Source organism: Homarus americanus, unplaced genomic scaffold (genome assembly GCF_018991925.1).
Source record: "Homarus americanus isolate GMGI-L3 unplaced genomic scaffold, GMGI_Hamer_2.0 scaffold32871, whole genome shotgun sequence".
NCBI classification, from domain to species: domain Eukaryota; kingdom Metazoa; phylum Arthropoda; class Malacostraca; order Decapoda; family Nephropidae; genus Homarus; species Homarus americanus.
In genome coordinates this window covers 4754532-4898710 of record NW_024748870.1, presented here as the reverse complement: position 1 = coordinate 4898710, position 144179 = coordinate 4754532, and the positions used below count along the sequence as shown (strand labels likewise).

The following is a 144179-nucleotide window of genomic DNA, read 5'->3' as shown; positions in this document are numbered from 1 at the left end:
CATGTCGGTGTTCTTGAATAATTTGATAAGTTGATTTTTCATGTTCGATTTTGTCTGAGCCTTTAATGGAAAGGCTTGTGATATCATATTCCACTTAGATCCCACTAAGGATTATATTTATTGAGATAATCTCCTGAGGCCACTTTAAAGATCACAGCGTTTTTAAGTTACTACAGATTATGTTTACAGATAAATTCTTCATAGTAATCTTTAAAATTCCTTCCCTGGCGCAAAGTTTCCTAACGTCTTGCAGGAAATTATCTATTAACTGGGGACCAAATACTCTGTCTATCTATCATATCATGTCTCGAAAATAAAGCAATATTGTCTGATCACTAAGGCTCATCCTTAAAGGGCCTCTATCTGATACCAGTTTACTTATTTCCTCTAGTTGCTTCTTAACCTACACGGTTTCAAATGATTATGTAGAGCCTTGCTTATTGCCGGTTTATGTAAATGCTAAACTCAGGGATCTTTTGGAGCCTCTCTGTGTGACCAAGTTCACTATGATAGTACAAGGTAAATTACTTTTACTAAACCTTCTTCAAATATTTTTTAACATAATATATATTACTCTTAAGATCTTCAAAGGTTTCTTTAGAACATAACTCATCAGTATCATCCTAAGATCCTCATATTGTAGAAATTGATCTAAGTTACATATTTTCACGTCTTCGTTAAGGATCTGGTCTCCCTCTCCCCCGTTAATTTATTTAAGATTCACTAAGTTTTCTAATTCTAAGTCAATTGATTGTACTTAGATATCTAAATTATTGTTAATGCCGAGATTAATGTGTTTCTTAAGTAATTTACCTTAAAGCTTATATAGTTTACCTAAATAAGCTATAGCTGCTTATCAGTATATAGATAATGAATATGTTACAAGTATCTTTGCACATCTTTACGTTAAGAGTTATTTATCTTAGTGTATATTTCATGATATTTCTAGTGTACTTATGTCATAAGTTTCTTTATGGTAGAGGTTCGTTATCACTGTATATAGTTCTGATGGCAAAAATTAAGCATCAGTGTTTAACATACACTTCAATGGTTATCATGATATATTATGATTTGATAACCAATGAATTATTTAAGTTAACATATCTTGATAATAAAGGGGAGTTATCCTGGTATATTGTATGGTGTTCCTTGATGACGGGGAGAAGTATCCAAGATAAAGGTCTCAATATTAATAATAAAAACAAGAACATTGGCATATTGTAAGAACAAAACTAAGCTTCGCGTAACAATATTCCTCACATGTGCAAAGTAATTATGACTCTTAGTTTAAAACTTCGGTAAAATTACGTAATATTATATAAAGAAAGGATGATCTTATTTAAGTCAAATATTATAAAATAGAATATTAAAACAACCCGCTTTTTATACTTAACTGGATGAATGAAGGATATCTCTTTTATTTAATGTTTTACTAATGTTGAAATTGTAACAGAACTCTTATTAAAATAATAGTTCGTGAAAATGATAGAAGGGTTTTATTAATAACAACAAAAAACGAAGACTTTTGAATGAATAATTGTGTTTACGATTCTTCTGTTTCGTGTTTTTCCAATATCGTCAGAAACTCGTAAGTGAATCTAAAATCCAGGAGAAAACAGGTAAATTTCCTGATTAAAAAACATAAGCTTCCTGGTGCGTCCAACTCCAATATGTTTGCCGAATTCCATAAAGATATCCAAAAGGTTTTAAAACTGAGCATCTGGACAAAACCACAAACAAATATGTACATACACGCGGTCCAACTGAACGTAATATATTCCATGGTGACATATTGCTTGCTAACCGCACTGTCATGTAGGAGTTTCCATGCCATATTATTATTTTTTTTTTAATCTTCATTTTTGTATCTAAGGCTTAAATGTTTGATTTATTTTGCACCAAGCATACTACTGTCATCGCTATGTTCTTCCTACTTCAGAAAATACTCTGAGTCTTCAATCTCTATAATTTGAGGGAAAAATTGGTTGCTATTCAATTAAATATTGAATTTCTGCAGCACGCACATCGTTCCTGCATCACATTTACTCCTGAACTCTTTTGTGTGTGTGTGTGTGTGTGTGTGTGTGTGTGTGCTTCTCCAAATAATGTTATCTTTTCTATCTACAATCACAATCATTGCCAATTCTTCAAATATTAAATTACTTTCAGATAGCTTATTTTTATAGTCAGATGTATTCATAATCCTTAAAGAGTTTTCCCATCTAACTAAGAAGTCTATATTCATATCTATCTCATATCTATCCCATTATAACAGATAGCCATCATCGTGTATGTCATTTTACTCAATTTTGTTCCGGTCATTCAATTATACTTTCTACAATAGTTAATACCTGACTTATAATTTCTTTCCATCGATTTCGTCTAAGTCGTGTATTTACGTAGGAACCACAATTCTGTCATTCTTGTAAAATTCAATACAGGATCATTTGTCTGTGTTATCTTACTTCACTATACAGGTATAATGTTAGATATTCCTTCAAGTTCAGACAAAACATATATATTTTATCACCTCTGATCTTATATCAACAGGTACCTTATGGGTTCTGAGTAAAAAGATAACTTTAAGTCTTGGTGATAGTAGCTGATCTAATATTTAATCAAACACATGAATGGTGTTTGTTTAGTTATATTCATTGAAGTGAATATGTACGACAAAAAGAAGGAAAAAAACGTTGTTTTTGGTTGGGTTAGGAAAGCTCATCCCTATGAGCATGAAAATGAATTCAATTACAGCCAGCGCTGGCGCTCTTACGTGCAACTGTGTCTACCTGTTAGCTGGAGAAGCTCAACAGGCACCAGTTACTGCCATGCTTCGGTATGTGGCAGATGACTGCCTCTGTGCCTCGATGAATATTTCAAACAGTTGTTACATTGGATTACGATGTTGATAGTCTGACAAGCACAAATAATGCACAGAACGTAGTTGTTTTATTTGGCACATGTGTTTGTTAGTTCATCTGGGGCAGGATGTGACAGTCAGTACAATAAGTTATTTTAATTATAGAGTCTGATAACAGTAAATAATGCATGTGATTGACTTCACGCTGCGAGTGATGATATTGTCATGATGAATAAAATGCATTGCATATTATGTAGCAGAACTAGTTCTGGTTATGCAGTGATTGAACACCGACGTAAATATACTCCACAAAAATCATCTTGTCATTGTGTGCGTTGCCTGTGTGACGCTTTTTTACAAACAGTGTCTTCAAAATGTTGCACATTTTCCCGTCTCAAATGGAACATTGGTCACTCTACTTTCATTCATTTACATACAGGGATATATTTGCGAGTTCCTTTGATAATAAACAATGTGTCCAAACTGATACCCCCAAGGAAAATCATAACACGATACAAAACCACTAATTGATTATTGTCAATAACATTTGTCTAAACTCATGGTGCTACTTTACGTGTGCCAGGCAGACGCATCTGTATTCATTATCATTAGTTATTTTTAATATATACATATATATATATATATATATATATATATATATATATATATATATATATATATATATATATATATATATATATATATATACATACATACATACATACATACATACATACATACATACATACATACATACATCAGCTTTATACCAATGTGGATAATTTATCTTGCTAAATTCTCTTTCAATGAAGTTGGTATTTTAAGAGAGATAAAGAGAGAGAGAGCATGAGACAAGCAGGCGAGAGAGAGACATGAATAACCCTACCTTACCCCCTAGGGCTAACACCTGCTCATGACTACCTGAGAATAATTCAGTCTGGGACTTCATGCATGAGTCAACCTCCCTACACAACCTGACTCAAAGGTCAAACTCCCACATGACCTGACACAAGGGTCAACCTCCCTACATGACCTGACACAGAGGTCAAACTCCCACATGACCTGACACAAAGGTCAAACTCCCACATGACCTCACACAAGGGTCAAACTCCCTACATGACCTGACACAGAGGTCAAATTCTCCACATTGACTTAGACAAATTTTGAAATCCAAACATAATCTGGCACAAAGAAACTTCCTACGTGACCTCATACAAAGGTCAAGCTCACCACATGACTCGACACAACATTTATGCTTACCACTTGACGTTACATACTTTCCTAATTGTTTATATAAACCACAAGAAGGCTTAGTTGACTCTATAGTTTGATACAGTGTCCAGTTCACTACATAACCTTACATTATACTTCACTAAATGAATCCATTATAATAATCCAAAATCTTTACTTGTAAATGTAAGTATTATTAGATATTTTGGTATAATGTACATGAAAAGATATTCCAAAATGGTGATACACTCACAGAAGTAGCGTCTTAATCTAGATATAGGAACATATGTATCAAAGAAACTGATTCCTACTTAACAGGACACCTGAATTAGGGTGACAATGGCTCCCTTCTTTAAAACAACACATCAGCTTCTCCCGCTTGATGATGGAATCTTTACCTCAAGAGAAAATATCAGTGTCTTGTGAAAACATTTAGCACGAAATATTCATACCTCTTCCATAATTTCCTTCTTATTTATATTTACATCTGTCATTGGTAATATATTCCGACCTCAGTAGCATGAGTAATTTGTTCATATGTTCTCGCTCTTGCTTTGATTTCTTATTAATTGTTATTATTTTCTTTCTTATTTATACTGACACGAGCTAATTATGTTACCATAATTATAGTTCTTAAGGTAGTCATACTTATATTAATTAGAATATCATACTCATACATGCAAACATATCAACCTACGTAATAGGTTAAGTCCTCATTACTTAAGCAGTCATCAGTCTGTACAAGGGGAACCGACCTTCTTCAGGGAACAAACATTTAAGGAAGTCTCAGGGTTATAGATATAGACTTACCTGTTCATGTTAATGTGAGGATACATTACTGCAGCTCAGCAAGTATTCTAGGTTAATGATAACACTAGTCACCAACAATTAAGAGTGATACATCCTTCTGGTTATAAGTATCATTACTGACCGTCGATGTGTCGTGATAAAAATTAATCCCACTCTCACAAAACATTAATAATTATACCATGTTAACTACACCTTGCTCATGTGCCACCTTCAAATGACAATGACGATAGTGACATATTTTTCATATACAATATACTAAGACCTTTTTCCATCAAAAGAAATTACTGACAGCATTTCAATTAAGTTTTGCAAAGATGGTGGCCTGTTTGTAAGGGATATTGTGTACAGTATATCAACTACAGTGTTATGGTGGTTGTAGTGATAGTCTCTCCAAACACCAACTGATAACCTTGTCTTCCTCCTCCTTCACACAACACCCAACACAACCCCGTGCTTGTTAAAAAAAAAAATACTAATAAACGTCATGAGTATTACACACTTCCATAATTTATCCAAAATAGTACATTCATGTCTCTAACAAAACCTTTGACAACTAATTCTCAGACTGTCATATACAATTTGGTAAAGTGTTGCAGGAAGCGGGTCATTACTTAGTCAGTATTAGGTGTTCCCTCAGATACTACAGTTATGGAGAGTTCTGGAGAGATGGATCTAGAAAATTCATGTTATTGAAGATCTCATTAGTATTAGCTCGTTTATTATATTAAGGTGGTTTCACATTATTAATAGCGATAAATATAGAATCAGTAAGAATTCATGTAATGTTATTTTATGAACTCCAGGGAATTAAACGATAAAGGTTGGTTATAATAAATCTTTCATAAAACTCCAGCTAAACAAAACTAGTAAACTACAGGTATCATGATGAAATATTATGAATATTAATATACAGTAGTACAGATATGTTGAACTCCTCTGTGTCTTCTCGGATTAATAAAAGGAATAAAAACGATTTGAATATATCACAACTCGTATTATATATGTGCTTAAAAAATCGAAACAAGGGGGGGGGGGGTGTGCTTTTCTCTTAACCAACGTCAAACCGTCGTTCTCAAACAAAAGAAGTCAAGAACAAAGACTCTTAATTCCCCCATTATTTCTATCAAACTTAGTGGGAGGAAGTTGAGGCCGCTTCTGTAATAGCATCAGACGGAACGTAATTATGCTGCAAACTTTGGTCTTTGGGGGAGTAAGAGCAGCAGCCCGCCCGCAGCACTTCGTTCTACTCCACCTGTAAAAGAAATTTCAAAAGACGTTTGAGAATTGGAGAAGTTAGCCATTGAGCCTCCGGACGGTAATGAAACCTTCCCAAGTCCATTATTGTTTGGCCAATCAAGTTAAGCAAGTTTCTCGAGAATATTGGGTTAATTATGGAGGAGGGTGGGAGTAATTAGTCAACTGAAAGGCTTTGCTTAGAGTCCGTCGGTGTTGTTTGAAATATAATGAAGTCAGGAAGTATTTATATCAGTTCATTACTATCTCCTGTGATGTGTGGTTAACATTATTTCTTTAAAAAATACTTACGTACTGGAATTGTATTTAATCAGGAGTTTAACTTTTATCAAAGTGAGGAAGAGAATAAAGTTAGATGTCTTTGTTAGTAGTGATGTTACTTTTCCCAGTTACCAGTTTATCTGTGAATCGATAATGCTTTTGTTTCTTGTAAAAGGCCTACACACGCACTCACGCACGCACACACACATCTTCCTGGTATAATGTATTTAAACGTGAAAGAGAAGAACCATTTTTGGAAAACCTTAGGCAACAACTTCCTTTACTCAAAATGCAAACACAATATAAATTGCAGGCTTGATCCTGATTAGCCCCCAAAATTATGAAAACGAAAACTAAAAATAATTGCTGCAATAACTTTGCATGGTGAAAGACTTGGGGAGAATATTCACCATTCGAAAAATCAGAGAGAAATTCTGAACCAATGAAAACTTTCGGAGAAAATTAAAAATGTTTGAAATCTTACATATTAGTAAAGTTAGATACAATTTATAAGTCTTTTAAATATAAGAGGAAGTCCTGAGCATAAATTAGTAACGTGTTGTTTCTCTTCAACATTACCAGCAGGAAAACTCAATGCTTGAAATGAGTGTAAGAAACTGGTTGATTAATAAATGATAAATCGAAATAAATCGTTCAAATTGTAACTTAACATTTATAATTTATTTTAACTACTTATGAAACCGAAAAAAAACTAAATTAACAATATTACCCAAGGAACAAAAAATCATACACCAAAAAAAAAAACTAAATTACATCGATGTCTTAAACGTGATTTAAACCACTTCAAGTAGTTAAGGTGAACAGTGTCGTTGATGGCCCCCCGAGTCAGGTAAATGACTAGGAATATCAACCAATATATCAGAGTTAATATTAACTTGTCATAAATTTGTCATAACTTTTCGTTTGGGTACATCGCCATATAAGACCAGCGCTTCGTTCTCATTCCTGGTTACCATATTTATATTTTGTTTTTGAACTATAAACTGTAATGAATAATAATGTTGCAATTTATAACGAAGCAATATACACCTTTTTGCATGTTCTAGTTTCCCTATTATTGCATATTTTCGCACATCACACATTTGGTAATTGATTTTGGCTTGTAATTTTAAGTTTTGATTTGTTGTTTGAACCTGAATAACGGTTCATTAATGCTTTGCTATAAACTCTTTGAATGTACTTCATAAAAATTTCCACCACACTTTTAAGGTTTATTAATTTAGTTTCGGGAGGCTTTTAGCTTTATATCCTGCAATAATTTTCCACATTTTGCTCACCTATCATAATATTTTTATTCATAGCAGTCATTTTTATTTACCACTGAACGTGCATGTTTAGTTTTAATTCACGTTTTACTGCCTTTTATTATATTTTTTCCGTTCTCTTCCCTGACGCCCGCCCGCTACCACGCGCTTCCCCAGGAGAGCGCTGGGTCTGGGGGAGTCAGCGATCTGGCCGGCAAATTGATCCATCCAGGCGTCCCTCCTCGCTCCCTCAGCGGTCTTCTCGTGCTCCTGCTGGTGGGTCCTCCCTCCTGGCCCAGTCTCCGTCCTCCCTACACCCCCTCAGGAGACCTGCAGCGCTCGAATCTTCCTTCAGTGTGGCGGCAGCACGACCACGGGGCAGCTCACCTAGAGCCCTGCCACTCCCCCAACTCCAGGATTCTTCCAAGTTTCGCCCGCTCTCCATAGATATCTCCAAGTTTCGCCCGCTCTCCATAGACATCTCCAAGTTACCTTTGGAGACGTCAAACCCAAGTGACCCTTTGGGAGGCCTGGGGCATCTGCCTCCATTGCCCTTAGGGAAGTTGGCCCTCTCAACGGTCCAGGTCAGCAAGCACCCTTCATTGGTTTCACCAAGACTCACCTGACGCAGTCTGTTTCGGACCTTAGGCGTGGGATGTCTTTGCCCTTAAGACAGTCTCAGGTAAGATCAAATTCACAAGTTACAAATGTCTGTCTGCTGTTAGTAGTATCATTTTCTCCCAAGTTATATGAGCGGAAATTCAATTCGCTAATTACATATTATCGACCATGTTATGGGAGAAGTCACCTCCTTTAAATCTAAAAATACAATCCAATTACTTTTAAGTGAGTGAGAATAAAAGTGTTATTTTAACCACAGATGTTCATTACATAAAAAAAGACAAATATTCAAGACATTTAAGTTAGTTATCTTTGGATTGTTATGTTCTGAATCTTTCATGAGATAACTAAAATTCTTATTTCTCTTCTGATTTTAGAAATATTAATTCCTTCAAATCAGTCATATCAGACATCAGAACATTTCAAAATAACTCTGATCAATGATGAAAAGATTAACAAGACTTTCTCGGCGGCTTTGCTCACTTGATAAATACTACGTCAAGTTTCAAGTTTTTGTTTTTCCAAGTTAATAGCAATAGCGAATACAGCGTAATAAGGTGATCTGGTTATTTCTACAAGAATATTTTAATATATATATATATATATATATATATATATATATATATATATATATATATATATATATATATATATATATATATATATATATATATATATATATATATATATATATATATATATATATACGACATCATTCTAAGTACAAATATTTTAAATTCGAAATAATAATTTAATTTTTTAATATTACTTCAGTGGTTAATATCACATGCCGTTCAAGTACAATTTATTAGTATCAGATAATTATTTCACTACTACTGTGTTTGTATATTTCTGTTTTAACAACTAAATAAATTAACCAAGTTCACTAATTCACTTCATCTACATAGCAAGACCTGTTGACAATGATCAAGGAATTATAATCTTGATGTAAAATATAACCTGTTCCTTGTTATGTAGGACAACTTGATGTTGATTTCTGCCGCATATCTCTACAGTGAGGTGAGCTTCTCTAGCAGATGATCAGTCATAAGGCGAGTGTCTTGATGATAACACTCGTATAAAAACAATCACATCATGATAATCCTTGTGAAAATGATTCCAGTTTCCCCCTCCACCGGTGTACACTAGAAAATTAGCAGCTGAATTATAGCTCATTAGTTAATATTCCGCCAGTACAAAAGTGTCCATTAGTGATAGTAAACTGTGGACATATTTTTTCACCAGATTAAAGATTTTTCACGAGTAAATTGTATCGTTATGCAGAGGCACCTGAATGGTCACAGGTACTGATAACTAATGCACGGTCCTTATATATCTTATGTGCGGATATTACCAAAAACTAAGGAAAAACTCAGTAACGTTGCAAATAAAATTTAATCATAACGTTAGTTCGATTATTCTACCGGAATTAAAAAGTTCTTAGGTGACCAAGCCGCTGACGAAGGGTGTGTGCACCGTTTTTCAACTTATCCCTGAGTTTAGTCGTCTTTCTAGACTATCCCTCAGCCCTACAGTGATAAAAATATTGCAAAGATAATTGTAGGAAAAAATTACTTATTACATTTTATAAATTAATATTTATTTTTTATATAAATATATGAGATAAATAACAGAGATAACCTAACGTTATCGCAGGTTTATAAGCAAATAAAATTAGATTATAGAAATTGATCAATAAATCACCTTTAGACAAATTTGATTAACAACACTATGGGCAGGGAGGAAGAATCCCGCTCTTTTGAACAATACTAGTTCTGACCATGTTCACCCATTATCTGTGCAGGCTGTGTTCTATGAGTGTGTAAGAGAGAGAGAGAGAGAGAGAGAGAGAGAGAGAGAGAGAATTGCTTTATTAAATGCATATAATTTTTCTGTGAACGATATACTATATATAGATTACATAATTCAATATAATTTTTCTAACAAGACTCGAGTTTTTTAATATGACTTCATAAGGATGTGGCTTATAAATACTTGTTTAGTTTGATTTTTTTGTTTAATTAATATTGAGGAATTATAATTCTTCAATATTAATTAAACAAAAAAATTATAGTTTACATTCAATAATTTTCCATATTAAAACGTTCTCCTATTTTTGTTGGTACATTCCACAGACACGCACATAAACATGTTCAAGGACTCATTAAAACAAATTAATAATAAAATTAAATGGTAGCCCTAGGGCCACCTAGGCGTGAATTTGTTAAGATGTCGAAGCAGTCGCAAACACAACATGTGCACCCTATGTTAACAATTTCCATGACCCGGTCTCAAAGAATAATATATGATCGGACAATTCCTCAACTGCACTGGCTAACCATAACCCCGAATACGATCTGTTGATCTATAAAAATCCAGGTTCCCAGTTACTGCTAGGTATATAGAGACAAATAGTGTTAAGAAATTTACTCATAGTTTTACCCTGCTCGGGGATCGAACCCGGAACTACTCTCTTTTGAGGCGAGCATGTTGACTATTGCGCCACATTGCCCACTGTTCTCAAATACACGCATACATGCATGGGTCGCACGCACGCACGCACGCACGCACGCACTCGTTCACACACGCACGCTCACACACATATTTGTAGAGAATTCCTGAGTCTGTTTTCTTTCTGCATATATAACGGAGAGAATTGATATGTAAACATGCATTTTTTGGTCAACAGCATCAAAAATTCATATACAGCTATTTGCAGTTTTTGGGATGATCCAACCGCGTGTGGCATATGTTTGCATAGCTACACACCTCACAGTTAGTCGCCCCGTACCAGCCTTCATAGAAATCCATAACAGTCCATTTACGTTATATCCCTGTGTTGCTCTTCCGTACAGACTGGCAATGTTCAAGCCTTCGTCACAACACCGGACATCTCTCAGCTACCTCTGCAGTCCTCCTCCTCCTTCCCTGTTCCCTTGGGATTGCAGGATTCCCAGCGTCTTTTATTAGCAAGTTCAGGAGGAAAGGTGGTGTTCCCGGAGAAGGTGACGGTGGTTAACGACGAGCAGACCAGTGACACCAGGTGAGTCAGTGAGACTGCAGGTGTAGGGAGTATCATAACAAACCCAAACTCATGGGTTATGACACATTGCCCTAAGTTATGCAACAATTAGGCAAGGAAAAACACACACACACACACACACACACACACACACACACACATATATATATATATATATATATATATATATATATATATATATATATATATATATATATTGTGTATGATAATTGAATTTCCAATGCCTTAACATACAAACTGTCATACATATTTAATCTATATTGGAAAAATGAGACAATACCTCAAATAATCTGTTTAGGTTAGCTCTACAGTATAATAGCTCATGTCCAAATATTAACAAATGTTCCTATACTATAGTAGTCACAATATGCGTATTATGTACTGGAACAATACCGACAGTCAAGGTGCCAGTTAAGATAAAGCTGAAGCATGTCGAATTTCAAGCACCTGTTGTAATACCTGATGACTGTTTCTGTCCCAGGACCAGCAGTCTCCGGCCAGTACTCCTTCAAGACCAGCTGCAGAATCAGCAAAGACCAGCCTCCCCTCCCCCTTCAAGTTCTACTCCTGTGCCTACAAGAATATTCCTTCAAGATGTCCCTATCCTGAACGATTCTCCTTTCTTAAGAAGCGAGAACCTGGAAGGAGTATCTATTCTTAAAGCTCTCGAAGCTCTACAACCGCAAAACACTAAGGAATTCGAACCTGCCTTCCAGAAACTTGAGCAGAATGCCGAAAAAAATAATGACATTCTGAGGTCTTTCAGCAATACAGCGGCTGTCCCGAAGCAAATCGAAAATTTTAGTTTCGAAGTTAATAAGAATGCTATTAAAATAGTCGATCCTCCACAGTTTGGTGTACCTGTAAGATCCAATCAATTAGCATCTTTTACCTCTACTGTTCCACTATCTCAATCCAATAAAGATATTCAGCAAAGACCAAACAGATCTACTTTATCTAAGAGAACAGAGCCCAGAGAAATCAAAGCCTTGTCACTCTTCTTCAAAAAACCCTCAGGTTTGTCGAAGGAGCGACAAGTTCCGCCTTATGTTTGGCTGTGGCCAGGTAAGACCAGGGACACTCGCCTCCCTGATTTCTTAACCGGACCAGCCACGCACGCTCTCTGAGGCAACAACAAGAAAAAAGGCTTGGAGTTGTTATCTTACGGAGCTCTTTCCCCCTATTTATTTTGAGAATAATTATCTAAATTTATAATCTAAAAATTCAAACACAGAGTACATAAAATATATATATACAGTATATATATATATATATATATATATATATATATATATATATATATATATATATATATATATATATATATATATATTTCATGAAAATACAATGAATATATATATATATATATCTTGATAAATCACGGGAAAATGGAAACGGGTACCTTGGCTTTCGTCTTTATTCAAGACAGCCTCTGAAGATGTGATATATATATATATATATATATATATATATATATATATATATATATATATATATATATATATATATATATATGCATATATATATATATATATATATATATATATATATATATATATATATATATATATATATATATATATATATATATATATATATATATATATATATACACAAAATACAAGCAATTTTCAGTGAAACTCAGAGGTCTATATTTACTAAACTAGTTATATTTTCATCGCACTAAGGATACGTAAAAAGAAATAAAAATAATGTAATAACTGATGGCTTACATGCAATGAGATCTTGAAAACGATTTTTCCTTTTCTAGGGCTTTATGAAATGGAGATAAATTTATGACACAAAAAGAAACTTAGGAAGTATGTTCTAGTATTTCATAAATGTAGGTCACAAAATATTGTTCTAAGGTTTACGTTATTTTCTAATTAAGTTTGAGGAGACCACTAGACCTCTCACTGGGTATGATAGCTAGTGATCATAACTTTAATAATAAAACTTTACACTAACATGTCTTAGAGTAGCTATGACTATAATTTATTATTAAGACTATTAACACTATTACTCTGACGTGAAACATTTGTTCTGTCCATTGCAAGCAAAGCCTTATTTTTCTCCCGCTTTTTCTTGTTTATCAAACCATTGTTGGATCTTTATTATGAAGTGTCAGGTTTTGTTAAGGCATTCTTAGAAGTTAAAACTTGCGTCTCTCTCTCTCTCTCTCTCTCTCTCTCTCTCTCTCTCTCTCTCTCTCTCTCTCTCTCTCTCAACATTATTCTATCCCCATCACATCCAAAGTTGACAATACTAGTTGTAATCTTAGCTGCATCTGTCTTCAAAAATCGCTGTGAAGAGTCTCACCTTTTTTTTTCGTGTCCTGTTTCTCATGATTCTCCCAGATGATTTATTTGTACATACATATTCAACGTCTTTTCTTCATAATTAAGATTAGATACCTGAGGTACTTCTAGAAGTTGCATAAGACGTGTTTGTTATATTTATGTGGTGAAACTGGCTAAGTATGACTTTTATGTATGACAACATGATAATATACAACAGACAACAGAACATTGTAAGTTGAATAAGCTGTTTCTAGACGTTTATGAGCAATGCACAAGAGATTTATCTTCAACTGCTTTTTTTTCAGGAGTTGAATAATATTTTCGACGTCTCCATAAAATTGTCTGATATTCGTGTTATATTGAACAGATGCATGAAGGTTATTTTTCCTAGTTTCTGTCACACATTTTTTACGTATCCAATGTACCTTAAATAAAAAATTAGAAAAATCCTGAACAGTATCATTGACCTTACTGGTATCATTATTTGTGCCAATATAAAATTTGGAAGTAAATTTTTTATATATTATATGTTTATAAATTTTCCACACTTTTAAATTCATTTTGATACAAACATGAATGTTTTACACTACCATACAGTTTTGAAAATTAGGGGTGCTATAGAGACTGCCTGCTCGTGAATCTTGTTATATATATATATATATATATAACGGCAAGGTCTGTATTTTTTAATATATCAATTTCATTTTATGATACAGAACAATATTTATCTTTGTAAACCACAAAGGTATGTCAGTATCTTTGTCATCTTAAGGTATTGTCTCTCATTGTCTGTTCTATGGACACAAAGTTTCACAGATAAATTGAATTTTATCAACTTATAATGAACGCCACTGAAGTAAATTAACAGAAAGGTCCTTTAACTTTTTTTTAATTAAAATTAAGATAAATTATATCATATTATAATATAAATGCAAATAAGATAAAACTTTTGTAAGATTGTCTTTATTATTATTATTATTAATATTAAATACATAACAGCTTCTTGTACACAAAGCTTTGTAAGATTAAAAAGACTTTTCATTTGTCATCATATACAACATTAGAATTACAGACTATAAGACTAAAAAATTTATGAACTAATTTACGTGCAGGACTTCTTCTCTGTGACTAACTTTTGAAAATTCCAACAATAATTTTTTTCTCCTAATCCTCCTTTTAACAGATCAACACATCAGGCATCAATATCCTTCATCCCTGACATCTTCAGAAATTAGTCGAGCAATTTAAAAAATTTAGCCATTAGGAACAAAAATTAATAGATAAGTTAAATACCCAGAGTGGTTCTTACTATCTAATCCTTCACATTCATGTTGGTAGTAACCAAGAACATTTCCGAAAATTTATGGACTTAATTTTTCAAGTATGGTCCTTCGCTTCTATTCCTATTACGGAATTTAATCCCTATAGTTCCTATTAAGACTCTGCCCAATGCAATAGGGTACATGTGTTATAAAGATACCGTCGTCATTCTTAATACTTAAGTAAGTGAATAAGACCACATTTCGTAACATGGTATGTAATATAGTCATGGGGAATATGGAGATAATTATAATTCTTGAATGAATATTGTTGAATTGGTCACTTACACTGAAAATGTGTCGTAAAGGATGTCCTGAGAACTGATAGAAATTCTTAGCATTAACGACGAAGCTGACACAACCTTTATCTTGTCTAATGCACTGAAGATTACATACACACACACACACACACACACACACATATATATATATATATATATATATATATATATATATATATATATATATATATATATATATATATATATATACTGTATATATGTACATACATATCACATATTCACCCCTGAAGATGAATTACACAGCGCTTGGGAATATATCAGCATATATATATATATATATATATATATATATATATATATATATATATATATATATATATATATATATATATATATATATATATATATATATATATATATATATATATATATATATATATATATATATATATATATATATATATATATATATATATATATATATATATATATATATATTTATATGACTCCGAAATATCACTCTCTTGTTTCAAATGTGAGACAAACAAGAGTCTAGACCACCTGGTTTGCATAGGATAAAGACATCATGTTAATGATTTCACATCCTTCGGATGAAGCCCATTTAGTTAAAGTTCCTGTATCCGAAGTTCTCGATAAATTTACCAATAGACACAAGTAAAGGTTAAGGATAGGTGACGGGACAAGGTGGCAGTGTGGTAAAACATACAGAAGACAGATATACACGATGGAAAGTCCCTCGTGTGGGATTAGGATTTTGTTAAGTTAAACCAACAATACACATATTGGGTATTATTATTATTATTATTATTATTATTATTATTATTATTATTATTATTATTATTATTAGCTTGAGCATTCCATACACCATTACATATTTGACAAATACCAACCTGAACTAGATTAGAAATTCAACGAACGGATGTCCCACGAATATCTTTTTGTTAAAATTTTCTGTGTGTGCTGGTATGTGGTGTGGGGGAGGACGAGGGTGAAGATGGAATGAAAGGAAATGGAGGGAGATAGGATAGCAAGGTTACATCACATATACAAATGGACATGAATGATCCCATATCAGCAAAACTATAGATCATTGGGAACAAATACTTGGAGGAATACATTATACATTATTGTATATAAAAGAGAGATTTTCTGGGTATAATCGTCATCCACAAGCTTCCCTCCGGCTATTTACCTTTAATAAAATTACACATGTTGATGGAATTAAAATCAAATAAAGAATTAGTTGGATGTCTCCATCAAACAACTAAAGTATAAATCCAGCTTATATACCAACATGAAATCTGGATCATCAATTTCCACTTATTAGGTGTAAATGGTGTTATCAATGCCACCCAAAATGTATTTTTAATAAGGCCTGACATTTTAGCACAGCATATCACTCTTATTCTCAGAACAAAGATTAGGTAGTGCGTTATAATAACAATTGTATATACTTCTATTCCTCAGAATCTCATGAACATCCCCATAAGAAATTTGATATGTTCTTAATATAGAAAGAAAAAGCTTGTTCCGCCATTGATATATATATATATATATATATATATATATATATATATATATATATATATATATATATATATATATATATATATATATATATGTATATATATAAGTGGAGTGATCGCAATAAAAATTACAAATTGGCCTTTCAAGTTTAATTTCCAACAACCACACAATCGATGCACCCATTATTATTTCTTCCCGGTATTACACTAAGAAAACATGATAAAGACTTCAATAAGTAAGAATTTATTTTTGTTTATTTTTGTCAAGGTCAGTAGAACTCGAAGAGTCTCTTAGAAAACAATGCTTTTAAACATTTCCAGTATGGATTAAATGATTTCAAGTTGAATATAGTTATGAAGTTAGTATCTGTTCTGTTCTCCTTTGTGATGTAGATCAGTTTGGGAAATGCACAAGTTGCAGACATAACCTCAAAATTGATGTGCCAATGGAAAGTCGTTAAATAATAATCATAGTAAAATTAAATTCATGGCCAAAAAACGAATCTGTCAGTTTAATATACAGTGACAAAAACTTCACACGTGAAAACTACAGATAAACAAAGTAGAAAATTACCTTTTTTATCTGAAAATATACACGATCACGTGATATTGTTGAGGGACTGAAGCATAGCACAGTATGCGTTGTTTTAATTCTATTCGTAATCTAACCTCAGACCAATTACAAAGGTGGGTAAAGCATGCCTTTGTAATTGGCATCATTCCTCTATGTATGGATTATTTTAGTCTGTAACCTGATACCATGAATTAATCCATTTATTAGATTAATTATTAAAATCCTATTACCCTAATTTCTTTTGAATCAATGGAAACTTGCAACACTTATATTTAACTGATTTTCACTTTCCTTGCTCATGAACAATAAACCCACAAGTACACCACTCAATTGTTTTAGTTTAAATATAATGACAATTTGATCATATAATTCATTTAATATGAAATAGGAGTGTAGTTATTGAGGGTTTATATTCTTAATGGTCGGATAAGATGATCTTGTTGTGGTAAACATGACCGGTGCTGTTACTGATACTCGTACACTGTTTGTGCGTGAAGAGAACTATTCTCAACTTCGAAATCTTTTCACTCTCACTCGGTGTCTATGAAATAAACTTGAGTCGCTGAGGAAAAGGTTGCTTTAATATTTGTTATCCAAGGAAATAATACTGTCAGTTTTTTTGCTTCAAATTCCATTAAAAAATTTTCTCCGAAATATCTGATGTAAATTTTATCCTCCATCCATAATTTCACATGTTATAAAAGCATTATACGGTGACCAGTATGTGAAGTATATTATAAGTCACGATGAAAACGAATATGATGTTGCCTTCGCGAGTCATGCGGTTGGTGTTTTGATAATGAGATAAATATTAGATTACAAAGTATATAATGAATGGAATCCTACTCAATTACGCAATTGTTGTTACCATGTGCGAGGATGAACACGTACGTTTGTAATGTGTCTCTCACACTCCCATGAGGTTTGTTTTTCTCTGACTTTCTATGATTTCTGTGGATATACTCAGGTGCCCGAGCAGGTAAATAACGTGTAAAATTCCCAACTTGTAGTATGATTTGCTCTCAGTCTTCCTTGGCAGTTTTGTCTCAAGTAAAAATATTTGACCACCACCGTGTATCTACGACCACTGCTTCCTCTTTCCCTGATTATAATTAATGGAACACACACACACACACACACACACACACACACACACACACACACACACACACACACACACACACACACACACACACACACACACACACACACACACACACACACACACACACACACACACACACACACACACACACACACACACACACACACACACACACACACACACACACACACACACACACGCATGCATCTTCAGGTTGTATCTATAATTTTCTTACTAATGATCTCATGGCTCATAATGCAATGAATCTTTCTCAAATGGAAGAGAAAGTAAAGTTAAAATCAAAGGTGTTGTTCTTTGATCGGGTGTGGAAGAAAGAGTAAATGAACATATTTTTCCACAAAATACCGTGTGTGTGAAGAGAGGAGAATATTATAAAGACAGAATCTGGTGTACAATCTACCAGGAGACGTGGAGATAAGAGAGGCCGTACCTTAAATAAAAGGTCGTTTAGAAGTTTCGTCAAATACTTTCAAACGAGATCTCCTTTATGTGAACGACAACATTACCCCATGGGTCAGGATACACCTACAGTATAACCTTTTTAAAAGATTTTCTTTTCATAAGCGACAATATTTCTATAAGAGTATAAAAAAGTATCTATATATCAACAAAATTTATCTTACATACTACGAAAACTTTCTCTTAAAAAAAAGGTACCGTTTCGACAGGAATACAACTTTTCCGGCAGACATTATGTTCTTCATCCCTATCCATCCTCTCTCAGCTGGCATTGTGACTATATATTGGAAAACTTTATAAAGTAAACTCTTGCACTGACCCCTTCATACCAGCACACAACAGCAGCAGTTGTAGTAGTACTACACTCACCCCTGCCCTTGAATCTCCCCTGCATGATGGGGTGCTCATGGCTGCCCCCAAAAAAGAAGTCTTTCCCAGTAGCTGCCCCTGGCTGACCTGCATGACGAGTCAGGCAGGTTGGGGGATTGGAGGCAGGCCACCCCGCCCCCCATCCACCCCACGACCACCACCACCACGCCAGTCCGCGTCTCAGACAACCGCGCCAAAGACCTTCAGCATCATCAAGGTATGTGATATCATAGTTTTAATTCATAATACCTCTGCCATTGTATTTTGGTGTCGAACTTGGATTGAGAATGATGTTGATTTTTGTGGGGGGAAGATAATACCTCTCACCATGATTACTTATTGACCGTGTAATGAATAAACATTAGATGCACTCTAAGGGCCAGCCGCCGTCTGCTTGGGGAAGTGTAATTGGCGCTGTGCTCTACATTATAAAGGTCTCACGTTTGACGATTAATGGTCTTCATTTTTTGAATGCTTAAAAATCTTATGTATAATGATTTTCTTTCTTACAGGATCTTGACTTATTTGTAAATATATTGTCTTTCAGCCTGATATATATATACAGTATATGCATATATGTTTCGTAAATAGATTAAAAGCTGATATTCACTTTAATGATAATGTTAAAGAAAATAACTTGAAGTGAACTTATGTTAGTGGCCGAATCGATGGCTAATGTGTCAGCCGGGTGACCAGACTGAAATTTACATGAATCCGAGAATCTCAAAGTTGTAGTTAGTGATCACCTCCGTAAGTTTTATTCATCAAAGCTGTACTTGAGTTGTCGGACATGTTCTGAAGGTCAGTATGTATAATGCACGGGCCAAATAATGACCAAAGAATCAGCTGCAGTTTCAGAGTAATATATAATCTTTTGAAGTATAATGGTTTAACACACACACACACACACACACACACACACACACACACACACACACACACACACACGCACGTACACACACACACACGCACACATACACACACACACACATACACAACGCAGTAACAACTTGACATGACTTGGGTTTCAGCCTTCTATATTATAATTTTTATACGTTGCCAAGGAGTTTTATTGTATTGAACTTTGAGTTTATTAATGTCCAAAAACGGAATTAATTGTATCCACCAACTGAAGAAATTATCGATGCTTTACCATCTAGTTATCATTATAATCTGTTATTAATCTGGCTTATTTACTATAATCATATATTTTTGTCTATATGATTATTTAATATACAATATATTTTTTCATGATGATGGATATTTTGCTCATTGATTTTTGGTCTAATAATGTTTCTTACGTTTATTTTCCCTAGTACTCTTTTCAATGTCTAATGTTTCCTCTTTACTGTTTCTTTAAAAAAATGATTTGTTAATATATTTGTTTTCCTTGTTAAATTCATCCATATTTACATCTTAAGCAATTATTTCTCATATTAAGTTTATTAATATTAGCCCAAATAATTTATGATTTTTATTAATTTTTGTTACTTACGTTAGAGTTCCATTGTATAACTACCATTGTGTACATAGCAAAAATTCCTGAGTTATTTGTAAGTTGTCAAATTAATGGTTACGCCTAAGGAGTATGTAGGATTTTTTTTTATTGTTGTTGATATATCTTAGTAGTTATTTGTGGAATGGTATGTAGTTACTTTAATAATGGTGGCATATTGTTTCAAAATTGGCAATTGATTCTTAATTTTTAAGTATTATTTTGCAAAGATTTCATTATTATTGTCATGTGTTGGTAATTTGTTTCAACGTTACTGATTATTTGGCACATAACAAGCAGTTATTCGATATATTAATTACAATTATTTGTCATTTTATATCACGATTACGGTATTAAAGAAGGTAATTGACAGTACAAAATGAATTTCACAGATCAAGCGATTATTTAACGAATTACTATATATATATATATATATATATATATGCAAGTCATTATTAAAGATTGTTATTTTCCTTTATTACCCTTATTTTCAGGGCTCATTTTGTTAATTCGACAGTCATCATCATTCTCACTATATTTTTCATTCTCATTATCACAATCGTCATTATCATACTTAGCAACAACATCGTCGTCATTTTTATTATCATTGCCATCATTACCATTCTTGTGATAAACTTTGCCTTCATCATTATCATCATCATAATCTTCAAAATCACTACATCATTGTCATCAAAACATCGACTTTAGCACTACAACCACCACCACCTTCATCATCATCACCACCATCATCACCACCACCACCATCGTCATCATCATTATCTCCACCATCAACATCATCATCAATAAAGCCATTAATCTCCCCATCCCCCCCCCATCAACATCTTCTCTAATATCATCATACTTAACAACAATGTCTTAAGTTATAAATCATATTCCTTCACTTTTTTCCCGACTCGTGTGTGACAGTGGTAGAGACGGAGGGAGTGATCCATGTTTCGTCTTTGTGGTATTCAACTTCATCTAGCCTCTCTTTTTCCTATTTAAATCTATTTTGTTGTATTTATGATTTAAATTCTCATATTTATAGAATTTTTTTCTTTTAAATTTAGAAGCACTTATCCTCACGTTTTTTCTTTAATGTTTATATTTCTGTTTTTTTATATATTTACACACATTAAGTTATGGGATGTTGAAGCTACAAAATATTTCATAATTATTTTACGTTTTAATGGTAAGACATGAATGCCAGGAAAAAAATGTAGATATGTCGATAACAATGAGCTGATTTATCTAATTCTTTCAATGAGGGAGTTTTGTTTGATTTGACGTCCATTAAAAAAGTTACCAAGCCTTTTGAAGTATGGGACTTAATGAAGGTGCACTTAGCAAAGACAAAAAAAAAAAATACCTGTAATTATTTTGTTGATAATTTCTTTAATAATCAATTGATAGTAGACCATCAATTAAATATTCTTATATTTTCCGTGGCCAAAGATATACCTTTATTTTATTTGTATACGTATGCATATTATAATATAAATGTCGTAATGTCTGTGTTTTATGAAATGTTTAATTAATGGTGAAGTACTTGAGCTTAGAGATGCATACACCCGAGTCTATTGTTTTTAATGTCAAGTCAAAATTCAGTACGTTTTCCCTGAAGCTTTCATGAGTTAGTGATATTTCGTTAGTGACACTAAGCACTGAGTATAATAGGGACTTAGTGATACCAAGTAGAAATTTATTGATATTTAATTACTGCACTTTTTTACTCTTGACCCTAAATCTTATTGACTTCCAAACTAGCATTACTTCTTAATGATGTCTAACCCTTTGTCTTACTGATATCAAATCCCAGTTCTTATTAATGCTTAACCACCAAGTCTTAGACATCACCAACACCAGTTTTTTAGGACTCTGTGACACATGGTCGATGATGTCTTACTCAAATACTTAGCAATAATTAACCCAAAGTCTTACCCCTAATTGCTATTTAACTTCAGAGTCTTTTTTGGTAATTGGTTTCATGTCTCAAATTTTAGTGATGACTGACACCAAGTCTTGTTGATATTTGGCCTTAGGTCCAGTGAGATTTACTCTAATGGTTTGGAGATGTTGACTCCAGATCCTTGTGGTATGTTCCTCGGTGGTATCGACACAAGATATGACCTTACCGTCCCGAATATAATTTATTTTTTATCAATGAAAGTGGTAAGACTGTTTACTCTAGTACTCGAAATATACAGCATTATGAATTATTATCAATCTAAATCTTGATAATGTTCATAGACTTCATTTAAATGTACTCTTATAATTGCATCATTACTGGTAATTAGAGTTAACCGTCATGGAATTATACTATTAAAACTATATACAAGCTGTTAGAATCTGTTCTCCCGCGTGATTGGAAAGTCAGTTATACAATTTGATAATGATAAGATCCTTAACGTGTGTTCTAGTAGCGTGGAACATCAACTATATGTGGATGATGATCCTTGTATCCTCCTGTTACTTCACTGAAATTCTCCTTCTTCAAACATATTTTAATATAACTTTCAAACATCCTATTTATTTTAAAGTCGCTGTGATGAAGCGACCTTCTAGATTATATAATAAAGATCGATGTGCCTCAGAGTGGTGAGGCAGAAGCCAGACACAAACATTCTCCTGCGGCTCAAATTCTTTCTGAAGTGTGTGTGGCACCTTCCAGGTTTCCTTGAATAATATAACGCCACAACTCGCTTTACTAGAAGATCTTGCAGAAGGTCCACTGACAGTCGATACCAATTTTCCGGGACTTCACAACATCCACCAACTATTGTGGTTGAAAACTCCAATGCATTGCACATAAAAAAAAATATATGTCAGTTATATTTGAAAAATAAGCAAAACATGCGACACAACCACTTGACAAAGATTTATTTTCGATTAATTTAAAAACAAAATTATAATTGTGAATTGTAAAGTTACAGATGATTTTTTTTCCTTCCAGACAAGACAAGACTGTCATCAAAAGGGAAGGACGTTTGTCATGTCGACACAGACTTTCGAACTAAATAAATACTGTTTCTTTAAGCAAATTTCATAAAATGCTCACAGATGCCAAGTTGTCATTCCCTAGTCTGTCAGATAGACACGAATATTCGGTATTGTTGCACAAGAGATGGAAAAAATCTAGTTACCATTTTGCACAAAACGCCAGTTTGCGATATCTTGATGATATTTCCTTTTCTTCATTTCCTGTCTGTCTGCAATGACAACATTCAATGAAAATGAATTCAAATAATATTGTAAGTGACATACAAGTTCTCACCCCATTGAATGTTAGTAAAGCTTAACACTTATAATAGAAGTAACTTTATAGGGATGTGTCGGCGAGGTAATAGTACTACCAAATATTACTGAGATACTTAAGACAAATAAAAATATAGCAACATACAGTTGAATTCCTCAGTCCCACACTTGTTATTGAGTTTGTGCTGCTTCTGCCTCCCATCTCATATTCCTTTACACCTAATAATCCCGCTATAGTTAGTATTGTTACAGATTTATCATAAGTAAAGTAGTGAAAATCCTTCACTTCCTACAATCAACTTCAAAGAATTAAAATATATCCAACTGAACTACCAAAGCAAATTTTATAAATACTGTATTGTATGTAGTTCGAGAGAGCATATTAATGTATCACCAGTGTTGTTTTTTAAGAAAAATACCTGATCTTTTGAAAATGTGTGGAATTCATATATGTTTGTACGTAACTTTGCCTGCCTGGGGAAGATGCCTCTCTTATTTTCTAATTGTTAAGACTCGTGTATTTACTAATCTAGTAGACACGCTTCAAGGCTTTAGTTGTTGAAGCGCAGAGGTATATTATATCCGTAACGTCAACATACAGCATCTGAGGAGGGAAGTGATTTAGAGTAACATCCCTGATTGATGATATACTTATTTACTGTGCTCAACAGGTAAGGTATTACTCTGAACATCAACAATTACAAATTTAGGAAGACACATATCTTGCAGTTATTATGGTAGACACAGTTTGCTAGTGTCATTAAAAATTGACTCTAATATCGCTTCTAATATGGTGTGTGACATTCGAAGACGAGAAAAAATAATCCTGTATCTAAAATTATCATATGATTCATTATATTTAAAGATGCTGTGAAGATTCAACATTCTGTTCCAGAGGAACAGCAACTCTGTCATGATGTTATACAGTATATTGTTGAGGTCGAAGTGTGTTTCTGTCACTAGTTTGTTTTAACTAGATATTCAGAGGAAGTGTTAATATTAAATGATAGAAGCGCAAATTTAAAAACAATATGAAAATGATCTTATAACTTCTATTTTTCTACTAATACTGTGTTGAAACATATAATTATTTTTTCAAGTGCTCAACTATTCCTTATTGAGTAATGTTGGGAAAACCGTTCAATCAAATATCTTTATCGTTAGTTTCACTTCTGTATATCTGAAGGAGGTGTGAAGAGTCTTGTTCAGTTATAAATGAAACATTAAATATTTATTTTAAGGAGTTTTTCCTTGCAGTTACAATTATAGTTTATATTAGAAAAATCCTTTATATAAAACCTTTCGTTCCATTTTGTGTAAATTAAAATCATAATGAAGATATTTTTTTTGTAGAATAATGACAAGGAAATACATTGAACGTTATTAAAAGCAATTAAAAGTTATGAATCAGCTATATGAGCTTCCTAATCTATATTTCGCCATGATATTTGTACCTAATATGTGCTCTAAGGATTAACATCGTTGAAGGAAATGTTAGTTTCTTTAAGTGCTGACCAACTTCTTCGATGCAATATGAATATATGTGCGTTATAAAAACTTTATTTACACACACACACACACACACACACACACACACACACCCATGGACAAACCCATAATAAGATTATATATATATACACTGAATATTTTTTTTCAATAATGTGAAGGAGAAATTGTGTCCACACATTATGAGCTGCTTCATAATACGTCTACAACTGACACATACAGTATATACATTAATGGCTGGTTATTGTGGATACTGTATTAAGTATAGCTATGAATATTATATAACAAACATCCCAGTGAGGGTGAGAGGTGGCCACCATTAAAAAGCTGTTCTATTTTAATATCCTAAGAATTACATAAATCTGGATGTTCAAATTATAATGTTATAATAATATATCTGACCATAAATAGTCTATGTTGATTAAAAGCCCATTTATACTACTGTACAGTATGTGTGAATATATAGTGATGAGCCTGACAATGACCTATTGATATCTATTGGTAGTATTGCCAAGATATCTGAATCATTTACCCGTTTTCAGTTTTGATCCTAAACAGGGGTGGGTAATAGGCAGTAATTGACAACCGTGGTGACGGGGCGCTGTGCTACTGGTATATAATGCAGCAAAGTGACCAAGCAACTGTTTCTTGTCATGTAATGTCTGGAGACTCTTAAATGTCTGCACATGTGCTTACTTCACTATTCATTGATTCAGTCACTCAATATATGGGCAAAGATATCCAGTTAATCGGAAAATATATATATTTTTATTCAAACTTAAAAGACCAAAGTTTACTATATTTTCACTTTATTTAGTATAACATTGCATGGCCTTATATTTCTGGTACCATACAGGAAATATTAATGATAAAGTGAAAAGTTATAATTTCTTCGTCCTGAACACACAGTGGTAACACCAGTAAGAAGTAAGAAAAACCATCTTTCGGCTGAGAGTTGTGTTAGTGTTATGGGATCTCTTTCCTCCTGACGGGACGGAAGACGTTATGAACAGTGTTGTAACAATCTACACCAGTCATCTTAGTGTATTAACCATGTAAGGTGTAGATTATATGAAGTCTAGTCGAGATGTAGTAATATAATTATATGGCAAATAAACTTTTCTGCTTATCTGTTAATTCGGTATTAAGAATTTTTTCATGATATTCTTACCATTAATGCAATTTTAAGGCTTCGAAATTTTTTCCAATATACGTTTATTTTTTCACTGTGAAGCTTATTAATAGACACCTGTTATAAGACTTTGAATTTGATGAAAAGATTCTCAGAGAAAAAACAATATTTAAAAATATGATAATACTAGAAAAGTTGCCACGTACTATGCAATTTATTTGGGATATCGTTTTAAACCGAACAATGTCGTTGTAGCAAAATTACGAAGCATGATATGGTTAATAACGTCCGCAGTTAATGTAGATTAAAACAAAAATATCTACATAATCACTACTGTAAGAATACTACTACTACTACTATTTTTTTTAAATGGCCTCCAGCCTCCCCCAATAGCCATTCCTTCGCCACCATTTTATTACCTTAATATTAAATATCCTAATACATAAGTAGCTATCCTAGAGTGAAATTATTATTATTATTATTATTTATATTATTATTATTATTATTATTATTATCATTACTAATTTCATTTTATTTTATGGATTACTGATTTTTTCATCATTGCAATTTTCATTATTGAAATTATTACTAGTAGAAGTACCTATATTATTATTATTGTCTATTATTATTCTCCTATTTCTATCTTCTCCGTCTGCCTCCTTCTTCACCTTCTACTGTATATATTATGTTACTTAAATTTTGTTGTTGAGGGAATATTTTTGTCATTTATTTTACTTTTCCTTTGTATTCTGTATTGTTTGTTGATTAGGTTGCTTGGTGCAACTTGTTTTATGTTTTTGCATTTTGTCTGAAATTATTAATATTCAATTATTACTATTATTAATTATTATTATTATTATTATTATTATTATTATTATTATTAATAGTAGTAGTAGTAGAAGTACTAGTAGTAGTAGTTGTTGTTGTGGTGGTAGTAGTAGTAGTAATAGTTGCAACAGTAGTAGTAACAGCAATAATAATAATAATAATAATAATAATAATAATAATAATAATAATAATAATAATAATAGCAGCAGTAGCATTTGGTCAATTGCTTAGCCTGTTATGCTCTTCATTTATTTACTTCTCTTTCGTCTTACAAATTATTTCTATTTTTTCCTCTTTTAATATTGTATTTATTCTATGTACATTAATTTTCAACTCCATCTGAACTACCTAACCGTACTAATAAAAGGAAACCACCTTTTACGAAAACGCTAAGCACCGAAAAATATTTTATTAAAGTTATTGACAAATATGCATGTACAGTATAATCTCCATTCTCTATGATTGGCGAGTAGTCGGTTATTCCACTACAGTAATGACTGGTCATCTACGGAGATTAAAAATGTTTGTTATTAATAATGACAATTCATCTGTATTGATATTTTGTAGTTGTCTATTAAAATTTAAGAGTATACCAAAAATAATTGGCTTTCGAAGATAGTAATGTTGATTTTGTCGTTAAGTTTAATTAAAAACAAACCACATGTGTTTTAGTCCGTCTTGGCGCATGTTTTATATAATTCTTAGATTATATGTACATATATGTGTATTGGAGGATGTTATATTTATTATCACAAAATTCTTTAAGGGTAAGAAGAACAAGCCGCTTCCTGTACTAACACTACGATAGCTACACCGGGACAGTGACACGACCTAACACACACATTACCACTATACGTATGACGGCTTCGTGTAAAGTGACTAAACCTTCACAAAATCAAAGGAAGAGGAGATCTTTTTTCCTCGAAATTATTGACCGATGACGTCAGTGAGTAAGGCGCGGCGAGTGTCCGCCATGTCAGGGTTTCCTTTCCCCCATCCGCTCTGCCCCCCTCTCTTTGGGTATAAGGCAACCCAACCTGACGCCAGAAGTTCAGAAGGAGGTGGATACCTGTCCTTTATACCCTTAGAAGACCAGGATATAAGTGTTGAGGTGCGGTGAGAGCTTGTTTTACTGCGCGAATGTGAGAATCGGATCGCAAACCTTGCCCGCTGTTCGTTGGTTTTGGTTCGAGTATGGGTTCTTATGTTTATCCTACCATGGGGACGGAATGTTTTTTTGATGACTATTACATTACTCAATAAGAATAATATATATATATATATATATATATATATATATATATATATATATATATATATATATATATATATATATATATACAGCTATTTTAAATTATTGAATGTATGAACTTGAGCTTCAGAAATCGATTCAATATCAAAAATACTTTATACTATTACTGTATTTATATAAGGAAGCAAATATTCATAACCATATTTTCTGGAAGAAGTTTATCAAAGGCTTATAACTGACGAAGCATGAATAATAATAGAGTAGAGAGATTGATTCATCGCCAGACCTATAATGCAGTACCAATTGTATCCTGCTTCCTAAATATTGACGTGATAGTGGCGAGCATCTTATCAGCACCAGCTAATTCTCTCGTTTCATGCCCGTCCACTGATTGTATATTAAAAAAAAATAATCTTGTGTTTTGTTACCTTGAGATTAGTAAAAAATGTTTCAATGTTTAAAAAATTTATTTCCTTAAATAAACTCGGGGTTTTGGTGACAATTGGCCTTATCCTATCTTAACCAAAACCTATACATTTCCATTGACTTGGATATTATTCACAATAAAAAAATCGAATTTACTATTAATCTAAGTATTTTATCTGAATGACAAAATGAGTTTCTTCTTATTGAATAATACTTAGTCACTGTTGTACTCTTTAAGCTATATACCACAAAATTAAAAAAAAAGTAATTAATGCTCTGTCAGAATAATGTACTGAGACTCCCTGAGGCTTTTCGTTGCAGAGATGTACTTTTCTTAATTTCTAATAGCTATCGTCTAATGCATAAAATGACGTAGCAGATGTTTTTAAAAGACCCTTGTTGTTGTGGGGCATAAATACATTAGAGCATGGACCATAGGCCCTTGGGATACAAACATACTGACGAAAAGGAAAACTATCATAACTTTCTTTAGTATCGCTGAAGACTTGCTGACGCCACCAGGGTCAGTTTTCCTACAGCTGCTTCCTCTTTTGACTTCTCACTTTCTGATGCAGTGAATCAGAGGTTAGGAAAGTGTCTGGATATCTTTACTAAGCTGTATTTTCCAAACTCATTCAATATTTTTTTTAATCCATAGCGAGACAGAAATGAAATAAATATAGTTTTCTTGTATACTACAGTTGGCGTGTTCCTTGACTGTATCTATGTCAAGGAACCTCCCGAAGAAAGGAATTAACAAAACTATGGCGATAAAATCTGACAAACTCTTAATTTTGGGCGACTTTTGAGTGTCGGTGAAGATGTCGTTTGGAAAAGTAAAGTTACGAGACACGAGATGAAGCATATGAATCATCTGAGATACAGCTTATGAACCACCTGAGATGAGGTATACGAACCACCTGAGAAGAAACAGATAACCTGATATAACACATGCATGAGCTGAAGCTTATAAACGACACATGATTAACAGCCACGATCTGAGGTAAGACGTGAAGAACCCGGGGTAAGCCTGTAGGTGAAGGTATGAACGCTCCACGTACAGTACATTCCCAGCCAGCGTTGGTCTGCTTCCGGTACCTGCTCACTCTGGCCACTAGTGACGAACCATTACCGAGTGAAGCAACGCCTTAGACATATCCAGACCGAATAATACACTACAGACCTCAACCCAAAAGTGATGGGAAAGAGAACTTACTGCAAAATAATGTCTGTTTATGTCTGGGTGCCAAAAGTGAGTTGCTCCCACAGCCGTTCAATATGGCCGCCGCCCTAGGAGATCCACACGTTTAATGTTATACTCCCGAGTTTGACTCATGTTTGTAAATTTTCTCTCTAAATTTATCAATTATGTTAACGTAACGTGTGTTTATCATGACTTGCCTTTATTAAATACATCCATTGTCAAGAGAGCCAATTTATTCTCGATATGTCCATATCCCGTTCAAATAAAAATAAATAAATAAATGCTGCTCCTTATCAAGTGTCAGGGTAAAACAACGATATAATGAAAGTCACTGATGCATGGGAACTACTCATGGTTGGGAAGACACATGTGTCGGTATAAAACTATTTCTATGTGTATAGTTTTTCGAGGAAAATACTCTGATGATCAGCAAGCATAAATCTTCCTCAGTCGTTCAGTCTGTTAATGTTTATTGATCAACACCGATTATCTTGAGTCTCCTCTGAAAAATAATTTGAATAGTTTTCCTTTGTGTTTATCTGTTTATATGATGATTATTTCAATTACATTACACATTCTATCTATCTATCTATCTATCTATCTATCTATCTATCTATATATATATATATATATATATATATATATATATATATATATATATATATATATATATATATATATATATATATATATATATATATATATATATATATATATATATATATATATATATACACAGACAGGCATATACGTATATAGATAGATAGATAGACTGATAGACCAACCACTACTTGTCAGTATGCGCGAATGCGTCTGCGCTCATCTAATTATTAATGCACTTGCGCATGCTTATGTGTGCGTGCGTGTGTGTGTGTGTGTGTGTGCGTGCGTGTGTGTGTTTTGTTTGCACATGCTCACACAAACGTGAAGCAGCAAGTCCAACTATTTACCAGACTTAAGGATTCTGTTCGCACTAATATTGTTACACATTCTTCATCAAACAGTGAGAATACGGGATCAATATATAATATTCATGATGTGCTAATTGTCGTCAGCGCCGGTGGTGTTCCCTGCCTAGTCCTGCTCAAACGTTCCCACAAACTAATAAAATCTTTGTACTGCAGCTCTAATAAAACAAGGCTAGATATAAAAAAGTCGAAGTCTTGTATATATATATATATATATATATATATATATATATATATATATATATATATATATATATATATATATATATATATATATATATATTAATTACATTAATTACATTATCTTTTGATATAGGTTGGAGATAGGCAATATACACTATGCCCATTGCACATTTAGTCTAGAAATGTATTCTTATTGGTGTATTTAACCTATATACTTTAACAGTGAGTTTCAAGGATATAATAATTAAAAATTACTAACTACTGGCAAATTGCTTCTGGCATGGTCATAATTTCCCAGTTGTATTATAAGAATTAGTTATTATTCATATATTTCAGTTTAGAGCAACTCTATACAGTTTCTAATGTATGTAGGTAGAAATAGAATTAAACTGTTTACTGATATAGATGAACAATAATTCAGGTATATTTGTATTATGGTAAAATTGAAAGTGTGTGTGTGTATGTGTGTGTATGCATTATGCTGTGTTGAATGGTGTGTCACATAAACTTTTACTTATTTTATACTATAATGGTATCAGGAGCCATAACATAATTTTTTTAAAGAAATTTAACATGCCTATCAAAGCCTCAACAAATATACATTAGTTGAGAACAGCGGCCGTATCTCGTACCATTAAATGTTCACAATAACTAAGAATACACCCTAACTATTAAGGTTCATTCACAAGTAATAGCTTATAAGAATTAATAACAAAATCGGGACCGAAAATATCCTTCGCTATCCTCCTTTATGAAATTATGAAACAGTTAATGGAATAGCATACTAAATAACAATAGTAATAATAATAAAAATAATAATAACAATTAGAAGAAGAAAAAGAATAGGTTACAATAAATACAAGTTCCCAATTTCACTACTTGAAACTCTATGAGTTTAACGTAAGAGATAACTAGAAACGATATATTTAAACCATTATATGATATAAAAATCCCCCAATTTTCAGATAATGGACTCTTTCTTTTTCTTGGCGTTCTAACGCTACTTCCATATCATAAGGTTTAAACATTTCTTTACAGTCAAGCATTATAGAAAAAACTCTGCGTTGTTGTATTATTGATAAGACTCGATGTTGATAACGTGTTTCGTTGCTATTGTTCCATTTTTTGTGGTAAATCGGATGGTGGTGATGTACACGGTTTGAGCCAGCAGTGTGGCCCTCGCCGGATCATCCGGACCAGGTGACCAAAGTCTAGATTAGCCTCAACAGATGCATGTTTGGGGATACATGTAAATATATGCAGGTGTATCATGGAAAGTGAAAGAGCGAATGAGAGAGAAATGGAGAGAAGGAAAAAGAAATAAATAGAAAGAAGAAAAAATCAGAGAAATAGACAAGGGAAGATAAAGAGAAAGTGAGGCATAGAAAAATAGGACTGCAGAGAGATGAAGGGAGAATGAAAATATATACGTGTGTGATTTTGCGGGCATACAGAATAAAGCAAATGAAAGGATAAACGAGAGAAGAAAATCAAAATTGGTAGAAAATAGAAAAGAAAAACAGTTCTGTAATATGTAGACAAAGAACTCATTTATTTTATTGTAAGATTATGTAAAGTAAAAAATTTCCTATTTTACGTTGCAGACATGCACAAAAATTAAAGGTGTGTTTTGCCTGTAGAAAGAAAACACTTGAAGTTGTAAACTTACTATATGTGTATGGGGGTGAGTCGAGAGGTGCGTGAGAGAGTGCGTTAGATGTGTGTAAGAGGGGCTACATAAGAGGTGTGTGTGTGTGTGAGAGGGAGGGAGAGAGAGACGGTTTATAGTAGATGTTCGTTAAGGAAATGTAAGAAGTTTGTGGGGAAGGGAGGGTGGCGTGTGAGAGGGCGTGGGAGACATTATGTGCGAGAGCTGAAGGAAGAAGACATCTACCTCATGAGTTGTGTGAGAGCGGTCGACTCCTTTCCCCTGTTCCTGACCCCACTCTCTTTACAACTTGTGTCGCTCTGTGGGGTCGCTATAAAACCACCCGATATGTCGTTCGGTTTTTATATGAACAATTGTCAGGTCAGAGCCATCCACCAGGATTCACAGGCGACTACATTCCCTGATACTTCAAGCTCGTTTTAAAAGTATCGGGAAAGTATTTTTTTATGGAATATTTTGCACGTCCGCTCTCAACTATATTAAATAACAACACACAGCATATACAGTGTTTTGAGGCTGGACATTGTAAGTACGGTGTCATCAAATTAAGTTAATTATTAATGTGATTTTTTTGGGTGCTCTTTTAATCTAATTGATTAAGTTACTCGTATGTATATTTGTTTTATATCTATGTTAAATTAAGAAGCTACAACCCTTCATGCGGTTAACTTTGCTGCAATTATCTTAATGAATTGGAAAACAAATATTTGCGTATTTTTTTTTCAGAAACTGTAGCGTTACCAATAAAAAAGAAGTCCATCATATAACGTGAATTAAAAATCTTGTCCTTCAAAGACAAATAAACAGACTGATCCTTTGAAATTCAATATTCCCTATTTTCAATTTTCAAATCCGATTCCACAAGTCGCAATTCTCGAAATTCCAAACTTTCCAGTTGCCTGATTCCCAGCTTTCCATATCTCAAACTCTGTATTCATAGACTTCTGTTTTCAAATCTTTATTTTCAGTTCACTGAATTCAAGATTTCTGTATCTATGTTTTAACTTTTTCAAAAATTTGTTGGTTGTTCGTACAATGTGTCTAGAGAGGAACCTCCTAATGAGAGCAGATCTAGACTATACTGTATATAAGAATATGGGTGTGTTTGTAGAAAGTCCCGATTTGTTGTTATGAGTATGTGTCACACTTATGACAACTTAACTGTTTGTCATTGCCAACGCGGAATAATATGTTTCATATTTCAAAAATAGATAATATCGACCCCCAAAAAGTGCGCTTATTAAAGAATAATCGAGATTTCGTACACACATCACGGCAGTCTGTTATGTTCGGACTCGGACAGTGTTGCGTATTTTGGAAATCAGAGCATAGAATTCAAAGTTTTCTGCTAATGTTAACATTAAGCATGGTCTTTGAAGTTTCTTTTAAGTTTCTAATTTTGCCAAGCAAATTTTTGCTCTTTCTTAACGCTGGGTAAGTGTCTCGAGACCCTTACCAAGAAAAACACTTTAATCTCATGAGATTTAATAACTTAAAATTGTTCAGACACTGAATAATTTATTATGGTCTATACAACTATACTATAGATCTAAAAATCTACTTTACATTTAAATTCATCTAAATCATCGTCTAGGTAAGTTAAGTTTCGACTTACATGTTATTAACAATATGAATCTTATGATAACACGTTTCTGAACTAAAGTAATACAAGAATATGAAACTGTCTTGCTTTTCAAAGGGTTCAGAAAGTGAACACATCCACCCCTTCCACAATATTTAGAGTGTGAACACACTGCCTCCTCTCCCCCTCCACCTACATGGCCAAAACAATCTGAACTGTCAACCCTTCTACACGTCCTGGAAATAAACTTTTTAACCAACATAGTCTAGAGTGTGACCCCCACCTCCTACCATAGCCGACACCCATACATGGGAATTTAACCCATGCCACTTTCTTGTTGCTATGTGGACCCCCCATACTTTTCAATATACTATCCTCCCATTTCTTACCAAAACCCAATTACCTTCCGCACTTCTATACCATACACTACCTTACCATACTCTATTACTCTATATAAAATGTGCACTCCCAAGAACTCTATATTTCAGCTCTTACTATCTTCCCATTCACTCTTGCATTTCCTAGCATAAACTTACCTCTCACCATTGTCCCTCCTACCTATACTTCTGCTCACTATGAACATCAGCCTTAATAACCGTAGACAGTTTACTCTGCAGCATCAGGTAGACTCAGGGAAAATCTGACTACAAGTTTTATCGGGATACAACGTCTTCTAAACTTTACATGTACTTTTCTCTAAGCTACAAGCGTGGATTAGTAGTTCTACAGTTTTATACACATGTATTTTACAGTATTTGAAAATTCGCCGATCTCATTGTAATATAAATCTGTATCAACCATAGCTTCTTCAATACACAGAAAAAATAGTAATAATAATCCACAGCAGCTACTGTTTCCAGAATAAAAAAGACGCTTCCGTACACATTTTATAAAAACAAAAACAAAAAATCCCAACACTACCACAAGCTCTGGAAAGTTAAATATCCAAACTTTTCTACTCGTTCTACAAAATAACTTCGTATTTCTCACACGCTCTGTAGAAAAAAATTAAACGTGCTACCTCGGGCGTCCCTGTACACAACAAACTACCCTTACAATAAAACCTTATTTTCTCATCTTTCCCTCACGCTCCAGTGAGTGAAAGTCACCCACACTCTGAATCTTTTACATCTGTGAATGGTTGCTCAAAGTCTTTCTAAATACAAAATAAATATACTAATGCACTCTTGGAATTCGACGGGACTTCTTGAAATAAACTCTACGGTCATGCAGACCCATCGTCATGCATCTCCGAAATGTAGAAAGCTGATGTTATGGGAAAATTATTTCACTTATATATATATATATATATATATATATATATATATATATATATATATATATATATATATATATATATATATATATATATATATATATATATATATATATGCCATTTGCATAAAAGCTATGATTGTAGATTATTTTCTCACGGTTTTCCATAAAAATCATATATTATAGTGTGGATGCTATTAGATAAGTAAAATCTTCGACAAAGGTTTTTAGGAATATTTACCACTCTCTCAGTGCTCAAGATTATCCTGAAATGAAGTCAGAATAATATAAAACATGCTATGATTAGTTTTTTTGTATATTTTGTATTATCAAAACAACGATGAAAAAGAATTACCTAAATATATACATAAGATAAAACCCTTAGTATTAAATTACAAATTATTCAGTACTCTGCTACCAGATAATACAGACGAGTATGCTTGGAAAAAGACATAAAAAGTAAATTAAAAAAAAGGTAGATGATGAGCTATGCTTATCATAAGATAATTTTAGATATTTTTATAATGACGTTTAAATCGTATATGGAAACAATCGTCCTATAAAAGTAAAATATAGTCGTTAATAGAACTGTCTTAAGATTATAATATACATAATTATTAATAAGAAGATTCAAATAATAATAAATGCTCCCAAGAATATTATATCGAAGATCGCTTGAGGGAGTTTGACGACTCAACTACCGGTTGTTCAAGAAAGTGTTGGCGACAGGGAGGTAGTCGGAGGGGAGTTGGTCAGTGTCTTGAGAACCTTTTGAGTGAATGGTTCATTATGTCATAAGACGTGATTACTGATAGTGAATATAATTGTGACTTAATTATGTGATCTCTGGCGGTGTTCTCTTGGTGAAGACTGAATCATGGGGAGACTGAGATGATATTACCACGAGCTAATGACAAAGTAATTTGTTTACAGAAAGTGACCACGGATAGTGAAAAGAGGTGTGAGTGTCCGAGTGATAGTGAGTGACCACATAGGGTGATGGTGACAACTAGGACTGGAGGAATGGTCTCCAGTTCGATAGTGTTTACGGGACTGGCATGACAAACACCTGCCCCCCAAGGATCCTCTAATGAACGTAAAGAAGCCACAGTTATCGCCGTGTGTCATCAAGGACTCCGCTATTTAAGACAACAACAGCTTCATCAAGAATCATATTACGGTGAGTGTTACTTGTATCTGTTCTTCTCTGAATCAGAGTAGGATTTTGTCATGAAATTTACCGGAAAAGAATAATTCAGAAATTTTATTGATTAAAAGAATTCCACAATCATTATTTTTTTTATGGAAAAACAATACCTCGTTCAGCACTTGTTAATTTGTTGACGCATCGTAGTCAGGTGAACAAAGTTTAGTCAGGTGGTTCTTGCTAGGCTATGTCCTTATACACCCAGTGACATACCGCATATTGCAGGCTGTCAGCGACATATTATAGAGTGAGTTTTACATCAAAAGATAACACTGATGTATTAGAGACTGCGTGTTATACTACAGATTGACTGCTGATCATTACAGACCGCTGTAGCGTTTACATCTACCACATAGTGGGGCTTCTTTTGTGTTTTAAATCGTCTTATTGCCATATCCTCTGTGGACTATTTTATATATAAGAAAGGAAGTGAGGAAAACGTTGTATAATAAAAAATTTTCTCTCATAATGAAGACATTTAATATGTTACTTTTTATAACTAGAAAATATCGAGTAATCTGAAGAAAACATGTTGTCAATGAGCAGATAAATTTTAGTGTTGGGAGATACATTATAGTAACCTATCGAAGACTAAGTAGATACTGCTGTTGTTACTGTTTCTTAACCCTGGGCGGAGATGTCAAAGTTAAACGTGAAAATTGTGTGAAAATTCTAGAAGACGATGTTAATTCTTATTAATAATATTTGATAGTGATGATAATTTGTCAAATAATAGTAACGTTAAAGTTGGTCGCTATGAAAGAACACCAAAGTCTTTTTTATCCAGATCCCTGAAATATTATTTTTTAGATAAATAAAATCAAATACAATTTAATGTTTACTGCCCATATATATTATGTTTAGCGCCGAAGGTCAGTCAATTATTTCAGTGCAGAGTCGAACAAAGAACATTAACTCAGCGAACATTTCTTAGTGAGACAATACATCAGGGAAGGAACCCAATCATATTCTACTTATTATTTCATAGGTAGCGTGAACGGTTCAGATGTGACATGTACCTGACTCCGAGAACTTTTGTCTTCTTGAGATGATTATATGAGCTTCTAATAGTTCTGTAAGATTTGGGTGTTTTTATGGATTTTCTTTGTACTTCTGTTTTGTAACGTAGAGTCAATCAAGTAAGGTGAAATAGCAACAAATAAAACCTATATATTGGAAGACTTCGCCATAGAAGAAAGGTCATGCTCGTATAAACATATTTCATGCAATTTTCCTTTAAATCTGACTTATACTCACATTTATGGGGTTTAATTCGCCAAAACATCGTCTCAGAAACAGTTCCAGATGTGGACGTCACCGTTATATGATATTGCTCGAGATTCTTGTACCAGTAAGCTATTAAGAGTAGCGGAGACACACACACATGGTGGTGACGGGGATATGATTTACACATTAACCTTATTAGGAACGTAGTTTACTTTTGATACAACTTTAGCAAATAATTTGTAGATTAGTAAATACGGAGAATATGCTAAGGATTTTAGGGAAGTAAATAAGGAATAATGATGATGTAAACGGTAAATAGCTGAATTAAGAAAATATGGACTAAAATAGAGGAAACTTGGGTAACAAAAATAATATCCAAGAGTAAAGTTTACATGAATGGTTTAAACTTTGTAAGAGAATAAAGTAATCGTAACTCAACACCTCAGACAGGTGAATAAAAAAACGAATACTGTGCTTTTCAGTATACTTTCATTTTTTTTAAATGTACTGTATTTAACTCTTAATTAGTGATACAGGGTAAAGTGTGATGACATGCCATTAATGACAAATATTATAACATGACTGACAACTTAGAGGGAACTACTTTAGAAAGATAACTGAGAATAAAGAAATCTAAAGTTATCAGTGTAGCTGGTAGACTAAAGATTACTGTATTTCAGATAATCATACATTATTTTCATAATTTTTTACGACTAAAGAACTAGCAAGTCGAAATCCGTAAATATTCTTAAACAATTGCAACCTGCTTAATTGTAGGGTACTGCCTTGTGATTGGAACCCAGACTCGGTACTGTAGTTACAAGTTCTTGACTATAGTATACCAACAGATCAACAAGTCAGCCTTGGTTTGCCTTTACCATCGAGAGCTGTGCATCAAGTCTGCAATCCTTTATGTGGAAGACCATTGATAAATTTAAGGAGAAATGATAAGAATATCTTGATGTACTCTAGTTACAAAGGAAGTATAAATACCACAGTAGAAATATAAAGAAAGATGAAGAGCAACAGTGGACTCGGACATAGTTACTGTAGGCTATTATTGTCACAGACGGGAGGTTCACAGCGAACGCCTCAAAAGATGAGTGCAATAATTACCGTAGCTTAAGGCATCGATTCGTTTCGATGCTTTTGATAATTATCTTAAGTAGTCCTTATCATAGAGACTAAATTTTGCAAGTCAGCAGTTATTTTCGACTAGTATGGTAGTAGTTTCTCAGATTGTATAGTTGTAGGTCCTCAGATGGTATGGTAGTAACAGTTTCCAGCTAGTATAGTAGGAACTGCTTTCTTTAGCTACTGCTTTTTCAAATAATTATTTTTCTCTAATAAGACTTTTTTTTATTAAAGAACACATTTTTCAAACAAGACTTTTTTTAAATATGAATGCCATTCCTAATAACACTGCTTCTTTTAAATACGATATTTTACTATTAAAACTACTTTATCAACAGTAATATTGTTTCTAATAACACTATTTCTCTAAGAAAATAATACGTTTTTCCAAATATTTTTGAAGGATTTCTTTTAGGGAGATTACTTTTGTAGTTAGTTTGTTCTCTAATAAATGTTTTGTGTTATATAATGAAAAAAAAAGTATATCACTACTACAGTCAAGATACAACACAAAGATGAAAATTCTAAATGGCGTCGATATATCACCTACACCATACCACACCTAGAAGCGGTTGCCTTCATCTTCTATTTAATGTGTCGAATCAACTTAAAAGTCTCCGAGAAACCGGACCCAGTATTAAAGGTTAAGGAATCAATCGTTTTATTATCCTTACATAAGATGTTACTGTAACTGAGATACAAACGTCGTATTTAAGATGTTACTTATAACCAGAAACTTGTCTTCGTGTCGAGTGCTACTGAGAGACTAGACATGAGATAAATCCTGACGCTATTACAGTGGTCAGCACCTTGAGGTATATAAAACTCGTGATCTTTAGTGACTTGGACCTTACTAAACAAATATGGGAATAATTAAGATCGCGCCATAATGTATAATAATTAAGATTTATAAGACAAGAACCTTGATATATGGTACTGGAGATATATAATATTAGAAACTGTAAGTACTGTACTAGATATTGTATAAAACTAGTCTTAATTTTATAGTAATGATGATAAATAATATTAGATGCAGTTACACAGAGAGAGAGAGAGAACAGTCAGTCTACTTGAACATGTCAAGTCTCTACACTCTACGGAGTTCACTGGCATTATTTTTAATTCTTCTGAAAGTAATAAGTGACTGGATTTGGGTTTTAGATGAGTCATGGCGCTTATGTTACGACAATTCGACTATCCAAAATCTCTAAATTGAAATAACCGACTCTAATTTAACATAACCTAACCTTACTTATCCCAGCCTAAGTTATCCTTACCTCACCTGACCTTACCTAGCATAACTCAACCTAACAAAACCTATCTTAGCTCAACCTCACTTAATCTAACTTATCCTGACCTCAAATAACCTCACTTAACCTAAACTAGCCTAACCTAGCATATCCTTACCTCACCTAACCCTCAGACCATTGAATCATTAGACGTCTCGTGGTCTAGACGTCTTGTTCCCCTTGTCTCCAGCAGCACTGATGGTTGTGGAGGTGGTGTGATCTGGTCCCTCACTAAGCAGTTGTATACAATGTTCAACCGATGGAGAGAAAATTATATATGTTTGGTTATATAAAGCCCTTATGCTGTCCCCTAATTAATTTTTTCGGGTCATTTTAACTACTTATTTTAACTCTTCAACTTTCTATTGTTATATAAGAGAATCATATATGGTAACGCTTTATTTTATCACTAATATTGGTTAAGTTTAAGTATTTGTTCTTTCATATTGTTTACTAATACATATAAGGAATAAAATAGTAACTAAGTGAATACGATGATGCGTCCCACTGAAACACGATTTGTAAATGTAAAAAAAAAAAAAAAAAAATCTCTAGCGAGTGTGTAATTCATTTCAAATGCTAAGAAAATTGACGTACTTGTAAGAAAATATAAACGTATCCAATCAAATAGTTTTCTCTTCAGCTTAGAACCTCGCAAGCAAAGCCCGATAAATAAAGTTACAAGCAAACATGACTTGGGCTGTGTAATATTCAAGGCGATAATAACAAGAAAACGTAAACATTTATTTATAAAGAAAGTATTAAGTAAATTAAAGGCAATATAGAAAATCTTATATATACAAGAAATGAAGATGTTTTATTGTGATGACAAACTTAAGACTTGTTAATATGTTCTCCTAGTATGCGATAAGTCACACGGCGTTAGAGAGCGGTCATTATTTTTCTAATTAGTATTACACACACTCCATAAGTAATAGTGAAAACAGGTGTATCCCTCGATAATGTATATCAGTATAAGGTATAAAAATTCTTGACAAAGAAGCGTATAACGATAAATTTACCGAAGAGTATCAACATGGAATTACAGTCCAGAGTATAGTTTCAGGTGATCTTTTTCCCTAACTACGTAACTCTTAATGCTGAATAAGGACGTAAATCATTTTTAAAAAGCTTCTAAATTGACCAGTTTATGTGTCGGTGAAGAAGAAGTAAATACTGATACGTTTTTGGCGTTGACGACGAAGCAAATTAATTTACATCTTTCTCTGGTTAAATAAACAATTATAATTATATATGACTTTGGTGTTGAAGGAGGAAATAAATCTGAATGTCTCTTCTGTTGTATACGTGGTGATAATGAGCGCCAGAGTAGTGAAGATTGATCATACTCAATCAGACGTCCCATGTCACTCTACTTCCTGAACGTCGCACCATTTCCTGACAAGATAAGAATTTCGACAAATTGCTTCCTGATGAAGAGCGATTTTGTCTACCTTATTTCCCAATCAATGTTGCGTTTTGTCAGCATATTTCCTGGAACCGGTGCTACTTCTTACGGCGGACATTTTAGACAAATTACTTGATTAATATCTTCATTAATAATGTTTCCTAGCAATGAACGTCTCAGGACTTGATTAACTATAACATAGAAAAATATTTAAATTGTTTAGAAAATTCCTTAGAGACTTTGTTTTACAAGTTTATATATACGAGTACTGCATACATGTATTAGTCAAACTCGCATTTCTCTGGTTTCACTCATTCATATACGTTTACCGTAAAGCAGTAATCTTAAATTGATAGATAAATGAACAAAAAAGGTTTTACACATATAATATACAGGTATAATACGAAGGGGTCGCACTTAGTGTCAGAATCCATTATGGGATCTACCGTCTTAACACTAAAGGAAATTATTGTTCTTATTCTTCTCACAGTTCCTCGAGGCTCACCAACTCTAGAACGATTAATGTTTGATGACCTATTTTCTTCTACCCATTAGACTTAGTGTGATTTTTCCAAGTGTAGAGAATAAATTCGCTTCTTACTATAAGTGTTCCTAAGCCAATTATTTTATCTACACGCTGAGAGTAATTATATTAGCGAAAGGAGGAATTATTTGTTGGAATATACTGTATAAGCTGGTGTCAACAGTGTCTATTCGTCGCTCAAGAAATAGTCAATTATCCTTACAGTAAGAAATTAAATCGCGGACAGAATGTATCAACTCCTCCGACTTTATCTTCGGAAATCAGTCTGGTGAATCCAAAAGTAATAAAACGTTTAAAATTTTCTGCTTTTCCTTAATATTATTGTAGTTTTGTTGCGTCCAAACTAAAAGAAAAATATACCCTGTACTTTCTCTCAGAATACAAGACAGAGGAAATTTAATAAGATATTAATAAGACACCCTTATCGCTTCTCTGAGGAGTTTCTTAAACTGTGTTACCTGCCTGGATATCAGGTGATTGATTCGCCTTCCTTTTATTAGGAATTGCGTAAATTCAGACTTCGGCGTCGTGTTGCTGAAGTCAAAGTTCTTATATCCGAGGTTTTCCTGAAGCCACAAGCACTGTTTTAGAGTTCCTAAAGTCAGCCGTCACAAATTGTCATCAAGTCAAATGCCCCCCGGTGCATGGCTTTCCGATGTCAAATAATCTTATATCAAAGCGTCTCCTGATGAAGAATATCGTAATCAACACTGCCCGACAAGACCAACACTCGTTAGTCTGCGTCTTGATGTGTGATGGTTTTATTCCTGGCATTTTCCTACAGAGAGCTGTGTCTTAGAGCTCTCGGTCGCTAACCTTCTTTGACAGATTTTCAAGTCTAATAAGACTTTACAGTAAACGTCCTCAGTCAGAATCTTGTCATATAGTTAATAAAAAAAATTTGGATGCAATCTTTCCATGAGTTTGTAATTCGTTTAACTATAGATATACTCCTCTCCAACACCTTAGCTATTACAGAAAGTTTCGCAGGTTTTAATAGCAATCTCATATATAGTTAATTTTCCCCAACAGAATAAGATTCAAGTGAAGAAGTCTTAAGGTTCTCTCCCTTCTCTCCGTCTCCCTACCCACTCTCTCTGTCCCTCTATCTCTCTTCTTTCCTCTATCATATTATATCTCCACCGTGCATTAATATAATTTCCTTACTTACAAGATTCACACCTGCCTGGATGCACGCCTTTCTCTTCAATGGTTTTAATTCAACGAGATAATATACGGTTTGAAGGAAGGAGACCTTCTGGCCGAGGCAAGAGTGTATCCCTGAATTCAGAAATCATTCCATTAAAATAGCTTACTTCCTTGTTATCTTCTTGATTGAAACTGTGCTGAGGAAACAGGGAAATGGATTAACTCTGATGTTTTGTTAATTTGTTTTCTTTGAGTTTCCAACCGAGTAATGATCTCTTAGAGTTGTCATAGGGGGAGAATGTTATACCTTAATGGGTGTTTGAGAGGGCTGGTATATATTTGTGGGTGTTTGAGAGGGCTGGTATATATTTGTGGGTATTTGAGAGGGCTGGTATATGTTTGTGGGTGTTTGAGAGGGCTGGTATATGTTTGTGGGTATTTGAGAGGGCTGGTATATATTTGTGGGTGCTTGAGAGGGCTGGTATATATTTGTGGGTACTTGAGAGGGCTGGTATATATTTGTGGGTGTTTGAGAGGGCTGGTATATCTTTATCAGTGTATGAGAGGGCTGGGTCTTTGAGGAAGAAAACTCTATAGAGAGGTGTAAACTTGCGGTTATATTATATACACGTTGGTAATTAAACAGCTTCCACAGACAACAATAACACTGTGTAGTAGACAATGTTATGTGAACATTTAAGTATATAAATCGGTTCCAAAGAAATATAAATATTTAAGGATGTTTTTAGGAGGTTGGAGTCGTAATGCTTTAGTTATGAGACGTTCAGGTTGGCAACACAGCCTGAAATGTCAGACGGGGTCGATTATTTTAACACACCGTGGCAAAGAAAGCAATATCTTATGTTTTTTCATAGGGTATGTCACTAATCTATAAACGTGCTGTTGTTAGAAAAAAATATAGATGATAGTGTTATGAACTAAGCAGTGCAAAGAAACAACGATTCTATTGCACGAAAAGTTCTCAGTGTTTTATACTTCCTTGACGCCTGAGGAATATTGCATCAGGGAGATTACTTTACAAGATACACGAGAGAACAATCTACTGTTGATAAAACCCAAAGTGTTTTCTTCTCAAAATTCAAAAAGTTTGTTGCAAAAGGCAGATTATGGATTGAGTTTGCATCAATGAATTAATCGGTTTACTCAAGGAATTTTTCTCCGTTGTAAACAAAAGGAAAAAAAATAATAATCGCCTGACTGAATTGTTTTCATACAAAAAGTTAAGTCCTTATAGAATGTTTTGATCATTATACTAAAGGGTTGTAGTTGTTAATCACTCAAGTTGTCGATATGAATTAGTTTTGTACTTAAAAATGTTAACTCGTTGTCCTCAGTGAGTTAAATTGTCAAAACTGTGGGTTTATCATACTCAAAAGTTAGAATATTATCTTTAAGATCTAAGGACTGTGAAATTTGATGACCATATGAGTAACTGGAAGAGTAAGTTACAGCAATATAAATATTCTTCGCAAATATTTTTTTTCGAAAGCAATAAAAACATTTTGAAGGAAATATAACACACGTGTTACCTGCTATAAACAATGCATATACCTTTTCCGGGGAGCCATAACCTAAAATGTTTGTATATTACGTTAAACATAAGAATATCAACAAATGTCTGAAATACCGCCTCTGTTATGATAGTTATTAAAGAATTAAGTATATTCTGAAGTACAAGTAATGTTATATTAAAGATACGATGATGCACAGTAAGACAGAGACAAGAATCTGAGTAGCATGTAAGTGAGTGACTGTCGCTGTGTAGTTGATTGTGCAGCTGTCAGGTGATAACGCTTGTCTCTGTTAAAAGTGTCTCCGGAAGTTAGACATGCCATGGCGTGTCATTTCCTGATGGGAACGTCATTAGTCAAGTTTCCTGACAAGATAATTATACGAGGAAATTGCATCCTGATGAGGAGTTGTTGTGAGGCTAATGTGCTGACAAATGGGGAGTCTCATGTGTACAATTTATTTGTTTTCCTCGGGAGCGTCTTTGGTGTTCGCGTGTCCCAGGCTACCTGCTGGAGGTTAATGCTGTGATTTTTTCCAGTTGCTATTGTTGTACGCGGAAGTGGTGATATATTGTGGTTATTATTTACGAACAAACATTAATTAAGTGTTATTTGTATAAAAAAGTCCTATAGAACTATTAAATTGCAGTAATACACACGAGTTCCACGGACAGTCATTCCTAATGGATACACAAAATAATGTAGTTTGTAATAATTACATAAACTGCATATTATACAACAATCACTCCTGATGTACTGTACATGCAGACAGATTGATTTGCGACAGTTATTGCTTAGGTACAGAGTAAGTACATGGGTATGGTGTTTTCTAAAGAACTGAAGCAGTGCCGAGTAAATTCACAACAGGGTAAGTGCGCTCGTAACCTAGATGTCGAGTATTATTATGGATGTCGAGTATAATTATGTAATGTATAAGTCTTACGATGCTTCGACAACACATAATTACTGATGGAATAATGTTCCCTTTATTGGTTGTAGACAAGCGGCTACAGACTCCTGTACCTGAACTTCATGTGCACTAACCACGATTCGAATTTTCTTAACTTAAATTACCCTATCACAAAAGAGTGAGAGTGAATAGGAATATGAATAGTGATAGGAAGAAGAGAAACATGTGCAGTTTCTCAAGAGGACGTACAATATAAAAGTCTTAAAAAAACGAAAAGTGACAATTAAGGAACTTCATTTTTCTTCATTAGGTAAAGCGACCATGTTGTGTGGTAGGTCTCACTCCCACAACCACCAAATATTTTCTTCAAGTATTTACCATCGCGCATCAGATAGGTAAGTTCCTCGTGGTTTACTGTACCGTTTGAGACACTTTTCTGGGGGTAATATGTGGAATTAAGATACAAAATATCAGTTGGTGCTGTAACAGTTCATTTGTTATCCACTGTGAAGTATTACCGTGTTTACAACTTGAACTACGAGGAGAGGACCCACCGACACTACTGCTCAACCCAGAGAAGGTGTCGAGGTTCTCGTATACTTGAGGCAGATCAAGATAACGGGTGTTGAATATGGCAAGTAAAAATGACCGCTTCAAGTTATTGCTTACAAGATTCTTTGAATGACTGACACCTATTGGCTTTTAGTTTGTCGTCCGGCGAGTGAAGAGGAAGAGCAAGTGTAGAGTTTTGTACTCGTGTCTAAGGGTTCACCGAGACACACTATTCCAAACATTTTCGGGCTGCCTTTACCAATCCTCCTGGATTTTGTATCTCTTCTGGGACTCATTTTTTTTTATTTACCTTATCCACTTCAATTTCTACCTTCCCCTGACCCTCTTACCCTCAGTTTTGCCAATTACTGTTTCTACTGTTATCCCCTCAACCTTAATTATTGGCCAGTGTATCTAAATATTCCAGATGTTACTTCCCAAATACACAAAATTTCCACCATAGCTTTAAATTTAGGATTCACTTTTCATTGGGAAATAACCACCACTGTTGTCTCTATGTTCACTCTTCTCATTTTTCCACTAATATGTTGAACAGCTTTTTTGTCGTCTCTTCACTAACTTCAGATACAACAGGCTCATCTGTGTACTGAACATTTGATAATAAGTTACAATTAACATTAATATTTCATCTCTACTTGTCGTATTAAAATCTCTGAATATATCTAGGTAACCTTGTCTAACTCCTCTAACTATTTGTCTAAATCTCGTTTCTTAATAATAATTCGGCTTCCTTTTCTCATGATTTTATTTAATTATTTTATAATTCTAATATCTTTATCATCAATGCCTAATTTGTCAAGAAATCTATAAGTTATTTGTTAATTATTTCCTGTATAAGTATAACATTTAATTATGAGGTGACATAATCCTCCTCAGCATTTAAAACAACGATTGATAGAACGGTGATAGAGCTGACCCTCTCTTGTGTTTACTCCGTGACATCATTGGTGAGACAGGCCATAATTATTTCTCGTAATAGTTGGGTCAAAGACATTGTAATGAAGAGTGATTTGGAAACAACTAATGAATGAACGTTGGGTTTCTCATCCACGAGAAAGGACTGACAATAAAAAAAAAATGCTTTGAAACTGAATCTTTAACTACACTTCATTTTTTTTTCACGATTCTGCTAATTTTAACATTCGACAGTGGATAGTTGAGTAATATTAACACATCCAGGGTTCCTTGTCCTTTTTGTTTGCCGTTGAGGGACGGCCTTTGTGATGCGATCTGTTAGGTAGATCTTTTCTCAAGGAGACATTTAACACGGTAGATATTGTTCTTTTGAGTCCTGTGTCCTGTCTCTTACTCACTAGTTTCTTTCCTACTTCTGTATATCTTCAATTTCTTCTTAGCCAATATCACTCTGCTCTTTCCTCCCTATTTTCTACGTCTTCCACTTCCATGTTAGAGGATGAAATGTACGATTCCAATAAACAGTGTTGTTATTTGCGGGTTCTACCTCCATCCTTCCCTTCAGTCTTCTCGTTTTTCCTTTGTTCTCTTCTCCCCCTCTTCCTCCCTCTAATCCCTCCTGTTTCTTTTACTTCCTCTTCCCTTTCCTCCCTTCCTCTCTGTCTTCCCCTTTGACTTCCTCATATTCTTCCGTATGTCTGTCCTTCCCCTCAGAGTACTCCCCTTCCACCCTCACTCACACATAGTACGCACCCTTACAGTTAAAGGTTCAAGGCGAGAGAGTCTTATACAACATCATTGTCGACCTAAGTCACAATCCAGGACTAGCAACTTCGAAGCCCAGTAAAAAGAAATGAATCCTTTTTATCGTTTTTTTGTTTATTTCATTTTACCTCTAATTTGACCCAAGGTGATGTGCTCGCTGAGGGAGAACTCTCTTGTACGTCTTACCTGCTGACGAAAATCAATATCAAGTTTGGTTTGAAAAGAGTTGCTTTATTCAGGGGGTGTGGACAGTGTTGCTAAGTGTTATCTATCTATCTATCTATCTATCTATTTATTTATTAATATATATATTTATACATAGATATAAATATAGATATATAGATATTGAGACTTTTTACCAGAGGTGTACATGTGTAGAACTTTATTGGCGGTGTACATGTCTGGACAATTTTGAGAAAGGTCACGAGTGATATGGTTGAGGTGAGGGGAGGGGAGTGATGGTGGTGAGGGGGTGGTGAAGGCGTGGGATGGTATGGATAGTGGATAAGGGAGTGTGTGTATGATGGAGTATAGGGATGATATCAGGGGACGGTAGCAGGAGAGGGGGGGAATAGAGAGAGCAGTAGCAGGTGGGGTGAACTGGGGATGAAAGCAGTATGGGATGAAGTAAAGGGGAATGTTGGGGAACTAGGGTAGTAGGTGAGGGTGGTGGGGGCGTCTCGGGTATGGATTTAGGGTGAGGGGTAGGGGGCGAGGGCATTTTTGTGGTGAAGGGTATAGGGTGTTGGCGAGGGTGAGGGTGAGGGTGAGGGCGAGGGTGAGGGGTGGTGGTAGCATCCATGAGGGTCCAGCACAAGAGGGGAACAATCTACGCCCCTCAGCCCTTCTTCCCCTCACTCATGGCACTGCATGGAATACCGGCCAGTAGCATGCAGGAGAGAGCACCAGCCACCACTTCCACTTCTCTGTGAGTTGTGATACACCTGTGAATACCCTGTGAGTTGTAACCTCTCTGTGAGCACCCTGTGAGCATCGGTCTATATTTGAGCGCCCTCTGAAATGTGGTCTCTCTTGTGAGCACCCCGTGGTCTGGGGTCTCTTTGTGCCCATCTTGGGACCTGTGATCTCTCTCTGAACAATCTGTGACCTGTGTATCCCCTTCGTGACCACTTCTGTGAGTCGTAATCTCTCCGTGAGACGTCTGTGACCTGTGATTTCCTCGAGAGTAGTCTTTGCTGCCCAGCGTCTCTCTGTGAGCAATCTGTGAGCCTTATTTCATGACCTTAATCTTTGTAATATCTGACTGGCTCATGAGTTGTGCCATAAGAGCCGTGTGCTGCTCCCTGTGAGTCAACTGGAGGCTGTGGTCTCTCCCCATGAACCGCCGCAACGCGTCTCGATCGATCTTGTGGAGGCCCCGCGACAGTCAGCAAAATCACGTATTTCCTTTGAATTCTTTTAGAGTATAGAGTATTTTGTCAGATAAAACGTGTATGCAGGCCGTCTGAGTGGTTTATAATCTGTAAACATTCTATTGTGAAAATACCGGGTTTAGGATGTGATCAATGAAGTATATTTGAACCTCTCTTGATAAGACAGTATTCTCTGTGTTAACAACTGGTAAACCCTAAACTAACCTGTAACCCAAAACCTCGCAGCTCTGAATCTCGTCTGAAAATCAAATTCTGCAAATGGCAACATAAACCCACCAGAACCCTTTATAAAATTCGTGAACATGTTTTGTGAAGTTTCCTTGATTATCAGATTAGTTTAAGTGTTTTGTGAAATTTATATTGATGCATCATCTATCAATTTCTTGTGTATACCCAGTGAACTCCCGGGTAACTGTAACTTTAGAGCTCTTCCCTCATAGACCTGTGTAAATATCCCGTGAGTATCTGTGATGTTATGAGCTGTCTTTGTGAGTATGCCCTATGACACAAACACTCGCGGGGAATGTACTGTGATCACTGAAAATTCCTGAGAAGATGGTAGACGCGTTGGTACTACTCTCTAAGGATATTCCTCTATAGTTTTGTTGTCTCTGTGATGTGTAACCTTCTGAGTTGTGAATTCCTGATGAACTCTTGTATGAAATATTCACACATAAACCAACTGGAAACCAATATTGATAGCGAGTCAAGTTCCTGTGAGATGCAGTGAATTTCCCTGTGATCTATTATCCACCTGAATGCTGTGACTCCTTGAAAATTTTACTTTAAGTTCACTCTTCTCTTTGAACTAGTTGCGAACTTGTTGTGAACGTGCTGTGAGCTGTAAAATCTCTATGAACTGCTTGTGAACTCCTCATGAACTTCATATGAGGCGAATGTGACAATTCTTTGAGCAGTGAACGCCTAATGGATTGACTAAAACTTTCTATGAGAAGTGTTTGTGAACTGCTCTTAATTGTGAACTTCTTGTGAACTTCTTATGGACTTACTGTGAACTTTCTTTGAGCAGTGAATTCCTATAGAACTGTTTGCGAAATTTATATGAACTGTGATGTCTTTATGAAATTTCCATAAGCTTTGAGTATTAGCAAATTTGAGTAAATCATAAAATCCTTGTTAACTCTCTATGAAATGTGAACTCCATATGAACTCCTTGGGATATGCAATAGTCTTGTAAACCTCGAATGAGTTATTTATTGTGAAATCTTGTAAAGCTTTATGTTTAAGTTTCTTCTGAGCTAACGATTGCTTGTGCATTCAGTAGTATTAATGTGAACTCTAAGGGAGCACCGAACTCCACTGTGGGATGTGAACGCTCTTAGAAGAGTCTGTTGAACTTAGTGAACACTCTTTGTGAGGTATGGAGGTTTGAGACCCCTCGAAATGACTGGATGTTTGTATTGAACTTCTTGTGAACTCAGAACTTCTTTAGAAATCAAAACTTCTCTGAACTTTAAAACTCCCTCACTGTGAAACACGGATTCTTAGAGAACATCCTTGACCTGTTAACTCCTTGTGAGACATCTTGACCTACAGGTATGGCAGGTATTCTCACCCTTTATCTTCAACTTATTTAACTTCCCATACATCTGTAATTAGCACTCGGAGCTTCCCTTTTCTCCCCGTTACCTATCTGTTGATTGGTCTTTAGCTCTGTATGTTACCGTTTGGCTGTTTCTTAGCTCTTTAATCCTTCCTCTGTTCGCTCTCTGTTTATTCGCAAATTGTCCCTAAAGCAGTATCCTGTTATCAACGTCTTAACTTCATCGTTGTTTTTTGAGACTAGTACAGCTTACATATCTTTAGAAATAATATTTTCTTGGATGTTTAACTTTCTAATGCCTCCTCGTGTTAACACTCAAGTGGTTCTGACTTATTTTCAACAGTCTTTAGCGTCTCACTGTCACCTGTAAGATTGTCCTTTTAAGCTCCTAATCGTAAGGTAGTTATTACTTGTTTCGTTGTTAGCTGGTATTTGATGTCCCAGAACTCTCATCCTTGCTTAAATTTTATGTGGCTTGACTGTTGACTAAGCATTGCGCTCCACCAATACTCCTGTTAGCTTATGTTATCTTATTATTGTAGTCATAGCAGCAAATTTCAGTATAGGTGATTGCGTCCTGTTGTTAACATTCTTAATAGCATATCTTAGCTTATTGTTATTATATTCATTACAATTAAACCGTAATTCTTAGTAGAGATAATTGGGCTCTGAAGATACCTCAGTTAGATTTTTTATAGCATGTGCTAGATTACTGTTATAGTCAAATCCACAAAAAAGACATTCAATTTCTTCATCTTGGCTTCCTATGTGTTCAATAGCTTTTTATGTGCGCATCTTAGCTTCCTGTTTACTTGTTAGTTTCTTGACGATGCCCAGTAGACTCATATTGCCGCATTCAGCTACAAGACTCTCCGTTTTAGCCTTTCTTATCTTCCTTCGTACCCTGTTAGCTGCCTCATTGCAAATATTCCTTTTTAACAGCTGCTTGCTTCATTTTCTAGTGTTAGCGTTTATCCCAGAGATCTGTAAATCTGACGTCTTCAGCTTCTTTTACGTCAAATTGGTTTTCCAGTAGCTTCAGTATGTTGTGTTAGCTTCCTGTGTTGCTCTGTTAGTTTCCTTGGAGCTTCAATCCTCCGTTTTAGCTTCCTGTATTCACAACTAACTTCTGCTAAGCTAGGTTTTTGTGTGCCCTGTTAGTTTCCCGCAGCTTCATTATGTCGTGCTGCGTGCTCTGTTAGTTTCCCGGTAGCTTCATTCTGATTCCTGTCAACCCGCTAGTCTAGCTCTTGGGCGGCGCCACCATCGCTCTGCCCGCCCGTGTTGCCGCAGCCGGAACACGACCTCAGCGTTCTTACCTCCGATTCCACTTACGCCAGAGGACACCCAGCCGAAATCTGCAGCCTTAGTTGTTCCTTAAGTATATTTATATATTTTTCTGGCAATTTTCGATGTAGGTTTCATTTATTTGTAATTTTTTCAGAGGTATTTTATGTACGTTTCTCTTACGAAGCGATCCTTTCCTGCGTCCTACTCAGTGAAATTTTCACGCATTCGGCAAATCTTTCTTTGTATTTGAGGTGTATTTCACGCTTTTAGCGGTCTGTTCGGTGCAATCAAGTAAATTTCCCTCACTGTTTGCCGTTCATTCACTGCATTCGATAACCCCCTCATGCTATCGACGAATATTTCACTAGAGTTGACGCAGTTACGTCATGAGCGGTGGTCGTACCGCCATAGTTTGCTACCACGACGACTTACGGTGACCTTATATAACACACAGTGGTTTTTACGATGTTAACTCAGTCACAATCACAATCACTCAACTCTTACCCAGACTGCATTTTACTGACTCTCCGAATCCCCGTTCACATTCACGTTATATTGACTCCGTTACTGTAGCCTTTGTAGTATCCTGGGTACAGTGTGTGAGACTTGAGCCGTAGTCACTATCTTCTTGTGTTCAATATTAATATCATTGTTGGAATCCTTTATCCAACAGTGCAATTATCCCAGTTTATTATATTATTTGCAGTTGTATACATTACGGTACATCTAGCTTATCACATTAATCACATTCCCTGTCATTGGCCAATCACACCAAATTTGTCTTTTCTTTCTATCTTACCATTTGCATATAGTCACTACAGTTCTGGCTACAATTATATAATGACCTATGAACTTATATTAACAAACACGGTCTTGTAATATATATATATATATATATAATATGTGTGTGCCTATATTTAAGTTGTACTGTATTCTATAGTGTAAGTAGATAATCACATCCTATAAATTTCATGTGTATAAGATTCAGAATTATTAGCGATATCTTAAAAGTGAATACGAGTATATGGAACTACCCATTAACTAATAATTAATTAAATTAATGGGTAACGTTACATTTGTTGTTCATCATTTACCATGCTGTATTGCAACGAAATTTCATTCACACATGTTATAATAAACTATGAACTAGAGATAATTTCATTGCTTGACTTATTATACTCGAAGTAACACGCTAAGAACTCTTTCTTAAGCATGTTCAGACTGTTTTTACATAGAATGCGAGTCTTCTATCCTCTAAAGGTCGAAAAACACGAAATGCACACAATGATCGCAGAATTATCGAGAGAAAAAACATAGTAATGTACCAATTGGAAGGTGGAGTCAGCTTGAGGAAGCATTTTCTGCCAAAGTCTTTTTATCAACAAGGAAACACTTATGAATAAACGCAAAACCTGAAGAAATTTTTCACTATGCTCAATTACTCTTTCAAAATCCGTCATTATATTTATTATTATTATTATTATTATTATTACTATTATTATTATTATTATTATAATCATTATTAATGAATTACAAAGCTTAGCAAAGCTTTGTCACCTTGGGTTTTGTACAAAACAAAGTCCTATAAAAAACTATTTCTAGATAAAGTGAAAATTCTTAATTTATGGGTAAAGTTATTGATTCTTAAGTGATTGTGCCATGTAATGTATCAGCATAATTTAATGTTAACGTTTCTAGTATACCAGAATGAGCTGTTAATACCAACTTATACTTGGGAAGGAAATAATATTTTTGTATTGTAAGTTTCAATAGCCATACCAATAATGAATACAAGAAACAAAAAAATATGACTAACTTAATGCAAATAAATTTATTAGGTATAATTTTCTTCCTTGGCTTCCTTAGCTAAAAATGTTTTTAAAATAAAAAGCATAAAAAAAATTAAATATATAAAGTAATGATTAATACAGGATATAATTTTTGATGATAATACAAAAGCTCAGCATTTCACATTATGAAGGAAAACACTTAGTTATTATTTCTGTGTATTTGATATTTTACCCACTTATGACATTGGTAATGATATTAGTCGGAGATTATTATGCTATTAACTATTCCATTGTTATACGTTATGGCCTTAAATATACAGAATTTTCTTAAGAGTAAATAATGAGATACTGATTAATTAAATAATCTGGTCAGACAGTAGCTTGAAACCTTACGTATGTACAAGAAAATTATTACGAATAGATTGTAGAACGAAAAAGAAACAGGCAAATACACATAAGAAAAAAAATAATATGCTTACAAGTGAAGTGATATAATCTAACATAATTCTCAAAATACAGGATATAATGCGCTTCAGTGTTAGTATTGGTAATGTCGTCCCCACCTACGTGTTCTTGGCTATAAGTGAGTTGCAGCTCTAAGTGATAAAACCCCGAGACCTCAGACAATAACCTTACTTAACAACTTCGCTCCCATCGCCTTCAAATTGGTTCTGTGTTAGAGATGACAATGTGACTTATTAATGAATTTACTGCCCGTTGTAGCTGATATTTATAATAATGGCTCAAGTAATTCGTTTATTACAAAGCCAAGGAGCTTTATCTAGCCCATATGAGTAAGGGTCTCTTAGAAAAAAAAAACAGAAGCAGTCTCATCAAACACTAACGCTTTATCATGCATTTGTTTGACTCATGTTTGACTCATCCTGTACCATATTCCTCTTCATTCGTTATGATGGCAGCACGAACCAAAACATCAAAACCTAGCTCATTATCCCACCTTGATGACATTCAGGATCACCATCACACCTAGATATTCATACAAATGCTCAAATTATTGTTGCATCTTGATGAAAATATATATTATGAACCCACTTACGACCAAACTCGCTGTTTTAGCCAAATGTATTTTTGTATTACATAAACAGTCTACTTCACACTTCTTGATAGCTGAAGGAACATGTAACTCCCTCACCACGTATGGTCTCTCCTGCTCAGTACACACTCCATCGAATATTGGTAATACCATCTTACTGTATGTTTTGTTGGTATGTGGCTTCCTATCACCACAAGATACGTAATTGGAACCTGATATGAAAAAATAAATCATTATCAATATGTAAATTGAACTGTACCTAACTAATAACGTAAAGTGTCGTGTATATTACACGTATATGGGAAAAAACATATGTATTTCTTTAAGCTCTCTGGAGTACGGAGCGAATATTTGCTATATATCATTTGTTTTTCAAGCATTACAAACCTAAAAGTAATTTTTTAGATGTACAAAAAATGTATTGAGCAGTTTTTATTCATATAGCGGACCTGAAAACTTTTCGTGAATTTTAGATAATTAATGTTATAATTTTTTATGGTGATGAACCAGATGTTTTCCAGAGTTTGTAAACAGAATTGGCTTCCTCTGTTACGGAGGAGAAAAAGTTTACTTTTTGTTAAAAAATGACAAAAACATAATAAATGTGGAATCAAGAAGTGCGAGCATAAATATCACAGGTGGAATAATGCGAGAATATAAAAACCGGAGTTGGCTGCATGTGAACCACACGTCAACATACAGTACTCAATACTATATTGTAATGAAAGTGGGCAATGAGAGACACACGAAAACAGCTTGTATGTAATTATATGAAAATAGTAATAAGTTAATGAATAGTGATACATTGTGGTAGATTATTGAATGGTAAGATGGATAGTATCTCAAAAAGACGAAACTCAGAACACGTCGAATATTATATACTACCAAACACCCCAGAAGGACTAGAGTATAGTAAGATACAGTAGTGATTAGTGTTACTCCTACCTAGTGTATTATTATTGTCAATAAAGATTTGAGTATAAAGTTACCTGTATAAAGCCACTTACGGCTAATAACTCTGACATATGAATTACATAATTTATATAGTTTCCCTTAGAAAGTTATATACAGTTATGTAGTTTCATTTATATAAATTCACTTAGGTAGGTTTAATTATATAGTTACTAATATACAGTAGATTCTTTATATATATTTTAACCATACTTATACGGTTTCCATATTTAGAGTTACTAAAATTATTTCTTTATGTCCAATTGTATAGTTTAATAACAATGTATACTGATAAAGACCCAAATAGATTTCTATATAATTTACCACACGCACAGATATATATATATATATATATATATTTATTTATTTATTTATTTATTTATTCATTTTATTTTTTTAAGAATTTACATCGACTTATTGTATTGATGACTATTCAAGACCCGAATAGAAATATAATCACATCGATCTGGAAAACACAACATGATGTTGGGGATTACTGGACACAGTTGTATGTAAAACGATATACAAGAGATGTAAGAAACAGACGAATAAAATCTAGATATATAGAAAAAACACGGAGTAAGGACTCAGACATACTGTTGTACAGAAGCACCTGAGGACAGATTAACAAAGATTAACAGGTAGATAGATTTAATAAAAAAAGACCTTGTTCTGTATGTAAAAGATAAAACTGCCTTTGGGGTGAGGAGGCTTGTTTGAGTTAAAGGCTATAAGCTTCATGTTAGATTAATTAGTTCGTGATATGTATTGTATGTGACATAATCATTATTTGCTTGATGTTTCGGTAGAGAAATGAAGGATAATTCATAACTGTTTTTGAAATGTGTAATTAATAAAAAGGGAATATTTCAACGTACGGAAGATGACTTTTTATTTATTTTTTTGAAGAATTATATACAATGATGTAGACGCAACCTGATGGGCTAAATTGTTAGATGATACTGATATATGTTTACCAACCGACCGTCAGTAATGCCAGTAATAGTAACGCTTACAAAGATACCCTCTTGTCGGCTGACTACTGAGTTCTACTGCACCTACGTGGCAATAAATATTGTGAATTATTATTTTTTTTAGTTATAGTTTTCTTTCGCGAAATTTCCTCGCCAGTTAATATGTTTACATACAAAGTAAAATGTTCTATTGTGTATCAGTAAGTTTACAGTAGATAAACAGAAGTAGAGGAAAGACTAATGCAAGGAAGAACCAAAAGAATATACAGTGTCTCATTACCCTAGCCGATGAAGCATCTAGATGTATTGCTCCTGAATTTTAATAGTTGATGTCAAGTGCAAAAAATGACACTGTCTTCAGGCTTAGAGACCATAGTAGTTGAACCACAGATCTCCATTACATCAACTAAATCCAAAAACAAGAACTGGAGATTTTCTTAGCAAGACGAGATAAATGGGAAGACTTTTTGTGCGACATTTAAAAGAACTCTACGTGGAGAAATGTATACTGTTATCCACCCATCGAATATGAAGATAAAAGCTTATTTAAAATGCTATGTATTATAGGAATTGGCGGATAAATAATGAAAATGTGGAAAAAAAAAAGATATGTGGGCTGAAGAAATTCGTAGGAGACTGAAGGAATGACGGTTTATCGAAATGATGTGAATGTCTACAACGTATGAGAAATGGTACATTTGTGTATATAGTGTATATATATATATATATATATATATATATATATATATATATATATATATATATATATATATATATAATGAGGCAGTTGAAAATGTGATGAGGAAAGACAGACCGCAAACCAGATGGCTTGAGTCAGAGAGAGCTGTTATGTCACTACCAGTGTGTTTGAGCAAGGATCAGGTTGGTGGAACGAACAAAGAATTATCCACAGTGAAGGTGAAATTATATGATGGTGGAAGAGTATTAGGAAACATTCAAACATCAGGATGTTTTGTGATTTACTATGTATATAAGTCAGCAAAAGCTGAAAGTTATTAGATTACTATGAATTTGACCAAGCGTTCCTTAGTTTCTACTTGGTAATGGTTTAATTAAAAAAAGAATAGTTATATTCACTTAAAGGATGAAATGGAAGATTTACAGTGATATCTATTAACACTTAACATTATCTCAAAATAGCCTAAAAAGTCTTAACAAATATTCAAGAAGAGATTTTGATATTACTCTCAAACAAAAGCAAAGCACAATAGTGCAAGGTGATGTTTATCAAATGCACCAGTGAGTGAGTGTAGTGAGGCGATGGGCATACACTTTCCCCATGTGCACACACACACACACACATATATATATATATATATATATATATATATATATATATATATATATATATATATATATATATATATATATATATATATATGGTTGGGAAGCATCACGTTCCCAAGACAGCCATATAAATTGATTCCATAAGCAACAACGCAGGTGGGGCCAGATTGTCATATGGAACAATGGCACATCTGTCAAAGTCGAAAATCTGTGCAGGTAGTAGCGTGGAATCCATGTGGTGTTGGTGAAAAACAATATTTCAAAAATAATAAAAAACGAAAGGTTCAGGGGGATTGTGAAAAATGAATGTTAAGAAATTAGTTCTTTCCTGTTTGTGTCTTTTAGCTATAATGAAGTCCTTAGTCGCTTGCATAATATTTTGAAAGTGGAAGGTTGTCTTAGAAGTTGCATAGAGAAAGTGATGGCAGTGTAAAAGAATATGCGAATGTGCAGCCATATATATATATATATATATATATATATATATATATATATATATATATATATATATATATATATATATATCATTGTGGATCTACATATATATATATATATATATATATATATATATATATATATATATATATATATATATATATATATATATATATATATATATATATATATATATATATATGTGTGTGTGTGTGTGTGTGTGTGTGTGTTTCAAATGCATGTGTACATGTATATACAACTTGTGTAGACTCACATGTGACTTGTGAACATAGGTACATGTTACGCTTAACTTTATATTGTAGATGTAAGCAACTTGTTGACTGCAGCTCCTGACATAAGGTAATTATGCCATCATATTTCGTGTACTTTATTTTTTTTTTTTAATTTATTTCAGTTTCCAACCAAATCTGTAAGATTTTTTTATCCGCGCGAAGTTAAACTTGGCGTTACACTCAGGTATATATATTGAGTTTACGATTATCCTAATCATTTTGTTTTGAAATTCATAATCTGATGTCCATCACTCCATAATGTTTTTGTTTTGAGTATCTAGTCTGTTTCACTAGTTTATCATAACAAATCTCATGCGAGAATTTTCAAAGCAATTTTTATATAACTGTATATAGGACTTGTAACTCAGGAAAAAAAATATCAGTCGTTCTTCATCTAAGCTGTTAATATCATTTATCACACACACACACAACATACATAACACACACATACATAACATACATCGCACGCACGAACGCACGCACGAACGCACGCACACACGCACGCACGAGCACACACATGCACGCACGCACGCGCGCACGCACGCACATATATAATATATAACCTTTACCTGAGATTATTCTTATATTATTAATGCAATTTTTTGATTAGGTGCTGATACATATTCGTGCTCCCAATTTAGAATATCAAAATTCACCACCCGCTGTTTATAATTTATTATACAATACATCGGTGTCTTGTTCTTCATTATCATCATCTCTGAATTTATAACCAAAGACGGCCTCTGCTGCTGCCTACAGTCTAAATAGCAAACTAGCGTAACAGTACCTTCAGACTAGACCTACTCCGGAGATTTTATTTTATTTTATATTTTGGACCAAAGAAGAGAGGTGTGATTTCTGGGCCTGTTACAAGTGCCATGCTGCGAATATTGATGTTATTACCTGTAATCAGAGGAGCTTCTGCAATCAATTTAATATTTCTATGTTGGCCTATCGATAGTTGCTCCTCGTCCTTACGACTTGTGATTGATTTCCTCCATGGTCTAACAGTGTTATTTTCCTTTCTAAAATATTTCTTTTACTCCGCTCTATAACTATCTGTTTTACTTTTTTGAAAAATTTCTTCCATTAATCAAGTGTCCTTTTTTATATGAAATTCTTTCACCAAGTTGTATAATTGCTCGTCCCCTTGTAAACACGTCTGTCTCTTCCTGTATGAGTGTCGCTATAAGAAAATCCTTCCATCTTACTGTCTATTAATCTCTGTCTCAACCAAATTCATCTTTATCTCCACGTGTAAGTGTCTTCATATTAAAATACTTTCAACTTCCTTCATAAACTCTCTCGCTCATTAATATATCATCACCCCCTTTATAAATGTCTTCATATAAAAGGTTTCACTATGATGTATGCAAGTTTATTCAATTATAATACAGCTACATTAATGTTGTTCTCTATAAAAAAAAAACATATTAGTGTCCTACATAAGTTTCTGATTTGGTATGTGTTCTTACAAAACGTTATAAGTTATAACTCCTTATAAGAAACACCTTTCCCCATATTGTAAGTGTCCTTCGCTTAATGAAAATAAACCGTTCTCTATACTATTATATGTAACCTTATATATAAACTTTCACGTTGCTATAGAAGTGTCCGCCTTACTCTTTTAGTATACCGCATATGTCCTTTAAAGATAACTTTCACAAGACAGCCTATGTCCTCTTCCCTTCGAAAAACGCCTTCACTCTTCTGTGCCTTTTTTCTTATAAGAAACTTTTACTATACTATATAATTGTCCGTATAAAACACCTTCACAGACACACACCTTACTGTAAGGTTTCTTAGATTTTTAAGAAAAGTTTCACGGTGCCTTAAGTGTACTTTCCTTTTAGAGAATTAAACCAATTTTTGTTTTACTTATTCTGGTAAAACACTTTCACCGTAGTGTATTATGTCGTTCTGTTTATAAAGAAGAAAACTTTCTCCATAGTGTATAGGTAACCTAGTCAATTGTACTGTCACGTTTATTAATACTATATTGTGTTAGTATTCGGAATTTTCAATTTTGTCTACATTTGGGAATTCAGTGTTCCTTCAGGTTTTGTCCGGACAAGATGATATAACACACCCCTGCATTATGTCTTCTGCTTCTGTTATTTGACCATTTTCTATCTCCTGAGACACTGACAGCATCCATAATAAAGCACAGATAACGCAGCTTTCTTAAACATGTCTATTTAGTACATAATTCTAAGTTGTCACTGAATGTTTTTGAAGTTCAAAATAAAACCAACTTACCTGTCATAATCGCTAATTACTTCACCTATTCAGAGTAATATAATTTATTTGTCAAAAATATAATCTTGAATAGCACTTTCATGTTCTTAAAAATAATCCGAGATCCTGACAATTATCTTAGGCTACAGGTACACTTGTATATGGTTTAACAAGCAATATATTGTATCCCTGGGGCAAGATGGTGTTAGTCTAGCAACAATTTAATATTATTTTCTTAAGACAAATCCCCCAAAAAAAGACATTATAAGATTAATATTCTTTGTTGTGGAGGGTGGGATGGTGGTAGAATGGCCTCACCTCTCCTCTTGATCAATACGCTAGACACCAATTGCGCATGAGGAGAATGGACGGCGTAACTGGCCCGAAAAATAATCTCTATTACGCCATTACCTGCAAATTACACATACACATACATATAACTAACATATTAGTATGTGTTGCAATAAAAATGGTAACCAATGTTTTTTTTTTCTTTATACCTGTACGGGTATATGGCTTATGTAGGTATATCTTATTACATGAATAAGTTGTACGGAAATATATTACTAATACTGTACTGTATTTAGTTCGCACTCTGGCCGAACCATCTTGGGAGGTGGGAGTTAATATTTTAATTAGTCTGAAATTTCTTAAGACTTTTTCATGTTAACGTTTGCGCCTTAGCCTACTGCTTTCTTGCTCTTTGGTGAATGTGGTTCCCTTTCTTTTTATGATTCCTCTTCACTACATCTGTTTAAAAAATTATATTTAATATCCTCGGCTGTAGTAACGTCCTTTGATATATGCTGGACAATGCTTTCATATTTTTTATAATCTATCACAACATTAATTATAAAGTATGTTTTTCTTTTTAAATTACAACTTGATTACAGATGAATATTTACTTGAAAAGTTAGTCGTTGTTGTTGTTGTTGTTTTATACAACAGTATGTCTGGCTTGTTATTTTTCGCCACCGGAAATTTTATTATTGCCGATTAATCTTAAACAAAGTTAAGGCTCAAAGTTCATTGCAACTCCTGTGTCCTTAAGAATGCATTTTTTTAACATTCATTAAGCACACATTCTCTGCCAAATCACCATCGAAGTCGTAGGCTTAAGCCGAAATATTACAGTATTAATCAGTTTCTAGCAGTACTTTCTAAAGGTTAACTTTCTTATTTAATCTCAATATCATTCAGCAGGCGTGGTCACTGTGGATATACACAGAATACAATATATCGTTTTACAGTTGTTTCCAGATCTTAGGACAAGCTCTTTCTCTCAGGCTAATATCCTAAATCCTTGATAGTTTATTTAAAGTAATACCTACATTGAACACTCACGACCTTAAGAACATCGCAACACAAGGTGATCATATTTCAACAGGTAAATCACATCAAAGAACTGGTTCCTTTAATCTCGTAAAATGTAGAAACAAGCCATTATCAATATGACGAGGGCGGCAGAAGATAATATCTACATGGAGACAAGGGAAATTATCACTATTTCCGTGAGAGATTGCCGCTCTTACCTCTGGGGACAAGATTCACCAGACCCCACCTACCTACACATTTGTCCTTGGATAGCTTGTATATATCAAATAAAATAGGGATAATCCTTCGACTAAGCATTATAAGGTACTGACGTTTTAGACAAATTGGAATAAAGTTTTATTTATATCGCTATAACTTAACGGACTTGGAATTATTTGGTAAATGTTGCCACTTGTGTTAAGACAACACCACTGTCATACCTTAATCAAACTAAACCTAATATAAATTCATAGTTTTTATGATAATAAATATCTATATAATCGCCGTTGTACACAGAACTGTTTAAATTTCCGAATATATATATATATATATATATATATATATATATATATATATATATATATATATATATATATATATATATATATATATATATATATATATATATATATATATATATATATATATATATATATATATATATATATATATATATATGCAAGTAAATCACTGTATGATATATATGGATATATAATATTCACATCTTCAGGGTGAATACAGACTGTACTACCCTACCTGCTTGTCGTATATATATATATATATATATATATATATATATATATATATATATATATATATATATATATATATATATATATATATATATATATTGCAAGTAAATCACTGTAGGTGCAAGTGATCCAAGTGTGTGTGTGTGTGTGTGTGTGAAGTTATATTTTTTCATTATATATAGTTCAGTTCATTCACAATTTCTTGAGTCATTAGTTAACCTTTAGTATCCACCACTTTTTTTTAGTATTCGTATTACATGTGACATGATGATTCTTTAACTAAATTTTTATTGATTTATTTGTGATTATTTAAGTAATATAATGTCTTTTTGCTCTGTTCATAATGGGAATTGTAAGTGAAAAATATATTCCTTTATATTTTTGTAAGTAGTTTGAATTTGGCATTTCATCACAACGTACTACGAATTAATTCGTTCCTTCTGAATTATGACATATTTATCTCTTGTTTACCGGCAGCAACACTCACTCCTCAAAGTGTGTTCTTTACAGCACCAAAGATATCATTCTCGTCTCATTCCCGTTACTTCATCGTCCTCATATAAACTCGAGCTATTAATTAACTATTACTATACTAGTACTATAAATAATAATAATAATAATGATAATAATAATAATAATAATAATAATAATAATAATAATAATAATCCTTGATACCAACATCACGGAACAAAAGACGGATACATCTGCCTTGCCCCTTAATCAATATTTAGGGGAAGTCTTAAGTTGAATTTGTCTATAAAGAGTTTCTGCCAAAAATAGTACATTTTGATTCGACGGTCAAATAATGAGGTTCAAGTTTAGTGCATATATATAAGTATGGTAAGAGGCCACACACCGTACATCGTCTTTGATGCAAATAATAGGATTGTGGTAGCAAAGGAAGCAAGTATACGTTTTGAATCTTGACACGTTCGCTTGTGTTTCTTTTGTTACCCCACTTCCATCTGTCCAAATGAGCTCTTTTCATATATAGATAATATTTGAGATATAACATTATTAAGATTTCATTAGTTTGTATAGTAATAGAATGTAGAAAGCAGTACAACTCAGAGGTGTGTATTAACTATTTACCAAGGGCGTTTATGAAGACTTTTCTCTGTACTGTCTTTAGTATTATATTGTGGAGAATAAGTCGTTGAATAAAAAAAATTCCAGTTTCTAGTGAATGTTTTCTGCAAGTTGTAATCATACAGTGAGGACTACTACTTGACAAAAAAATATTTACATATTGCGAAAAATATCTACTCTTAATTCACAAAACTTTACAGTTTTTAGTCTTCTCAAGGAAATTGCTGATTTTACCAAAGTCGGTCGTCTTTTTATGCTCTTTCGTTTCTTAGTCTGTGCAGCCCACATAAAGGATGACAAAGGGTTGTTTTTTGCATCGTCTGGGGCATATTGACCCATATCTTGTGAACTGTAAAACAATTATCTTCCACCTGCGTCTAAAGGTAGTCGTACTCTTTCGAGGAAACTGTGAACTCTCATAATTATTTTCCCTATTTGTCAAGTAAAATGTCTCAGAAAATATGTCCCATATATTAATTTAAGAAAATCTCTCCTTTGAAGATAAAATTTAGTCCAAAATCAATGTCCAAGCAATTATGCAATTCAGAGTATTTTAATGTACATAAAGTATTTCCAAATGATGTATTGATGTAAATGTTTACATATTCTTGCATGCATTGATATACTGTATATGTGAAGACATCCAAACTTCTTAACACTTGTCATGGTTACAGGTCACTAACATTAAGATCCTCACAGTGGATAAACAGACTCAAAAAGACAAGCGTCGTTAAGAAGCTTTTCTTTCAATTAATAAATCAAATTCAATTATTCGGAAAAAGAGTCCACGTTGGTGAAACGCCAAGAAATATTTTTTTTAGTAATATAAGCCATGTAGGGTGTATGAGGAGGCTATGAACTTAAACAAAATTATCAGACACCTAAATCAATAATTCAAAATTAAAATACTTGCAGTGATGTGTCCACTTACATCGTTCATCCTAATGTCTTGATCCATTACGAAACTTCAAGTCATCAGCTCTCTTGTGTTGCGAGAGTCGCTGTGTTTTAACTCTATCTTTATGTCTATATGTATACATCATTATCCATTATTAATTTATTGTAATTCACGTAAGTTTGTCTTAGTTTCATCCGTCTTATAAAGTAAACCATTTTGGAAAATACACAAGAAAATCTACAGAAGGAAATTTAAAGAAGACACCAGACCTCCTGTTGAGACGGATTTTGTGTGTATATTTCCGTGTAAAGATTTGTAAAGTACAAGTTAAATATTTCGTTTTATCACACAGTATCATTTATTCTGCAATTTCTATGTTAAAAATAGGAGTCGCCAGCTTTCTTGCATTTCACTTTAACTGATGACTGGCACATTTTGTCAGTCTTAATACGAAATTTGGATATAGATACGTAGCAAAAATTATTATTTTTTAATTAAGTGTTGCGGAAATTCAAAAGATCAAGTTTACTGTGTAGGTACAGTTGTAGGGCACATAATAAGTACAGCGTCTCAGGTTCAGCTTATGTCATATTACAAGTACAAATTTTCTTGATCTAATAGTTTATATGATATTTATAGAACAAATCCCGGGTTACCAATTTTGACGCGGAGTTTTGTCACGACTCGTCTTTGATAACTTCTGTAAGTATAAAATATATTGATTGCTTTGCTGGATATAATCTCAGCTCTACAGTAGTTCCTCCAGGTCTTCATCCTGAAGCGAGAACCACCGCGTTACAATATATTGAAGATATCAGTCTAGTTTTGCAAACGAATATTTTTAATCTATACAACCGTAGTCTGGTCCTTAGATAGATAACGCACAAAATTGATCTTGCATTGTCGGATGTCTGGTTCAACCAAATCCCGTAAATAATTAATAACTGTCTCGCCCTTGCATGTTGATGGTGCAGTGTCTCCTCTCCAGTAGAAGAATAACTCTAATGATTATTTTTATGAGACAAAATAACATGTTTATCCAATTGAGAACCAAACCAATTTAAAGATTATTCCCGTGCAAAAATATAAAATGGCATTAATTAAGTAACATTTATCTCAGCATGTATATACAGTACATAAGATATGTCATAATTAATGTATTGATTTAAACATGTACGTAAATATTCTTTGTATGCAGAGGAAAAACCGTCCAGACACCCACACTTATTACAATTCACCGTAATTACGAAACATTAAAATGACATCATTACACACGGCAGACACGTGGCAGTCAGGCATTTTTCCTCAGGAAGCGCCTCCCTTAATGAACGAGGTACATTCGATAATTATCATTTAACGCGAATTCAAGGTTTTAAGGTGTCAAGAGTCTTCATACATCTTTAAATTGTTATAAGATGCAATAAAATACGTGTATATATATAATCATAATATTGTCTTATAATATAATTTCATTGCATATTATTTTACGTTTTTTTTCGATTTGTTTTTCCCAAGTATAATATAATATTATTAACAATATATAAGACTTTTTGGGAATTTTTTTAGGATACAGTAAACCCCATATATATTGCTGGTTGTTTCGTACTTCTTCTCTCTAACTATGTGTAGTTTATTAGACAGTGTATTTTGTCTCGTCACACACAGCCAAGAATGTCATAAATCCCTCACCTGGTTACTATCCTTACCCTGAAATTCTTCCTGCATCTCCCCAAAAAATTTGCCGTCTTTCTCCGGTCTACTTCCCGTCACCTCTTTCTTAAGTAAATTCTGAATTAATGAATAACAAATAGCAAAATTAATGTGGCAAGATACAACGGTAAATTACTAAGCGACATATACTTGAGCGGCATCGGCATCTTATATTTAAGTTGAAACCAGCGCCTTTTTTTTCCATTAATAAAATTTATTGATTACTGTGATTCTTTTTTTTTACAAACTGCATTGTAATAATTAATTTTATTTTATAAGTACGATATCAGCCAACACAACAAGCACAGCGTCTCAATTTGTATTTCATAGATATTTGTTGAAATCTCACCAGTCTGTACAAGTTAAAATATGATGAATCCAGTTTAATTCTTAGGTGTAGAGTTCAACCATGCCGCGTCACCGGACTTTTGGGTATCTTTGAATATTTCTCTGCTGGGTTGTGTTGTTGAATAAACCTTGTTCACTCTCTTCTTCTGTAGTCCAAGGCAAGTCTTCTTAATGGTGGAGAGAGGCTCGTCGCTTTACAATGTATGTACTATATGAGACCAACACTTTTTGAAGTTTACTGTACTGCATTTACTAAGAGAAGCTTGATTGATTAATGCACCAGATGTTATATTAATGCACCAGATGTTATATTAATGTACTACATAGGACACAACCATATTATGATGACAAAACAAGACCAGCAAGATCCTTCACACACAACTTACAGGTGTTACCCTCCCAGATATAATGAACGGGTTTCGTCGCCAAGAACCGGTTTACTTGATATATAAGATAGATTCGATCAATAATGGAAAGGAACTTCGTGTTTTCTTGTTTCATATGTGGTTATCAGAATAAATAATTAAATAATTAAATATATATATATATATATATATATATATATATATATATATATATATATATATATATATATATATATATATTATTGTCTCTAAATTTGTCAAATTGTTCCGTTATTCTTCCAAATCAAAGAAAGAGTTGTTTAAATTTTTCAGTTTTAACAAGTAATTGAAAATTACAAATTAAATGATTCCAGTGTGCTAATATTTTTTCCTCCCGTACAATAGACGGACTTTCCTCATTTTGTACCGATGCTGTAATCCGTCGCTTTCATTCATGGTTATATTTTTTATATGATGCAATACACTAATGAGAATTTATGTAATGGACGAAAATTCTTTGGTAATCCTAGTCCGAAAAACATCGGTGAGAATACCTGTACTGTTGTTTATTAATATAGTTATTTATTTTAATTAAGATGTACTATTCACTAGGAAGACGAGGGTACGAGGGGCAACTACCATGAGTATAGTGAACACTCGGGTAACGTGTAACTTCTGCATCGCCATAATCATATAATATATATGGCATATCTTGGTAACATGAAGGCTACCTATAACTATGTCTTGGTAACATGAAGATGATTTTGGTAAATAACACTCCTAGTGCATAAAAAGTACGTTCAGTGTATGTCTGTATCTATTGGTAACATGAAGCAATAAAGCATACTCACAATGTATAGTTGTATGCTTATTTAATATGGGAGATATTGATAATGTATAATTCCACGTCTTGTCAGTAGCACGTAACTGTGTGCCTTCATAACACGGATCCTGTCCAAAGTACATAACTGAATGATTTACTAAAACTGAGATTAATACAATTATCCTAATATCAGTAACTATAACTGAATACCTATAATTTATAATGATTATGAATATCAACAGATTTTACTTTCAAACATAAACATTTAATTCAACTCTTCTCTTTTAAATTAAGAAAGGAGATTATATTAAAAGTAAGGATATCTTGCTTTATGTTATCGCATCCAGATTTCTGTATTGACATTAACAATCACCGTAGCTATATAGACTTTCCGTAATACTTGAGATGGATTTCTTGACATCGACCAGTTCACTTCATATAAGAACACCCAAACCGCTACCTTGGTGCCTTGTCTCGCCTATAAACATTTCGATCCTAACTTATCTTATTTATGAACGTTTAAAACTCAACCTCTGTCTTAAGTGTTGTTCCTTCTGTATGAAAAATGAGAACTAGACTCTTAGAAATATTTATAAAAGTGGGCGACTTATCACTATACTGTAATTACCTTATCTATTTCATTGTAATCACAACCCTCGTTTTATTCATTTATAAAAATGTACGCCTATTACTTGAGTATATTATTTGAGATTTTCTGGAAACCATTCTGAATTTGAAGACAGCCACCGCATGTAATTCCTTCAATTTCAAAAGGATAATATAATAGGACTGTTAAATAATAATAATAATAATAATAATAATAATAATAATAATATAGAAATCCCTAGAGAGCATTGTTGAAACTTTAGACAATCAAATTATCTTTAAACTCGATGTTCTCTGATCAGTCGTCTCTTAGGCAACTGTCTGCTCCAGGCTGTTCTTGAAATTGGAAATGTTATTCACCCCTTACCCGCCCCCTTCTGTACATCTGAAGTTTAATCAAGGTCCAAGTGTAACTTACACGTGAACTCAGAGTTCTGTCTTTCAAATTAAAAAAAATCTCCTTCGTGTGTCTTCAGGCAATGTCGACCCCATTGTGTTATTGTACTGGAGGAATCATACTATATAATTTTAGCATCAGTCTTATGCTATGATGAGGGGTTGTAGCGGAGGTGAGGCGATGACCTTTAAGAAACAATAAAATATACTAGATATTATACGGCACATTGATGACATTTATATTCTTTCCTGTAATAGAGGAGGAATATTAATTCATAAATATTATTCTCAGACTCTTCGTAGCTTCAAAAGATCCAAACACGCCTTCTTTCTTATCTTAAATTTCGATAATTTTATGGGCAATATTCTCAGCATGTTAATTTTCATTTACCAATGCGATGTTATAAAAAAAAAATCATATCCTTTTTCTTTCCTCTTATCTTGAATTTGAAACTTTTTGATGCTGAGGGTAGCAGTCGTCTTACTCGCAAGGAATGTTGTGTTATGCTATTCTCTATCCCAACTACTAAAGTTTTTAAGCACGTTAACTGCTGTAAGTCAGTTCATGCAACTAGGACAGATTAAGACATAAATATCTAATATTTAATAGTTTATATATTAATCTTCTTACAAGAAGTGTTTTTTTTTCAGATGTGTTTCTGTAAAAAAAATAACCCTAATTATTTTGACATTCTTATATTATGTTTTTGTTACATTCATTTTTTATTTTAGCTTAAAGCCTAAAACACAAACCATCAGCTACAGTACTGAGGTTTTGCTTTGTATAAATCAACAGGGTGTAGTTCTTTCATTGTAGATATTCTTCATCTTAAGTCTTAGAGAGGTGAGATCCTGTAAGATGGCTAACTGGTATACAATTTCTATACGAGTGATATTGATATGTGTCTGCTGTGTGTCTGTGCATGGCGATGTGACAGAACTAAGGACATTTACCTTGTGCTGTACAGTATGTGTATGAATCGCTACTGTTTTAGATAAACTATACTGCACCTGTGCTTGTATTTATACCTGTAATTTTATATGTACCTGTACTAGTATCTAAACCAGTATTCGTATCTGTAACATCATTTGTATCTGTACCTGTACTTGTATCTATACCGTTATTTACAATGTAGCTGTTCTTATAGCTGTACCTGTACTTGTATCTCTATCTGTAAATGTTCTTTGCACTGTTGTTATTGAATCATCAAAATAAATATGAGCTATTTAAACCATATTTCAATATTTCCATCATCTTTGTTTCTTTCGTGGTATATTATATTAACTTCATAAGACACATATCCTAACAATTTACAAAATTAGAATCTGTTTCGTGAATAACAGTCTTGAACAAACTTCCCATAATTCCTTTAAGATGAGATAGGCAAATATAACTTTTCATTCATATTAAAAAAAAAAAAACATTAAAATTCGTTAATAACATTCAAACACGTTTCTTTCCTCCTTTATTCTGCTAAAATTAATTTCGTCTTATGTTGTAATTTTAAGGCAATAGTGACATCCTTAAGTTCCAGACTAAACGTATCAATATGTTCCGCGGGCAGCACTTAACCAATGCTTATGTATATTAAGTTCCGATTAAATGCTATTATAAAACTAAGTCCATCTTCACTACATTAAATATGATTACACGTTAATGTAAAATACTAATCTCCCGAAAGTTGCTGAATTATGTCTGCAATATTGAAGTGAGTGTCGTATGATGTATGACATGTCTCATTCCCTCTTACTCAAGGCTGTGTCAGCTGTTTACTGCTCACATATTTAAATATATATTTTTTAAGACTCAAGAAGCAAATTACTTCTCTTTTAATATATTAATTTTTAATTACTGTGCAATTGTCTTTATAATGAATCAATGACCTGTAATGCCAAACAGATTGTTGTCAGCTACCAGTTACATGGAGATGTTTTCTTAATAAGTTAAATCATGGATCACAGAGATATAAAAGTCATCAGAGCTTTTATACAAACCTCGTTATCTTACTTTTTTTAGAACAAGTTCCTGCTCACCCTAAATCCATCAACTGTAGCTGCTAAATATAATTGATCACAGCTTTGTTTAAGGAAAGAAACCCCTTGTATTACTGTTATTATAAGTCTGAGCTCATTACTGCTCTGCTTCCACATCTAGAATTCTCGTGCTCCTTACACCTCAAGCTCTTCAATGAGTCTTCTAGTTCACATTTTCTTATAAAATCACTTCTGATGACTTGGTTGACGTGAGTTAAGGGTTTTTTATGAATTCAGATGCAACATGTATTAACAAGGTAAAAAATTAGTAGTACAGACATCATACTCTATAGCATAACTGCAAATGATCACGGTCATCATCTTATATTCTAGAAAGTAAAAAAGTCCACAATTTAAAAAAAAATGAAAAAAAATAACATTATTTCCGTAAATCATGTCAAGAAAATGATGTCCTTTAAATAAAAAAGCAGAGTGAAATTTTTTTTTTTTAGGTCTTGCTGACTTATCTCCTTTGATCTAAATCAAAGTCGCAGTGTTTTAGATGACAACCATTGACATCCCAGGGGAGTCTCACACTAACCATGTTCCAGCGTGGTGAACAAAAACTCTGCCGTGACATTTTTATGGTACATACTACACTATACTCCACGCCCGCCCACCCTCCCTCCCTCTGCTGTATGTGTCTGCTTCCCTCAAATATATTACGATATCAGTTTGTAAAACCAATGTCAGTTTGTGTCATCCTCTTTTGTTGAACTTACTGCAAGTAAATTTGGATCAGGATTCACACACACACATATATATATATATATATATATATATATATATATATATATATATATATATATATATATATATATATATATATATATATATATATATATATATATATATATATAATGTGCAAGAATTCGACAAATTGAACAGATTTCACTGAGTATATAAGATGATTATGAACAAAGCACAAAAAATATTTAGTATTGTCAGTAGAGAAAGCAAGTGTACCTTGTACTTCTATACTGTTGTTATGAACAAAGAGTTGATAAATCCATGTGAGATGTTAGAGCACGATTGTAAATATAAATAGACCAGTTTTTCTTTGCTACCCAAGATGGTTAGAAAGAATCCTCATTGATTAGCGCTTTATCACATAAGTTTTCAATATAAGTATTCACACATATACACATTACAAGTTAATATTTGGTAAATTATCAATTGTTTCTTCAAAATTATTGATATTCACGTTACATCTTCGTGTTCATCGCACTTCTCCACCACTTTGTTAAGAAGAACCTATTACTCAGTGGATCTGGCAGTGGCTCGTTACTTATTTTGTATTAAATGGTTGTCAAGGGGCAACGACTTTAGTGTTTACTAACAGGTTCTTAGTTCCCACCACTCTATTGTCTGTTGTCAGGTTCTCAGAGCCAAGGTTTGTCCTAACTCTCAGCAGGTTTTCAGATTCCACTGGTTTACTTTGTTGACTCCTGGCCGGTTCTCAGAGCCACCGATTCTACTATCTATTAACATGTTCTCTGGTCTTGACTGTCTCTTGCTTATGTGTATTACATGTGACTGAGGTAAACTGTTACAGCATATTCTTATCTGCTCTTCTTCACCTTGAGTTACATTTGAATATCAGAGGCCAACTCTTGGTTGAATAATTTTGATACATATATGTATACTCAAAATAGCTTCATAGTAGATGTTCGTACTTTTCTTAGCCTTACTTTCAATATAAATATATTTTCTTAAGTTTATTATTAGTTCAAGAATGTAAACAATCTCACACACTTTGGTTTTTGCTGCGTAGGAGCTACACGGGGCGATGGTTTAAGGCTTTCTAGTTTTTATAACAAAGGAGATCATTATCAATATGTGTGCTTATACGAATGTTAATTAATAATTTTATTTACGTTTATTTATCAGGTTGTGCCACACTAAACCTAATGACTGGGGGACAATGCTTCGCCCGTCTTACATCAATAAGTCTTGCTTCAAGGTAACTATTATCCTACAGGTACCTGCTTAATTTACTTCTGCAGTGTCAACCACTTTGTCTGATGCTAAAAAATAATTTCAGTCATATTACTAAGAGAAAACTGTGTTATGAAATCTGTATATAATTTAGATAAGTGCCTACGACATGCTGAAAAAGTAGATAAGGATATTTTTTTTGTTTTAAGTAATTATTTTTGCACTTAACATCTCTGCAGTTTGGTAAAATATATACGATATCTTTCTACGGTATACTGGTCTTGAGGTTTTATTAGGGGAGATTAATTTAAGTTAGTTTGGTTTTATATGAACAATTGAACCTTTAGAATAGATAGCCTTTGTGCAATACTTCAAAAATCTCTACTTTATTACATCAATCTTGAAGTTAAGGCGACGCCGCATAATTAACTCATAACCATATTTACACACCCAAAAATATCCTAAATTATAGTTAATCTTGAAATAATAAATATTGCACCACATATGCATTTAATTGTTACTATTTCTCATAGACTTTTGGCTGGTAGCATGAAAATAAGACGTTGATTATCATCCTACCTGTACTTCTTTCTTCCAAGATCTGTCTCTTAACGTTACTAAACCATCACTGGGAGAACTTGCGAATTGTAGAGACTCGCCCGATAGGTTTTGCTGTGTTAAATGTTTATCATAAACCTCATAGTTCTCAAAATACCACTAAAAAGGCTCAGTGGTCTATACACATAATATAGATGTTAAGAAAATATAGTTCTACATATTCTCCTTCTTCACTTATCCGTTTAAATAATAAAAAAATTTTCAGATTAATATCAATGGGGTTAAGTTTCTTGGTTTAATAATCAGTTGTTTGAATTTATATATATATATATTTTAAGTTAATGTATATTATTAATACATCTAACGGATTAAGGTTTTTCGGGTTAAAAATTATCTTTTTGAATTTACCATTGTTAAGTTTAGCATTAGTGTGTGCAGGTTCCATATCATCCCGACAAACCATTGCATTCCCCTGCAATATTGACGACCTCATTGTTCTCACTAAATGAGCGAAAACTCCTGGTTATGGCGTATAGTCCAAAAATTGTTGTATTAGTTTCGCGATTCTCTGAAAATCGTCACGCAAAAAAAAAAAATGGCGAGAATTATTTAGAACAAATACATTTACTCTCGTCTAATGCATGTTATATAGAAGACTTTGATCATTTCATAGTCTGATGCACGAGTCTTCGTTGTTATCGAATTTATATGTACTGTAGTGTTCGTTAAGGATACAATGCCCCATTTGTTCAATGTACTGTTTATTCCTAAAAAAAATTCAAATTGGAAAATATAAATTTTTCCTGTAGTATGTATCTCATATCTAGAGCCAGTGGCCCAGACCACAACCTACATGTATATGTTTTAACCCCTTAAAATGTATTTGGAAATAGTTTGTAGCTACAATCATTTAACTCTAATATGACCAAGATGTATGTTATTTATGTTAAATCTTCTGGTCTGAGGCGTCTGTGTGTTATTGTGCCTCCTGGTGACCAGAGTAGGTAGAGCTTGGCAGGGTCTAAGATGTCACGACATTATTCAAGCTAGTTATTGCAACAATGAAATTCTTGATTTTAACATTGTTTTGACCAGACTTGGTTGATTTGCATACATACAGTTGGAGTTTCTTTTCCAAATAAGTAAAGACATTTTTGAGTTAAGAGTCTAAATCATTCATTGAAGATTCAGGTTTGCAGGTTGCACAGTGAAATGGTAAATAAAACCGCTGACAGTATAAGGCGTATAAAGCAACTCCCTCTGTTTAACAAAAAAACTAGAATCACCAGTTCATGCGCGCGTTTGTGTGAGTAAATATTTAATCTATGTATATTTTGTTGAATAGTTTATTGTTAAGCATTGTAACTTACTTTGGTCTTCTTTCTTTTTTCCTTTCTTTTTCTTATTTCAAGAAGTTAAGTATTTATCTCGCGCCTTGTTGTCAGGTCCAATTATAATTTACACTAGCTTCCTCCTGCATCACCCGTCTCTCCTCTGGCGGCCAAAAGCCTCTTCACTTATAGTCTGAGGTTATTTTTCAAAGCACTTTCACTTGTGTGTTAATTCTTCTGACTTACTGAGAAACTCGTTTACCGTTACTAATTTTCTTTAATTTAGAAATTGCGTTTTTTTAATTATTTCTGTTTTAATATCTGTTTCATCGACTCTGCTTTACGTTCAGTCAGCAGGCTAATAGGTTCTGCTTCAGGTACTAGGTTCAAGTACTAGGATTATTAATGAATTATTACAACAGTTTATACCGGAAATAATGAACAAAGAATTAATAACCCACATGCAATCCGCGGTTTTAATTGGAATTGTGAGTTAAGAGATATCATAGTGACAATTCATCATCTATTTATCAAGTTAGAATCTTTACTTAGTTATTAAGCACAGAAGGCATGGATGGTGTGTTTTTCTACTCTGTATATTTACGATAATATTAGAGAGGCGGTCCATGTGCATATAAGCTGTGATTTGGGTTTATATTAAGTGCAGTACTTATGATGATATTCCTGCGCCTTCAACAATGGGGGCTCCGAATATCATAAACGTTTGCATTTTTAATTAAATTTTACATTGAGCTAATGCTTTGCTTATAACGGGACGCTTTTCTAGTCATGTTACAGGAAGCAAATCCTCCCACTGCTAAGCTGGCTTTTCCTCTCGCGCACGCGCCTACAGGTACACAAAAGGTTCACGTAGAAGCATGTACACATGCACACACTCACACAGAGGCATAAATAAATGAATACACACACAAAGGTGCACATATATATATATATATATATATATATATATATATCCCCAGGTATACAGTAATAGCGACAAGTATTCAGCCAAGGGGATTTTGAGAAGTAAAGCTTCTCTCGTAAGTCGTTCATTTCTCTCACAGGAGTCAAGACCCACACAAGGAGACAGCTGGGAGGGTGGAGACTCCCAGTAGGGTGGTGGATAGCATAATGGTAGATAGCTTAGAGAGAGACAGCATAGTGAGAAAGTCAGCATGATGGGATATCCAGCATGGTGGGAAAGCCAGCATGGTGGGAAAGCCAGCATGGTGGGAAAGCCAGCATGGTGGGAGAGCCTGCATGATGGGAGAACCAGCATGATGGTAAAATCCAGCATGGTGAGAGAGCCTGTGAGATGGAAGAGTTTGCATGATGGGAACACCAACATGGTGGGAAACCCAACATGGTAAATGACCAATACGGTAAGGGGATAAACCAGTATGGTAGATTATAACCAATACTGTGTAGGATAACCAGCATGGAAGGGGGCAGAGAGCCAGTATGGTAAAGGGAAAACTAGCATGGTAGGTAAAGCCAGTATTGTGTGGTTAATAATCCACTCGTTCTGTATTGGTAACTACTTATGATTAATATTTTTTATATAATTACAACTACCATCTCCGTATAAGCATTATCACTTAGAGTTATTCAGGCAGCTGATAATATAAAATAAATAACATGTTAAGGGCAATAAGTCGATATATATAAATACATATATATATATATATATATATATATATATATATATATATATATATATATATATATATATATATATATATATATATATATATATATATATATATAATAAAGTGGCTGGTATTTGCTCCATATGGATTTCGTTTGAGTATTTGGTAAGTATTATACAGTGCATTAGTTTGGTCATCCTGAAATAAGAAAAGTACCTGAAGTGTGAGACCAGAGAAGACAATATTGTACCGGCCAGTGGCCATTAAGGTACTGTCGGTCCATACCCCATGATGCATGTTTTAAGATTATAAAGTACAAATAATAATAATAATAATAATAATAATAATAATAATAATAATAATAATAATAATAATAATAATAATAATAATAATAATAATAATAATTTATGGTACGCCCAATGCACACCTCACAACAATTCGCGTGATATCTTGAGACAATAGGGAAGCGCAGTGACGATTGACAAAAAAGTCTATAGGATAAGAAAGGACTTGGTCACTATTGTGTCTAAATTTCAGCATCGTAGCTCAAAAGATGTCTTAGATATGGCCCGGACAAGCAAAGAAGACGGAGACAAACCAACGGAATAGCCACTGAATCATTCGTCTGTGAAACATGAGATTTTCTTTTTTTCTTCCGGGGGAGGGAGTGACTGGAACCTAATGTACAATAGAAACACTCACAATATCAAGCTAGGAAAAAATATAATAAAGTCCATTTATCATTTCTGAGCGATTATTAGCTTTTAAAAAGTAGTCGTTTATAGCTGATTATGAAAACAATATACAAATACCTGTTAAGTAATTAATATTTTCTGTTTAGTTAATTAATAACAACAAATTGTTTTGAGAATTTTTTTAATCTATTAAACTAAATGTGTATTTGTGTTATGTCTGTATGATTATTTATGTTTCAGATGTATACCACTCAGGAAGACTACGTACACATCTTAGTTTTATATAGGAGCAGGCACACTAAACTGACAAAAGCTTGTCCTGTAACCACGGACGTGTTAAAGTAGATCTGATTTATACAGTACAGTCCTTTCTTGTTCTCGTGTTAATTTCGATACTAACGAATATAGTGTAAGGAATTTGTCATTGCGGAATATTTTTCTGGGTTTGTAATAAATATATGTAAGATGAACTATACTGAGACTGACAGGATAGATTAAAATTGTCAAATACCGAATATTGTGTTGTGAGCAATGCAAGAATTTATGGGAGTTGTTATTTGAGAGTTTGAGTAAACTGAATTTGTTGTATAAACAAAGTAAGTCAATTATTTATGGAGTGACAAAAAACATGAGACATTAACTTGAGAAGTCGTTCCTCCAGAGTAATCGGCTGAATTTGAACAAATATATTGAATTAAAATGAAACTCTTCACGAGTTTGACAGAAATTTGGAAGACAATATCCAGTACTTCAATAGCTATTTAAAGAACATTCTTACCGCAGTGAAATTTCTTTAGGGATTAAAAACGTGCACTGGTAACTGCCTCAGTCACACAAGTTACAACTCGAGATTTACGACTGATTACTGTTGCTCAACGAGGTTCTCTGCAGGAGCACAACACAGCTTATAGTCGTGGAAGGGTTTGCCTGTTCTAAAAAAAGTAATTAGTTAACAGTGTGTTGATGTCTTTCAATTACTCAAAGTTCTCTCTCTTCTCAGTATACTTACAACAACTGTACGAGTATACAATGAAAATTCCTATTAAAAACACAGTAGCCTACGGACCTTCACATTAAATTCCTGCCTCCTAGAAATGTCTCGACCCTCACATACCCTAACAACAGCAATGAGAAATTCCTAGACAACAGGATCTTTTTCTTAAGTCTAACAGATAATGTGACCAAAATTTAATTTTTTCAAGTTACGTGAATGAGGACGTTGGTCTTTCTTTTAGATATAATAGTGTCAGAACCTTACCTGCACACTAGACAAATGAGCTGAGCAGTTCCTATTGAGGAAAATGTCATGTAGTCAACATATAAAGAATGCCATCTCACTTGAGCTAAATCTAAATATTTAGTTTTAAAATTCTTCTTTGATCCTAAATAAGAAAGATTAATTTTGCTAGTTTCAAGGGACATTATTTCATAGTTCTTCCCCTTTCAGGTGTCTTAAAGTAAAATGTTTAAACATATTCTAGTATTAGTTGAAAGCGCAATATACGAAGAAAAAAAAATATCATGAACAAAGAATATTATCCGTCACGAGAACTCTTCTTTGCCTTTTTTTATCACTTCAACATAATAATTTCAGCAGCTCATCCGATCAGATAAAACCTCTTAGCTTACCATACTCACAGCTTCCCTGATATTTGTTGCCTTTGTTTTATAAGAACGCAATCACTTATTCTCCAGATGAAGTCCCGCTAACATGAGCGATCTGTCTTGCGTTCTTATTAATCATCTGCATATTTAATTATAACAATTTTAAACCTTTATTCGATTTCCTCAGATCAGTTATTATGTATATTTGATAAATTCTAGAATAAAGAAAGTCTGTTTATTTTAACAGGTGCATTATCCCCGACGTCTTGGTATCTAATCCCCGCCTATGTGAAGAGATCCTTAGCATCATTAATATTTTCTCCATTTTTGACACGAATGACAATATTTATCTGGTATGACTTCTTCTTCCATTGTATCAGTTACCTTTATAGTCAACTCCGATTGTTTTTTGCACCTTCGAAGTTTATACTCTTGCTATTGTTATTTTACTAAGGATTAGAAAACACAAACCATTAAAAATTTTCACCTAGTAAACCTCCGTGACTCATTGGGTGATAAGGTTGTAGCCTAAATTAAGAATATCAGATTGGCTCATTGTGGTGTGGTGTCGTTAATGTGGTGCTGATAACCAAGATGGTGTCAGCAGCTTAAACCCTTGATTACGATGTCATAAACATTGAGCACTTTAACTCCATGAGTACAATGACTCATTTATTGAATATGATGGCCTATGAGCTTAAACTCAGTGTTGTATTAACTACGAGATGCACCTGCCAGTAAACACAGTTGATAGGTGTGAATGAAGTAAAGAATGGTATAAATAATTACTCTACTTTGTGCTTACCCTATGCTGCATTTTACTAGAATTCTATAAAGAAAATCAATAAAGCATTCACAGTGTTTAAGTAGTTACCAGGTTGTCACCGGAAACAACCTTGTGTATGAAAACAATTATAAATTTCTAAATAATATTACATAAACTAACAGAAAGTAAATTTGTTATCTTATTTCACTGATTTCTAATAAGGCAGAGGGTCTGTTTTATGAGACGATTTCATACTTTTTTGAGTGGTAAAGACTACATGAATGAAAAACATAGCATACTTATTCCTACTGTACACATTGGGTAAAGAATCTCTTTTAGTACGACTTGAGCTAAGACTTCGTGGTGCAGATGTCAGTGAAAACCTTCGAGTTTCATGAATACTTTCTTGAACATATATTGTCTTTAAATGTTACAGTAAGATTACGTCTGAAGTGACATTTTAACAGTATAAGCTGATCGGCAAAACTCAGGAGGAATCGTATTATGTTTAGAAGAGAAAAAACAAACAACATATATTTAGGGACTTTTTTAATCTGGACGTATTTAAAACTTGGTATACATCCAATGCATACTAGAGCACTTATGGCTAAAGATCTTTCTAATTGTGAGGTGTCCCAAATCCTTCGTTACCACTTGGAAGCTAAACCATGCAATAGACAAAGACGAACCAGAGCGGCGTTGTTTGTGAAAAAAAAAAATTTACATTTTGAATTATGTAGACTGTAGGTTTTCTACTTGCAGTACCTTCTATTTATTACGTCAAAATATCGATCATCAGAGAAAAGATGTTACTCCCTCCACCACCACGAAGGCTCTGCATATTTCCTTTAGTTCCTTGCGCTGTATAGTTATATTTGTAGTTCTTTCCATATTATATAAAGTTGTAAAGGGTGAAAAACTATAATTGCAATATATAATGAATTAACTCACTCTCGTAGCCGGTGATCCCTGAAAATTACAAGGCAATATAATAAGCCGACAACGGTGAAAGAGTTGTAAATGCAACTGTTTTATTAGATATTAAATGTTTTTATGTCTTAGAAGCAGGAGTGTACGTTGATTGAAGCTTCTCTCGACAATTTTAAAATGACATTTGTTGATCATAGTCTAAGAGGCTAACTAGTAAGAAATCGAGATGAAAATGTAAGGGCAGGACACCCTGATGAGAAGCAAGACTTTAGCAGGCTGAAGGTCGTAACTCATATCAGTTCCATTTTGCGTTGGGTATATTTCTCTATACTTATCTCGCCCCTTTTGGCATAATTTAATTAATATATTTTCTTCAGTTTCTTATTCAATTCATTTATTTTTTTTAAATACGAGCATTGAGGTATTTCAAGAAATGCTCAGTTATATAAAAAAAATTCCGCCAATTCAAAGATACTAGTTAGTCGTAGGACCGCTCTTAATCTTACCATTTTATATAACCCATATAGGGGTTAACAAGTAAAGGGCATATTAATATCACTCGTAAGAAAAGTTTTATTTTTAGATAAACTGCAGAGGGAAACATCCCACGTCTTATCCGGAGGGCTCAAACCGAGACTCTCAATAATAAAATATATAAACTGTGTAAGTAATAACTTCTGAAAAGTCATGATACTTTTCTTAAGAAAAATATTTGAAATTACAAAAACGTTTTTATGAAGTGTCGTCCTGTACTCCTGTGTCTTGTGCCTGTATTTGTGTCGTTTTACATATATGTTTGCGTTTGTGTTCACCCATTTTTATCTGTGTGTCCGTGTGTTTGCTATTGGTTTGCTTTCGTGACGTTTTATTTATTGGGTTATTGGAATCTTACCTCACTTGAAAACACAATTTTTTTTAAAATCACCACCACTTTCTCTTCCTCAACTTTTCTCATATTATATATATATATATATATATATATATATATATATATATATATATATATATATATATATATATATATATATATATATATATATATATATATCCACACGCGCACACATTCAAATTTCATTCACCAAGCTATAAATATGGAAGGGGCTTACAGAGTCTTTCTTTTGGACGTTTCATCATTGTACTTTCTCCCTTTCTCATTCTCCTTCACCGACCACTTCATGTTGGTCACTGATAAAACAAGATATACATATTCCCAGATTCAAAGCATCAGCAGTTGTAAGATTTCTAGAATATATATATATATATATATATATATATATATGATCATATGAATAAGACTAGCTAAGGTAATTTGTTTCATTTTCCGTGTCAAGATCTTATCCAAGATTTACATGATATATATATATATATATATATATATATATATATATATATATATATATATATATATATATATATATATATATATATATATATATATATATATATATATATATATATATATATATATATTCTTAGATCAGATACAGGGAAATATTTTTATGACCAGGATGAAAATGGGGAAACTTTGCTTATTTGGAATGCACTTTTTCTCGTTCGTCATTGCCGTATCACGATTCTGTTTGATACTATGTGCGTTATCAATTTTTATTATGTTTTCTAACCAGATTTATTGAGCATATGTCGGTAGCCACAATGAATAATGTTGATTACTGCCTCCCTATCACTATTGCACAGTTGCCATAACTGTTTTGGCCAGCCATATTCCAGTGCCTGGGACACAATTGCAATATCACTTTGACTATGTCCGCGTCACCGCTCGCTGTTCAGTAATAAAGTGTCACCATTATACCTAAGCAACATTACGAATGATTTACGCTTATAACTTTACCGAGTTCTCACAGACTGGCCAGCACTACATCAGCTTGAGTAAAATATTATAATAAACAAGAGTACGTCATATTTGTACCATTACTATGACATGCTCACCACTCTAATGATTACCGTACTATACCTTACAGTTATAATAGTTTCAGCAATGTCTCGCTACTGTAATTATTTTAGAAACACTACACCATTAAAATATTAACACGAAATCTTCACCATCACAGTGATACCAAACGACCCTCACCATTCCAAAATTACCATCGATACCTCACCATTATTATACCATCAACAATACTCATTATAACACGATTAGCATGCTTACCTAACCTGACCTAAACAAATCTGTAAGATATGGCCAAAATTCTCTCTCCATTACAATATGATCCTAAATACCTAACCAGTATAATATAATCTAAGAATTGATCACTTGCGCCATTACTCACACAACCTCAACAATACCACCAGAAATATCCCGCCAATGTTCCATCACTAATAATATTTGACCATTACACAAACGATTAAACTGATCCTAGAAATAAAAGATAAATCATGGATTATTGTAAAACATGTTTATTTCATATGGATATTAGCTTGTCGTCGCACCTCTTCTCATTCTCTAATATCTTCACATTTTCAATGTAATTTTGTAAGAACAATAGTTGACAACAAATAGCATTAAAGCTATAACTTTTATGTCAAGTGTTTTTCAAGTTCCTCAAACAAGCCGCTGGACGACTGCACCGAGACATCCTAAAGCAGGGGTTCTCAACCAGGGGGGTAATTTCCCCCCTCAGGTTTTCAGGGGTGGGGGAAAACTGATACTAATATGGAAAAAATATAGGATTTTCAGTATTATATGCATATTATTTGGAATGCACTTTTTGAGGCAGACAATCTTGGAAAGGAGGGGGGAATGACATTCTGACATATGGTGAAAGGGGTGCATGGGGCAAACAAGGTTGAGAACCACTGTCCTAAAGCGTACCTGTACTCTCTGGTGTGTCTGGTTGGTTCAACGAGTTTTTCATTGCATAAATTAATCCAGAGATCTTTCGGAATAAAAACACATTAAGAGGTAAGGTCATTTATCTTTCTGATTCTTTGGAAACTCCTTGAAATATCTCCCCCTCCTCCCATGAGTGCAATAATCAAATGAAAATATTATATTTATATATATATATATATACCGGGGTATATATATATATATATATATATATATATATATATATATATATATATATATATATATATATATATATATATATATATATATATATATATATATATATATATATATATATATATATATATATTCGAACAGATTATCAATGATTCAGGACTTCTGGTTATGTGTGTGTGCAAAGTGAGAAAAGTGATACTCATTTCACAACTTGAGACAGGATCTGTTATGTTGAAGAAACACAAGATTCAAACAAATGAGTTGGTGTCCTGCCAAGCTTCAAACTTCTTATATAGTCAATCTTCCTCGACGCAGCTGACTCATAATTTCTTACGGTTCTTTTCCTCATACAGTACCTTAAGCTTACATTGTTAGCTGTGTCACAATGTATATGAATATATGAATGTATCTGCTGCCCGTATAGAATTGTGTCTCATTTATATACTGAGCAGTTAATTATATCCCAAGAAAACGTCCTAAACTGGAAAGCTATTTCTGATAAGTAGTCAAATTCAATAAACACTAAAGCAGGAAGGTTCCGAGGCTTCTCAGAGGTTGTCCTGTGCCCCTAAACGCACTTGTGTTAGGGTTCAAAGAATTCCTCATAACTTTAGCGTACTTTAACTTTGTTTGCCATTGCAGTCAACTACAAGGAATTTTTTTAAGGAATTATCAGATTCTCAAATATATATGAAAAAAAAGACATTAAGGTGATGTGATGCGATATTACACGAAAATATTTACGTGAATATAATACCAGAACATAGGTGATGGGTATAATTCACCTCACCCTCAGCCAGACCCTAACAGATTTTAAAGAAAAGTCAGTGAGAGGAAAGAAACCTCCTAGTAAAATGACAGAATACAGTGAATGCATCACTAACTTCATTATGAATCATGACATGTTATCACTAACATAGTGTTGCTATTTACATTTCCAAGGCTGATGTGGAAGCGTCGCACTTAAGGAAGTAGACTTGAATCCTCACGGTTCAGATTTTTGGAAACAGTTTTGAACTGATGTTGTGTCTTATTTACCAGTGTCTGAGAGAGTGTTTTAGTTGTATTCAGGCAATGTTAAGGTGCAGTGTGTTCACATTGATGCGATGCTACATTAATTACAACACGTTGACTTAATGAGCGACAGGGAAAACCTTCTAATTACTCGTGAGTAATGTTAAGAGAGTGTATAGGAAGATCTGTAGTGTTCAGAAATCCTTCAATAATGTTTACTCGTGTCTTAGTAAGTTTCAGTCTATATCTTTGGAGAGTAATAGAGCAGATAACATATTTCATAACTACTGGTACAACACAACAGGGATGGTGCTATTGCTAAGTACTTTTTTGTGAACTTCAGGATGGGTGTTGTTCTGGAGGTCTAGCCGCAAAGACGAAAGGAATTTAGGTGAGTAGAAGATACGTCTCCAGTGTTAACTCTCCTGCTTGGTATGTATAATATTGAGTATATATATTTTAGTTGATGTGTACGCTAGTGAGTATAAATAAGCTGCATCGATATGTTTAGCAACGTTCATACTGTAGTAAGTACGATAATGTACATAATTAGACATTTTATTGAACATGAAGTACTCGTTAATAACTAACCGACAGTAACATAATCTAACCGAATTTAATATAAGCATAAAATTATTGCTTGAAGGAAGAACGAAGATGAGTGTTTATTTTTTTTTACATTATATACAGTGGACATTCATATTCATGCAGCCATTGTGTCTTGGTATGTACAGTAGCTAAAACAACTATCTGTGCAGGTAGGGGTCGATATGCTGCGAAATTTTACGTGTGACTAGTGACAGTCCTCATATACCAAAATTTATCGTCCCTTGTCTCATATTGTTTCCTACAAAGTATGCACAGATAGTTGTTTTAGCTACTGTACAGTACATTACTGTACTTATTACTTTTAGTAGAATGTTGTACACATTCTTGAGAGAACAGGTTGGAATAGATTATGAGTGTGTGGGTGTTGATGTGCGTGTATGTGATTATGTAAGCAGTATATATATATATATATATATATATATATATATATATATATATATATATATATATATATATATATATATATATATATATATATATATATATATATATATATATATATATATATATATATATTAATGCGGCCAATAATGTCGACATAATGCTCTATATGCTGAGGATTATTAGCCCAGGAACCACGTCTTCGAGTATTTGTACATAATGACCATTTTCGATTTTTCTTTAATTTTTTTTTATTTTTCTGGTGATAATTTGTTTGACGGTACACTTAATCAATACTCATTTTACTGATTCATTCATACCTAAAACAAAATGAGAAGCCCCTTGTTATCTGGTGATAGGAGTAAGAGCTTTTAAATACAGTTATTGTGTGGGTTGTCGATATACCAAGGGCAGTGTCTTCCCTATCAACAATTCAGCTTAGTGCCGATGGTGAGCTTCACAGGAAAACGCTTACTTAGCCAACTCTGTATAAGCCTCTCAGAGTGGTTATAAACCTAGGTAACCCGCTGTACAACCCCTGTGGAACAACATTCGACTTGTTATTAGATAACTCGTTGCGAAAAAATGCTATGCTGCGCGAGCATAGTTGTTAGCGAATTAGCCTTTCCCAAATTCTCTTGCTCAGTGTACTGTGTATTTTCCGTTTCTGTTTTTCTGTTGTGGAGGATTTGCTAGGATATGAACTTTTACTCTCTGTATATGATAACCAGGTAGTGTTCGTTCTGGAAATGCAACAGTTTGTGTCTGGCGAATGCAAAAATAATGACGTGTTAGATGTTAAATTAGTATTTAGTAATGCGGTTTTTTCTTCAGTTTCGTTATTATAATTGTTCATGTTTCTTACTTCCACTAGGTTACAGTTTAGGTGACGTGTTGTGGATTGATTAGTAAAGATAAAACTGGAAGTCACTCCAGGATGTAGTTCTTCAGGTTTCTCGTTGATGAAGCTAAGAAATATTTGAGAAATAACCCTGAGACGTTATGATAATTTTTGGCCACGGTTATAATATATTGCAGAGATAAAACGACCATCACTATTCTTAAGAACTTTTATAGGGATTCTTGGAAATTTATATTCTTACACCTATATAGAACAGAACCTCCAAACTCCCCTTGTTGTTATGGCAAATTCTTAGTATATTTATCTTTTTAATAACTGACCTCAGAACACATGCTATAAACTTACAAGAGGGAGATGTATTTTAGAATTTCAAAACCTTATCCCTTTATGCTGGAGAGGCACAACAAACTTTCATTTTCGGAAGTCCAAATTACTGAAAGAGTTTGGTGCTTTTGTCGAGTTATTGGTTGATGCGAGGATGGCACACGTCCCCGATTGAAACTGAAATTCATGCTGTTGAGGATTACAGCCGCTTCGACAGGCATTAGTGTGGGGGTTTTACTTCATTAGCTGCTCCCCGAACGAGTTATTAATTGAGAATACCAAGGTAAAACTTGTCAATTCAGATAGTAATCCCGAATTATGACGGGATACGACGCAGTTTTCCGAGAGATTAAGAGAAAGGGATCTCCTGTGTTTATATTTAAGAGTCATTGAAGCTAAATGTATAATATTACAATTGAAAAAAGAAAAGAAAACCGTTCACATATCCTGGAAAGAGTGCAAGATTTATAGTGTGGATAGGAATTCGGATGGTAAAATTGACGGTAAGCTTTAACGTGTATTAGATATCAATTTTTTCTTAATTTTTTGGGCTACAATTAATGTCTCAAAATATTGCTTAGATAATTTTTTTTTTAAGGGGAGGATGTCTTGGACGTCGAAAGTTAAGGAAGTTGCTCTGAGATGTTTAGTTTGCCATTTTTTATTTTAATAAGGCTTCAGAAAATTGCTCTGAAATGTTGACAACAGATAGATATAAATTAAGCAACTGGAAATGGTTTAATCTATCTTATTCTGAATAGTGAATTTAATTGATATTGGAGAAAACGATGTAAACTAAGACTGATTTCTAGACACAATGGGAAATAAGAAAGGAACAAGCCACTGCCTCCTCACTGTCGCTAGGGCTCCACCATCATTTATTGACTAAATTTTTACTTATTGACGTTGTGTTTCGAGGACTCATTATTTATTACTGTTGGCCCGCTGGTCACTTGTCCTGTCTGCTGATTCTTCTCTATTATGAAGGACACGTCATATGTGTTCAATAGTTAACGGAACTAACAACAGTTTAGATCACAATAACAATGGTTGACACAATACATCCAAAACCAATTACATATCTATCTCAACATCTGTATCCGTCTATACTCTATATAGACTTGTCGGGCGGAGGCAGTTTAGTGTTTTGAACCAATTGTGTTTCTATTAATCTTGCTATCAATATATACCAAAGGAAAGACGACAAAGATAATTGGGGATTACTGGAAATATAATTGGAGTGATTGGTGTATTTTTGAAAATATTGAATAATCAATTGGTGATATTAAACGATAAAAAAGACTTTGTTGTATCAGTGCTGTTTATCATTCAAGAATAAACGAGAAAATCAACATAAATCAAACAATAGTTAATACACTAGGATGGAAATATTGTCTAGATTGGTTCTGTATAATTGTCCTTCGTATGCCTCACCCTCTGCGTCTATATCTCTCTTCTAATTCGTATAATTCTCAACACGATGGGCTGTTGTAAGACCTGACACTAAAATACAATGTCATCCTACACCTTTTGAGCGATACCACCTGTCCAGAAAGTGTCCTACATCTTTTAAACGATACCACCTGTCCAGGAAGTGTCCTTCACCTTTTGAACGACACCACCTGTCCAAAAAGGAACCTCGCCCCTCTCCAATTACTTGTGAACAAACACCTGTTGAAGGAGAGTCCCAAAACCATGTGAATGAAAACATCTGTAAAGAAAAGACTTCAGTACATTGTGAATAGCACCACCTGTTCAAACAAGTTCCCGGCAGTTTTCCGACAACAGCATCTGACCTACAGTAGGAAGCTCTTTTTAACTAATGAACAATACTGATTATCAAGGATATCTTCAGGCCCACAAGTTCATCTCTTTTCATGGAGGCCTGACAGAAGATAATCTCCTTCCTGTCCTCCTGTTCCTCCTGACAGTTGAACTTTATCCCTGAACACGCCTTTATTTATACATATAATTTTCAGATTTTTTTTTTACATTTAAGAATATGTAACTAACGCTTGCACCTCGGCAAATAAAAAAAACCCCAAAAAAACAATTCCCTTATCGAGCCACCGCCTAGCCAAAAAGTTATCGGCGTTATGACAAAAGACGTCTTGTTTGGGCATGTGTCTGTGTGTGACTAATGATTGATCTTATTCTTAGTGCGTGGTTAATTCACCCCCTTGGTTGTGTATTAATCCATCAAAGAGTGAATAATTATTGTTGAGTGCATAAGAGAACACAAGAAGAGAACACAATCTTCCACTCCAATCAGGAATCGATTTCGTGACCATGTCCTAGGGAGGCGAACTATGATCTACGTGTGTGTATTTACACATTTATGTTTATGTGTATCGTTAAAGCATGTTCTATGTACTGGCCATACACTACTTGTTAGACGTTACCTGTATGACCTTGTTACTACATATGTTAGACGTTACCTGTATGACCTTGTTACTACATATGTTAGACGTTACCTGTATGACCTTGTTACTACATATGTTAAACTCTTCTTATCTTACCTCAACGTTTTTTCAGTTACCTCAGTCATCAATATTTTTATTTATGAAAATTTGGGGTTTAAAGGATCCAGATACGAGTTTTATTGATTTTTAAATTAAATTAACATAATTCTTCTATTCATTTTCATTTACACCGAAATAAATTTCTATTAGATGTCACGTTTCTTCAATCTTTTTGTTTTTAATTTACAAAACTCCATGATAAGGAGACGGTAGGGTAATTTCCACGAGTACAAAAAGACGCTGTTACCAAACCTCATATTTTCCTAATAACTTATTTGTTCTGCAGATGTTTTGTTATCAGCTGTTGTATTTATTTTTTATACCGCCAATCGTAAATAGATAATAATGAAGAGGACGTATAAGATGTTCTGTGTTTAGTCTCTATATATCCCGAGACGCCCGTCATGTTTATGCGCAGGTAACCACAAAGAAACATTAACCTAAGAAGCGCTGATTATTCACAAATACCTGAAGATTGACAAAGTTTGTAAATATAGTTCTTTAGTTAATCAGGATAACAAACTAATTTGTTGTTTGAAGAAAATCAGAGTCTGTACTTAAGATATAACAGTTTCTTCATGTGTAAATCTTTTATTTTTCTGTAGTAATTTTTACGAAAACTATAAGAGTAATTAATTCAACAACACGTATCGTTGGGAAGAAAGATTTAATCAATTTAGAAAAGTTAAGAAATAAGTCAGAAAGATAAAGAAATGTTATAATATGATCAGAAATGGTAACGAGAGTCCCAAAAATGTTCATATAAATCTACTCAGGTTAGAACATATTTAGAAGATTTAAGAACGATTCAGATCAAGTAAGGAAGAACAATTTTACGGGAAAAGGGTTGGAAGGGAAGAAACCAGCACGAGGATATATGTACACAAGAAACAAACCGGTACATGATGTTAATGCCAATATTATGTCAATTTGTCGATAGACTCAGGTGGGCTTGACCGAAAATAGTCGTGTTTATGTCCCATTAGTGATGTTTCAGTGGGTTTTTTTTTCGGCCTCATAATACATTTGAGTCTTTATAGATTAAAGTCTGTTCATAATCGACTTAGGTTAGGTTAGGTTAGGTTAGGTTAGGTTAGGTTAGGTTAGGTTTTCTTAATCACCAAGAACCTTAATGCTTCCGTCTTAATCATCTGGACTGTTAAATCCTATGTCTATGTCTTTCTTATGCAGACGTTTATTTTCAATTTATTTTTCACCAAAATTTATTTCCTGCGTCTTAAGTTGTACAGTCTTCTAACACCTTATTGCCTCACATTTTCATTTCTTATTCCCTACGTCTTCATCAAACAGACTCTTGTAACTTGAGACTTACCCATCAGGTCGTTTAGGCATGTTAATCGTCTAAAGGGAGAGATTTCCTATCTCAAATCATCCAGATTATTTGTCATACAATACTAAACATCTTATACTTTGATGCCTCCGTCTTGATCCTCAAATGCATTATAATAGTAATTTTAGATACAAAAAAATTATGATTTTTTCCCAGTCAGCCTGAGTACTAATCATTAATTTTTAACTGCATTACCTTCACCATCTAGAGTCCTGATATTCAACCTGTCAATCATTATGATTTCAGTATCATAGAAACTTTTACTAACTAATTAATATTACAGGATGATTATTAAGTCCAATTGTTTCTAGTAAATATCATGATTCTTTTTCATGTCCTGGTCATATTGCAAATTTGCATATAAAGGCATTTGCTTATCTTGAGTTTTGTGTATGCAAGTCTTTCTAGAGTCCTGAATTACTTGAGCCTTGCATATCCAGATCCTGCTTAAAATGTGTTTCTATTTTGATGAAAAAGTAGTACGTATATTGCATTCCTAGTTAAGTCTTTTATGCCCTGGTAACACATAGGTTGTCTGTACTCACGTTATGCTTTATATTAACAATGAAAACAGATTCCACCTGTTTCGTTCTAAACTAGGTTCTGTAAGTGTTGAGTCTTATACATCCATACAACAAAGACTTATGTTGTCCCCTGATTGACCAGGTTCTTACTCCTTTGTTTCTTGTATATTCAGGTCCTGACTGTCTTGTCTTGGTTCTTACATGTTCAGTTTCTGGTTGTCTTGTCTTGTCTTTCTTACATGTTCCGGTCCTGGTTGTCTTGTCTTCTTTCTTACATGTTCAGGTCCTGGTTGTCTTGTCTTGTTTCTTACATGTTCAGGTCCTGATTGTCTTGTCTTGTTTCTTTTTCTATGTTTTTAAAAAAAATAAAAAGCGTAACAAGAGATCAAACTTGTGTGGTTGTCAAATCCATTTACTGATATGTCCCTTTGCCAAAGACCGAACTGACGAAGGTTAGGTTGTATGCCATAAGAAAAAGAATGTGTGGCAAAGAGTTCAACATAGTATTGGTCCTGGGTATAAATGAGTTTGATCGGCACTGGTTCTCGTATGTTCAAGCGTTAGTTGTCTTGGTTTTTGTACGGTACGTTTAGACCCGAGTTGTTTTATTTTTTAGATATGCAGCCTATTGGTGTATTTTGTCTTGTTTGACCAGACTTTGTTTGAGTTATTACTTGCTTGGCCAGGTCTTGGTGGAACAGGTTCTTGTATGATTAGGAGGCGTTGATTTTCTTTATTTTTACAAGTCCTGACGCTGTTTTTATGTTGTATGTCCGGTCCCTGATTATCTTCATCTTTGCATATTCAGGACCTGGTTGTCTTAAATCTTGCATGTTCAACCACGTGTTCTCTTGGCTTTTCATGTCAAGTCTTTAGTTGTCTTGATATTTGCATGTGTGAGCCCTGAATGTCTTAAATCTCGTATGTCTAGTTCTTGGCTGTCCTTATTCTTGTATATTGGGCTCAATTTAGCTTGACTACTGCATTTCTAGGTCCTTGTTGCTCTCTGTGATGCATTTTATTTCTTACTTGTCGTGGCCACAATTTTATCTTGAATATCAAAGGCGCTGGAGAGCTAATCATAGTTCCAAGTGTATTTACCTGCAACTTCTTGACTGACTTATATTTTACCCTCCATGTTACCTCAACAAACTAACACTATATGAACTAGATCTGCACCACACACATCACCTTGATTATTTCTTTTCTCATCTACAGCTCCACCTTCACCTGATTCCCGACTATTTAATACAGTGCTATTATAGCCATTGCATATAATCTAGGTTGTGGTTCCTGTTCCTATTTTTCAAGGGTCCAAAAAGCTCGAGTCTTGTTTATTTAGTCTCTAGATAAGTCTTAAATATCCAGGCCGGCTATTACCTTAAGTCTTGAATATGGAGATCCTGATATACGCTAGTCTCAAATGTTCTGCCCTTGGTGGATATACGTCTCAAATATCCGGGCCTTAGTTAATATTAGTTTTAAATATTCAAGTCTTAGATAATATAAACCTTCCTTAACCAGTCCTTGGGTAAATAAGTAAAGCCTTGAATATCCATGCCCATTAACTGATGTCTTATATTTCTAGACCCTAAGTAACTGAAGTCTTGAATAATCTGGTTGTGATTAGCTTAAGCCTTTAATATGCAAGCCCTGATTAACATTAATCTTAAACATGTTGGTCCTGGTTATAATTAATATTCTGTGTCCAAGATGTGGATAAAGTAGCTGTACAGTATCTAATAAATAGACCTAATGAATGAGTCCTTAAAATTAAGCCACATATGACTTAGATCTTTCTTATTGGCCACAGAGTGGATTAAATTCCATCACTACACAACTGTCAAGCTAGAGTAAACGAAAACTGAAGAGGTTTGTTGCCGGATCAATATATCGATTAAACAGAGGCCCTAATAGGCCTATCAAAACAAATAATTTAACTTTTTTCTTCATAATTCACAAATATATTATGATAATATTCTGTTGAAGATAAATCAGCCGAAGCTCCAGGTTACCAAGAGCGGCTGGGTAGGCTGAGTCCCGTGGCCGCCCGGGAGGGGAAGCCATTTTGTTGATGCGGCCAGAAATTAGGCGGAAAAAAAAGGTTGCATATCATTGCCACAAACCGCGTCTTTAACTGCTTTAATTCAGGTTTATATTAACCCAGAAGACATATTATGGGGTAATTTTATACCATATTTATCTCATGAAACGATAGATAATCGTCACGTTTTCCGTTCCGTGTAAAAGGGATGCCCCAGGTACGGTGATGGAGAAGCGCACCTGGTGGGAGAGGCTTCACTATTCCGTCGTCTTGGGAATGCGATATATTTAACCAAAACAGCGATATTAACAAATATTTCCGTCCCGTGTTAGTGTTTATTGGGTATCAGTTCCATTTGAAAGGGATACCCTGCATGGTGAGGAGGAGGCCTTCATCTTAATATTTATAATCATGGTTTAGTATATATATATATATATATATATATATATATATATATATATATATATATATATATATATATATATATATATATATATATATGCGAAACAAGATAAATATTACGTGATGTTTGAGGTTGAAGTAGTTTACATGGCAGAGAAGAAATGATTTCATCAGAGAATATCCAATTTTCTAAACATTTTTGTCAGGTAGTGTTTGAAAATCATATTGTTGTTGTGGTAGTAACTGTGATAGTAGTAATAAAGCAATAGTGTAGTATAATAATAGCAGCAGAGCTATTGTTACATGTTTAAACAGTGCCTCAGCCCTTGTTATTCTTGTAGTCGTCCATTATGTAAATATTATCATATTTATTATTATTGTTAATCAAAAGTTCAACAGCCAGGAAAAAACAGAAACCCTCGTGAATATATGTGAACATTCTAATCCGCCTTTTGGTTTTAGCAATATCGATCATTATATTAATACAATCATTCTTAAAGATTATTCCGAAGATTTTATAAACACTGTAATACAAGTGTTGGGAATGGGAATGATAAAGGCAGAGTGATAAGTAATAGAAACACTGTGGTAAGAGCAGCAGTAGTAAGATATGCTTGATAGAAAGAGCAAAGGACGTTGGTATACTAGCATGAATAATAGGGATAGTACCTGTAGTAACCGTAGTCGCAGAAATAGAGGTGCTGCCAATAAAATAAGAACTAGTTAATGATATAGCTAATGTGGCTAACATTATGACAGCAACCATAATTATAGCAAGAAGATAATAATAATAATAATAATAATAATAATAATAATAATAATAATAATAATAATACTAATACTAATACTAATACTAATACTAATAATAATAATAATAATAATAATAATAATAATAATAATAATAATAATAATAATAATAATAATAATAATAATAATAATAATAATAATAATAATAATAATAATAATAATAATAATAATAATATTTTTAGTAATACAGTATACTCTTCAGTATCTCAAGGGCGTTACTTTGGGCTTAATATTTTGACTTCTTTCAAAACAAACCAAATATTACTAGGAAGAAGAATACGAAGCAGCTACAGTAGAAGAAACAATGAATGTAAGTAAGTCAATTTGTAAGACTCTACCCAGTGATTCGTATCTTGAATAATAATCTTAGAGGTAGTTTTGACATATACTAGTTGGTAGTAAAATAATAATATCAATCGTATTCCTGAAAATATTATGATTATTATTATTATTAGGTTTATTATTATTATTACGCCTCCTACATTTCATGTTTATTCCATGTACAATATGTAACAAAAGAAAAAAATAATGTTATCTCCTCAGTAATTATTGTTTACAACGGATATAGAAAAGAGCAGACAAATAATTTATAATATTAATACTTGTAGTGAAGTTCTCATGTATTATGCACAGGGCTTCAGTTGCCACGGTTATTACCCAACATTCTCTTAGAGCTGCGTCTTTATCTTTCCATAATAAGCATTTCTGATCATTTATGGCCTTACTCATATTTCCTTTTTTGAACAAATCGTAAGAAATTTTAAATATTACAAATGTAGAGTCAACCTGGGCTTAGCGTGTGCTCACAGCAACACATCTGTCAGTGTTTATAATTAATGTTGGATAGGAAACGTAATTCCAATATAGTGTCCTTTTTGGGGCTAATGCCCTTACATACAGGTGCGTGCGTGCGTGCGTGCGTGCGGTGTGGGTGTGGGTGTGTGTGTGTGTGTGTGTGTGTGCGTGCGTGCGTGCGTACGTGCGTGCGTGCGTGCGTGCGTGCGTGAGTGTGTGCTGTGTGTGTGTGTGTGTACGTGTGTCCATCTGTTTACCTGGGCATATTTGTTTATGTTTACATGTGTCAATTGGCGGGTGTGGTAAATGTGTGTGTGTGTGTGTGTGTGTGTGTGTGTGTGTGTGTGTGTGTGTGTGTGTGTGTGTGTGTGTGTGTGTGTGTTTGTGCCAGTGGGTAATTGTATGGTTTCTTACCTATAACAGTATCGACTTGATAGTAATGAGCACCAACCATGGAACAATAAGTAGACATCTCCTACTGTGGTGTCGCTTTATCTAACCAAAGTTAACAATGATCTACAAAAAGAAAATCCTTTAGAATATACAATAATCTAGCTACTTCACCCTAATACCGACCTTAATGTCTTTTTTGGAAGCGAATTATTCCAAACGAAAAATAAATCTTGAATTATCAAATGAGTAAGACAAAATGGCAAACCGATATAGTACTTTAATACAGATGAGATAGAGAGATAAGAGAGGTAGAGAGAGAGGGAGAGAGAGAGAGAGAGAGAGAGAGAGAGAGAGAGAGAGAGAGAGAGAGAGAGAGAGAGAGAGAGAGAGAGATAACAGCGATTCCTTGTACATTTTGAAGGCTTGTATATCTATTGGTCATTACATTATTATTAAATTCTAAATAATATTCACTATTATTTAGACAAAGTCCATATCAGGAGTTTCCCTCAGTAATAGAGATTTAGAACATTAATAACAAGAGTTAAAATTACAAAGATAAACCAGCACGAGTTATGTATACGTTTTAATCTATATAAGTATTTGTGTCCGGCCTCCTGCAGCTATATAAACTACGGCTGAGTGTCATCAAACAGAAAAATAAATGTAATTTAAGGGAATTTTTATCTTAAGACACATTTGTTGCTGGTTGTAAAATTCTGAGAAAAACAGTTGCATTATTTCACCAGAGTTGCATTCTTCTTAATGGCAACAACTAATTTTTTCCGTAATTTTTTCCGATAAACTTTTACCGCGTAAGAAAATAAATCGTTTGAGGCCACCACGACTCGTATTCTTAATGTGTGAAAAACAACAATTCTTCAGAAAAATAATTATGAATATTTTCTTGGCAGGTTGGAAACTCTTAAGAGTGGAATTATCTACTGAAATAAGCAATAATTCTCTCCATAATCAAGATATCATTTCATATGTGTTTATAGATAAGCCCCAAGGAGATGTACAATACTGCCTCTGAATACATCTACTTTTTTCAGTGATGATCAAACTTTGCTGCGTGGCGCTTATATTTAACAGAATAAATGTTTACACGCATACTATCATAATAATAATTTGAGGGACTCGGGAGAGAAAAAAAATGCGACATCTACTCATTCACAAACTCGAAATTGCATTCAGATCTATATATCATGAAAACAATGGTTCTGGCGATATTAAGTTTTTGGATGTGAAAAAAAAATGCATCATATTACGTTCTTTTTATCATGCACAAAAAATTCCTTTTTAACTGTTAGCTTTGGCGATAGAGGCATATCACGAAAAAGCAGCGAATTCATTGTGGTAGTCGTAGTAAAAAAGAGGAAGGATTTTTAATTAATCAATATTTTTAGGACGAATAATAGGTGCAAGTGTAAATTAGTCACGGAAATAAAAAAAAGTGAATGTAACAGTAGAATAGTAATAGTGATGACACATTAGTAGTATTAGTAATTTAGTAACAGTAGTTGCAGTTGGTGTCATAATAGTAGTAGTAGTAGTTACAATAGTGGTGGTAAATGTAGTATAAGTAGCAGTCGTCCTGACATCATTGAAAGTAATAGCATAATAGTAATAGTAATAATGATGGTATTTGTAGGAATTGTTCCATAAGTAGAAGCAAAGTGATTAGTAGTAGTGGCATAAGTAAATAAAGGTAGTAAAAGCAGAAGAAAAAATAGATAATTGTATGATTAGAAGTAAAATTAATAGTAATTGTGGTGTATGAAGTAGTAAACGACAATAAAAGTTTTAACAACAGCAGTATGAATAGAAAACAAATATTTCTCCTTTTATTAACAAGAGTAAAGGAAGTAAAGTAGAAAGTACTATAAGTAATATCAATAACAGTACAAGTAACGTTAATAACAGCAGTAATTGTGGTAACAGAAGCAAAAGGAAGTACGAATTGATATAATTACTAGTTATTAATAAAAGTATCAGTATAAATTAAATCAATGATAATTGTAGCAATAGAAATAGCGATATGATTAGTGGTATAAGTTGAAGTATATAATAATTAACTGCATGAGTAAAACAGTAGCATAAATAGAAGGAAGAAATAATATTATTAGTAGTAGTAGGAGGAGGTGTAGTAGTAGGAAGTAAATAGTAAAAAGTATTATTAATGGTAAAAATAGTACAGCCTAGTAGCACAAGTAGAAGAAGTAAACATGATACTAGTAGCGGTAGTGGTAGTAGTTGTAGTATAAGTAGGAATTAGTAGTAGTAGTATAAGTAACAATTAGTAATAGTAGAAGTACAAAATTAATAGCACTACAGTTATAAATGAAATTAATTTTTAGTAGTTTTAATAGTAGTATAAGTAAGTGGTATTGAGGAGAGCAGTATCAGGAGTAGGAATAATATTATTAATACTTAAAACATTAGTGTTACTATTAGCAGCAGTAGGTAATATAGCTGTCTATGAGTCAGTGGTGATAATACTGGGCTGAAATAAATGGTTTAAATACCATAAGCAGTATTCAGATAGTAGTAGTAGTAGCAGTAGTTGCTTTATTTGGGTGTATAGTTAAAATTTTATTCTTAATATTATGATTATTATTGTGATTATTATTATCGATGATACAGATAACGATTGTTATTTTTGCTGCAGCTATTATTATTATTATTATTATTATTATTATTATTATTATTATTATTATTATTATTATTATTATTATTATTGCCTAAATTATTAGTAATTTATTATTAATGGATATCATTGTTTTTAAAATTAATAATTAACATAATATATAATAAAATTAATTAAAATTATAGTAATCATCATGGTCATTATTTTTGTCAGCAATATTTAAAAAAATAATAATTAAAAGTTATTATTATAATTCATGTTAACATTGCCATTTTTATTATTATTATTCCTAAAGACTGTAGCATTAGTAGTACATTCACATAAATAATGAAAATTATTCTTATTATTGTTGTCATTTTTAATATTATTAATAATATCTTTTCACTCAGTAAAATCATTATTATAAAATTCACTGGGATGCGGTGGCTGAGTGGATGCAGCGCTCGGTTCCTGTCTTTAGTGTCGCTAGTTCATGTCCAGTTCACCAGTTCTAACTTTACAGTCTAGAAACGTGAAGGCGGTACAGTGTAATGCCGGCAAGCTGTCTCTGTGTATACCAAAAGGCTTGGTCTACAGTGTGCTATATCCGCATTGTCCCTACTGCACTGTTAGCCTTACGGGACCCACATTCATATGACAATCATCCTTATCTACCAATACTTCTTGTATTATAATCATCGTCACTTTTACTCATGTTCATCTAAAAACACTACAGATTTTTTTTCCAGGTGAAGAGCAAGGAAGGATCTCGGGAAACACGAGGGTGTGTAAACCACATTTTGTTCTTTGACTGAAGATAATGTGATTATTACTCCATCGAACTTACAAGAAACTGTATTTGATGAATTTACTTATATATTTAGAAAGAACACGAAAAATTGGCTTGGAAAGAACACTAGAGGTCTTATGGCTCTACATAATGTATATGAAGGACTCCTGAATTTAATTTTTTAGTGAATTTTTTTTAATACAAGATAAAAAAATAGGACGAAAACGTTGTTTCAAATAAACGTGCCTGTTCTCCATGGATCTGTAATATGTAACGTAATTAAAACTAGCTGCGGCTCCTATGCTGTTAGCTGAGTCAGTAAGGGAGTAATATATATTGATGTAAAGAAGTGTACAACGGAAGTTGTTGAACAAAAAGGCGAATAAAAAGATTTCTAACTTTATGAGAAGAGAGGAAAGATATGGTGAGCTGTTAGCTTTGATTTAATAACTAAGTTTGAAGTAAATAGCTTAAGTATTTGGTATTAATCTTCAACTAGAATGGTAACAGAAGAGCAAAGGTGATGTTTTGAGGACCTTGGCGTATATAGAGGGTGGGCGGACATTTCGTCACCGGTATATTGAATACCGTATTATATTTATTAAATTTAGGGAATAGTAATTTTTTCTTAATTTGGAAGAGATTAAACCAGGGTTAGGTTAAGTTTATACTGAAACGGTGACGGATTGCCAGGTGACGATGTCCGAAAATCAATTAAAAGCATTATTCTTCAATTATACGTGCTGGTAGCTATTCCCCTAAGAAGATATTAAGTATAACTCTCACTCAAAAATGATGGAATGCATATTAAATAAAGACATAGATGTTGATGTTATAATGTATTACTTCGCTTCAACAACTATGGTCTTAGAATGAGTATACTGGATAAGTTTAAACACTAATCATCAACAGTAAAGAATGATGAGCTGGATAAAGATGTTATCAGAGTCACACAGGCAGTGTGTTGTGGTCAGCTGGACGTGTGACAAATGTTACTCAGCTGAGGAAAACATGTGACTGCCTGGGAGAGATAGACTAAACAGTAGATGGAAAGGGTCGATAAACATGTCTCCGGGGCCTTAGTTCAACAGATGTTACCTCAAGAGATGATGAAAGATATGGTGTTTTGTATACATAGGGAGTTGACTCAGCCCAGTGTGAGAATTAAATAGATGCGGAACGTTGTAGCTAGTGTGACAATCCTCACTTTTTACCACACGCCACTAGCAAGGCCAGGATGTGAATTAGTATTTTGAGAAGTTTTAATTGCTTGATCCACCTCGTGTAGACTTATATGGAAGCATGGACAACGACATGGTATTATTATTATTATTATTATTATTATTATTATCATTATTATTATTATTATTATTATCATTATTATTATTATTATTATTATTATTATTATTATTATTATTATTATTATTATTATTATCTTTAAAGCTGTAATATTTATATATATTACTCTTATCAAAATAATTATTTATATTATAATTTATTATCATTAACAGACGTAGTAGTAACTGTAGCATCAATTATAAAAACTGATGAAATAATAGTGCAGTAGTATACTAATAGTACTAGCAATAAGCTAATAATGGTAGCGTCAGGATCACTAAACTGAAAAAAAAATAATGATTCTCACGAATCCATTATCAGTGGATGATAATTGTGGATGATAAGTACAGTAGTTGAAGCCTTGTGGAGGTTAATACTATACTGGTTCCATCATTAGTCTATTAGAATAATACCTGTAGTATCACGCTTCCAGTAGTATAGTCATTAATTGTAGTGAGACCAACAATCATGAGAGTAGCAGTGGTAATGGTCTTAATGCAGGTAGTAACAGGTTTATTTATATTAATAGCAGTTTACTGGCAAGACCAATATTGAATTAACACCATTCGTAATTGCTAGAAGGAAATAGTAGTTGCGATCAGAGTTGTTGTCTTTGTCGTAGAAGAAACAGTTATCGAGCTAGTAGTACTCGGAATAGTAGTTGTTGAAAGTTGCAGTTCAAATGCTGTAATGATGGCAACAGTATCAATAAGCTCCCGTAGTATTAGTGACAACAGTATCAATAAACAGCAGTAGTAGTAGTGGTAAAATCAGAATCAATAAACAGTAGTAGTAGTAACAACAGCATCAATAAACAGTACAGTAGTAGTAGTGGTAGTGATAATAGAATCAGTAATAGCTAGAAGTAGCTGTGGCAACAGCATTACAAATAATTTAACAGCACCAGTAGTAGTAATAGCAGTCCTCCAGCCTCTCCCAATAGCCACACCTTCGCCGCCATTTTATTACCTTAATATTAAGTATCCTAATCCAAGAGTAGCTACCCTAGCTGTGTTGAGTTAGTTGAGCCGTAGATCTATGCGGTATTCAGTAACTGTAGTATACTAATAATAGCAGTAGTAGGAAACAACAGCTGCAGATATTGACTATGAGGCTACAGTCACTGAATGCCACATAGATCTGCGGCTCAACTAATTCAACACAGCTAGGACAGCTACTTATATATTAGGATACTTAATATTAAGGTAATAAAATGGCGGCGAAGGTGTGGCTATTGGGAGAGGCTGGAGGCCGCGTTAAAAAAAGAAAAAGAAACAACAGTAGTGTTAGTAGTAGTAGTAGTAGTTACAACAAAATCAGTAACATCAATATTAGTATTCACAGCGGCATCAGTAGTAGAATAGTATAATTTGAAGAAAAAGTGACAGCAGTAGCAATAGGGAGAGGGGAGGGGGTTGGTCTATGAACGAGTTAATCCATTAATGAGAGCTGGTGGGCAATAAACAAAGGGACTAAGTTATGTTCTTATAAAAAGACCTAACACATCGTCGCTGGCTCTCAATGGACTAGTCACCTGGAGTGTCAAACAGGAATAGCATTATGGAATTAAATTCAAGAAAACAATAAGTAAGAAACCAGTTGTAGAATAAAGAGAGGGGATGATTAGCGGTAGATAGTAAAGAGATGAAGAAAGAAACCAGTTTTCATTGAGTGGTGATTAGCTCTAATAGACTGGATCTGTCCAGAGGAGTTGAAGACTCTCACTCTACTTTATCGCTATGTGGAACAACATGTTATTGATGTTAAGAGGGTATTACTGCGCTGAAACATTAAATTTCCTTAAGCGCGCATGCTACAGTCGATCAATAATTACAATAATCATCACCAAGGTAATATTAGGAGATATACAGCTCTTTGGTAATAACTTACTAATTAAGAGTATGTTGTCACTACTACTGTTACTCCTGGATCTGGTGCTGTCATCATTCCCTCAGCTAACACAAACAACCCTGCCACCATTACAGCATTTGAACTGCAACTTTCAACAACTACTATTCCGAGTACTACTAGCTCGATAACTGTTTCTTCTACGACAAAGACAACAACTTTGATCGCAACTACTATTTCCTTCCAGCAATTACGAATGGTGTTAATTCAATATTGGTCTTGCCAGTAAACTGCTATTAATATAAATAAACCTGTTACTACCTGCATTAAGACCATTACCACTGCTACTCTCATGATTGTTGGTCTCACTACAATTAATGACTATACTACTGGAAGCGTGATACTACAGGTATTATTCTAGTAGACTAATGATGGAACCAGTATAGTATTAACCTCCATAAGGCTTCAACTACTTATCATACACAATTATCATCCACTGATAATGAATTTGCGACAACCATTATTTTTTTTTATATTAGTGATCCTGAAGCTACCATCATTAGCTTACTGCTAGTACTATTAGTCTACTACCGTACTATCATTTTATCAGTGTTCTTGTAATTAATGCTACTGCTGCCATTAAAACTACACATACCGTTACGAATACGCCTGTTACAATAATAAATTATATTAGAAATAATGTTTTTGTTAATAGTAATGTATATAATTATTACAAATTTAAATAGGAAAATAATAATAATAATGATAATAATAATAATAATAATACAACAATGTTGTTGTCCATTCTTCCATATAAATCTTCACGAGGTGGATCAAGCGATTAAAACTTCTCAAAATACTAATTCACATCCTGGCCTTGCTAGTGGCGTGTGGTAAAAAGTGAGGATTGTCACACTAGCTACAACGTTCCGCATCCACGTATACAAAACGCCATGTCTCAAATCATCTCTTGAGGTAACATCTGTTGAACTAAGGCCCCGGAGACATATTTATCGACCCTTTCCACCCACTGTCTAGTCTATCTCTCCCAGACAGACATGTCTTCCCCAGCCGGCTATCATTTGTCACACGTCCGGCTGACCACAACACACTGTCTGTGTGACTGATAACATCTTCGTCCAGCTCAGAATTCTTTATTGTTGATGTCTAGTGTATATACTTATCCAGTATACACATTGAAAGACTATAGTTGTTGTAGCAAAGTAATACTTTATAACACACACACACACATATAGATGGCTTTCTCTTCCTTAGCGAGGCAGAACTTTCCTCATTCAGCACACGTTTGGCTTTATGCTTGTGTCAGAAGTTATAGGGTTAGAGACCATTATTACATTATTTAATTTTCATTTATGTGATCAAATTCTTTCCATGTAAATGTTCTGTTTTTCATGGTGACATAAATGCATTACTTGAATTAGTGGTTACAATGGTACTGTATGAAGGAATTTGGAGTGGGAGTAACAACAGGTGTTGGTAGTGTTGGTAATGATGCTTATATGTATCATAGTAATGCTAATAATATAGCAATTTATAGTAATGAAGGTATTAGTGCTATTAATAAAAGCAGAATTACTTAAAATGTAGAGCCTGTGAGAGAATAACGTCGTAGAAACAGCAGAAACATGACAAAAGTTAGTAGTAGTAGTAGTAGTAGTAGTAGAAGCAATGTTAAATGCATCAATATTGTAGATAGTAATACTAATCGCATGTAACAGTAATGGGATAGTGTTAGTAATGGGTCTAACACGATTATCACTATTTGTTTCTCCACATGTTCATATCCCTCCTGTTCGAGCAATATATAAAGGTCGTTGTTTTGTTCTTCACTGTAAAAAAAAAATATGAATTCAGCAATATAGTGAATGAATTATTTTTGTGCTCCGTTGAACTGTTCATCCTGTTAAAACCATATAATTCTTCGTATGGTAAAATTAGTTTATACTTGATCTTTGTTCACTGTCTTCTCTACCTTTCTCTATCATCACTTTTATCCCACCTTCAGTAGTGTGTCTCTTTTATCCCATTTACCAATATTTCGTCAGGTACTACACTCATTATTACTCCTCAGCCTCTTAACCTAAATAATAAATTCATATCTGCCTCCGTATATTTTCTTATCACCCATTTTCATGATTTATATAGCTTCCATATCTCATTTCTGATTCTGTTCCCATTCTCTGTTTAACCATTAAGGAGAGGTGTAGTGATATTTACTGTACTAAATAATGATACGCGCTGAAAGACCTTATTTGTTGAAGTGCAGTAATATATTATAACATCAACAACATTATCCTGATCTTGCCTTCCTTGATTATAGTGCAAGAGTGGACGGCGAAGGTCTTAGAATCATAAAGTTTGAAATTTATAAGTGTTATCGGGTATTTGTTTGAATTAAGTATTGTTACGCTGAGCTAACAATGTATTTTCTTGCAGTTTTACCCTAAAATTGATGGATTAATGAGTTTTTTTTCTCGACCGTTTGTTTAGATCTCACATACAGTAGTTTTGTATATCAATTCTTTTGATTTTGACGAAAACTTGTCTTTTATCGATGATTCAACATAGCAAAAAATTATATAATTATACTTAATAAGTATAGGTTTGTATATATTTGAAGGTAAATTAGCATACTGTAACCGAATGTAAAACCTTATAACTTTATATTTACCTAAATCTGTAATTGTTCTGAAGACTCTCTCTCTCTCTCTCTCTCTCTCTCTCTCTCTCTCTCTCTCTAAAGTGGGCTTCATCTTCCGTTAGTTAAGTTACTCTCAGAGAAGAAACTAAAGATTATTCTTGGGTACTGGGAGAATTTCCCCCCTCTTGCATGTGGATATTGTCTTCTACCACCCCGCCATATTTTTTAACCTACCCTGACCTACAACACTCTAACTTTGAAGCTGAAAATCAAGAGGACGCTTTAGTTTTTGTGTAAAGTAAGATTGTAGTGTGAGCTTCCTAACTCATACTTCCATTAACTGTTCTTTCCTGGTTTAGTATTTTTTTTTCTCCTATGGTTTATTGTAGTGTCTCCCTTTCTATGGTTTATTGTAGTGTGCTTCCCCATTGTTTATTGTAGTGTCTCTTTCCTCATAGTTTATTGTATTGTCTCTCTTTCTATGGTTTATTGTAGTGTCTGTCTCCCCATAGTTTATTGGTGTGTCTCTCTTTCTATGGTTTATTGTAGTGTCTGTTTCCCCATAGTTTATTGGTGTCTCTCTCTTTCTAAGGTTTATTGTAGTGTCTGTTTCCCCATCGTTTATTGTAGTGTCTGTTTCCCGATGGTTTATTGGTGTGTCTCTCTTTCTATGGTTTATTGTAGTGTCTCTCTTTCTAAGGTTTATTGTTGTGTCTGTTTCCCGATGGTTTATTCCGACACCGGTGACTGTCTCTTCAAAGTTTATTGTAGTGTCTTTTCAGTGTCACTTAACTTTCTTTTATATTCTTTCTTCCATAATTTTCATATTAGTGATTATTGAATTATATTTTTTTCTACTTGGCTTTGTCTTACAAGTGACTGTCTTTCATGGCATATTGTAATACATCGCAACTCATGGTTTAACCTAACCTAACCTAACCTAATCTAACGATATACTCCACTACGACTGGTGTGTGTGTGTGTGTGTGTGTGTGTGTGTGTGTACGCTGACTGTATTAGTGTCACAACGAAGACACCTCAATCAATCACTTGACTTTTACAACAATAAAAACTGTCTGATCTACAAATATCCTTAAAATTGTACTATTATTAATTCATTTGCCATAATAATCATCTCGATGCATCTTGGTGTAACTTAATAGGTTTCCTCCACATTATTACATACGACATAATTTTCGGTAAATGGCACCTGTGTGGTATCTAAGAGTAAAATATCCCCACTCATCATTTTTTCAGAATCATCAAACTTTCATAAATATACAAAAATTTTACCAAATTACTCAAATGGACCTGAGTAAACTGATATAAGTTTCCTTCTCAATATTTTTTCCCGACAAGGTTTCAATACAACCTACTGTTACACAGGTGCCTGAGTGGAAGTGGTGCTCAGAGGTACAGCGTTTATCATGCCATCCCTATGGTGTTGTAGATCATGATTTAATCGTTTTACCAATAAGATCTCGGCGTCATAATTACCCTAAACTACTATGCAAAAGCCTCCACATCGATAGAAAACAAATAATGCAATTATATCAGCGTTTCTAAAGGTGTTAAGAATTTGGCCAGTGGTCTTGACAGTCTCCGGAGCCTGAGGTAAAACCAAGAACAAGTGACATCTTGCTGGTGGTGTTGTCAGGAAATATCTTTGTGTCATACTGGTACTGTCTAGGAGTCTTGAGAATATTCTTACACGTGAACGTAACTATAATACAGTAGGTGAAGCTAGAATAATTTATATGACACTTGAGAAGAGCATCCCTTTTCTTGAGATCTACCTGCATAGGGATGACTGATAGTGTATTGATCACTCTAGCGATTCCTCTTAATGGAGAATAGCTTTAATTAATTTGTAATATCAAGGTGAAATGTTATTATGATGGATTAATCCCGAGGACCTTTAACTTCAACTTAGGTATTTGTTGTACATTCACCTTCATCTACGACGTTAATTGTTATGGTGTTAGCTGATGGCTTGTATCCCCCGATAATGTAGTGTAGATGCAGCTGTAGATCATGAATATTACATCTCGCCTGATTCTGTTTCTTCAGACGAGCTGATTTAGTGTGTTCCCGAGAACGCAAAGTCTGCTTATATTTTTATCAGCGAAAAAAACACAGAAAACAGCGAATAATTATGCCTAAGATCATACTCACTAAAACAGATCTTTAGTGATATACCGTAATAATTCTTATAAATATGGATAATTTTTCACATATTATAAACTATGAATACGTGAAGCCTTCTAGTGTGTCGAGGTGTTCTTATCAAAGTTACTTTCCCAGGTTCTAGCTTTAATATTTTCAGTTACGAGTACATCTGATAATATGTTTGTCTGATATTAAGAACAAAATAAGTAGGAAGAAAACTTAATGTAGTTATAGTCAATTTTAATTTTACTTATTCATAGAGTTTTAGCAAAATATGGATAAAGATACGAGAGACAACACGAAGAAACAAGTTATATGTCATACTGTCTGAAGCTCTATCATGATTGCTAGTATGATGATAATCCGATGACAAACCAACTTATGACAGAAAAACCGGGATCTTGGATACCTAAATTTCTTTTTCTATCTTAAGCATGTGGAGGAAGTGTGGGACAAGTGTTTAATGGGAGGTACAAGGATTTTGATACGAATTAACACCGAAGAAAAACTGATAGAATATGAACTAAACAAGACGAAGTGTAGCATCTAATGTAAATACCAACTAAAAAGTAGCGTAAATCAGTTTCGGCAAGAGACGGAAAAATTACTCGTAGAACTGTAGTGAGAAGCTGTGGGAAATACTATATAAGTAGAATGAAAATAAGAAACGAAGTTAAGATAAACACCGAAAACCGCTGAAGGATATAACTGATAAATAGAAATGAAGACTTAGCCGTAACATAAGACCAAGGGGTGTTGGGGGGCAGAAAAGGCAAAATGCTAAGGAAAAGGACACTTGATAAAGATACATGGGGAGAGAAAATAGTAATTAGGAAGATCTATAGAGGCTGTCAAGATGATAACGGGAAAGATGTAAAGGAAATTGGTGAGGAACTGAACATAACACTGAAGTGAGTTTGGTCGAGAACTATGGACTAATAACAAGGAAATGTGTGAAAAGACGGCGTAGAAGGTGACAAGTTCTGAGTGAGGGTCAACTACAATGTATACAGTAAGAATAATGCGTACTGAGGAAGACGATAGTATCAATGTTAGGATTTACAATATTAAAAAAAAAAAGATGTAGAGGAGAAAGTAATGATGAAAACAAGACTTTTGTATGTGAAACTGGGTGATAGGACACCGCAAGACTTGGGGCGAACATTACAATACACTACTACTTTCTATTTCGTCATAAAGTAGTTACTGACGATACTATATAAATTCCCTAAAATATTCTATTACTTGTTTTGAGGACTCTGTGGGTGATGCTGGGATAGTGTGACAGACCGCAGTATTTCAGTAAAGTCTTGTCAAAGTAAAACACAAAAGAAATACACTAAATAATAAAATGTACGAGGTGGATGTTGTATCTTCCACAAAGAGATTATTGTTAAGAAAGGTTGTAGGTTGGTCTTTGGAGAGGCTAAGTGAACGCCAAGAGTCTAGTTAAAATAAAGTTTACGAAGGACAGAGAGAATATTCCAGAGACAACAGACATAAGAGGACTACATTATTTAAAAGTAACACAGACAACGAGTTAAACTTGCCTTAAGATGTTGAATTCACCATTATTGATTATTTGGTAGATGGTTTCACGACAGCACTGCAAGAATTACAACAAATATCCAAGCAGGAATAACGAAGCACAAAACTTCATAAAATAAGAAAAAAATTATATAAATACATAAAAAAAAACAATCGCGTGAATAAAGAAAGATAACAATGGTGAGCAAGACAGGCGCTACACTCTCTGTCTTCTTGACCTTTGTACGACGCGTTGTGAATGTTGACTTCAGCTGTCAGTTCTCCCCTCCCTCGCCTCTCTACTGTATTTTTATTTTCCATGAAGCTCTTTTTTTTTTCTTTTTTTTATTTGGTTCTGTTTGTTAACCACTGTAGCTTTTTTTTTTTGGTCAGTCTATATTCCTTGTCACCTAGTAACACGTTTGCAGTGCTGTGGTTCTTCAACAAATACAGAAAAAAAAATTCTCCGACTGTGTAAGTTAACCACCTTGATAATGTTTAGTGACATTTAAAGAGAATTCTAATGTTATAGTTTGTTCATGAAACTTATAATTGTTATTTCTGTTTCAACTCTTAAGTGATATCTCCTCCGCTTGAAGGCTTAGGCATCTTAACTCTGTCGTTAGCTAACCTTAACTTGTTTAAATATGTATATACTCTCACTCTCGCCACATAACTTACATAAATATTGAAAGAATAATTATTGGTTTAGTAGAGAATTGAGTGATCCGAGTCTCCATATTCATGCTCCTAACTAATGACCTCCCCATGTCACGAGGAAGCGCTTCAAGGTTCACGTCTCCTCAAGCACAAGCGCTTCGACTAATTTTCCTTCGATAATGAGAATAATGAGCCGGGTCTCCCCTCTCCTGCCGTAGTCACTCACCCCCTCTGAGCATCACTTCCCTGCCTCCCCCTGTCTTCCAGAACAATACACTACAATCTCTCCCATGATATTAATCCATCACGTGTCCTTAAGAGCATATATTAGACTACAACAAGAAGCGGCTTCAAGATAATAATAAAAAGTAGATAAAAATCGATTAAAAAAACGCATGAAAAAGGTGACAATCACCTTGAGAATATTGAGTGCCGGCTTAAGGTCAGGTGACCCAACTCCTGCCTGATGCATGCCACCATCGTCGCTCATCCATAATATCAGGTCACGTTGATAGTTATCGGACACCTCCCTTGGTAATTAACTATGTGGACGCCTAGGAGACGTGTGTGTATATATCTAAATGAACTAACACACAACGGGAAAAGCACAACGGGAAGAGCGCGTACCTTTAACTAATCTTCCACATACGGAAACCTGTGCTTGATACAATTGCCTTCTTTTCCTTAAAAAATCTTCATTGGCTTCAGGAGAATGAAGGGATGATGGAAATTAATAAAAAAAATAGAAATATTTTCATTTATCTGTTATAATCGAAAGTTAAAAGGTAACTCAAATTAGATCTTATGCTCCTGAAAACTGATGCTATTGTTGTGTCATACATTAGAGTGACTGGATATAATCTTAATTAAGGGGCACAGACCATTGATTTTCATCAGGCAAGGACGTTAGAGTGTAAGGAAGAACAGCGGGATACGGCTATTGGGGTAGACAAATGACGGGAGGTCAATTTTTGTGATGACACGTCTTGCTCGTCTTTTTCCTGGTTATGTTTTGTGTGTCATGTCCAGGAGAGAGATCTATGTACTCGTAGAATTACATAAGATCTACATATATAGATGATCTTGTTATCAACAGTTTGTTTTATAATTGTCGACTTGTAAAATGTACAAGGAAAAGGACCTAATTAACCTTTATATTACGTTCTTGGTTATGCCGATAATATACACGGTATAAGTAGTAACTCGGTCTCTGAAGGGTCGACTGGTCTCATTATACACGAAATGACTCCTTGATCTTAATTAACACCAGGCAGAGGTAAAGTCTTTTTTGTAGGTGATGTAGGAATATCTTTTTTCATTAAACTTTTAGCTTAGAAAATAGATTCTCTCAGGTGTACTATGCTATCAAATCTTTACCAAAAACTCGAAATATTCTAATGAAAAACCTATTATTAGAGCACGTGGTAAAGAAAGTCGCATGGCCTCATCTTCTATTAACTAACTCAAGCTACAACCCAGGGATCAGCTTTTCAAAGATACGTACAGTAAGCTTTTGTGGATGTGTACGTGAGAGGGTTCCAACAACTTTTAGTAAGTTATGGTAAAAGATGACTGCCAGAATTCCTTCGACACAGTATTATGACAAACGCAACTCCTTTCATTTGTTTTTTGAAGGAAAAATTAATATACCGGCTTAGTTATATCAATATCAGGGATAAGTAGGTGGTGTTGAGAAAAGTTCTGCGTTAATCGTCGTTGTTGCTGTGTCTGGTAACAGGTCTTTCGTTTTCATCTTCACTCTTCTCAAAACCAAACTAAAGAGATGAATTTTTATTATTTTTTAATTGATGATGATGCGCGTATTTACTAATCTATAAGAAACACTTAAAGGCATTAGTTTATGAAACGCAGTGATATATCCTCCATGTTTTATCTCCAAACATTATCCATCCTTTAGGGTTTTCAACCTACCAGTTACCAGTCTTACTCATAGTCGTTTTCTTTCCACCCTTCCTTGAACAGCATCCTACAGTAACGAGATGCCTCGTAGAATATGTTCAGACGACTAATTCTTCCTCCTCAAGCTCATCTTCATCAGCTTTCCTATTTTACTAACAGTTAATAGAACTTCTTCATCTCTAAAGATTTAACCACCCAGCTTAGCCTTTTTAAGAGTCCATGCTTCTGAGCTATACTCAACAACCCTTGTCTTCATTAAAGTTTATCCTATCCGACCAAAGTTTCTTCAACTTAATAGTTTATCCTTCGCCACCCCGACCCTTCATCTTACTCTACATCGCATCTTCTGTCGTCTATAATTAAGACTTCCAAGTATTTGAAATTACCTTTCTGGCCAGCTTTCTTAGTATCGAGAGCACTTAATTCCTTTATTCGAAATTCGTATCATATTCTGTACAATACTGTTCATACAACTGTACTATGCCAAATCGTTCACAACGTCAGTCAACCTCTCTAGTATTTCTTTAGTAATGACAATCATTTCTAAATCATCCATACAGCGTTTACCCGTAAGGAACTTTCCTCCGTCTTGGACTCTCTCATTAACCTGCTGCATGACTTTCACCATCTTATGCTTTTTGTTTTATTCAGTCACTTCAATGCTTTTAATAAACTCCAACCATTATTTTTAGAAATTTTATCAAATTTATTCAGTTTAATCTCTTGCAAACATTCTCAGTGCCCATAAAAATCTAAACTCTTTACTAAAATCATGTCTACTTATTCCATTCATTATCATCTGTCAAACTTTTTCTCCTTCTTCATTATTTTCTGCATTTGAAGTGATTTCTTCCAATGCAGTTGTCATCGCCTCATGCTGCCATTGTCAATGCACTTAGCATGGTTCTGAACTCTTGTATGATCAGCCATTTTGTATGATGATCCAGAGTGCGTGAAGGTTTTTCTGTGGTGGAATAACATTATTTTTATCAGCCAATCATTCTTTCTTCCTTCTTGCACATATTCTTATACAAACGAGTTTTTCCTTTTTTTTTCAAGTTTTCCGAAGACTTCCTGAAACTGTTGATATACCAGTCAACACTTCAGCTCTTCAAGTGTTCAACTGATGCAATATTTACATTCTTCTACAGATATGACCATTGTAGGAATTCAAACTTGGGGTTTTTGTCTTTTTTAGTGTCCTCTCTCCGTTGTTTTCCTCTCTCCGTTGTTAACAGCTTGACGATGGATTTTTTTCCATTTATTCGCCATCTTGTCTCGTCTTACAATTTCTAATGTTTTTTTTAAGAATACAGCTCTTTTAACACAACTTTGTTTCTCTTTATTTCGTGTACCCAGCGTTGTTCTTCATACTCACCAGTGCTACACTCTGTAAGTCTGGCCATAAACTGGTTAAGATCTAAATCTCCTTAATTTCCTGCCGCAAGTCCCTTTGCTTTATCTTTCAGGCGTCCAAGGTTCCAATGTCTGCAATACTTATTTCTCTGTACTTTCTTCTGCCTCACCTTTTCTTCATTGTTACAAAGTTTTGATCTTAGTCTACGTTCTTTCTTCACTAACTGCAATACACTATAGTTTCGGTTTCCTTACCGCAGTGGAATTTAGTTCACCTACGTTGGTAATAATATGCTGAGGCAGACTAAGAAAGCTCTATTAAGGACGTCATGTGATTTTTTTTTTATTCTTGGTATTTTGAATTTGTTTTTAAAATCTGTTGTATCTTATCTTTACTCAATTTCAAAATAATCAGTATAGGCCGTCCTTTGTTAATCTCTTAAAAACCTTTGCTATTGTTGAGTAAGTCGGTCATCTCGAGTTTATCTCCGCAGTAATAATAATGAGGACAATATGGAACTTTGGGGCAAAAATACGTCGCAGTCACACACTACACGACTTTCCCGGCCACCAAGGGCGGTTTGTAAACAGGATTACAGCAAAACCTGTCATGGATCCTTTGCATAGGATGGGGTCATGGCCGTTTCCCCTTCGTATATATTGGGTTTTTTTTATGAATTCCAGTAATACCCTTCCCTAACTCCCTTATCCCCCCCAAAAAATAATCACATGGATTCGAATTCTTGTTATAATATATTAATGGGCTTCAGTGACTAAGGCCTTTTTAAGCTCAATACACAAGGGCAATTTCTACCCCCGATAACAAATTCTAAAAATTGAGAATGATATTGAATTTTAATCATTATGATGTACAATTATTGCGCTTGAGTGTGGATAACTATTGATATTTTTTTGAACCATCTTTTCCTGATAAAAAAAATACCCATCGAGATAACATTAGTAAATCGTCTCTTTATTTCCTTCCTTATAACCACCAGAGATAAATTTCTATAGGAAGGACCTGGTGATGCCTTTTAAGCCTTTGTTGATTACTCTCACATATTATGATTTCTTTGTGTATATATATTCACGTGTCCGTCAAAAAAGAGAAAAAGAAATCTGATGAGTTTGTTGAGATGAGTGACAGGTGGAATAGGATTCATTGATAGAACCTGTAGAATTTCCTCAACTTATAGTTTCAGAATTCTTCAGTTTATTTGTACGATATAAATGTTTGTACTTAAAATATTATACCATGTTAAAGTTATGGCTGTAAGTTCTGGAAGATAATGATCGTTATTATTTAAGTGTTAGTTAAAGCTTACATACAATCATAAGGTAACAGAGCAACCGTGTTCTTATGAAGACGCCATAGGCAACACTCCTCGCTATAAGTGATGCAAGTCTGGGAAAATTAAGCAGTTCATAAAGTTAATTGTTAACTTGGTGGATTGTATCTATTAAAAAAACCATTACAACACAATATCATCAGCTAAAGCGTTATGGAGTTTTGGGAATATATAATGATTCTCTATACAGTTGGTAATATTCTTGCCATAGTCTTTTGGGGAAAGAAAAAGGAAGGCAGCACAGCTGCAAAATTATTATAAATTCGTTCTTCACACCTCAATATGTCATATACAGCAAAACTACATTCCTCTCAGCCATTTGCTCTTTACAACAACCTTATCCAGCCTTACAATATGAGATTAGACATGTGAGGACGCCACGTGCAGTATCGCTCTCTCGTTTTGGGGGTACACCCCAATCCTCCATCGCCCACTTTGACGAAATCCTGTCTAAGCCAAACTCTTAACCTAAATACTACTCTGTCAGTCCAAATTCCATATTATATATATATATATATATATATATATATATATATATATATATATATATATATATATATATATATATATATATATATATATATATATATGTGTGTGTGTGTGTGTTTCTGTATGCATGCGTGATTGTATCAGTCATGTGATACGTGGTAATACCTGTACGTATGTATGTTTATGTATGTATTATTAACAGATAGTGTGGCCAGCCGGGTATGGTGGACCTGGCAGTGATAGTGCCAACAAGGGTAAACCTCGAGGCTTGCTGCATATTATTTCTGTGACTCAAGGCCATTCTAGACGAAGGTTCCAACCTTGAATAACTCTTGTAAAATAGTGATCGTTACTAAAGCGAGAGAACTGGTGGATTTACAAACAAATTTCCAGGCCTGTATGTTAGTAAATGGTATCTTAATCTTCCTAATGCTAGACTAGTCGTATCTCTGAAGACAACATACTTTGAGGACTGATCATCCTCTGGGATGAACTTTTCGACACGATTGTAATACGAAGTGCGAAGATCTTATAAGACTGCAGCCTTTATCTCCTAACAAGGGAATCCTTTATCCTCAGGAGGTTACATACTATAGTACAGTACTGTACATTAAAACATTAAACCACCTCATGTTTTGTGTCTGAGAGAGATGAGTGCTGGACCAGACTCAGTACATAGCTCCCTTGTTCACGTTATCCTTATTATGATCTCCAGTCGATAATTGGCTGTGAATCAGCTAACTCCTCATTGTATATGATAATCTTGCCTTTCAGTTATATATATTACAAAATCAGGAATGCAATTATGTTTCACAGGAATTTCACCAGAGAGGATGAAGCAGCCAGGACATAAAATAAAGGAGATCATGGTTATTATAAAAATAAAAACATGTTAGAATAGGCTTTTGAAATATTTTATAATTACTTTTTCAATAATGCCATCTCTGAGTCGTATTAAATGACTCATCAATATGTGCGTGTGTACTCTTAATGAATAATGAATCATTAAGGGAGTCTACACGTGCTATACTGAATTATTATTATTATTAATTACAGCGCAAATAACAGGAAGTGTTTCTCCACATTTTTGGGCGAGATTTTACAGATTATGAAGCCGCATCCTCACGTTTAGGTAGCACGTGCGTTCTGGTGACATGAAAATCTGTTGATAAATTAGAGTTAGCACAGGTGGGTGTGGTGCCCTGGAGCAACGAAGGGCAGCAACACCCTTCCAGACACGACACCTCCTCGATAATAGACGATTGGATATATAAAATAAAAATAATAATGATATTAATAATAAGATTATCATTACTATTATTATTATTATTATTATTATTCGTAGTAGTAGTAGTAGTAGCAATAATAAGGATGTAAGGATGTTCCAAATGATAAAAATAACAGCAATTATATAGAAAATCACGTTAATGGATACACAAAATAGGTAAAACCTCTAAAACAGATGGCAACAGTTTCAGCACTTTTTATGAAGTTTATCTTACAAAATAGGGAAGTGCTAAGAAATATTCTGATATACTCCGAAAACTATAAGAAAATAAAACTTTTGCCTTATGATATTCCTGTTCATAAAAATATTAATGTTTAGGTGTGGATGCGAGGAGTCTTTTGAAAATTATTTGTTTAAAGGAGAAATAATAACTATTAAGTTTAAAAGTCCTTTGAAAATAATTCTAGCGTTAATTTTAGAGTTTTCAAATGAATTGAAAGAAAAATATGTTAATCATTGGATGTGTAAACTACTGAGTCCTGGATTCAAGCATAAAAAATAAATCTAGAATTAAAACTTGAAGAATTTGTTTTTCTACCGATTCTTCGTGTTCAGTAATCGGTAAAAAATTCTTCTATTACTACAAAATCTATGTAGATATTACAAGTGATTCGTTAGTGTGAATTTATGTCTTATCGTTTTATCTTTAATATTAATTGATTTTGTTTATGATAAAGACAGGAGGGGTGTGGGTCCTCCTGCTGTTCACCCGATCATGCGTCTTTTATTTGAAATTCTTAATATAAATTGCAAAGAAAGAAAAGCAATCTATTATTTTTTTCAGCTTATTTTTACGCACAAGTATTTCGTAATATATTTTTCATCTGATTACATAATATTTCTCGAGATATTATCATCATGGAGAACGCTGTCAGTATTAGTGTACAGGTATTTAGATATTTTATTTAATCATATTCTGTCCTTTTTATTCTAAAGATAAACTATTGCAGGCATTGTTCCTTGGCGTAGGAATATTAAGGCTTAGGTGAGATTATATTTAATCGAGTTTATAAGATTTACCCTAAAGAAAATTTCCTGTTATTGGGAAGATATTCATACGCCGATATTTTAATAATCGAATTTAATAACAACGCAGATTGTATCGTTTTTTGGGGGTTTAGCTTTCTTTATCAATAATTTTTCTCGCATTTTTTAATTATTTTATGTATTCGTAGAAGAATAATGAGTAGGAACTGATAACTCATTTCAAAATACAATGTAATTATTTCATTCACGTAAAAACAATTAATATACTGGTACTTTTTTCAAAAGATTTGGCCTTACAGATGAAATAAACCAAACCAAACTTAACCTAACCTAACTTATCCTAACCTAACTAACCTAACCTAAATTAACCCAACCTAAACTGAACCAATTCATATCAAACATAACATAATTTAACCTAACTTAAGAGACTAACCAAACAAACCTAATTTAACCAAAGCTAATCTATTACAACTTAATCCTAACCAAATCAAACCTAACAACCTAACCTAATCTAATCTAACTTTTAAGGTCAAAATTGCTTTTCATCAGTAGCGCAGAGTTGAGTTTGATTTTGTTATTTTCACCCTGACTGAATTAATAATCTTTGGAGTGAATTTGACAGTGTGAAAATATCTGTTGATTTAGTCAATATTTACAGTTACTATTGAGAATAACCGTTTTAAAATAATTAGTCTCTGAAGAACACATACGAGTATATCCCTGAATATAGTATATATATGGAAATTGTGTGTATGGTTCATGAGGTGTGTGTGTGCGTGTGTGTGTGTTTCTGTGCGCGTTTGTATGCGTGAGTGTGTGTGTACGTTTGTGTGCTAAACAACTAAAATGTACTCTAAAATGTCTTACTAAAATACAAGATGAGAGACGGTTTGTTACTATGTGTAATTAATTAACCATAAGAAACACTATCTTCACTGAACTCGCTAACTCACCGTAAACCACTTTTGCAAGATCAGCTAAGCACAGTCAATAAATACTGAAATGTTTGTATGGAAGTTTGTGTTGTCATCAATGTTTATTTTTCTGTGATATTATGGCAAGAGAAAAAGAATATAAGAACGTTTCTGTTATTCGCCATAAAATCCGCTGCAAATTAAGGCTTAATCGGCAGATTATCCCTCAACTGTACAGTGCCATGCAAATGCAATACTATATATATATATATATATATATATATATATATATATATATATATATATATATATATATATATATATATTTATTTATTATATATATATATATATATATATATATATATATATATATATATATATATATATATAAGTATATATATATATATATATATATATATATATATATATATATATATATATATATATATATATATATATAATTCCTACTAGAAATTCATACAATAATATTAATTAGCACTATATCAGCAATACATATTGTGTTGAACATCCTTATGAACCTGATACATAAATTGGTGAACCGGAGCCACCTGCTAAGTATTTTTATATTTGTGTACTAAAAGTATTTTATAATCTAATGTAAAAATTTTTTTATTCTTATATAAATTTCAGCCAATAACTACGCTCTCTCTCTCTCTCTCTCTCTCTCTCTCTCTCTCTCTCTCTCTCTTTGTATACGTCTATCTATTTACCTGTATTTTTGTGAGTGCATTTATTTATATAAACTTGCCTGTCTTTTTTCTGTTTGTCTATCTTTCATTTTTATTTCACTGGCAGTCCGTCAGTCCATTTATCAATTTAGTTATCTCTCTCTCTCTCTCTCTCTCTCTCTCTCTCTCTCTCTCTCTCTCTTCCTATTTATCATCCCACAACACTTCACGACTGTACTATGCTCTCCCTCTCTCCCCTCCATACCCTCACTCACTCTCTTTTATCCTATTTCACCAGTGATACATACTCCCACCTCTCTCACTTATCCCTTTTTTACATTCTAATATATATATATATATATATATATATATATATATGGATAAGGTGCTCCGTTGTTTCCATTTTCCGTGTGATTTTATCGATATATATATATATATATATATATATATATATATATATAATATTCTGCATTAGCTGCAGCATATAATGAAATAGATTGAAGTAAGTTAGAAAGTTTTTACTCCAGACCCAACTAAAAGTGTTGTTATCTCGGAGATACTCTCAGATCCATATGTAATTCTTTCATAACATTAATTTGTGTTTATTTTTCATTTAAGTACTTCAGTTGAAAAATACATTTTATAGTATGTATATTGTTTCCCTATAAACTCTGTTGTCAGCTACACCAATAAATATTTTGATTACACTTGTGGTTTGAGTGTGTGCTTTTCAACCCCTTAAATCTGCCTCTTTGCTTAGTCTTCCGCTGTTTCCCACACTCGGTAGAGATAATGTTCCTGGGGTAGATTATCGAGAGAAGTATATTACTGGAATGACTCCTTGTACACTACCCCTTGAACACTAATCAATATACAGTGTGTGTACATTATCGGATGCGCCGAATTCTATCAACTTAAAAGATTACCACCTTCCACCCACCCTGCATTAAGCAAAAATTATTACAAAACACACACACACACACACATACATATATATATATATATATATATATATATATATATATATATATATATATATATATATATATATATATATATATAGCAATGCTCACAGCTGCCCTGTGGTTGCTCACAACAGCAATGTTCACAGATGACATGGGGCTCCTCACACAGCAATGTTCACAGCTGACCTAGGGCTGCTCAAAACAGCAATGCTCAAAGCTGTCCTGGGGATGTTCATAACAGTAATACTGACATCTGCCCTGAGGCTGCTCACAACAGTAATGCCCACAGCTGCCCTGGGGCTGCTCACAACAGCAATACTCACAGCTGCTCACAACAGCAATACTTACAGATGCCCCGAGGCCGCTCACAACAGCTATACTCACAGCTGCCCAGAGGCTGCTCACAACAGCAATGCTCACAGCTGCCCTGAGGCTGCTCACAACAGCAATTATATAGATCCTTGGAAAGAATTCAGAGGAGAATGACAAGACTAATCCCGGGCATTGGGAACCTTGAGTATAGAGACAGGTTAAAGCATCTTAATTTGCACTCCCTTGAGAGACGTAGAGCGAGGGGCGACCTGATAGAGGTGTATAAGTGGAAGGCAGGGCTAAACAAAGGGGACATTACAAAGGTACTCAAACTATCCAACCAGGAGCGAGCTCGTAACGGTGGTTTTAGGTTAGACAAATTTAGATTTAGGCGTGAAATAGGTAAACACTGGTTTGGAAACAGAGTAGTGGATGAATGGAGCAAGTTACCAAATATCATCATTAACTCGAATACGCTGAATTGCTTCAAACATAGGTTGGATGCTCATATGAGCAATAGGGGTTGGGTGTAAACGGGACTGCCCAGTATGGGCCAATAGGCCCGCTGCAGTTTCCTCCATTCTTATGTTCTTAATGTTCACAGCTGCCCTGCGGCTGGTCACAACAGTAATACCCACAGGTGCCCTGAGGCTACTCAAAACAGCAATGCTCACAGCTGCCCCGGGGCTGCTCACAGCAGCAATACTTACAGCTATCCCGAGGCTGCTCACAAAAGCTATACTCACAGCTGCCCAGGGGCTGCTCACAACAGCAATGCTCACAGCTACCCTGAGGTTGCTCACAACAGCAATGCTCACAGCTGCCTTGAGGCTGCTCACAACAGCAATGCTCACAGCTGCCCTGGGGCTGCTTACAACAGCAATGCTCACAGCTGCCCTGGGGCTGCTCACAACAGCAATGTTCACAGCTGCCCTGCGGCTGCTCACAACAGTAATACCCACAGGTGCCCTGAGGCTACATACAACAGCAATGCTCACAGCTGCCCCGGGGCTGCTCACAACAGCTATGCTCACAGCTATCCTGAGGCTGCTCACAAAGCAATACTTACAGCTACCCCGAGGCTGCTCACAACAGCTATACTCACAGCTGCCCAGGGGCTGCTCACAGCTACCCTGCGGCTGCTCACAACAGCAATGTTCACAGCTGCCCTGAGGCTGCTCACAACAGCAATGCTCACAGCTGCCCTGCGGCTGCTCACAACAGCAATGTCCACAGCTGCCCTGAGGCTGCTCACAGCTGCCCTGAGGTGGCTCACAGCTGCCCTGTGGCTGTTCATAACAGCAATGCTAATAGCTGCCCCTCGACTTCTCACAACAGCAATTCTCACAGCTACCCTGGTGCTGCTCACAACAGCAATGCTCACAGCTACCCTGGGGCTGCTCACAACAGTATTACTCACAGCTACCCTGGGGCTGCTCACAACAGCAATGCTCACAAAAGCAATACTCACAGCTACCCTGAGGGTGCTCACAACAGCAATGCTCACAAAAGCAATACTCATAGCTACCCTAAGGCTGTTCACAACAATATTACTCACAGTTACCCTGGGGCTGCTCACAACAGTATTACTCACAGCTACCTGGGGCTCCTCACAATAGTATTACTCACTGGTACCCTGGGGCTGCTCACAACAGTATTACTCACAGCTAACCTGGGGCTGCTCATAACAGTAATACTCATAGTTGCCCTGAGGTTGCTCACAGCTGCCCTGTGGCTGCTCATAACAGCAATGTTAATAGCTGCCCTGCGGCTGCTCACAACAGTAAAACTCACAGCTACACTGAGGCTGCTCACAACAGCAATGCTCACATAAGCAATACTCACAGCTATGCTGGGGCTGTTCACAACAGCAATACTCACAGCTATGCTGGGGCTGTTCACAACAGCAATACTCACAGCTGCCCTGCGACTGCTCACAATAGCAATGCTCACAACTATCCTGGGGCTGCTCACAACAACAATGCTCACAGTTGTCCTTTGGCTGCTCACAACAACAATGCTCACAGCTGCCCTGGGGCTGCTCACAACAACTATGCTCAAAGTTGTCCTGGGGCTCCTCACAACAGCAATTCTCACAGCTACCCAGAAGTTGTTCTCAACAACAATGCTCACAACAGCAATATTCACAGCTGCCCTGAAGCTGTTCACAGCTGTTATCCTGGATGCTGCACTCTCCCAAGTTCCGCCGGAGACGACACTTATAGAGGAGCAGCAACAACAAGCCCAACACCAGCCTGAACTCCCTGTCTTCCTGCTGGAGATGGTGCATCACCTACAGCAAGTACTCCCTTTACTTGACAACACAAACACACAGACCACCGGAATCTTTTCCCACTTGCACGTCAACTTATCAGGGCACAGTACAGGTCACGAGGCAGAGGAGTACACCAATATAACCCTCGTGGAAGACCTACCATATGTAACACACCCTGAGTTAGGTTAGATTAGGTTAAGGTAAGGTATGTTATGTTTGGTTTAGGCTGAGTTAGGTTAGCGTTATGGTGGTTACTCTTAAGGTGGAATAAAGATAGGGACAAATCTTTAGGTGATCCGATTTATCTTATACCCATATGATTATTATTTGTTTTATTGACATAGAACTCGATTATCCCATACCCGCCGACGATACTTTTACCTGCGATCATCTCCCTTACTTATTGTTTTCACATCTAGCGTGTTAATCAGGATTTCTTAATATCCACAATTCCAGATTTGGAGCTGTTAAAAACTAAATGGCTTCTTCTTTTAATAATTCCAAAACATCTCTCTCTCTCTCTCTCTCTCTCTCTCATTTGTGTGTTTAGCTTCACTAGACCTCCCTACTTTAAGCCTCCTTTCCAACAAACGCTTCTTAGATCCCTGCTTCATACAGGTACAGATGTAACAGCGCTGACCACAACATAACACCAGCTGACTCTCCCACCCCTAGCCATGAATCATGACACCATCTGCCTGTCCTCCTGTCATGGTCTCTTCTCACTACTATTATACTTGACAACTCTCATCTTAATAAATAAATACTATTCATTAAATACTTCCTTCAATAGACATACATTTATTCTGTTATCAGTTCGTTTTACCACATATATTTAAATCGTTTGAATCGTTTTTCTTCTATCGCTCACTTTCTCTATTGACCTCTGAAACCCCTTGTGTACGATGACATAAGCCCTTCAAGTACAATGACTAGAGTGCGATATTATAATCAACCGAGTACAATGACATCGTACTCAAGGGGTTAATGGTTTTCTTGTTATTTACTGGGTATATTCCGATCCTTTGTTTTTTTCCTCTATTACACTACACGTCTCTTGCCTTATAATAAACATTACCTAACATAAGTTAATGAGAAGAAAAAAATAATGTTTAACACAATCTTCATTCGAATTTGCATATTTGGTATTTAAAAGGATCTGAAGATTCCTCCCTCCTGCCTGCTTATTTCACCTGAAGATTAACCACCCTAACACTATTTGGGGGAACGAGGTTAAGTTAGGTTAGGTTAGGCTATATTAGGCTAGTTTAGGTGAGATTTGGTTAGGTTAGGTTAGGTTCAGTTAGATTAAAGTTAGGTTGTTTAATCTTCTTGTGAAATAATTTGGGATAAAATTTTATGCGATTTCCCCTAAAAAAAATACTTTAAAATTTTATTAAGCGGCCGAGTTCAATGCTCTTAAGAAAGTTAATGAGTAAATCTTTATTCTTTTTCACACTGTCACCAAGGTTACTAAATGAACAGCTCTCTGCACCATATTGTGGGTGTAATAATTAAATTGTACCTCACTCATTTCTTCTCCTCAAACTAAAACAGATCAAGATATAAGGTTTATTCTCATACCAGCTTGTAAATTATACCATCGATATTATATATTTCCACTTGAAAGAACCCAAACAGTTATAGATATCGGTTTCCTCCTTAGTGTATATACCTGTAAGAGTATTCAGACAAGTATCAGATTATTCTGTCTTCAATAATCCACCCGGTTAGATTATTAAGTTTATAGCTTAATAATTTTTATTATAACATTAACAACACAATTATCAACATCTGCAATCTATTCCTAAGACCATCATCATCATCATCATCATTATCCTTTTCTCTCTCCAAAATTCCTGAAGGAATCAGTATCAGGACGACATAGTAGTTTGAGTAATTGATTTTTTATGTAGCCTTTTATCTTATTTGTATATATTTTAATTGAATATTTTATTGTTAACTCACTGTTTTGAAAATACTTGTACACCATCGTAGTCCAAGTAGAATATAATTGTGTTAATAATGAACTATGTTGTTATTTAATGTCTTGATCCTAACTATTACCATAAAGTTATAAAAATTACATTATATATCTTGACAGAAACTGTAATATGACAATGACATTCAGTTGTAGTGTATTGTATATATTTCTTATTAATATTTGAGAGTGTATTATTCATTAGATATTGTTGCTAATAAAAAAATGCGTTATTTGCCATTACTGTTACCTGTAATGTTACCTGCATTCAGGGTATATAAAATGTTGAGAAAAAAAGTAACAAAATTATGGTTTAATAATAGTAATGATATCTAATGTTCAATAAAAATAATATACCGTATACAGTAAATTAAGACGGGACGATCATGTTAGCCTTGAGATCAATCAATCAAGCCGTGAGTCCCTTATAATGAATCTGAAGGCTTCAAATACTCAACCTTCCAGAGATTATATGTATGTATGTATATATATGTGGTGATGTGTAACTTGTGTGAGGTAATATTGTTTGTTTTTTAATTTAAAAACGAGAATTATACATCCAATAGTACATTAGTGCACAGCTGTGGATTGCTATATGAACACTTGTGTATTCAGAATATTCATCTAATTCATTTTTTTTGTCATTATAACCTCTGTGTTTTAATATATCCTGTTTCTAACACCCAGTGTGAGTCTTTAGCCCACTGTAAGCTGTCATAGTGCCAGTGTGCAGACAACTGTGACCTTTTAGAGCTATTTTCATTCCCAATTAAAAATCGAACATCAAAATGAAGATCTTATCACTAACACACAAAAACAAATTACACCAGAAAAAAATAAATGAATATGTATAAGTGTTCGCTAAATAACTCCAAAGTTTGTAAATTTGTTTACATAGATTATGACCAGATATGTTTACTCTTCTAACATATAATCAGAGACTCTTAGCAAGTTTGATTTATGTTGATATATTTAATTTTATGTGAACATCCCACAAGAGGTTTGACAATATCTGTTGTTCTTGATATGTATCGGCAAAATCATTGGAATTGTTATTTCAGACAATTATATTTTCATTGTGATACCTGAAGAAATTTTGTATCTTGATATTCTAATATTTGCTTTAAACAATCATTTTATTGGATATAAAACTTATCAAGTAGATATTCATTGTGTTAATTAAAGAAACTGTAATTGATGTATTAATGTTTACTTTATGCATAAAATATGTCTAATTCGTTCAGGCATCATTTATTGTTATATATTAAGAATCTGTATTGTCTAGATATTGACATTATAGTCTACATTGATTCTGATGGATATCTAATTAATTGATAATAATAATATATGGGATCATAAGCATGTACAAAACGTATATTATTGTACCTTGAGATATCTGAATAAGATTTATAATAGTTGGTGTAAATTGGATCATTGAAACTAATAAAGTTATTTTGATTAAGAAAGGAGTTTTTGTGCTTAACCCTAATATTGAGAGAGATGATTTACCACAACTTTTACACAATTACACATTTAGAGCAAACTTCTTAAACCTTCTTGTGTGTTCTTGGTATTCCACTTACATCAAGGACAATTATTATTATCACAAGTTTCTTCGTGGTTTTGCTTATTTGATCTTTGATGTGTCTTTCTGAAAAAAATAACTTCTCACGAATATAATATATGACACACCTAGATTACACTCATCCAGATATGAGCTAAAATACTAAGCTATATATTCTTCTCATCAGAAATAAGGCAACAAATTCTTGAATGGTGTTTTTTATAACTATCAAAACTTCTCCCCTGAAGAGTGTGAGGGTCAGTAGCTCCAACGTTATTCAGGTGGATCATGAGATTTTACTTACCGCACCACTGTGTGTGTGTGTGGGCATAATGATTTGGGAATATGCTGGTGTATGAGTATGTTAGTATACGAGTTGTTTGTGCATGGGTGTAATGGTGTATGGGTATGGTGGTGGTGTATGACTGCGGTGTAGTGCTCTGGGGGTGTTGTGGTGTATGAGTGGTGTTTTGGCATGTGGACGTCATGGTGTTTGGGTATGGTGGTGTGAGATTGTGATGATGGTTGGGTGTTGGTCGTGTGTAGATGTCTTAGTGAGTGCGTGTGTGTGGGTGTGTGTGGGTGTGTGTGGGTGGCTGATATATGGTGATGTGGGATTTGATGGTGGATAGTCTTGATGGTCTATGGTTACGGTTATGTGTAGGCGCAGTTATTTAAAGAAGGTGACGTGTGAATGGGGCATAATGGTGTGTAGGTGTTGTGATGTGTAGGAGTGATATCAAATGAGTGTGGTGGTGTGGTGTTATGTGATCATGATAAAATATCAGTATAATGCTATATGGAAGTGTTGGGTACATAACCATATTTGTGTGTGGTCGTGGTAACGTTATGGTGTCGTATTAGGTAGACGTGATGTTACGTATACATAGTTAGTTGGTGTGGCTGTCTGTGGATGTGGTGGTGTGTAGTTGTGGTTGTGCGTGGATGAACTGGTAAGTAGGGATGATAGTGTGTGGGTATTGTGGCAAGTCAGAGTGGTGGTATGTGTGTATGATGGTTTGTGGATGTGGTGGTGCGTCGTTGTGTGTGGGTATGTGGTATTGAGTAAGCGTAGGAGCATGTGTGAGTGGTGATGCTGTGTAGTTGTGATGGTGTATGTGGGTATGGTTGTGTCTGGCTGTGGTGGGGTATTTGAGTACAGTGGTGTGCGTATGGTGGTGGTGTGTGTGTGCGCGCGCATTGTGATGCGTGTGCATGGTGCATGGTGGTGTATGTGTGTGCATGGTGGTGTGTGTGTGTGTGTGTGGTATGTGTGTGTGTGGTATGTGTGTGTGTGTGTGTGTGGTGGTGTGTGTGTGTATGGTGTGTGTGTGTGTGTATGGTGGTGTGTGTGTGTGTGCGTAGTGTGATGTGTGTGTGCATGGTGGTGTGTGTGTGTGTGTGGGGGGGTATGTGTGTGGTATGTGTGGTGTGTGTGTGTGTGTGTGTGTTTGTGTGTGTGTTTGTGTTTGTGTTGGAATGTGTGTGTATCGGCGTGGTGGTGTGGAAGTGTGGTGTTTTATGGGACTGTTGTGGTGGAGTGTAAGCATGGTAATTTGTGGTGTAGTCGTGTATGGGTGTGGTGGTGGGTGTGGTGGTGGGTGGGTGTGGTGGGTGGGTGTGGTGGGTGGGTGTGGTGGTGGGTGGGGCGTGGCGGTGTGTGGGCGTAGTCGTGTATGAGTGTGGTGGTGTTTATGTGTGACTATGGCGGTGTGTGTGTGCGTGGTAGTATGTGGGTGTTGTGGTAGGGTGTGTCAATTTAGGGGGTGAACTGGCTAAATTGAAAATCGAGTAATTTGGTAGCAATTTATTGTAGTCTTTAAGCATGCAAAACAATATTCTGGCATAAATTTTTTTTTATAATAAATCCTACCTACATCAAATGGATTTTTAAATGTACATATTTGTGAATTTATAACATAACCAGCGTTTGCACACATGTTACTGTTTCAAGTTTCAAATTATTATATTTTATTATCTGTAGTCTATTTGAAAGTAACCAATGCCTTCATACTCTCTTTGCTTTGGTTTCTTGTCATCAGTAGTCTGCTTGCTATTTGTGCTTTGATGTAACCTTCTCGCCTCTCGTGGCTGTAAACATGGCCCGCTGCTTCTGTGACCATTTTCACACATCTCTCCACACTTTGAGTGTGGGAAGGCCACTTCGGCACCTGCATTGGAGTCTCTTTAAGGTTTCTCAATTCTTGGCTAGTTAGACTTGTTGTCAATGGTGGCTCTAAGACTTCCAAACTCAAGTCAACCAATTCTGACAATTTGGTGGCATTGACGTTTATTGGGGGAACTTTTCTTGAATGAAACGAACAGTCTCCCAACTGGTCGTCATCTATTAGCGTTCCTCTAATCTTTAGAATGACTTCTACAGCCTCGGTTCGGAGATTGGTACATTGACTGCAAAGCATTGCTTGCAAAACTGCTTCTGATCGAGCATACCAAGCGGACCTTCTTGCCACAGGTAACACGATGTCCCTCACTACCTTCCTCTGTGTTCTTACTAGCTGCAATTGAAACAAAAGGTGATTGGGCCCATCCACCCACATAGGATTAAGTTTCACACTAAACCACTGGGGAAGATAAACTCCAATAATAAATTCAACAATTAACCTCAAATTCTTCAGCACTTTGCCCTTCAATTCGTGTTTGGAAATCCAAATCCTGCAGAAACGAAGAGCTGTAGTTAACCAACGGCTGTGACTGACAGGTCCAATCTCCAAGAGAGCCAATGACTGAGGCACTTCTCCTGATCTTATTGCTTGGGCAATACGATAAGCATAGGATTGATCTGTGCTGAGATCTTTGATGACTCCTTCAGACAACGCCGGAAGGGGAGGGCCAACTTCGACCTTTGGAAAGGTTGTATTTATTTCTAGTTGTGTTGCTTCATCCAGCATGATGCCAAGGGGACCTGACCACTTGTTGTTGCTCTTTGTAGGACCATCAAGTTCCTGGATGAGATGACGAAGAGGTAGCTCGCCTGTATGTAAATCACATACAATCCAAACAAGTCTTCTTCCTAGTTTTTTCTCTAAATGCGTCATTACACCCCCCTGCCATCCGGTGTTCACTGCAGTTGAATCTCCACCAACAGCCTGCAGTGAACTGCCAAGTCCTCTCTCCTGAACCCAACATAAAATATGATCAGCAATGACCTCTGCATGTTTCTTCCCTTCTACTTCAGTTTCGGGAGCAAAGTGAAACAAAAACCGACCACCAGGCTCAGAACAGACAGAGTAGTGTTCTTCTTTGATGAGACCTGGAAACTTTCTGTTCACTCCCTCTACTTCTAGCAAAACTTTTGTGTCATCTATTCTTCCATCAAACAAAAGACAGGAGAGCCCTCCCTCGCTTAAATCTTTTTCATGCTGATCAGATATTTCCTTCATTATTTTTTCTTGTGCTCTTCTAATTTTATTATGATCTATCACCAAAGATACATCCTCTCGGCTGATGAGGCCTGCATCTATCCAAGCGGCAGTTGCAATTTCTGCAGCCTCACGAAGTCCAGCATGGTGGCGAATACTAGCTAAAGCAATGTTTGAAATAGTTCTTGTGTTGTATTTCATTTTCTTTGGTAAAGGTTCAGATGGCTCTTTGGAACTATCATCTGATGTTGCTTCCTGTTCATCAGAAGAACTATCAAAGAAGTGATAAACATCTTGACACAGCTCTTCCTCTCTTTGGATGGCTTCTTCACTCTTCATTTTCTTCTTTTGTTCCCTCTCTCGGATTTGTTCTCTCTTCTTGGCATTAGCAATCTGCTTCTTTGTTTCTGAATAATCTATTGAACCCATTTGCATACTTCCTTGGCCTTCTGCCTTTGTCCTCTGTGCCTTTATAAATTCAAGCTCTAAAACAGGGATCTTCTTTTCACGAGGACAACCACAATCAATGTGGGAATTATTTTCTCTCTTACCTGAGTGAGAACAGTTGGATTCAGAACATAATTGTATGGAGCACTTGCAGGTCAAAATGTCAAACAGAGTATCAAGTGTGTGCAGAAATTCATTTTTCCTGGCCAAGTTTCCTTTACCAAGTGATGTTTCAACTGCTTTGTGCCATAATTTCGTTAGTTTTAGCTCAATAGTTCGACACTGATTAATCACAGGTGGTTTGAATAGTGCATTAGCTTTTGTCCATTGATGCAGAAGAGGGACTATCATGTCATTTATGAGTTCTTTATCTGTATAGTTCCTTCTGTCCTTTGCATTTTTTTCTCGAAGGAGTAACCCTAATCTTAGCATGTCTCTCACTGTTGGAAGTTCTGATACAGGAAGCTCCTTCCCTTTACCAACTAGCAGGCTCAAGTGGGTTGACAACTGACTTCTTGTCTTCAATTTTGACATCTTCACACTATCTGACAAATAGAAAAATATTTCAATGTTTCATAATTCAATTGTTGTTTCAAAAAATATCAATTTGTTTATCAAAAATGCTGTAACAGAAATAACATAATAATTTCTTAGAACATAATGTTTTATACAATGATATAAGTAACTGCGACAATCAATATGCCCTACTTACAATAATTAAAATGTAGAATTCGTCTGGTAGAGTAGGTGCAAGTGCAATGAGAGCAAACCACCGTCTATGATATCTAGAAGGAGAGTGAGCCGGGCGCCTTATCCTCACGCTTGGTACAAGTCAAAACAAGAATTAAACTGTCCCACACGGAGAGCCTGTTCATGTTCATGTTCTGACATGCATATTGTACACAAGCTATAGAACCATAAAATACTCCATAATCCATATGCTTACATGAGATTAGTTAATATCAAGTGAATAATTCTAATCAAGTCTCATTAATTTATTGAAATAATGATATTTGAAACTTTAAGGTATAATTGATGTAGGTGAGGGTTATTTCAATTCATTTTTGTTTGCTAATCTCAAGTTTAGACATAAAGAGGCACAATATTTTGACTACCAAATTTGATTTTTAACATGTTGACAAAATTGACACACCCTAGTGTTGTGGTGTATGGGTGTCGACATCACTTGGAGTCTGTCCCTCAATAATTATTTAATAAGACATTATAAATTTTCTGGTAAATGGACATGACTGGGTGTGGTTGTGAAGGTTGATTTCCGGTGCCCCATCACCCCGGTACCGTAAGAATATGGATAAAATAAAGCTATCAGGTGTATGAAATAACTCCCCTAATCTTCCATTCCTACTCCTACTTCCCCTTTGTTCCTGCTCCACATTTTCTTCCTCTTCCGTATCCCCCTTTTCTTCTCTTGTTCTTCTTCGTCATGCTGGTGGGAGGAAGCTTCATCATCCGTGCATTTGGATCTAAGAGCGGATCCACCAGTCGTGCATGTGGACTTAGCAACCACCAGCCGTGCATGTGGACTTAGCAACCACCAGCCGTGCATGTGGACATAGCACCACCAGCCGTGCATGTGGACATAGCACCACTAGCCGTGCATGTGGACATAGCACCAACAGCCGTGCATGTGGACATAGCACCACCAGTCGTGCATGTGGACTTAGCACCACCAGTCGTGCATGTGGACATAGCACCACCAGCCGTGCATGTGGACATAGCACCAACAGCCGTGCATGTGGACATAGCACCACCAGCCGTGCATGTGGATTAAGAACCACCAGTCGTGCATGTGGACTTAGAACCGCCAGTCGTGCATGTGGACTTAGAACCACCAGCCGTGAATGTGGACTTAGCACCGCCAGTCGTGCATGTGGACTTAGAACCACCAGTCGTGCATGTGGATTAAGAACCACCAGTCGTGCATGTGGATTAAGAACCACCAGTCGTGCATGTGGACTTAGAACCGCCAGTCGTGCATGTGGACTTAGAACCGCCAGTCGTGAATATGGACTTAGCACCGCCAGTCGTGCATGTGGACTTAGAACCACCAGCCGTGAATGTGGGCCCTGGAACAGATCCATCATCCCAGACCAGGGGGAACAAACAAAGAATTAAGAGGACTTAGGTAACGGGCGTGAGGGCGGACGCTGGATAAAACTAATGCAAGCCAAACTTTTTAATGCATTATGAAAGTGCCTCATTTTTCCGGTGTTTACAGTAACGCATTATGATAAATATTAAATGGCTGACAGCGGCAGCGGCGGTGTCATGAGAGCCGCGCCAGCCAATCACATGCCAGGGTTCTGCTAGTCAATACGACTTGCTCTTTCCGGCCGTAGCTAATAAAAACACAATTGAATTACCACAAAATAGTGTTTAACAAAATGTTATTTTTTTATGACTAGTGAAACACCTCGGTGTAGAATTTAGTACTGTGAAACTGGGGGAGGTGGGATGGGGGAGGCACATTACTACTAATATTAAAACTATAACTCTCCGGAAGTGTGCGAACTGTGGATTAAGCAAAGTAAAACTGGCTTGCATGCATATACGAGTATAATATATATATATATATATATAGATGAAAGCAATTTGTTTAACCACATAACAAATTTCTTAAGTTTTTAAAGATCCCTGACAGTCAGATCTATGAAGTATAAAAAAATGTGTGTGTGTGCACACTGAATGTATGTGCTGTTTATATGAAACTATATTAGGACCTAAAACCTTTTGAATTACGCATGTATTGTTGGTTGGGTACAGGGCGAGCTACTCAGTCCTGATTTTAAAGACCATTCCTACGCGTGAGATCAGGGAAAATTCATCTATGAGATCACAAAACTGACATAAAATCATAAAAGTATTATTTACTATCGGATCAAGTTATCAGTCACTCAATTAAATTTATGTATATTTTCAAGGGTCGACCTCTCCTGCCTGAGTTTTAATTAATGAGGCCGTAAAATGTATTCATACATTACCAGTCATTTCCATCACCGTATGTCATTAACTGTACTGTCGGTTGGCGCCGTCCCCTCTGGTGCCGCACAGTTTTAGCGTGATGAAATTATTTCATGTGTTATATCGAAGTAATTATAGTGGATCCACCGTTACGTTCAAGTGGATACACTGACACAAACGGAGTATCCATGAAAATATAATGTATCGTATATACATTTTTCTGTGTACTATACGCAGAGGTGCCAGTAGGCTCCCTTGTTAAGATTTACTGTCAGGTGTTGAGGTTACCTTCGACACCATTTGATACTCAGGTCTAGTCCCTGGATGATCCCCTTCTTTGATATTCTTAATCCAAACATAAAGCCCACAAAGCAGTAATCAGTGAGGGTAATTTCTTTCAACAAACGCAGGTTAGAGCTCAGACAACACACATGTTTTTCCTTAACGTTTGTTTCGTATCCCGCTGTCTGGTACACTAATATGGGCCGAGTTTCTCTGCCCATCCTCTTAACACCTGACAACACTCCATACTGATTCCGTTCTCAGACCATCAGCATAAACTTTTGTTGATACTTACAATCAGCAAGCAAAATTTATATGAGTGATGTCCGTGTTAGAATCCTCTAAATCAATGGGAATCCAAGATGACACAATTCCACCAGCCATTTTCACTAAGCGTGTACATGACATTCAAATGAAATGCGGTGCGTTACGATCTTTCAAGGATAGCTAAGAAAAAATCTTTGGTATTCGTCTTTGCTTTACATTCTAACTCGATACAGTAAAAGAACACTGATTTTGTACAAGCCATACACTCATAAACAACAATGCCCATACTTAAACATATATTTTCCACTTAAAAAGATATACTGTGTACGAAATAGAAGACTTTAATTTTTTTTTTTATGAAGCGACAAATGATCTTAAAAATGCTGATGATAGCAATAGTATTGTACAAAAGGAAAAACAAAAGGATTTGATTCAGCTGTTGCTTTTTATGGCCACTTCCAACGATATGATACAATAGTTGTTTCTCGTTCCGTGTCGATCATGTAAAAAAAAATACAGCAATACGCCTTTCACTGATTTTTATTCTATTCGGGACGTCGGATATCTCGAATGAGTCACTTCACCATCTTTTCTTACTTTACATATCGTGTAAAACCAATAAATTGTAAGATCAAAGGCAAATGCAAATTAATATTACAAACATTTGTTATACATACAAATACACGCAATATACTTATACATCAAAAGAGGATAAAGTCACACCAACTATCAAAATAAAATTCGTAGTTTTATATAATCTCCCTTGGCTGTCTTAAAATACACAGTAACATCCCATTGTACTTTTACCCGGGGCCTGAGCGTCTGAAATCCAATATCATGACCCGAAATTCATGTACCATAACTCTGGAGCAAGAAGAAACAACGACCAAAAGGCAAAAACCAAAAAACACACATCAGAAATCAAAACAGCAGTATTCTGTGACACAACAACGAAACCTTTATTTTTGCGAGATATTGAAATACCCGGATATCGCTGACGGGATTTCAGGTGTGGCTTTGACTTTGTACAGATAAATATCAACTGGGTTAAATCCCTGAGGTTAATCTTACTTATCGTATTAAAAGGAATTTGTTCACAGAATCGCGGTCAACTAGTAAGACAATAGTTTGAGCCTCGGAACACGGATATAAAATGCATGTTGTCTTTCACTCTTTCTTTCTGCTGACAGTTACAGATTTACACTCCTCGGCAGCGTATGAAAAGCCGGAGGAATTTGCTTTTAGAGCGAAAAAAAAAAAGACCGGAGTACAAGGAGTGAGATAAAGGTGGAAAAAAGATATAAAATAATAAATAAAGGTTCACTGCGTTGAAAAAAATATATCATAAAACAGAGAAATACATATGATGTGGTTGAGTGTGTGTGTGTGTGTGTGTGTGTGCGTATGCGGATGGTAAAGTGTGTGTATGTGTGTGGTGTGGTGGGCAATAAACTCCCTTCGCAAGCAACTGGCCCCTGACGCTATCTGTCCGGCCTCCTTGGGTCATACAACTCGTTGTTGGCGACAACTTCTACACCTTAAACAGATTCACTCCCAGGTGGTCTTAGTACAGTACCGGCCAGCCTTGAACATGAGGACCAACCATTCGTAGATTTTCTGGTGGAATGTGTAGTGTTTCTGTGTAAGAGGAGAATGGGTATGTGTGGTGGAGTGTGTGTGGTCAACTTGTAATAGTATTTTCTATGACAAGTGCCAGAAGACGTGTATTTAGGTAGCAAGTAGGGAATGAGTGGATGGGTGTAGCAAGTGTGTGTCGTGGCAGGTTGTGGTGAGTAGTTGATATGTGGATGGGCGTGACAGGTGGTAGGAGGTGTATGGTATAGTGTGTGTAGTGCCGAAAGATGGTGTGTGGATGATATGGTGGTGGGTTGACTGTGTGTGTGGGTGTTGGTAGGTAGAGTGGGTGTTGGTAGGTAGGGTGTGTGTGTGTGTGTGTGTGTGTGTGTGTGTGCACAGGGTGGTGTAATGCGTCTAGTGTGGCGGCATTAGGTTAGTGTAAGGTGCAGGCAGTGCTTGCTCCCTCTCGCTTTCAGCTACCACCGCTGGCTAGCCCTCATGGCAAACAGGGAAGCAACTTACATAAGTCTTTCCCTGCCAGTACACAGCCTCTTCACCATCAAGACTCCTGCTGTGCCTCCTCGTGGCAACAAACGGTAACTGGGTGCATCGTGGGCCCAGGCTAGACCAATAGGGGATCTCGGAGTAGCAGTGGGCCCCAGAGGAACGGTGCATAGGCCCACTGGCATGTGGATACCATTACCCCGCTGCCTTGCGGATTAAACTTGGTAGGTATAAGGCTACGGGGGTAAACCCCGAACGAAAAATCTACGGTGGAGCCCAGCAACAGGCAGACATGCTTACAGAGCTCCAACAAGACCTCAACGGCGGTGTAGGCGGAAGAGGTGACCACCATGGGAACCCAACGACTTCACCGGCGTATGAAGGCAATGCATGATGGACAGGCTACTAAGGCGAAACCCACCAAACTGGGCTATCGGCAGTCCATTGCAACTCTCCCTGTCCCCAGTCGTTGCAACACTTGCACCACTGGATCAGGAAAAGGGAGAGCCAAGATGTGTGATTGCAGCCTGCGCTCCTGCCACACCACATAAATCAATTCATGCACAGCCATCATCCAGCTCATCATACCTCTCACCATCATCAAAACCCCCAAAAGTCCTATGGCGACGGACGAGTGGCGACGGAGACAGGCAGAGATGACTGCCGGGAGTCTTAGTCACAACTCTGCACATGGGCGGCACAGATAAGATGGTCGTTTATACACTGGGATCAAGGAAGCAGTGCAATCCGGTCCTGTCTGTGCGACTGAGCAGCCCTTTCGAGGAGCCACTCTGCTCACCCCACATGTGGAGGGGGCTAGAAAAGGTGCCCTAAACATAGCCTGCCTAAAAAACGAACCTGTTGGGCAACCGCACCTAATAAGGTCATCCTTATGCGGTCGAAAACACAATCAAAATCACAGATCCAAACAAAAACAACCTATCCAACCTCTTGTGGTCGCTGCATAGAATGTCAGGGCCCTTCTGGATTCTGGCACAAATGGGCGTCCTGATAGAAGAACTGCCCTTGTGGCAAAAGAGCTGATTAGGTATAACGTCGACATAGCAGCCATTAGTGAGTCCCGGTTCCCAGACGAGGGTTAACTCACAGAACGGGGATCTGGCTATACCTTCTTCTAGAAGGGTAAGCCTGCTGCGGAGAGAAACCGCATTTATGGAGTTGGCTTTGCCATCCGCCAACGCATCCTACACAGGCTAACTGAATTGCCTATCGGGTTCAACGAGCGCCTCATGACGCTGAGATCTCCACTCAATCACTCACGTCATACCTCTTTCATCAGTGCAAACGCCCCAACACTGGATGCAGAGGATGACGTCAAGGAGGCGTTTTACGCCGAACTCGACAGAGTGCTAACCTCTATCCACAGATAAAGTAAGGTTGTGATCCTTGGTGACTTAAATGCCACAGTAGGCGAATGGCGTGAACTCCTTCCCCTAAAACGAAGCCTCTGAAGGTTTTAACATTAAGCGTCTGGAGGATCCAGCGGTAGCACATGCTTTCAGAGAGCAGCTCGAACGTGGGCTGATAAACAACCCGACAACGAACAACCGAAATCCCAGTGCCGAATTGGATATTCTCAACACTATCATAACAAAATCCTGCAGAGAGACCCTCGGCCAGATCGAAAGAATTCACCAGGACTGGTTTGATGAAAATAACCCGGCAATCAATGTACTCATCAATGATAAATGTACTGCTTTAACTGACTGGCAGAACAACCCTCAGTCTCCGACCAAAGCTGATACCTTCTGCAAGAAGAAAGCTGTGGCCCAGTGGGAACTTCGCAATCTAAAGAATGACTGGTTTAAAAATAAAGCATGTTAAACACAACAATTTGCAGATCAGCACAAGATGCGCGACTTGTTCAATTCCACCAAAACATTTTATGGGCCAATCACTAGTAGTGCAGCCCCCCTCCTCTCATTCGACGGTAAGTCCATAATCTAAGACGATGAAGGCCTCCTTCAGCGCTAGAAAGAGCACTACCTTTCACTGCTCAACCGAAACACTGATGTGGATGTCCTGACTACCCAACAGGTCCCTCAGCATCCATGAGCTGACCCACCTCAGCTATCCTCCATCCCTGGATGAGGTAGCTACTGCCATCAAATAGATGAAAAATGACAAATCCCCAGGGCCTGATGGAATCCCAGCCGAGGTATATAAAGCAGGAGGACCTCTGCTTACCGGCTTCTCCACTCTCTCCTGGAGAATATATTGGAAAAGGAGGAAATCCCTCACGCTCTTAAAGATGCCCCCATCGTCAATATTTATAAGAACAAGGAAGACCGGTCAGACTGTGGCAACAACCGCGGGATTTCTGCTGTTGTTCGTAGCTGGCAAAATTTTTGCCCGAGTCCTCCTAAATAGACTTCTTCCTGAGGCGGAAATCTTCTTCCCAGAATTTCAATGTGGCTGTAGACCATCACATGGCACCACTGACATGATCTTCGCTGCCCGCCAGATACAGGAAAAGTGCAGAGAGCAGCGTCGTGACCTGTACATGGCTTTCATTGACCTAACCAAGGCCTTTGACTCGGTCAACAGGGAAGCCCTCTGATGGACCCTCAGCCGTTTTGGGTGCCCCCAAAATTCATCGCCATTAATTGGCAACTCCACGATGGCATGAATGGCAGTGTCCTGCACAATGGCACCTAGTCTGAGTTCTTTCCCATCCAAACGGGGGTTAAACAAGGGTATGTACTGACACCAACTCTCTGTTTTATTTTCTTGGCTGCCTTCCTTACTCGTGCCAGTGCCAATTTATCCGGCGGGGTGGACATCGAGAAACGGATGAAGGGTCTTTTTAACATAAGACGACTCCAGGCAACAACAAAGGTGTCGGCAGCTTCTATTACTGAACTTCAGTATGCAGACGACCTCAATCTTGTTGCTCACACTGAACGCGACCTACAGGAGATCCTGAACACCTATGCAGATGTGTATGCACACTTCGGCCTTGAGGTGAATATACGAAAGACTCGGATTTTCTTTCAACCCTGGTTCAGAAACACCTCCACTTTCCATCCATCTTAACGGTACTAGCCTCTCTAATGTTACCCACTTTCGGTTTCTCGGCTGCCACCTGTCCACCACCGCAAACATCGATGAAGAGATTCAGCATCGGATAACATGTGCATCTCAAGCCTTTGGCAGACTCCGAAATCGTGTTTTCAACTGTAGGGAACTGAAATTATCTACAAAGTTACACGTGTATCGAGCAGTGGTCCTCCCCACCCTACTCTATGGCAACGAGACATGGGTCACATACAGGAGGCACCTCAAATCACTTGAAAACTTTCATCATCGTAGTCTACGTCCCATCCTCCCAGCTTGCTGGGAAGACAAGAGAACAAATGCCAGTATTCTTGCTGACACCACTGTAGGAGCACCGAGGCTACCATTATCCATGAACAACTACGCTGGACTGGCCATGTAACCTGCCTGGACGACAGTAGGCTGCCAAGGCAGCTACTTTACAGTCACCTAACGAATATTAAAAGTAACGCCGATGGGAAACTGAAAAGGTATAAGGATAGTCTTAAGACAAAACTGAAAAAGTGCCAAATCGACCCCCTCACCTGGGAGACGATTACTCCACATCGTAACGCTTGTAGGAGCACCACACGAGTTAGCCCGACTACAAACCAGGGAAGACAAGCGCCAACGCAGGAAAGACACTGCCACCGCCCCCTCCCGCACTCGATGTAGCCCTCCACATATGCAACATCTGTGAACAACTCTGCCGGTCCCGTATCGGCCTCTTTAGTCACCTCAAAACTCACCAATGAAGGTGACATCTGTGATAACTTATATCATTGTATCATAGTTGGATGATCGTCATACTGGATTTCGAGTGACAGCAAACTAGTAAGATGTGTGTGTGTGTGTGTGTGTGTGTATGTGTATGTATGTGTGTGTGTGTGTGTGTGTGTGTGTGTGTGTGTGTGTGATGGACATATACAATTTGGTTCGACGGTAGTAGTTCATGTATGGGTGATTCCATTAAGGTTGAGTGTGTGGGTGTTGGTAGAGTGGTGCGTAGTTGGTAGCGACAGGTGCTTTGTGAATGAGTGGTGACAGAGGATGTGTTGGTTGGGTGGCCGGTGGCGTATGGGTGGGTGGTTTGCAGGCGGTGGTTGGGTGTTGGTAGTTTGTGTTGAGACGGATGATGTGAGTGAAGTCTGTGTATGGGTGGTGGTAATGGGTAGATTATGTATTCGTGGGTGGAAGAGGATGATGTGTGAATGGGCAGATGGATGGTGTGCGGATGGGTGGGTGGTTGGTGCTTGGTGAGTGGTTGGTGCCGGATGGGTTACAAGGTGAGGAAGTGGTGACGTCGGTGTATACAATAAAGATATTTGGGTCGTCGGTTACGGAGATGCTGGAAAACTATGGAGTATTAAGTGTGCCTGTTTACGAATGAGTACAAAGGAAACGATAAGGAGAAATTGTGAATACACGTACACACAAATCTATAGTAAGGAATATAAGAAAACTATATATTATAAATATTTAGACGCAAGTCATACTAAATTCACAGTCTGCATTACAACACGGGTATCACCATTACTCGTCTTGTGTCGTTGTGGCGTCACACCCATACACACCGTATCGGAAATGGTGAGCCAATACAGAACCCTAACAGAGTGCCACCATACGTTCGTGGTAACAGGGATCCGATGTTTACCGTTATTCTCTCTATTTCTTCATATCAGTTATTTTCTGTTTGAATAAATACACCGTCATAACACTCAGTTTATATTTAGTATTTTAAAATATACTATATATTATGTTTGTGGTTTTTCTAACTGTAATTAGTGTTTTATACAACATTTCTCTAACATAATTTTTATTAAGAGATTCATTCTCCACTGTCCACTATGACGTTTTTCTTCCCATTATTCTCTGCCGTTGTATCAGTGTCCTCAATCCCTAAACTCTTATTGAACCAAGAGTTCTACCTATTACATCACTGTAATCTCTTGAGTGAGTCTTTCGATTATGCTAGAGTCATATCCGAAATTATTGCTCTTAGAACAGAAATGTTCGGTCACCCATTTAGCCGTCATAGTACTTGCCTCTCCTCCATCCTTCAACCTTTCATTCCTGAAAGTCATGAAAGGCAAACAAGATATATACAAAACTGTAAATATAACCCACAACTATGGCTCTCGTAGTGCTTCCATCACAACACGAAACCAATGTAAACACACAATCACCGAAGTCAAAAAGGAGATTCCACACTCCAGAACACAGTCTCTTCACATGCAATCCAGCAGCAGTATCTCTCTGGCCCTTGGCTAAATGATTTTATCATTAGTTTTGTAGCGCAACCATTCCATCTCCTACTCACCCTGACCTCACCGCTGCATCTGTATACTGTCAAAACGTACAGCTCCCTAACTCCTTGTTAGCCAGATACTCAACCGATGATTCTAGGCATGCCGTCCCTACCTATGTCAATACAGCCAGTCCATCCCCTATACACCTTCTCTATTGACAACATTTTTATTTGTTCTTTAACATATACCATACAATCCAACTGAGATTTTAACGTGCACGGCTTTCCTCCACAAATTCTCAAAAATGTGAATCAGAGTTAAGCACCATTCTTTTACAATCAATTGAATTTTATACCAATATTTTTGTCCAGTTCTAGGTATTCATAAAGTTGAGGAAGAATATCACGCACACAATTTGTCCGTCACCTTGCAGACGCCAAGATTCACAGTAGGACTCTTGCAGGTCTTGTTTCTCTCCCTGCTCGCAACTTACACTCTGGTTCTTAATAATTCATATGAATCATTTGATAGTTTTATTCAAGATATCTCTACTGCATTAAACAAATTATTTCTCCTCCTGTTAAACCACCCTCATATGATCATTCGAAGTCTTCATTCTGTAACCGGCTACGACATCTTGCTTCCCACCATCTCACCAATACTGAAGTGTAGTAATGTTACTTATAAATGATCTCTTCGAAAATACTATAGACCGTACAAGCTTGGAGGAAGATACCATCCATTGTCAAAGATTTACATTTCCTTGACTGTCTATTTTCTAATTTATCTATATTAAATTATTCAACCTTCACAACAGTCATGTCCTTCCTATCAACAATAAAACTCGAGGTTTCGAAAAATGTGATTTTCCAAAAATCCAAATGATACTAAATTTGAACTTTTTTTTTAGCATGCTAGAAACAGTAATAGAATTGTATGAACACTAAACTAATGCACAGCACAAACACAGAAAACCATAAGTGAAAATACAAGAGCAATGTTTTACACTTATGAACTTCTAGTTTACTTTGTTTTTTGGACTAATGTAACGCTTGCCTTTAAGGAAGCACCACATTCATGATAATGTCAGAGAATGTGTTTTTCTTCAGACCGTCTGCGTTTAACAATATCTGACGATTTTAACTCTTCTCAAAGTGCTCAATTATTACTAATATGTTAATTTCACATTGGGAAGACACGGTACGTGTTCAAGATGATGTTAGTAAAAGTAATCGAGATTTACAGTCTATCAAGACAAGATAATAAGGATACATAAGGGATACTGCTGTTACTACAGTTGGCTTAAAAGTCTTAGGAGAGTGAAGCGGGACTAATAAACAGCCCGGCAATGTAAAAAAAAAAAGTGGTAATAGCCATTTAAATTTTATTTTCATGTTAAGCTTTGGGTACTTTAATACAACTTTATTCTTTATCATAGCATAGTCTTTGTTTCCTAAGGAGTTAATATGACAAGAAATGACGTGTTGCCAACCCAAATTTCCTTCAAACTCACCATTTTGGGGCAAGATGACGAATCTATCTATATGAGATCCTTTTAACTGCTCGTGTTTTAAATATACCGATATTATACATATCTAACAGTCAATTTAATGATAACAGTCTACAAGTTTGAAGTTACATTGTGTAAAATATGTCAAATATGGGGAAAATGCTACTTATTTGGACACAGATGTTGTTGGTATCAAAATTTTGATGGTAGATGGTCAGGATTTAAAAAAGTCGAGAGGATTTTTTGCTTTGCTTAATACGTTTTTCAGAAAAAAATCATTTCTACAAACCAAATGCCCAATTCTTTACAAGGCGAAACTAACTATGACGATTTATATAACAATTATATGAACTTGGGAACAACTTAGGATGCCCTCCTTTCCCTACCTTCCAGATCCCAATGTTCCAGTACTATTGAGCGTTAATAGCAAGGGTGTAATAGCCTCTGTCAACATATTGACAAAAGAACTTCTATAAATGTGGGCTATATACATATAGTATTTCATAAATTACACTACCCAAATTAACTAGATAATTAGCAACTATGCTGGATGACAGTCTTATGTCCTCCACACACCTATCCATGCACAGGTCAACACCAAGTACCCAGCTTTCAGTGGCCTTAACCACTGTATCTTACACACAACAGACGTGTTAAAGGAGCTCTGTAAATTACCTTCTTTATTCAGATCTCACCAACCTAGGTGACATCCTTAATAACTCCTACCATTGCATCATAGCTGGATGATCGTCATACTCGATTCCGAGTGAAAGCAAAGTAGTGGTAGTAGGAGTAAGTTTCCCCCTGTATTCTCTTGTAAATAGACATAAATAGACAGTTGCTATTATTGTTTGTGTGCTATATTTCGGTAAATAAATAAAAAGCAAAATAATTTTTATGAGAACAAACAGTTCCATTAAACAAATACTAAGTAACTAAAAAATTTACAAGGTACCAGTTGGAGGGAACACCAACCTGTAAAAGGTGGCAGCGGTGGGATGATACCTATGTAGCGGTAAGCATTACCCAATAAACTCCAGTGCTACTGCTGTGTCCTGACGGTATAACAATACCCAGACAGTGAGAGAGATACAAAAATTTGTTTCTTATACAGCGATAACTATAGTTCTAATAACAGTGTTTTCTAATAACAGTGTTGCAACGACTGAACTGCCTGATAATTTAGATGGCAGCCAAAGATACTTACCCATATTCATATCAGTATTCTGATGGTAAACAATACTTAGGTAAAGATATCTACCAACATAAACTCAGTGTACTGAAAAATATTCCACACACCACTAAATACACTGACAATTGTATTAAGGTTATATACAATTGCATTATGAGAGAAAGAGTTACAGAAGCTTGTA

The 144179-nt window shown here is 35.0% G+C and overlaps 2 protein-coding genes and 1 long non-coding RNA gene across 3 annotated transcripts in view; all 3 read left to right on the top strand.

Annotated features, from left to right (window-relative positions):
* Positions 1–8237, top strand: part of LOC121853195 — a 109424-nt gene extending 101187 nt beyond the window's left edge. The window contains exon 4 of the long non-coding RNA XR_006086272.1: positions 7858–8237. This is a non-coding gene — a long non-coding RNA (uncharacterized LOC121853195). The remainder of the gene's footprint in view (positions 1–7857) is intronic.
* A 2-nt stretch (positions 8238–8239) lies between these two features.
* Positions 8240–12597, top strand: LOC121853194. Its single transcript, XM_042347176.1, has 3 exons — positions 8240–8362; positions 11157–11344; positions 11826–12597. Exons 1-3 carry the CDS (start codon positions 8336–8338, stop codon positions 12469–12471), a joined length of 861 nt encoding a protein of 286 aa, XP_042203110.1. The 5' UTR covers positions 8240–8335; the 3' UTR covers positions 12472–12597.
* Positions 12598–28433: 15836 nt separating this feature from the next.
* LOC121853134 lies at positions 28434–122349 on the top strand. Its single transcript, XM_042347076.1, has 2 exons — positions 28434–28612; positions 121335–122349. The coding sequence occupies exons 1-2, from the start codon at positions 28434–28436 to the stop codon at positions 122347–122349; spliced, it is 1194 nt and encodes a 397-aa protein (XP_042203010.1).
* The last annotated feature ends 21830 nt before the right edge of the window (positions 122350–144179 follow it).

Bases quoted from the DNA above. Each gene is read 5' to 3' on its own strand.
- LOC121853194 (XM_042347176.1), top strand. From the start codon at position 8,336: ATGTCTTTGCCCTTAAGACAGTCTCAG. The intron at 8,363-11,156 runs GTAAGATCAAAT...TCTTCCGTACAG, and splicing joins TGCCCTTAAGACAGTCTCAG to ACTGGCAATGTTCAAGCCTT. The intron at 11,345-11,825 runs GTGAGTCAGTGA...TTTCTGTCCCAG, and splicing joins GAGCAGACCAGTGACACCAG to GACCAGCAGTCTCCGGCCAG.
- LOC121853134 (XM_042347076.1), top strand. From the start codon at position 28,434: ATGACGTCAGTGAGTAAGGCGCGGCGAGTGTCCGCCATGTCAGGGTTT. The intron at 28,613-121,334 runs GTGAGAGCTTGT...TAATGTTCACAG, and splicing joins GATATAAGTGTTGAGGTGCG to CTGCCCTGCGGCTGGTCACA.